General features: G+C 37.7%; 3 protein-coding genes and 2 long non-coding RNA genes across 5 annotated transcripts; 2 read left to right on the top strand and 3 right to left on the bottom strand.

Moving 5' to 3' along the window:
- The first annotated feature begins 22,119 nt into the window (after positions 1-22,119).
- LOC127999149 (uncharacterized) lies at positions 22,120-30,676 on the top strand. The gene is made up of 3 exons (XR_008171978.1): positions 22,120-22,753; positions 22,856-22,977; positions 28,097-30,676. It is a non-coding gene; the product is annotated as an uncharacterized LOC127999149 (long non-coding RNA).
- Positions 30,677-48,501: 17,825 nt separating this feature from the next.
- On the bottom strand, positions 48,502-60,123 carry LOC127999106 (arrestin domain-containing protein 3). Its single transcript, XM_052592160.1, has 8 exons — positions 59,640-60,123; positions 53,738-53,819; positions 53,491-53,638; positions 53,284-53,386; positions 52,473-52,729; positions 51,335-51,497; positions 50,989-51,131; positions 48,502-50,873 (listed from the first exon to the last, which is right to left on the bottom strand). Exons 1-8 carry the CDS (start codon positions 59,917-59,919, stop codon positions 50,805-50,807), a joined length of 1,245 nt encoding a protein of 414 aa, XP_052448120.1. The 5' UTR covers positions 59,920-60,123; the 3' UTR covers positions 48,502-50,804.
- Positions 57,700-66,939, top strand: LOC127999138 (uncharacterized). Its single transcript, XR_008171967.1, has 3 exons — positions 57,700-57,810; positions 66,278-66,453; positions 66,563-66,939. It is a non-coding gene; the product is annotated as an uncharacterized LOC127999138 (long non-coding RNA).
- LOC127999122 (arrestin domain-containing protein 3-like) lies at positions 62,340-68,825 on the bottom strand. The gene is made up of 7 exons (XM_052592161.1): positions 68,296-68,825; positions 68,159-68,200; positions 67,693-67,753; positions 67,064-67,211; positions 66,476-66,572; positions 65,910-66,166; positions 62,340-63,657 (listed from the first exon to the last, which is right to left on the bottom strand). Exons 1-7 carry the CDS (start codon positions 68,555-68,557, stop codon positions 63,337-63,339), a joined length of 1,188 nt encoding a protein of 395 aa, XP_052448121.1. The 5' UTR covers positions 68,558-68,825; the 3' UTR covers positions 62,340-63,336.
- A 4,453-nt stretch (positions 68,826-73,278) lies between these two features.
- Positions 73,279-77,029, bottom strand: LOC127987886 (arrestin domain-containing protein 3-like). The gene is made up of 7 exons (XM_052590317.1): positions 76,768-77,029; positions 76,632-76,673; positions 76,164-76,224; positions 75,407-75,554; positions 74,889-74,985; positions 74,238-74,494; positions 73,279-73,649 (listed from the first exon to the last, which is right to left on the bottom strand). Exons 1-7 carry the CDS (start codon positions 77,027-77,029, stop codon positions 73,311-73,313), a joined length of 1,206 nt encoding a protein of 401 aa, XP_052446277.1. The 3' UTR covers positions 73,279-73,310.
- Between the last annotated feature and the right edge of the window lie 47,774 nt (positions 77,030-124,803).

The raw sequence follows: 124,803 nt of genomic DNA, 5'->3' as shown, positions 1-124,803 counted from the left end.
GCATGGTAATGTGGCCAAAACAAACTCTCAACACTCTTTATTCTTATGATAAACTGTCTAAAAATGAATGTTCAATGCTGGAACTGAAAACCACTGGTCTTCCTAGAAGTTGCAGTGCTGTATTGTGGCTGTAGGGGTCACTATAGCTTCATTCTGAAACCAAAATGATCTATAGAATATGAAAATGCCATAATAAATTCCCCCCATTTAACCCCGGGGTCATGTATCTTAAGTGTAATCTAATATAAATGCATGTAAATATGCATTAAGTGCTCCACTTTTCACATTAACGTAAATTAATTAGGATATGGGCAAGTAAAAACTGGAAAAACAACCTCAGAGAAAACAGCACACAAGCAGACTGTAAAATGGTTAAGATGTGATTGGTGATTGTGAAAATGGTTAAGATGCCGTCTGTTGTTGAGCACCAGAAGATATTGTGACAGCACAGAGCTGCAAATGTAGCTTTTTTCATTATATTAATTGGATTTAATAGTTAATGTTTTACTTCTGTGATACTTTTCAGGATTATTTGAATAGAAAGTAAAAAAAAAAATCTTTTGTAACATTATAAATGCTTTTACTGCTACTTTTAATAAATTTAATGCATCCTTGTATGCATATATTAAAATACATATACTGACCCTTTTGAAAGGTAATATATATATGTATACACACACACACACACACATATATATATATATATATATATATATATATATATATATATATATATATATATATATATATATATATAATTCAGTTTTTTAAATTAAATATTGCATTTTTACCCTATACAAGTTAATAAATGGTAAGCAAAAAACTTCCCATTATGTTTCAGAAAGGACAAAGAAACCTTGGAATGAGCTGGGAAAGTGTGGCGAACCCTTTGTGTTGGCGTCATTTTAAACCATTTTATGCAAAAAAAAAAAATGATGCAAATAAATGATAATATGATGTGGATCTGGACATAACAGAAGCTAGTAAACCTGAAGGATATCTCAAAGTGAGATTCTCATGAGCTATGATGATTTGATATGTGTATGTACTGTGTCTGTCTGCTGGTCAAGACACGGTTTGTCTCGAGGTGAGTTACAAAGCCATTCAAAAGAGATTGGAGATTAAAGAGAGCATTGTGAAATAATGAATGAATATCCTGCTTTCTAACTTACTTTCAATCCATATTAACTTTTTAATGTCAATCATCATTTTTAAATAATAGGATTTGTGTTGCATACAGTACTGAAAGCACTGACGTTTTTCTTTCCTTTTAAATTTTTCCCATGGTCACTTTTATTTTGACTGGATGGCGTGTCCGCTTTTACCAGAAATGTGTCAGCGTGATAGCCAACAGTCCAGCTCTTCTTTTTGCTGCAGTCTGGCATGAGATGAACTATAGCAAGTGTTGTTTTGAAGAGGGGAGATGTAGCGTATCAGGTAGCTTGGAGATTTGTGACAACAGCAACACACAGTGTCTGTGAGTTTAGAAGTGAGGGACTAAAGCTTGTTTGGTTTCATCACACTCAGACACTTCAAGGAGGTTTTCCAAGAATGATAAAGCAGACTTTGAAGTCACTGCTGCTATGTTATTCAGCTAAAGCTGGCTTGAAGAGGGTGATTAGAGTTCCTGTCAACACTTTTCAAAGTCATTCAAACATGTAGGTCTTTTGTAACCTATCAGCGATGTAATATTCTTGCTTTGTAGCATGTCTTCTTTAAATATACAGTGGGGCCAAGAAAGGCACCTATAACGTGTCTGAAATTAATTTAATTTAATACAAATTATCAAACCAAATAGCATCTGTAAAATATTGTCATTTATGCTATTACTTTTCTAAAAACTAAAAACTAAAGCAAGCTTGCATAAGGGGTTGAAATGGAACTAGAATCAAAAGAAAGAAAAGTGCCAAGGGTGTAATAAAGTCCCACTGAATGTGAGAGGTCAGTTTGTTAGTCTGAGCACTGATAGTGTGTTTGTAAGTCAAACATCTAGTAGGAGTTATGTGTTTCATAACAAAATAACTGGACCCAATGTTAATTGCAATAATGAGAAATCTTGTGAATTCTTAAGATCATTTGACTCGTCTTTTTCAGTTAACACGAATGTTTGATTAGCTTAACGTTCCAGAATGAAACTAATGTTTCCTCAGTCATAATTCTTCCTTTAAGTTCAACGAGGATCTGAGATCTAAAATGGCTGAAATCATGAAACATTTAAAAGGAATTTTTCATCATCTAACATAAACAGCTTTTCTTTTTCAAGGTCTTAACCAATTTCCGTCTGAAACCAGATTGCAAAAAAGTATTTATAAGGATGTAGAAGATAAATACTTCCTTAATAACTGCTGCCCACACATCTAATGTTCTCAATATTTCTTCATGTCTTACACACGTGCATGTGAGTTATATTGCAGAAGTGGCCCACATTGACCCGCTATCTATGTCCCACAGCCATTAGCCTATATCACCTTTTCTGGAGGCGTTCCACCATGATACAGTGCATATTCACGTAGTGCATGACTGATGCACGCTCCCACAACTGCTTTGGCTGATGAAATGCTGTGCAAAAAAACAAAAAACAAAAAAAACATCCCAGTCATACCTGACAGTATGGGGAAAGTCCTGTCATGAACAATAACAGATCTTGCTGGATGAGAATGAATTCAGAAAGAAGAAGTTATAGCAGAGATGAAAGGTGTATGTTTGTGAGATATTTGTGCCTTTGGCTCCCACTGAACAAAAGTAGCTGAGGAAACACCCACGATGCTGCGGAGTCTGGAACCAGCTAGTTCAGACCGGTAGCTGTTAGAGGAGGGGGCTGGGATAGGCAGTGGTGGGGGGGTTGAGAAACAGAATGGTGTTATGAATGACACACAAAAGATTCGGACCGTCTGGTTGACGTGACTCATCTCTCACACTCCGCTGGTGATGTCATCTTTTTAGCCAGGGCTATTATTAGTCAACATCAGCAGCAGATCACTGTGAGAAGCATATTGACCCTCTGAGATGTTCTTTGTAGATGATTCAAATGGCCACAATCTATTTTTTTCTGGACATCTGGATAAGAGTAATAGTGTCCAATTACTAAAAATGTCAGAAAGAGAAAACAAAGAAAGAGAGTGTGTGTGTGTCTCTTCATCTAGTTTTTTTTTTTCTCCTCAATTCACACACTCGCAGAACATACTGTGGATTGTATGATGCACAGTGGAAAAAAAAGCAACTGCATACAGTACAATGAAGTTACTTAATTTCCATATACCTGTGATATAAAGCACATTAACAAACCTTTGTTTTATGGTTGGGTGGGGTGGGGGGGGGGGGGTTGTTTTGTTTTGTTTGTTCAAATAAGCAGAAGATTTTGGGAAATCCAAAAATATTATTCTGTTGCTCAGGTGTGAAGCAGTGCAATTCAGTTTGAGCTCAAGACGGTGATGCAACTTTTTGTTGTTCTACTTGTTGAAAAAAAAAAAGAATGAATCATGTAAATAGCCATGTCTAAAATATGTGGTAATAACTTGATATTTATTTATTTATTTTTTGTAGTCATAACAATTTAACTCCTATAGAAACATATAGTCATCAGAGAATAAATGCCAAAAACATCACCTATCAGCTGGAGCTGAGACTTTTTTGCTTTATTTTTCAAAACAGCAGCTGATACCACAACTTGAGCCAAAAATATATCTTGCTTGTTGCTTGATGACAAACACATATGCATCCTCCAGACAGGAAACCATCTAGCTGGCTCTCCCTTCTGAGGGGAAGGCAGACAGATCTTTGCTATATTATTATCCTGCAATTTGTCCCTTTACAGCACCCTGCATGTACTGTACACATTTCCGTCAGCTGGTGATAGTAGATGTTCGATTGTTTTGTACACAGATAATGTATATCATTGGGCTGCTCTAGATTATTTTCACACAGTGCATGTGCCCACAGGGCTGGTTCTGAGGTTTACCTGTCTGACTGATGTGTGTGGAAATCAGCTCGAGGCCACAGACTGCTTGACTCCTTTACAGTCGGCTCTGGAAAAGGGGGAGGTGCATCTGTGACTAACACAGGATCTATTTATAGCACTCAAAGGTAAACCGATGGAGTACAGGACTGGAGTGTATCTGCGTGCAGCTGACTACACAGAAACACACTGCAGAGATGAATGCATTTATCTGCTTCTCAGGTATTCTCAGTATTAAATGTTTCAAGGGAAGATTTTTATATTTGAAAAGATCACGGAAGCACATCCATTATTATTTTTCATGTATATATTATTTAGTATTATTAAATTAATCATCATTATTATTGATATTAAGAATAATCATTTCCCTTCACATAACCCTTCACGATCTTGACAAAACAAAATGTAACAAAAACTACTTCTAAGCTCTTCTACTTCTAAGCTGTATATACTTCTGCAAGATGAAGTGAATTCGTTTTTCCTTTTATCAGGTACTCATCCAGCCATTGTGTTTTACAAATCAGCGTCCGACATGTGAGAAGGAGGCAACAAGTTTATCGTCATCCACACTGTAGTGATATGTCGTCAGTTCTATTCCCTGCCAACTTGTGTGACAGGACGTCTGCATGGTTATAGAGCGATGTTTGACAGAAGCCTTAAATGCTTTTGGGCTGCCAAAGACATAACTAAAGAGTTTGGGATTTTGTAGAAGATGTCTCAAGGACAGTGATATACATAAAGCAGACACATTGTTCACAAAGCCATTATCTGGTGTTTTTTTATATTGATTTTTTCTTCAATAAATGCTTTTTAACCGAAGCAGTTTACAGCATGGTGAAGTAGCTTTCACTCTGCTGTCATTCTCACTTCACCATGCATGGTTCCCCAGTCATCTGCCTGTCAGTCAAGACATACTGTAATGTTTTTAATGCATGGTGCACAGCTATTTTAAGCTCAGTATCTTCCTCCGGGTAAAACATATCTGTAGAGACTCCAAGTCAGCTTCAAGTAACATTGTTTACATTTACATTCCCAGCTGCTTTCTTACCATAGCAACTCTGATGTTTTAATGTTTGAATATTTTGTTACTTAATTATTCAAACTGGTAGCATGATTTAGCGAGTGAAAAAAAAAAAGTATAATTGATATAATTTGTTTGTATTAATTTGTTGTGCAAAAATATCTAAACACCCTTTAAAACATGACACATTTACCTGAATTTAACTGTAAATCTAGATATTAAGCTTTGTTCCAGATAATTTACATTTGAATATGGATGTATTGTGTCTTGTTCCATAGATGTTGGTAGATAGATGACATACTTCTTTTGATACAAATGAAGCTATGAGAATTTATTAATATTTATTTTACATTTTTAATGTTTTTTTTTTTTTTTCTTTTACTTTTATTTAACCAGGTTAATCGGTTGAGAACAGGTTCTTATTCTCAACCGCGACCTGGCCAAGATAAGACGCAGGGTACAAGGCAACATAAAGTGACACATAACGTACTGGCATTCAAATATAGTCATAAATATAGACATTCAGATTCAGTACTGGACAATGTATACAAATAAAAATTGAAAAACTGTACAGTGTACATGTACAGTGGTCCGTCAGTTAATTTGAGAGTAAAACTTTAAAAGTAGTGATCAAAACAGTGGATTCTAAACACATATGTTATGTCCATCATAAAACCGAACTAGGAATAGCTATTGTCTGTCCTCTCGGGCATTATGTCAGATAAGACAGGGACATTGTCTGTCATTAGAAAGCTGATAATGTGAGTGACTCATCTCAGTCTTTATGATGACAGCCTTGACACAGCTCTGTTTCTGTCTCATCAGGAACCAGTTGACCTAGAGAACATTTTGACAGTTTTTGACCTGACATAGTGCTGAATGGTATAATCTGCTTTCTTTATGGCATAAAGCATGTTTATGAAGCATTTTTAGATTCACAGCTAACTCATGACTTTTGGTGTGTAACTCCAGCCTACAATAAATTATTTTAGACCCCCCTCACTAAATGCATTTTATTTCTCATTGTCTAACATTAATTTTTGTACTGCTCAGTTTTACTAAATGTCGTAAATAAAACAGATTAGAAAGCTTTCGTACAGGTCTGTTTTTAATTTTACCTCATGATGATACGAGTTCATGAACTGTTCTGCGCACATGTACTGTTTACACCAATATTGTTTATGGTACAGTACATCCGTCCTATAAACACAACGTGTATCAGATTGTATGGTCTATTTTCTGACACTCCCTGTTATGGGTTTGCATGATTGCACTGAAAGGGTAAGTAGATCCACATTATCAAGTGCATCTGGTCTTGAGGGCTGTCTCCAGGTGCTAGACACAGGGTCTTCTAATCTTCACCGTGGCTCTCTATCAGCCATCTTCATTCTCAAGCCTTTGAATGACCTGCTGTGCCCCAACCAACTTTGGTTATGTCATTGGAGGCCATGCGTTTCACATGACGGAGGTGCTGATGTCTTATTCATCCGGAAATGTTAAGCCGGAGCTATATTGCCTGTATTTATACACATTACTGCAGGATAAAAGGTTGCCTATAGGGCTAGTGATAAGCTTGTTGTAGAATGATGTATGAACTGAACGGGTTGTTTTTGGTGAACTGAGTTAGCTGCTACTTTTAGCCTCAGAAGTCTTTCTGAATGTCTCTTTTGTTACTTAAGGCAGCGGAATCAATTATGGACAAGAGAATGATCCAGAAAGGTTATTAGAGGAGGGGGGATGGTGCCCCTGTCATCAGCAGTTAGTGTTACTGATGTGATCGTGTGAGTGGGTGTATGGGAACAGATCATATTAAATGTGAACCCGATCAGATCCTTGTCCTGTTTACTCACCCGGGTGTGTGCCCCAGGGACGACTACAGGAACAAAAACATGGGCTTTGCCTCGGTGTGCATTAATGAAGGTATCACTAGAGACTGTAATGGGTTTCTAGTTTGAATGCGATCGAATAGTTTTACTGTGATACAGAAGAAGCTTTGTGAAAAACTGAACCTTTGCTAAGCCATGCCATTGTAAATGTTGCCATACATAATTTTTCTTCAAGTTTTTTCCCTTTCTAATTATTTTCTTTCGGTACTTTGGTAGCATAAGGCTATGGGGGATATGTGTGTCTGAATAGATAAATACTTTTGAATTCGTTAAAAATAAATAGTTCTCACTTGTGACAAATATACAGTTTTGTTGCTGCTGGGTCACAAAAAAATATGACATTCATAAAAAAAAGTTATGTACAATATATAGTGTATATATATACACAGTGTATACACACACACACACACACACACACATATATATATATATATATATATATACATATAACAATACATAAAATAATAATGATTTTTCTTCTTCTTTTTCTTTTACTGTAATATTAAAAATTTTACTTTATTCATATGATAGCAAAGCTGAGTTTTCATTGTCTTCATTGTCACCTGATCCTTCAGAAATCATAAAAATATGCTGATTTGGGGCTCAATAAACAGCATTTGTTTGAAATTAGTTTTTTGTCTTTATAAAAGCTTGTTTATTTATGAGATGATACCATGACCCACATATACAGTACTGAGCTTTTTTGGCAGCGTTAGCACATTTCACGCCAGCTCATGACTACCCAGAATCACGCTTCCCAGCATGCACCTGATGGACACTGCACACTACGGACATCCCTGACCTCTTTTCCTTCCTCCCTCTCACACCACTCGCTGTCCTCTTGACTTGTATCCCAACAGTGCCTAATTCAATGCCAGTCCACCTGTAATGATTCCAAATTTCCCTTCACTCAGCATCCAGGACTGGTTTTCCACAGGCACAGTTTCCCCTTAATTTGGGTTTCCCAAAAGGGATGCTCAGTTTAGTTGAAAAACACTGTGTTGTTTGTATTGAAAGGGACACAGTATTCACAAGACCTGACCGTTACCTAGTGCCCTGCACATGAGAGTTGTCTGCCAGTTTTTCTTTGTGTCCGCAAATACAGTTCTGAGAGGTCATAGACAAGGTGAAACTACCCAGTTGTTTTTGTTTGATAAGGTTTTGCACTGTTGCTAAAGTGTACAATGGCCCTTGGACTTGGATTATGTCTTGTCACACCAAAAAGGTCCTAGTTGGTTAACTGTAAATGGGAAACTAGATTCTAAGGTCAGCTGTCAGAATATATAATCACAAAATATTTACTATTTTATTTTATTCTATTTTCTATTTAATATTTAATAATATGTTTTTGTTTTTTTATGAAGCTGTCTGCACTGTTTAAACACTCAGCAGACACACACAGAATGATTTACTGTAAACTGTTGCTCTTTACAACTGTCCATTCTGCAGTGTGATGTAACAGTCAGCTCTTCAAATATTAATCAATAATATTATAAGTATAAATGATTTAGGAACAGTCTTAGACATTTGAGATGCTCTTCTGGGACTCTGGGGGTCATCTGAATGTGTGTTTTCTGCTGAGTGTGTACCGGCTGTATGAGGACTCCAGGGTCCTCTGCTGATGTATCTGTCACTCTGTGTTTTTCAGATTTGTTTCTTGGTGTCTGCATACCGGGGTGGTAGTTTCTCAGAGGACAGTTGTGCTGCTGTTGGCCTTTTCTTCCATTACTTCCACCTCAGCCAGTTCAGCTGGATGCTCATACAGGTAAAACTTTACTTTTTCATCTACTGTGTGGCCATTGTAGCAGGTTTTTTCGCATTGACCACATCAAAATACTTAAAGGGTTAGTTCCCCCTGAGGATGAAAATTTGTCCATCGTCTACTCACCCTCTAAGCATCCTAGGTGTGTGTGACTTTCTTCTTTCAGAATAATCCAGTCGGAGTTATATTAAAAATTGGCCTTGCTCTTTCAAGCCTTTCAGTGGGGTAAGCGGGTGTTTGTTGTCAACAATTCAGAAGACGTGAAATAAAGTGCACACATCTGTAATAAAACATCCCTCACACGAGGAGTGAATAAAGGCCCCCTGTAGCGAATCCATGTTTTTTTGTAAGATAAATATCCAGATTTCAAACGTAATAAACACTTTTTTCTGTTGACTGTTGGGAACTGGAAGACGTGCAGGCGGATGTTGTAGTTCGTAAGCACTGCGTGGTTAGTGATGAGCGTGGAGAGAGACCAAAACAAAACGCCTCTCACGAATTAGAAGCACAAAACGAGGATTCGTAATGAAAAATGTGAAAAGATTTCCAATGAGCCAAGAGGAGACTGGTTTTCCTTTTATAAGGTAAGGAACTACATTTCCCAGAGGCACGTGCGTGTCACATACGTCTTCCATCTTTCGCCTGAACCTCTTCAGAATCCCACAGCAGATGTTAGAAAAAAAAGTGTTTATTACATTTGAAATCTTGATATTTCTCTTACAAAAATGCATGGATACACTACAGGGGGCTTTTATTCACCCCCAGACCCGTGTGAGTCTTATTACAGATGCGCACACTTTATTTCATGTCTTCTGAACAGTTGACATCAAACACCCACTTACCCTCATTGAAAGTCTTGGAAGAGCAAGCCCATTTTTTTATATATAAATTTGAATGGATTATTCTGAAAGAAGAAAGTCACATACAGTTAGGATGCTTCGAGGGTGAGTGTATATATGATGGTGTATATATGATAAAAATACTATGGAAGTCAGTGGCTACAAGCAACAACCAACATTCTTCAAAATACTTTCCTGCGTGCGTGCAAAACAACAACTTTAACCAGTCTTGATGGTTAAATAGAGTCTTGTTCTTTACATAAATGTTTGATCATCATAACTTTTCATTGTTGGCTCAGGAATGAGCTTGATTCAGTAGTTCAATCTGTTCAGAAACACATGATTTACATTACGTGCTGCATGACATGTTCCAGCTACGTGTGATTCTTTTTGTTTTAGATTTTGCAGGCAGGTGTTCTAACACGCCTGCAATAGCTGTTCAAAGACCTTTTGGAAATCCATCCTATAAATCTTGCTGGACCTGTACCCTTTTCCCTGCTCGTTTCCTTTGTACGGTAATCCCTTCTAAGCACAGAAACCTGCCTCTGGAAGTCAACTCACTCAAAGCTATGAAGGTCGTCTTGTTCCCTGAAAGAAAAAACAGGATTTGGTCCTAACATGCTTAATGAAATTAAAAAAAGAACATGGCTTTTAATCCCTCAAAGACCCACACAGAACACAAACATCTGGGTTCATGTTGGATTGTATTTCTCCCTTTAGTTTGAAAAGACATAGGACCAAGCACTGACCCTGGAGGAACCTCTCACCTAAATGAAACTTCTTGAAATCAAAGGCTGTTTTGCTCACATAGTAGGATTATCTTGTTCTCCTCAATGAAGTTGAAAAACATCAGGGGTTTAGCAGTTTACATAGAGCATGTAATCTCTATTAGCACTTGATACACTAGTGTTGAAAGATAAAATAAGCTAACCAGTTAATTACAAAAATAGGTTTTAGAAGGATGGAGCCATCAGTAGTGGAAGGACCAAAGTGTAAACACAATGTTTATGGAAGTGTGTTGATGTGCAAAAGTGAGTTTGAGTTAAGACACATGGAATAAATCACAGAAAAGCTATCTTTGGTGGAAAAGGTAAATCATTATTCAGACTGGAAAGTATTTGCATCCTGGAGAGAATGATTTGAACGTGCTTGTTTTTATTTCAAATGAGTCTCAAAGCAGCTGACAAATGAGCCTATAATACAAATTTTGCGTAATTTCTCTGATGTGATGATGGATGTGAAAAAAATTGTTTTGTTTGCACTTTTCTCATTGTTTACCAACTTTTCTCATTTGTTAGCACTTTTTTAAGTATAAAAAGTAATCTGCATTTTATTCAGTAACCACCCACAATAGAGTTTAAATAGAAGATAAAGCCAAGTTTGTCAGATTATGCTAGTCTGCTGCGTCCTCTACAATGTAGAACTCAGAACCGATCTGTATGATGCGGAACTGCACAGTACAAATTGCATTCACCACAGATTATGTTGGTACACTGGTACCTAATTTGCACAATTACTTAAAACTAAACACATTGTGCTAAAACACAATTCCTTAAAATAATCTGGGGCTAAAACACAATTCCTTAAGATAATCTGGGCTAAAACAATGTGAGTTTAGTCTTTATTTGCTCAAGACTGGAATACACTACAGAGATTGTAAAATCTGAACAGATTTTAAAACACCTGATTCCATAGACTTACCGACTTTGTTAATGGTTTCAGAGAAAAACTGGTAATCATCAATCAAAACTAAACAACTGAAGAACACACACTAACCAGACTTTCAAGGTGTTCCGAACACTGCAAACTCACACAGAAACACAGCCTCATTGCTAGAAGACAATACAGAAATATGCCTTGCTCAAATGATCAAATATGTTCTATATCTTCTGACTAAATAAAAGAAACTGAACATGTGCCCATCATTCACAACATTATTTGTCAACTCTGACTGTTTGAAATCTGAACACTGATTCGGGAAATGCTGTTGAGTCCTTCAGACTGCAAATATGAGCAAAAGTCACCAGCCTTCAATGGAAATGGTGCAGATGTTCCATGCCTACCTTAAAATTGTGCTGAAAAACATATACTTTATCAATGAAAACTATTGATCTAAGTGTTCTTTCCTAAGCATTGGGTCTCTTGTTTTAGTCTGTGCTAAAATGGCCATTGAATAGATCACAGAGACTCCCAATACTGGCACAGTTGAAGCTTCTGATCAATGAAAGGTGCAAAACAGGGCAATCTCAATGCCGGAGTGCCAACCTCTTCCATAATTAAAAAGAGGCTGGAGAGAAATTGCAGAGTGTTTAGACACCCAAAAGCTAACACGACATTCTGTCAGCTTCTATTATCTCTGCATCTTTCATCCAAGTTCCCAGCACTGCAAATAGAGCTGCTATACAGTTCCTATCCATTTATGGTGCTAATAGTGATGGATGAAGGTGCCACATCAGGACTTGATTTTGATGTTGATTTTAAACTCTCTGTTGAAGTACCTAATAACCAAAAGCGAAGCAGGCTAACTGAACACATAAACCAAGAAAGTTCTTGATAGCACTAATAGCTGATGTTGCAATGAATTAGATATGAGGTCATAGAACCAACAGATGTCCATTTGCTAATTGGTTTTTGCTGCCTACTCTTATCAGAACATTAATCAGCCATCCTTTTTTATGAATCTGGCTTGTTCGTAATGTTTCCATTTATTTATTTAGTAACATTTGTGTTGTCTTTCTCAGGCCATAAACCTCTGGCAGCTATTGGTGATGAATGATGAGCACACAGAGAGACACTATCTTCTCTATTTCCTGCTCAGCTGGGGACTTCCTGCTCTGGTCATCATCATTCTGGTTATAATCCTGCTGGGAGGCTTTGGATGGAGCACTCATAGTGTGTATGGCCTGGTGCAAGGAGATCTGTGAGTTTGTGAATATGTGCTCTCTCTCTCTCTCTCTCTCTCTCTCACAAACACACACACACACACACACACACGCTACATTTACTTATGCCAAAGTAAACCTATTAATAATTATAAATAGAGTAGAGTAGGGATGATTTTTCACAGGAGGTTGCGTCATATTCAGGTAATTTTCGGGAACAAATTAGTCCTCAAACTGTTACTAAGTAAATACTCACTAGAAAAACATGGAAGTAACTGTACATAGAAGTTCCTTTACTGAAAATGCTTATTTTTTTCATAAGCACTTCATGCACCTGCAAATGTAAATTCTCAAATGTTTGCACAGTTTTTTGGCTCATAGTCGCTCATTTCCTGTATTTCTATCTCATATACACTCTTCTTCTTTGCCCTGATTACATTGATTGTATGTGGTCGGGTTTGTTATTGGTAAGTCGGGAAGATTTGCTATTTTAAGCCCCTCTGTGTGTATGAGGTCACATGCTGTGCATACGTTCTGTATCACCCCAGCCTTCTGATAAGGGAAGACTACAGACACTCCTCTCCACCCTGTCTCAAAGCTGCTCTTAGCAAGTAAACTCCCAGTTGACTCATGAAATCCAAACATCTCTCTCTCCAAGAACAAACAACGATGTCACCTCACAAGCCACCGCAGTTCTCGCCTTTTCCCGTACCTTAGGGCTTCAGCGGTCTGGGAGGAGTCAAATGTTTGGAAAATATTTATTTGATCCCCTGCTGATTTTGTAAGTTTGCCCACTTACAAAGAAATGAAGGGTCTGTACTTTTTATGTAGGTTTATTTTAACGGATAGAGACAGATTATCAACCAAAAATTCCAGAAAAAAAAAACACATTATATGAAGGTTGATTGCATTTTAGTGAGTGAAAAAAGTATTTGATTTCCTTACCAACCAGCAAGAATTCTGGCTCCCAAAGCCATGGGCAAGACCAAAAGAGCTGTCAAAGGATGTAAGAGACATGATCGTAGATCTGCACAAGGCTTGAATGGGCTACAAGACCATCAGCAAGAAGCTTGGTGAGGAGGAGACAACTGTTGGTGCGATTATTTGGAAATGGTAGAAATACAAAACAACCCTCAATCGGCCTTGGTCTGGAGCTCTGTGCAAGATTTTCCCTCTCGGGGTAAGGATGATCGTGAGAAAGGTGAGAGGCAGTTGGGACCACAGTCACCAAGCAAAACATTGGTAACAAACTACTGTGCAATGGACTGAAATCCTGTAGCACCCACAAGGTCCCCTGTTTCAGAAGGCATATGTAAAGGCCCATTTAAAGTTTGCCAAAGAACATCTAAATGATTCAGAGAAAGCTTGGGAGTACTGTGGTCAGTTTTTGACCAAAATTGAGCTCTTTAGCATTGACTCGACTCACCGTATTTGAAAGGGAGAGAAATGCTGACTATGACCCCATCCCTACAGTCAAGAACGGAAATGGAAACATTATGTTTTTGGACTGTTTTTTTTTGCTAAGGTTACAGGACGACTTCATCGCATTGAGGGGCAAATGAACAGGGCCATGTTTATTTATTTACAAGATTATTTATTGAAACTTTATTTTCATGTAATTCATTAGTTTATTTTACTTCCACGGATCGAGTAGCCAATTAGCTTCATTTTTATTATTATTATCTATTTCCTTTTTATTCTATTTTATATTGTAGTCTTTACCATTAGTTTAATTCCATTAGTATAGTTATATTTTTATCAAATATTTATAATTTACATTATTTAAGCTATATTTCAATAATTAAAATGGCTTTTAATCATTTTAATAGGTTAATAGTTCAATTAACAATAACACAGCAAAAAATATTTTATTAAAAAATACTTTTTTTTTTTTTTTTTTGCAGTAAATTTTGTGGTTAAAATAAATTAAATGAGAATAAAACTAGGCAGACTGTGACATTTGTAAGACCCTGTTCAATCAGTCCATTGTTTTTTCAATGTAAATATGCACTAGGTGAACGTGTTTGACTTGTTTTTGTGTCTCTAGTCTTTTACAGTTTCAGTTCAATGACGTGTTCTATAAGTTTCTAGTTAAAATTCCTGATAGTCCTTTTACTAAGAACCTCCAGCGAAGCTGCATAATTGAAGAGGAATCCACTGTTGGTTGCTAGATACTTTGCAGGTATCACAACTAGATGAGGGATATGCACAGACTGGTCTACTTGTTTATTTATTATTAATAATAAAAACGTGTTTCTTATGTGTTTCATGTTTGTACATGAAGATATACAGTATATTGTGCTAAACCAGGCCAATGTTTAAAAATTATGATCAGCTGAATTCTAGTGAAAAATGGGCTGTTTATTTTACAAAGCGTTTCACATGCTTTGAATTCTATTATGGCTACATTGTGGCATTTCTCCTCTATAAAAAGAGTGCGGGCTGTGTTTGTCCATTCTGTTTGTCTGGCCAGCGAAATGCCAGGCCTGTGAACAGAATGCAACCACTGCTTATTTTGATACAGATCACGTCATAACAAGATTACCCTGGTTTGAGTTTCCCAAAGCTTTTCCATTCCAAATACCAGCCAGAGACTTCATAACCGCACACAGGGCAAAAACAAATACTGACTTGAAGAAATTCCTCAGATAGAAGCAAAGGAGTCAGAGAAAGACAAAAAAGAGAGAACCTCAGGAGATCAGCGTCCTCATTGTGTCTTTGTGGTCCACTAAGAAAGTATTCAGCAAGCTTTGTAAGGATGTCCATCATGTTTTTCCAAACCCAGTTTACTTAAGTTCTTTCTTATAATAAATATACAAACACTCGTCCATAATCACAATCCTCTTTGTGTACTGACAACTTTGTAGATGCTTCATACTTAATGTATATTCTGCTCTCTTTACGACCGCCCTGATTCCTCTCATTCGTTTTGTGGGGGTGCTGGCGATCTTCATCAATGCTTATCAAGTCACTCAGCAATGGAAGGCTTATTATGATGTCTACCGAGGCCAAACAAACAGCTCAGGTGTGTACGCTTGTGTTATTACACAAAATTTTACCTAAGTTGGGAAATAATTAGCCTCAAGGTATCCTGCCATTTAAATAGGGTAAGAACCTGGTACTGAACTGAACATTACAGGAAAACAGTGCTTTAAAAGTAAAGAACTGATGATAATATCAGACAAGGTGCTTTCCCTTGGAAAGTCTAGTTCTTAAGCAATCATCAGACTGCTCTGGGCTGTGCTTTCAGGAATATTGCACAATTCCACGCCTTCCAAAAAAAATGTTTTTCTTTCTGTGGTGGTTTGCTAGTCATTCCATTGTCTAAAAATGCCCTCAGCAGTTTTGTATAGATTGTAGATCATTAAATCTATTGTCTCTCGCTGCTGAGTTCTTGAGTAAATGCATGTTGTCAGTCTTGTTTTTAAACGTGTTTAGTCTTAGTTGTCTGTTTAGTGTTGGCAGCCTCCACCTTGATATTTAGCCTCAAAACTACCACTATTTAAATGTGTATTATCTGCACCTTCCAACTAACATTTGTACAATTAGCATGTAAAACAGTAGCTTTCACTTGTTGATCAACCGTGATGGTTTCATTGTAACTGCTGTTCTGAGCTTTAAATGGTGGTATTGTACAGTGTGCATGTGGGTGGTCAGCAAAGATTGCCATGTGCAATGTTGGCTTACCTCTTTTTGCGCAAGCATGTTAGCAGCACAGCAGGCTAATCCTAAACCACTCAACATTATTACAGAGGGCTGCGCCTTCAGCCCACCCTTTGCTCACAAACACAATGACCTCACTGTAGAACTCCCACACTTGCTGTTTCATACTGTAGGACACACAGGACGCAAGCAAATACATTGAGGCAAATATGCTCCTTCATGCCGGATGTTTTTTTAAAGACTGTCAAAGAAGCACGGACAAATAAATATGCATTTAATACTCGCTCTTTCTTGTTAGCACTTAGATGGTTAGATGCTGATTCTGCCTGGTGTGTTACTGCTTGATTACATGTCAGATCATACATTCAGCATGGGACAAGGATGAAATGGACAACGAGTACATTAACATTTCCTGGTGGGCCGATCGACTGACGGGAACTAAATTTAGATGTACAGTAAATATAGAAGTGAAAAAAAGTTCTATCTTTTCACTTCTTTCCACCCAAGTGTCTCTTTACCTGCTTCTGTACAGGTCAAAAATCATTTATTCTAAATCAAGTAACTATCGGCTAAATAACCAAATGTAATCAAATTTCTTCAGTTTCTGGTTTATTGAAAATGTCATTTAATATGCATGGTTTGAACATGGGTTCTGAGATCGCTTTGCATTTATTTATATATATATATATATTTTTTTTTTTTGACATATCAAACTGTGAGAAAACTTAATTTGATGACCATTTGCATCTTTTAACACCAGCGTCCCGTGTTATTATTAGCTGCACCCTGATGGATCATTCTGAGTATGACTTGCTTTTCAGATATTCTGAGGTGCTCTATAAAATGTGTGGAGTTTTACCAAGAGCCAAGATATCAAGGAGTCAACCTTTAGCCGCTGGGCAGAGGTGTTCTTTCCGAGGCCTGTGGGGAGATAATTACCACAGCTCTATTTAAAGATTTAATTTGGCTTTTGCATTTGTTCAATGTGATCTTAAGGGAAGTGGTGTTTTTTTCACAATGCAGTCATTTTCTTGGAATAGCCTTATTGTCTCAGGACTTATCCTTTATCTTTCTTAATAAGGCATGTTTATGTGGCAGAGTATGACTGCAACAGTTTTTGAGGAATGCATTATGAATACAGTTAATTATTATTATTATTTTTTTTCTTTACAACAAGTTAACATAAGCATTGTTTATCTTAGATAATGTACATTTCAACATTTAAAAATACATTTTTTTTTATTAACTGTCATTAACAAAAATACTACTACTAATAAATAAAAACAATAATAATAAAATAGCAAAAATAAATAAGTACTGTAATAAATGTATTGCACAGTGTTAGTTAATGTGTCAACCAGCCTTAAATAATATGTCTTAACTGCAAAGTTTTATTACTTTTTTTATGCTAATACCATTCCAGGACCTAAATATGGTCTGTTTCAATACAGAATAGTCATTTTTCACTTTCATTAGATATAACTGCAAAGTCCAGCCAGAAACATCTTGCATAAGTTAATATTTACTTGTAAAAAGTTAATCCAGTTGCTAAGGCTTTTTAAAGAAAATTAAGACTATCTGAGAATGATAAGATGTCCTTAGTCAAATGAATAGTATCTTGGAACCGATTAAGGGAGCAAGTTTTGATAGTAAACAAAAGGACAGAACTATTTTTTTTTTATTCTGTTGTGCATGGAACCAGATTGAATGTGGGTCTTACAGTCCTATTTTTATTTTTATTATTTAATTTTTTTTTTTTTTTTTTTTGTGAACAAAACGGTCAGAATGGAAGACTTTAATATGCTTTCAGTGTTCAGACTCGCTGTTTTCTCTGCATTTACTTAGTAATGACTTGCAATGCAGACACTTGATCCCTAGGTCATGCATATTCACCACAATTCATGATTACATAAAATGTTTACTGCCTTCAGAGACATAGAAGCAGGGTATTAGAGTCTTAATGACTGTTGATCACTATCATATCCCAGCTGCTTCTAAATACACGCTCCTGGTGTATTTACAGGAGGATTTCACCCTCCTTTATCTCATATCTCTATGAACTTGCTTAACTGCTTATATCACAACCACTATACTACTGTTACATAATGTTCCCAGGATGTGATCTAAAATCTAGAGTCTGGACCCATTTGTTCTGTCGAAAACAATCATCATAAATTGCCCCGCTTTGTTGAAACACGTGTGACTTATTTGGAAACTGAGCTGAGCTGAATTTGTAATTTTTTTTATGCATTATATGCTCCTCATTTAACTGTTGGAAAATAATTTATAAAATGAATAGATTTATAAAATACATTAATGTATACATAGCAACTTATTGCTTTTTTTGATGTACGATATTTAAAAATACAGGTTTTTTTTTTTTTAATCTTTAAATTATCTGTGTAGAATTTTCTTAAACACAGGCAAATCTCATGTGAACTCACCTCTGTTTGAATAGTCGCTGGAACTGAGTCTGTCCAATCTCTTTTTTTATGACAAACACTATTCGTTTTCCCTAGAGGTCTCAGTTCTCTGAGAACATGCTGTATTGAATGTCTGGTCAGAATGCTGGCGTGAGGCCAGACACGCTCCCCACACCCACAGTTCAGAGGAAGGCGCAGGATGTCCAAATGTCACCCACAAGAACACGTACACACACAAAAGAATATCAAGTGTTTGATTCCAGAGAGCATGTTGATATAGTACTTCCATCTAAAGCCTTTGTTTGTTTCTTCTCTCAACGTTGTTGGACACCTCTGGTGTTCCAACAGATTTACTGGAAGATTTCAGCTGTTCCCGCTCCCTAATTCTTTCATCTCATTACCAAGATCCTTTTCTTCAACCACCCATTTTTCTCTGAGTTGGGGATTTTTTTTCCTTATCATTGAAGCTGTTGGCCGGGCAGATGTTCGCTCACTCAAGAAGGGGACAGAGGAAGGTCTTTTATCCTCTGAGCTGAACCACGGCTGAATGTTGTGGCAGCTGCTTTGGCATCTTACACAGGAGCCAGAGTGCTGTCTCACATTTGGTCCCTGCTGTTTTTCACTCCAGTGGTCCTTAGTGCTTGCCCTCCTATGCAGAGTCTCTTCTCCTCCTAAGAGAAACTTTTATTTTTCTTAGTAGTTCTTATGTATGTCATTATATACTGTATATTAACGGATACCACTTTATCATTTCATGACTTCAGTCTAAATGCACTGTGTTGTGTATTTATCTCTTGGACCACTATCAGCATTTAACATCACCATTGCAGAAATCTAGATTCTAATTGGTTGACAGGTTTTAATAGATTTTTTTTTTTCTGTACATGCACAGCTAGAAAGTCGTTTCTGGCCTATTTACTGTTGGACTCATTAATTCTATACACAGTAGATTACTATTTAAGTCTAACAGAAAATATATAAGTGTAGGAGTCAGTGAGAGGTTTTTTTTGGCACATTCTAATCACGATTAGATTTTTTTTTTTTACATTATAACATAAGAAATGTTACTTGAGCAGCAAATCAGCATATTAGAATGATTTCTGAAGGACCATGTGCCACTGAAGACTGGAGTAATGACTGCTGGAAATTTAGATCACAGGAATAAATTACACTTTAAAACTTTTAAAGAAAACCTTGTTTAGAAAACCCTTAGTAATTAATATCATTGGTATAAACTGATGCAGTGAGGTTAATTCAGTCAAATTAAACTTATTTTCTGAGTCACTTCAGTTGTGAAATATCAGCAGAAACATCAGAGGTATTGTACATCACTTTGTGTTTAAGCCATGGCCTCATGAGAGCCTGGTTTTCATTGAGAGAGGAAGTGCTCCAGCCAGTTCCATTCCAGCAGAGCAGTGGTTCCTCAGGGTTTGGGAACCTGCTGCTTCAGTGGCTGCCAGGCCCAGACCACAGGCTGGAATGTGCTTACAGAGATGGAAAGCAATGGCATTCAGGGAGAGGAGAGAGAGAACAGCGCATACAAAGTGAACAATAAACTAAAAAAGACATCAAAGAAATTCTGAATGGAAGTAAAGTTTATAAAAATGAAAAAGTGTACCAGTACATCAGTTTACATTACATGTAAAAATAATTACTTACAGTAACAATACAATGTTTATTTGGGTAATTAACATGAAATAGATTGACATTTCCTGTGTTAAAATGTGCTATACCTACTCTTAAATGATTTTAAACAGCATTTTCCTATTTTATTATATATATATATATATATATATATATATATATATATATATATATATATATATATATATATATTTAATCTATGCCTTTTTTCACAGCATCATTAATTGATAGATATCATAATCTTTTAAATAAATATATAATTTAGATTGTTTTATTATTTTAATTAACAAATTAAGATAAAAATATGCATAAAAATTATAAATAAAATGACAACCAGTTACAGGATCTACACTTTCTATTGTACATCCATGTAGTTTTCATGTAATTATTGGCAATATAGAGGTTTCTCTCTCTGTATTGGATGGTTACCGTCTGACTTGTATCCAGTTACACTGTAACATGTACACTGTAAAATTGACCAAAGTTTCTATGGCAATAGCATCAGTTCATGTAAATAGCGACCATAACATCATTAAAGTAAATGTAAGATAAACACAAACAGCAGGTAAATTTAGACAGGTGGAAACAATGACCATGGCATTTTTGTGCTAACCTGGTGTTAAACTGTGGCCCTGTGCCATGTGTTGTCTATCAGATGAGGAATGCGTGGCCTACTTTTCAAAGCCATGTCTTTCGTAATGTTTGCCTGGTTCTGCTAGCAAGTCTTCTGCTGGCTCACCGCAGAGATGTGTCCGTCATGTATGACCCATGACTCTGCTCGTCTTTGTACTCATGGTGTCATCAGAGCCATATTAACATCAAAGCACCAGCAGAACAGATGCTAATGTGTGTACTATAGTTCTGCTGGTGAAACTCACTGGGACGGCGCTGACACTGAAAGCACAGGACGCCGTGTTCTCAAACAGCAAGTCTGGTCCCTAAAGGAAGCTCGATATTGGATTGGACTGATTCTCTTCTCCCTCATTCACTCTAATGAAAGCCAATTATAATCTCATTTGCTGTATTTTGTTATGCATGCATGGATATCAGCAATGATGCTTGGAGTATTTGAGGGTTATTTGAAATCTCTCCCTTGAACTTGCAAGGTGTTTACTCGGCTTAATTTGATTATACGCTAGCATGTCCAAACAAGGCTGCAGGTGCATGCATTATCGTCTAACATTATCAGGGATGCAGTAAGCGCTCCCAGGGAAGCGCCGTGTTGTGGAGGTTAAACCGATGAATATTCTTTTTCCCTAAATGCGGGTTCTGCACATCTGATGCTTCATCTAATATGTTTCAACAAATAGAGCTAATATGTTGTCTAATTTCAGCCTCTAATTGTTCCATTTCGTCACTAAATTTCCTGGTCGCCTCAGTGAACGGATGCATGCGTTGTAAATCAAATAACCGCCGAATGGCTTTATTAAAAAAGCTAATTCAGGTCTTCTGCCATTGTTCGGAGCGCTCGAAGTGCCGGGCCGAGCTCACGTCCATGTTTATGTAATGAAAGGAGAGCGTGATGGATGAGTCAGCCTGTTCTCCATTCTGGAGTCATACTTGTTTGTTCCCTCATTAAATGTATGAATTATAAAACAGGGTTCTCAGAGGGTCGAGGAAGTGAGTGGATGCAAATAAGGCCTGTTGAAAGAAACAATGACACAGACAGTCTCTACCTCTCACTAATCAGCTGCAGTTTTGCCTGATTGTGTACTATGACTGACAGAAATCACATTGCAAATGGGCAAGAGGTGTTAGAAGAGCCAAAGGAGGTGGTTTTAGGTATAACATACAAGAAGTGAAAAGATTCATTAGGGATGGGTGACAGTAATGATTGGCCATAAAAACACAAAACTGCTTTATTGGTTAATTATTTTTTTTATTGTAATATTTTTTAACTGATTCAGAAATTTAGAATTTTTCAATCACATTTTTTTCTCTCACAATTTTTAGTTTCAAATGTACATTTTTATACAATTAAATCTGTATTCTTTTTTTTTTTTTCGGTTACATCATTTTTACTGGTAGTTGCTGTATTGGGTCATTGCTTATTTGCATAAATGGGTTCATGAGTACTTTATATGTTGATTATTCAAATCTAAAATGATCAAAATGCAAACACCTAGTTTTTATGTTCATAATGCCATGGCTTTAAGTAAATGATTATTTTACGTTGATGCTAGAATGAACTATCGTGTTTGCAACATTCCCACTTTCTCAAGCTGAATGAACGTTTCAGCAGTTAAACTCATTACTGTTGTTAAAGTAAAACACTAAGTGTGGTTAAAGTCCTTATGCCAATATGCTTGAGTCTTGGCACTGAGAGGCATTGTTTGCCCACATGAAGCACATTGTGCACATGGCTGCCCTCATTTGCTTTAGAACAGTCTCTGGACTGTGACCTGCTTAATGAGACAACTCATTTTATTCTACATCTTCTGTTGTTTTGGTTTGTTTGTTTTTGTTTGTTCTTGTACTCCTGCCCCAGGTCAATAAATCGGCTCGGAGAGCTCTAGCTGCATGTGAAAAGCTTGTCTGAACTATGGAAAAACTGAAGCATGCCTGGCCAGCTGTCTCTGGAACTGAAAACAGCACCCATGTCTGCTGGCACCGGTGCATGTAGCAACGGATAAATCAGCACAGTCAGCATCCATTCATCTGAAAACTGATGAGAAAGCGTTTGTGATATTTCTTTTTTTTTTTTCTTTTTTCAAATAGGCCTATTTGATCATGCAAACTCAACTGAAGTTTAACTCAATTTCTTTCTGTTTGTTCTTCAGAGGTGCCCACGATATTGTGTCTGTTTACCCTGGTCCCTCTGGTCTGTCTTTGGGCTGGACTGCACATGGCCTACAGACACCTGTGGATGCTGATCCTCCTTGTTATCTTCAACATCTTTGTGGTAAGAACATACAAACAGTATGATGTAACTTTTATTAAAGTCCTCTCTTCCTTTTTAAAGCCATTTCATGTACATATTTAAGTTACGGTTTATACTAGCTAGTAAGTTTTATTCATATTTTACAAATAAATGCTGTTCTTTTGAAGTTTCTGTTCATCAAAGAATCATGTAGAAAATGTGTCACGATTTCATTAAAATATTAAGTAAGCATAACATTTCTGAAGGATCATGTGACACTGAAGACCGGGGCTCTGCCATTACATGAATAAATGACATTTTAAAATATAATAAAATAGAAAATGGATATTGTAAATGGCTTTTATATTTCACAATATTGCTGTGTACATATATATATATATATATATATATATATATATATATATATATATATATATATATATATATATATATATATATATATATATAAATATATATTAATTAAAGGGGACATCAGATGTCCATTTTCCAAGTTGGTATGATTGTTACCTCTTTTTTTTAATAGATAGATAGATAAATAAATAAATAAATAAATAAATAAATAAATAAAAAGCTAAAAAATTTAACGTTTAATCCAATGTCCCTTTTAATAAATGCATGCTTGGTGAGCACAAATGGCTTCTTTCAAAAATGTAACGAAGACCTTTTTGAATGGTAGTTTATTCATTTTGTCATGATTCTGCCCTCGTGTCCTTGATTTTTCCTAGTCTTGAGGCAGGATCATGACAGACCCATGTTTTGTGTACAAGCGCATGGCCTTGTCTTTGGGCCATGTGCTTGTGTTGTCTCGTTCCCTTGCCCCGCCCCCCTTGTTAACCTAGTCGTGTCTTGATTGTCCCATCTGTGCCACCTGTCGTGTCTTGATTGTTTCCCCTATTTAGGTCTCCAAGTGTGCTCTGTCTTGCGTCGGTTCATTGTGATTTCTGTACTACTTATGTGTACTTGTCATTGTGATTGTACCTGTGATTGTGATTGTTCCACTCTGTGATTGTTCCTTAAGAAGTGTTTGTATTACCGTGAGTGTTTGTTTATAGTTAGTATTTAGAGTCCTTGTTTATCTTGTCAGTCCAGTCCTGTTTTAGTTATTTAGTCTTTACCTTGCTCCGTGTTTTCCCCCTCGTGGGTTTTTGTTTCCCCTTTTGTAATAAACCCTTTGTTTGAGAATCCCTGTCTGCACCTGAGTTCCTCCCTTACCAATACCTGACACATTTAGTTAGTATGGAAAGGCAATTATCGATGATGCTTTTTACAAAACAGAGCAAGTTGGGACTGGTTAATTTATCAATGCGCTCAATCTAATCTTATCTCTATAGTTTTTTTTTTACTGAACTCTGTGTGAAAGTGATAAGGTTGTGACCCCTAGAATCACAGTCAGTTAGATTTAACGGTCCACAGAATAAAACCATTAAGTCCTAATCCTGAAGATTGATCAGTTCAGGTAATCTTCCCATTTGAGGGCCCAGACGGCTCTTAACCTTTAGTTAAAGACCTGCAAACACATGTTTTATCTCTGAAAACAAATGTATTATTCTCATAATCACCTTGCTATCACTGCAAAACTGCGCAATCTGCTAAAGTGTAGTTTCATTCCAGCTCTAGATTGATCAAATAGATAGTTACTGTAGCCCATTGTTTCCTAAAGACTCTGTACCTCTTGCATAACATCTTAAAGATATTGGCCATGTTCTTAAGTGGAGGTGGTCAGGGTCATTGTATGAAGATGAGAGTCTGTTTATCTGTTCACTAGATGAGTGAAGTCCACCACAGTCAATAAAGCTGGATAGAGTAATCACTTGACCAACTGCAAAGGATGGTTTCTCTCAAAAACTCATTAACATCAGGGTTGTGTTACAAGGAAGAAGAAAGTTTGTACTTTTCACTCAAAATGTAATGTTAAAATGTTACATAACTGTTACATATGCAACATTTTGCAGGCAAAAACAGGTTGGGAAACAGTGTAGCGAAGCTTGAAGCATAGCGTACACAGAAACCACTTTCAAACCAAGCAGATTTCTCTTGGTCAGTGTTGAGTTTGCAAGGGGAAGATGCATTTTCGTCCTTATGCTAAACTCCTGATCGCACAGGTTCCTATTGAAATGGCTTGAAATCACTGATGAAGTTTTGCCGAGTGATGGGGAATGTGAATGCATCTTAATGCTGATGGCCCTTTTCTGCTAAATACTTTTTAGGCTTTTCTTCCTTGAACAGATGCAGGTATTTATGAAATTCACGTTCTATTGGTACTTTCTTATTTCACACTCGGATTTTTTTTTTATATTTATGTAAAAAAAAGAGAAAACTGCATCATATAGAACTGCAGTAGAAATAGATGATTGATATATAATAAACATAGCAAACACAATATGGCTTACAACATCAAAATTTACATGGCCTTGTTCAGGTTTCTCTAACAAGTAACATTTTAACAGTCCTAAAACCCTTCCTATCAGCAGAAAAGATGAAAAACATCCATAACACTGCTTTCTGCCTTTAATATTTCATCACTGTTACACTACAGTTAGTGTAAACAACAAATAAACACAGTTGATATGGTTGAGTATATTTGTTCTGTTTCTGTGTTGCTTGTCCTACATTAAAGACTGACTAATATCAGGTCAGAGAAGTTGTTGTTGTTTCTGACATAGTCAAAACATGACAGGGTTGAACATGATGCCCTTCACCTAGAAAGAGCATAAATAGCATGGACATTTGTTTTGGCTTCCATTGAGTCAAACTCTAACACAGAAATGTCAGCAGTGCCTACAACAATACATGATCTCCTCCTCGGGAAAATATTCACGAACATGTTTGTGAGGCCAGTACAGACATCAGTGGACATGCTGATATATGCTTTATACTAGTTTTTCAATTCTCTTATTTCCTGCAAACGCTTCAGTCTGTTTTCAATAACCAATCCTCGAGCGTCTGTTTTTATGGGTGCTGTGTTTTCCATGATGCAAATTTTCCATGCTCGTCCTTTTTCCTTCTTTTTTTTCAGTGGCTGTTGCCATGAAAGCAGTTAAGCTGCAGTAATGTCATTTAAATGGCGCTAGTTCCTCTCTGATTGGGAAGCCTGATTTTTAGGATGTAAGGATATGTACAATAAAGAAGGTGAAAAAGCTATCAAGGTATATGTCTGCTTATGTGTATGCAAAAGGAAGGTCTTCTTTTAGATGCATTAAAAAATAAATCTCATGTACCAAAAACTGTCGAACGGTATTATGCATGATTTCTATTGAATAGGTAATGTAGAATAGTTAACGAGGCAGTTTTCTTTCCCGCAGTCCAACTTACTTTTTACTTCTAATGCATCTAAAAGAAGACCTTAATGCACACCTCTAATGCTTTTATTTTAATGTATTTTAAAATTTGGATTCGATTCCAGTGTCACATGATTCTTTAGAGGTCGTTCCAATATTCTGACTTGGTCCTTAAATAGCATTTCTTATTATCAATGTAGTAAACAGTTGTGCTGCTTAATATTTGTGATATTTATTTATTTTTCCAGGTTCCATTCGGTTTCTTATTAGATGTGACAGGTAAAGAAAATAGTGGATATAAGTGCACACACATACCACTTACAAAACATAAGAGAAAAAGACAGAATCAACACTCTTTATTCTTATCCTATAAAAAATACTGGAAAACAACCTTAAGTAGCACCCAAAAATGACAATGCACACCTCTATGACACCTTTTTAATGAATTCTGATTATTCTGAATGATTATGTTTATTAACTGTTTATCCATTATCTGTGAAGTTATTGTATGACTCCAGTAGAAGTAGAATATGACGTACAGAACTATATAGATGACTTTAATGACACTTCTGTCTTACTTTAAAGATTCTGCTACAGTATGGCTTTTTTAAGGTGAACTATTCATTTAAGGGCAATCCTTTAATCACTGGTCTCTCTCTGTTTTTTTTTTTTTGTTTTTTTTTCACACCCTTTTTGCATGGTGCATCATGTCATTTCATTTCCCTTATATCAAATGTAGTAAAAACCACACCTGTCTATTCTGAACTGAGAACAGTTATGGTATTAGCAGAAGTACATGAGCGTACCGCTCTGGTCTGTCAGGAATCAGTGATAAAGCTGCCCAGTGAAGCAAGGGCTGCCCTCTTAAAGTCTATAAATACTGCCTGAAATAAATACTTTCTGTGAGTGGTATGTGTGTGCATTTATATCCACTTTTTTCTTTACCTTTCACTGATGCTGAGCCACAGTGGTTTCAGTGAGGGCTGAATTATGGTTATTTTTCATTTGGATGAATTTCAACTGAAGTAAATCTAGTCCCTTAAACATATATGTTACTATATTTGATCTGTATTCTCTTCTCTCCAGATATTTTCCACACTGTTTAAATCATTATTATAATGCAAGAACCCTTATCACATTATCCACTGTCTCTATTCCTCAGAAACTTTCTCTATATTTCTCTGTATTTCCAGCTCAGCACTTTTCCCCTCATTTTAGTTTCACCTGCAGTCTGTCACCCACACGTTCCATTTGTTATGACATTTCTGGTGTTCATGAGATATTTGGCACAAATATGTGTACAGCAATATTCAGCTGGGTGCTGCTGGCCAATATAAATCGTGGTTGGTCAGACCCTCATTGACAATGATGTCAGAGGGAGGGAAATTATGTCATGCTGTCCCAAAATCTGGATTTTGAGACCAAATGATTAATTGGTGATATTTGTTCTTTTTGTTTAGTTGGCACAAACACATTTAGAATGCAAACCAAAAGGTCACTTTAGATCACTTTACGTCACTTCCTTACTCAGTTTGAAATGTTACTCCTGAAAGAATTTTAAACTAGACTTTAATGATTTCTTTAAACACTATGTGTATATATATATATATATATATATATATATAAAGAATAAGTATGTTCCAAAATGCTGATACATAAATCAAATATAGTTCAATCAATGCTAAAATGCAAAATATATATTACATTTTCTCATTTAAAAATCAGTAGGGCTTCACATAACTTACTGTTTAAGTATCAGATCTATTGACTAGCATCATATGGACACCCTGCACTACTATGACTCTATTCATCTGCAGTGTCAGTATGCTCAGCTCATCTAACTTGTGATTCATCTTTTTCAGATCTGTATGTGTTTTCTGTCTATCTCATCATGCATAATCAGCACTTCTGGCCTGCTAAAGCAACCTACACCATGCACTGGTGCTGCTACTGTCGGTAGAGGGGAAATCAGCAAGTCCAAACAGAACCTCATCAGTGCCATGGAAAAACTGTGTCTGTCACTCTTTGATATAGCAGTGGTATATAACAGCATTTCAAACCACACATGTACTGTATATGTAAGATTACATTGATAGCCTTTAGATTTATGTGTTTACATAACCACATATATATCATTCTCCAGCCAAGATAGAGGACTTCGTTCACTGATTCAGCTCCTGCACACACAGACTGTAAAAGTGTTATGTAATAAAGAGGCCTGGTGTAGAAGCTCACATTCCTCTGAGCCCTCTATGTAAACTATTCACAGATCCGGGAAAGAGGGTGTAAGGGAGGTTAGGAGGGGAAACATGGGACTGTGAAGTGAGCACAGGCTGCCTGAGAAAGATGGGCAGAGATCAAGAAAGGCTTTTAGAGATGATATTCCTTCGGTCTGCAACTTTAATGCTGAGCTGTTCTCAAGACACTATACTTTATTAATGAGACTTAAAAGTATACTACTGCAGAAGCTTTACATTGAGTAGAATTTATATAGATTTATATATTTTTTTTAATCATGAATAGAAATGAATACAACAGAAATGTAGGTCTATGTATATATATAATTGTATGTGTGTGTGTGTGTGTGTGTATACTATTTATTATTATTTATTTATTTTTCTCAGAATAGTTTTAACATGATAATGGATATGACAGTGTTAATGTATTTGGTCTTGGTGGACTGGTAAAGTTGAAACTTAAAGGATGAAAGTAAAAACCCTTTAGAATAGCTTCATTAAACCTTCACATATTTCACTCTACTTCTTTGTACTTTGTTTTTGTGCCGTCAGAGTGCTAATGATGAGACTTGGGTGAAGTCTCCAATCAATCCAAAAATGTAATAAAGTTTATATAAAGCAGAAAAAATCCATCCAAAGTGGCTTGAAATTGTTCGAAATATATTGATTTATTCAGGTAAAGTCAATTTATTCCCTAAAACCCCTGTTGATTCTATAGTTTCCCACTCATATTGAGTTTTGATTTGAAAATACAGCCTAAGTGTACAAATCCATAAGATTGTGGCTTGACTCTAGTTTTAGGGACACTGACCTCCAAGTGCAGATTTGAGAGAAGTGGAGTAATCGTGTTTTGTTCATGAGAGCACTGACTCCTCGCTTAAAGCAGCTCGTAGGGTCGCATGTGTCCTCGAGACAAGAGACAGTTAGACTCGGAGGAGGTGACTGTGGAGAGAGGAAAGAAAACAGTGCTCTGGAGGGGTGGCTGTCTCCTCAGGCTCTTCAAACATGACATGACTAGGTGCCTGGTGGTGCTCAGTTCACCCGCTGTACATTCTGTTCTGATAACAGGACTGTTGATGGACTATTGTATCAGAATGAGGTGCCTGGGACATGGGGGACTGGAGTGGCCTCTCTCTCCATCCTCATTGGAAAAAGCGCCCAGCCAAAGGAAATGTTGCGTTTTAATGGGGTTAATTATTCTTTACATTCAAGACTGAAATGAGTGAAAGAGTAGGTTTATATCACTGGATAGAGTCAGAAGGTTAGTGTGATGAGTATCACTGCCTCTTCATGACATACTGTAAGTCAGCAGTTTCTACAGTATTTAGTTTTGAATGTCTCTCAAGTGTGAGAATGTTAGAAATGTGTCAGCTGGTAAAGAGTTTGTTATGCCATTTATATTACGATTATTATTAAAGGTTGTTTTTGTAGCAAATATAGTTGGCTGTGTTGTTGTTAACAGTATTGTTAATCATCAGTTTGCTGTATTATAATATAATTTAAATTATGTGAGTAAGCATATTATGTTCAAGTTAACTTCATTTAAAAAAAAGAAAAAAAATGTTGTAGCATTATAAACTTTCTTCACATATACATCTCATCCCCTGTTAAATCAATTCATTACGAAACGTCTGAATGCTTGTGAATGCTGACTCACCCCCACAGACCCATCTTTATAGACATCCAAGCCCTGGTAACCTCTGACTGACCCCTGCACCAGACACACCGGTGAATGGCTGATTTGCATGGCTCCTTTCAGCTCATACTGAGTGCACAAACTAGATCATCTACAAAAGGCATTTTAATTTGGTGAAGCTTTGAAAATTGGAAGTTATTTATTGTGACATTTAAAGATCTTTTTTGTAACGTTTTGCAGATCTCTGCAGACTGGGAGAGAGCTTCACTGAGGCCCAGCAGTCAGCCTAGCAGTGTTTTCAAACTGATTCCTCAGGACGAGACCTGCTTCATCAACATTAATCTGGTGCAGGACGAGGAGTTACAGGAGGTTGATGACCTCATAGACCCTAGAAAGTCCCTTTCTTAAAAAAATGCACCTACATCCTTACAGATCTATAATTCCTGTGAATTTTTTTTTGGAGAATACTAGTTTAGTTTTTTTTTTTTTTTTTTTTTTTTTATATCGCAGACACAGATCTCTAACCTCACTATTTTTTGTACTGAAAATTGTAAAAAGAAACCTATATATACATAAAGTTTTTAAGCTGTATTTTTATGTGTGAATTTAATTATATATATATATATATATATATATATATATATATATATATATATATATATATATATATATGTGTGTGTGTGTGTGTGTGTGTGTGTGTGTGTGTGTGTGTGTGTGTGTGTGAATATAATTATCACTAAATTAATTTGTGGAGGTTTCAGTATTGTTTTGAATGGAAATGTCCTGCAGATTGAGTGGCAGTCTATCCAGTAAGTCCCATAATTCTGCTGCTATGTGTAACAAATAATAAATGATTCAACCACTATTCGATGTGTAATGACTGGATATTTATCGCGCTGATGTACTTCATAATAAACAATGAAAATATCTGCCTGGCATTAAAATTATAGTACATTTTCAGAACTGATTAAGGTATGTAAACCGAACATGGTTTGTGTATGTGAACATATCGTATCAGTCTGGAGCTTAACAAACCAGTTCTACAAATTTGCCAAGTGAAACTGAAAGTTGTTTGTGTTTTTAGGACAACTGATAAAAAAAAAAAAAAAAAAAAAAATCATAATGTTTCAAACTAGGCATTTATAGTTTTTTTTTTTGTATGTATTTGTTTGAGTTAAACATTTGTAATAAAAACAGTAATAGTAGAGGATCAGCACCTCACTTTGTGTGAAAAACAACCTGTTTTGATTGTGATTGTAGCACATCAGCTGAACAGACCAGCAGTTGTTTTATATTCGGTCACAGTGTGGTATATTGAAGAAAAAACTCATTCTGACTGCTCAGTTTCATTTCCTTCAGCAAGTTTCTCGCTGGTCTGAGGGGACAGGTGGTAAAGCTGAATAGATGACCTACTGCATAATTGCTCTTATATTTCTGGAGAGATTTCAGACATGGCAAAGACTTTACAGTGTGTGTGTGTGTGTGTGTGTGTGTGTGTGTGTGTGTGTGTGTGTGTGTGTGTGTGTGTGTGTGTGTGTTGGACTGAAATGGGCAGCAAGGGAAACCACTGTAGACCAGAGAGGTTTGCGGTCTGACCTTCTTGGATGATACAAGTGTGGCACACCCAAGACTAAAGAGCTGCCGTCAGCTACATCAACCCATGGCTCTGTAAGAGCTAAAACAGCCACCATATGTCCTCCCATTAGTTAAACAGGGTTTTTTATTTTTATTTTTATTTTTATTTTTTGAGGAAATGATTTTACAACATAACAAACCATATGAATGGAAATAAATATTTAAAATATTATGTAAGATTACTGTTCAGTAAACTAAACTGGAGTGAAGCTGAAGTGACCTCTGCAGAAGTCGTCCAAAGGTAAGAGTTGCAGTAGCTCCACTCATTCAGTTATGTTAATATTTGAAATGAAATGGACTGTGAGTTAATGATAAGAGGAGCACTAGTGCTGCTCATTTAGACTTGACCTTATGGGTCAATGAGGCTCAACTAATGACCTGGACGTGTGTCTTGTGGACTCTGTCGGTCGATAAGATGCTGTCTGATTAACTTGATGCTTTTGTGTTCTGTTTTCTCATTCTCTCTTTGCACAGTTTAATTTATTTTGCTCTTTTTCACTCTCTCTAATGGGTGACTATACAATTTCTTTTGCATCTATTGTAACATTTGTAATTTTTAAATTGATGTTGTAATTCTTTTCTTTGTTATAGCCATTAAGTACAAGTCTTCTACCCTAGTCTTTTTTGTCCAATTTACTTAGCTTTTTTTTTTTTTTGCATCAAAACATAGATTGTAATGTTGTGGTTCACCTTGTAGCTGGTTGGTTTGGTTCAACTCTTTAACAAAGACTTTTCAAAAAAAACCTACTGGATTTTAATGATGCTTATGTACTATTAAAGTGAAAAGTAGGCTACATTCTGGGATTGCTTTCTCCACAAACAAAATATATGCAATGCTTGCATATTGTTTCTCCGAAAGACGGGATCTTAGAAAGCAGGATAATCTTCTGAAGCAGCATTTGCGTAGGAGTTTGTCAATGGTGCTTAAGAAACGTGGCCTACGTAGGAAGTCCACAGATTTCTTCCTCTCAGAGATGTCCACCTTCTTTAAATCATGCAACCCCTTTATGGACCCATATCGTCCCTCCATCTCCCCCAGCTAAAGAAAACACATTCTCGTGGTCCAGAGCGGCTGCAACACCCCCGAAACAAACGCATGATTTTTGAGGTCAGAGGTCTGTAGCCTCTTAGATTTTGCACGGTCAGAGTCGGATCAGTTCCAGATGAGTGTGCTCCAGTCAGAAGGGAGACGGATAAACTTCACCATATGGCCTGTCTTACCATCTGATCTGCATCTGCTGTGACACAGTGTGAGTAGTTCGGCACAAGCTGGGATGTGGAGTGCGCTTGAGAAACAGACTTTACATGTTTTCAAGCTGCTTAACTCTTGCTACTAAAAACCTTTGCTCATATTCCGATTGGGCTTGGAATCATATATATATATATATATATATATATATATATATATATATATATATATATATATATATAAATATATATATATATATATATATATATATATATATTGTTCAGACAAAAAATTCATTTACTCAACCTCATGTCGTTCCAAACGTGTATGGTATTATTGCTTCTGTGTAACACAAAAGAAGATATGTTGAATATTTTTTGAATAAATCAGCGTATCAGAATGATTTCTGAAAGGTCGTGTGACATTGAAGATGGCTGCTGAAATTTCAGCCTTGCCATCACAGATATGAATACCATTTTAAAATCTATTACAATATATATATAATAGCTCTTTTAAATTAATAATTCACAATAATAATGTTTTTGCTGTATTTTTCATTAAATAAATGCAGCCTTGGTGAGCATAAGAGACTTTTGAATTGCAGTGTCAATAGGAAAAATAATATTGGACCCCATTTACTTTGATTGTCTGGACAAACACACTTCTGTGCTGTACATGTATGTACTGTACAAGTGTAGGATGTTTTCACTACAACTGCAGCCGTATTTGATATTCACATTGGGCTTATCGCATTGGAAAGGAGAAGTGTTGTGTAAATAAACTCAGACTCTGTGAAAGTCTCCTGAGGGTTAAAACTCTTATCATAACTAGAAGTGAACACCGAGTACATTCTGTATTTATTTTTTCATCCAAATTAGTGTAAACAATAAAACTCGTAAAATTTCCGTGTGACTGTTAGGAAACACACCTCGTGTATAAATAAGAGAGTAGCACATTGTGTCCAAAGTGCAAAAACCCTAAGGGATAGTTTACCCAAAAGTAAACATTTGCTAAGAAGTATTTATTCATTTGCACAAGTATTTTTACATCCAAGATGTAGATACATTGTTTAATTGTTTGTTTGTTTTGTTTTTTAATCGAGCGGATTTGGAGAAATTTAGCAGTACTCACCAATGGATCCTTTGTAGTGAATGGGTGCCATCAGAATGAGAGTCTAAACAGATGATATAAACATCACAATAATCCACAAGTGATCCACACGACTCCAATACATCAATTAATGTCTTGAGAATTGAAAAACAAAACATTCAAAATTCATCATTTAGGCATTTTAAACTTCAAATTGTAGCTAAAATACCTCCATCTTCTATCTATAATGTTACTTTCTCCACTAAAAAATGTTGTCTTATCTGAAACAGGAGAGAACTATACACAGATCAAGGACAGTTAACTAGCGAAAACATCAAGTGTGTTGAAGCAATAGTTTGAAGTTTTGAATATCTTGATAAAAATATATATATATAAAAAATAAAATGTTTAAACTCTGATTCTGACAGCACCCATTCACTGCAGAAGATCCGGTGGTGAGAGAGTGATGTGATGCAAAATTTCTCCAGATCTGTTCTGATGAAGAAATGAACCCATCTACATCTTGATTTTTGAATGTCCTGAGGGTAAATCTTCAGGAAATTGTGATTTTTGGGTGAACTATTCCTTTCTAATGTTATTAAAAAAAAATTATAAAAATAATAATAATATATATACAATATATATATATATATATATATATATGATCTGTGACACAAACACATAAAGTGATGTCATAGCATCCTCAAATAGTATTTTGGTAAGAACGAGCAAGATGAGACATTATGGGCCAGTCTGGTATTGTAATCATGTCTCCACAATGCTGCCTGTTACCTGTGTCAAGAACTTTTCGATTCTGATGACTGTTTTCATTTCGAGAAGGAAACTGATACTGTTTTCAGGTGGGGATTGCCAAGATGTCCAGAAGCTTGCTTTGGTCTAGATCTCCAGATCTTCAGCCCTTAGACATCATTGTGGTGTGTGATTATGTGTTCTTGGCATTGAGAATCATGGCTCTGATCTGGGTCTGAAAGCACAGTCTCAACTTATGGACCACAGTCTACTTGCACTAAAGATAATATTTACTTCAACCACAGGTCGGTATTGAATGATCTTCATTATAGGGAATTCCGTGGAATCCATCCTGTGATTCTAAACCACTGTATAGAGTAGGAATGAATTTAGAATTTTCTCAGTTTAGTTCATTATAGTGGACAGCTAGATCTTGGCCTTGAGATGTCTAGCCTTGGTCTGGATCCTTGGGTATGCCTTAACACTGGCATGCAGAAATCATGTTAATGCTGCACGCCACTGCAGCTATGTCAGATGGCATGGATAGCCAATGTGTTGTGCACCGAGAGCAAGAACATTGGTGTTCTGTTTATACTTTTAGCACCTCTTCACAGAACAAATAGATTCAGGGTTTGGAGTCTGTCTTACTGTTTTGTTCCAGATATTGACCTCAATTAGTAAAAGTCAGTCAGTTGTTGAGGCCGAAGCTGCTCTGGCGTTCTGTTCAGCACTCTCTGGAATCTCCGCTATATTTAGTGTGGCTGGTACAACACGCTATGAATCTCCAACAACTTGATGCTAAATCTGCAGAGCAACAACAGCCTGCAAAACATTCTTCTAAGTTATCAGTCAAGCCAAGAGTGTTGTCTAATGTATGATTACATGGTTTGTAGGAGCTGCCCTTTGGTCTCTTATCTTCAGCCAGTTGTAAAGTAGGTCACATCTTCAGTGGGTAAAAATATATCACTGCTGGTGGATGCTGGATCCCGTGTTGACTGATGCTGCAGGTATTAAGTGGTCTGCTGTGGAGGAGACCCGGTTTGCAATGATTCTAGAACATGCTTGACCTTCAGCTGAAAATGGCTTTACCAATAGGCTACTGTAGTCTCTCGTTTTTAAAAACAACAAGCATTCAAAGGTCAATGATTAAACCATATCACATCAACCATTTCAACCAAATGTTAGTTCTTTCCTTGCATGACTGGTAATTATTTCAACATCCAACATAATATTGCATATTTCCAATAATAGTTTACCAATCAATGCTTGACAGTGTGGTGCTAAACTAAACATTTGTTGAATTTGTTTAAGTGTTACAGGAACACAGAAAGATTTCCAGTAAAGACTGTATCTGGAATTGTTTGTCACTTTCTGCTTTACCCTGTGGCATATTTTAATGCACCTCATACCAGCTGGGTCAGACCATTTGAAATGGTTCACGCACCTGTTGTCTCATTATTCAACACGTCACAGACAGTATGAGGAAAAAAATGAAAACTGACTCTTTGTCTTTGTCCAAAAATGACTTGAACAGTTTTAGACATGCATAAAGGCTTTTAATGTCATTACCTAAAATCCCAATGAAGTCAGTTTTTGTCAAGTTCACACAAGTATCCTTTCCTATTCATGCTATATTTTAGTTTCTGTCACTTTTTTGTTATAGAATTATGTTATATAAGCTGACACTAAAGTGGCCAAATACTGTAGATATAGGGGCTGCTGTATGTGTGGGATTCTGCACCTTGCATAGTTATGCAATACTGTGCTGTTTTCCTCCTACGCCGCTTTAACATTTATTAATCTCATGTGCCTATCGCTTCAAAGCTACATTGACCTGTGTGTTATGATGTAGTAGTTGTTGTTGTTGTTGTAAAAACATAAAATATCCTTCTCTTAACCTTTGGCAATAGCCTGAAATCTATATTCCTTGAATATGAATGTGTTATAAACTACCGCCCACAACAGAAAGACAACAGACCAGCGAAAACTAGACTGCTGTTTTCATTGTGGTTAAATTTTTTTCTTTTTTTTTTTGCGGCAAACACAATTGAAGTTTAAGCTTTTCTGCTTTGTACGTTGTGACTAAAATTAAGATGCTATGTCTGAGTTTTAAATTCATTGTTTTCCAATACTATGTGGACATTCAAACAACACACACATATTTACTTGTTGAACATTTAATTTTTAAACCACAATGGGCACTTTGAGCATAGAGAATTTCTAACTAAAGAAACAGCTCTGTACTTTGAAAGGAGAAACAGCCCTGTACTTTTCATGAGGAGTTCAGTGTGCTGGCGTACAGTTGGGGAAAGTCCTTAACTGAGTGTAAGAGGCACATGTGTAATACATTCCTTTCACACAACTCTCAGTGCTGCTGACTCAGCCTGTCACAATCGCTCTCTGACTTTCAGGATGTGAGAGATTGAACTTCACACAGGGAATTATTACCTTTTGGCAGCACCTCCAGAGGCTGATTTAAAAGAAACTGCTCTCAACACAGAATAACTCTCAGTGTTATCCAAACCAGAAGAAATAACTTGAAGCAACAGAGGAGGAATGAGAACTACGATTTTACAAGAAATGTTGTAAAAAAAAATATATAAAAAAATAAATAGAGAACAGAGGATCAATAGTTTTTTTTCTGCAATATGAGTAATGACAAGTCATTGTTTAATAATGGTCTTGGAAAAGACCATGCTGGAATCTGTTTTTAGAAATCTGTTATTTTAGTATAACTGATATACTATTATAGGTTTTGTGAATGTTTTTTTTTTTTTTTTTTTTTTTTTTTTTTTTTCACAGATACAATCAGTTAGTTTGCTTTCATGGACTTTGTTTTCTTTAGCCACATGTGTTTCTTTGTCTTAGTTTCCCGCCAGTCATCGGTCATCATGTACACTCATCTAGTCATAACACCTGTTCATTATCACTGTCTGTCATGCCTTAGTTATTCCTTCTCGGCCCCTCATATGGTTCATTCACCGTTTACGTTAATGTGTGTTACTTCAGCATGTTTAGATTATTCTTGTATGGATTAAACTTCATGTTGGAACGCTATTAAACATCTTTGTGCCTTCTTCTGGGATGCACCGTGACAATTTTGAATTATGCTGTTTTTTAATTTAATTTTACTTCTTATTCCAATGAAAGCTTTAGTAACCTTTTGTGTTTTATGTAAAAAAAAAAAAATATATATATATATATATATATATATATTTTTTTTTTTAATGTGTAAAAATATAAACTTATTAAGTTAAAAAAAAAATTGTTTTAGTTATTTTAGTGTGGAAATGTTTCCTTGGCAATTGCTGTAGCTAAAATATGTTTTAAAATATTATGTTTTTTCAGTTTATGTATTTTATTTCAAGTGTGTTTTTTTTTTTTTTTTTTTTTTTTTAACAATAATCCTGGCTATAACATTTTGAAAACTGATAAGAGAGAGATGATGAGCAGAAGTTCTACAGAGTGGCGTCAGTGATGGATTCCTGGGTTAAGGTGGACAGGAAGTGCTTGTTTTCTCAGAGACTAGAAGGAGACCATGGGGCAGAGAGTGGCATCATGTAGGTGTGTCTACTGTCCCGGCTCCTCATTGGTCGGCTCTGAGTCCATAGTATTATTGCATATCATTGACTCTCAGATTCAGTGCTGAATCATGTTACAGCCATGCATAGGAAGAGAAAATGAGCTGGAAAGAAAAGGGTGGGGGATGAGCAGATAAATAATTTTGAGCTGGAGTATGGTTACCACGTTTTAACATTCAGAGCTTCCTGCTTATTCAGCATGTATGTTTAAAAGCTACATAATCAAATTTAAGTAGATTCAATTAACTTTAAAGGTTCCCCTCTAGGGATCGCTCTCTGTTTGCCACTGGCTCTCTCCTTGTGTCAGTCAAAATCAGATATAGAGTCAAAACAATGCTTTGCTTTATTTTAAGAGCACATGTTGCATTTAGGATGTATGCAATGCAGGGACTTTACACAGAGACATTCCACCATTATTACAGCTAAGCTGCAAAAACAGCTCATTTTACAACTGTCTGGTTAATACAGTATGAGGTTAACACTGGACAACTGCAAAAAGCAATTTTAATGGTCAGTGAAAAAGTGGGAATTGTCTTTAAAATATTAATTATTACTACTAATAATAAATTAAATGTTGAAATAAAATTAATATAAAAAATCTATATAATAATGATACATTTATTATTCTATAATTTTAAAAATATATAATAAACCTTGAATAATAGTATAACTAATCATAACAACTAATTATAACCAATTATATAGATAATAATAAGAATTATTATTATTGTTGTTATTAAAAATGATGACAAATTTATGATATGCTCCCTTTAGTTAAAAAATATTATGGTCACATTTGCTGGGAGTAGAAGATGCTCTCTGCGGGTGTGTGTGTGTGTGTGTGTGTGTGAAATTGAGAACAGAAAGAACATTTAAATGAGAAAGAAAACATTTAACTAATAATAATAATAATGTGGTATACATCTGGAACAGAATATTTATGTATATATTTGTGGATTATTTACTGTATATAAAGCTGTATAAATAAAACTATGTACTGTATATGTATTAACAATACGAGAGAGAGAGAGAGAGAGAGTATAATAATAGTTAGTTATTAGGAAATGAATTAAAAAGACAAGTGGTCATTTATGTATTAGCTTTTTAAGCTGGAGATAACATGAGGGGAAAATATGCCTCGACAGAAATCTGCACGTCTGCCTGAGGGGAGAAGTGTAAACAGGTTGTGACCGGTATGATAGGGGTCTGTGATGATTGTACCTGCCTGATTTTTCACTCTGGATTTGTACAAGTCCTGAAGGTTGGACAGGTACACACCTATTACCATTTCAGCTGTTCTAACAGTCTGTTGCAGTCTTCATATATCTGATTTGCTGGCTGACCCAAACCAGACAGTTAAAGAAATGCACAGAACTGTTAAACTGTGTCATCTGCGCCTGTGGAAGGTTGAACATGTTTAGTTGACAAAGGAAGTACAACCTCTGCTGGGCCTTTTGCACAATGGAGTCAATGTGATTGCCCCACTTCAGGTCCTGTGTGATGGTGGTGTCCAGAAAACTGAATGACTCTTCTGTAGCCACAGTGCTGATCGTGATAGTGAGTGGGGGGTGCAGGGGGGGTTTCTCCTAAAACCAGGGGTCTTTAGAGGTGCAGTCATTTGTGTAGTAAGAGAAAAACAAAGGGGAGAGCACACATCCCTGAGGAGCTCCAGTGCTGATGGTGCGGGTGTTGGATGTGAGTTTTCCCAGCCTCACTAGCTGCTGCCTGTCTGTCAGGAAGCTGATGATCCACTGACAGATGGAGGTGGGTGCAGAGAGCTGTGTCAGTTTAATCAGGAGGGTATCCAGGATGATGGTGTTATCCAGCAAAGGTCCAGTTATGTCGTTCAAGTAGGCCAACACCAGTCTCTCAAATTACTTTATGACCACAGACATTAAAACAACAGGTCTGTGATCATTTGGTTCCCTGATTTTTGGTTTCTTGGCTACAGGAATTATGGTGAAGCATTTAAAGCAGGAGGGGACAAATGGCTCCAGTGATCTGTTGAAGATCAGTGTGAAGATGGGTGACAGTTGGACAGCACAGGCTGGAGAGACATCGTCTAGACCTTTGGCTTTCCTTATCTTCTGTTTCCTGAAGACTTTGTGTATATCATCTTCAGAGATCTTAAATGCAGGCTGAGAAGCAGTAAGTGGGAGGGAGGGGGAGGGTGTTGATGGCTGTGTTGTGAGACAGTCAGAGCAGGCGTGGGGTGTGAGACAAGGCTTTTCAAACCTGTAGTAAAACTCTTTCAAACCATAGACTAAAAGATGATACTCCAGTGCTAAGGGATTGGGTCTTGTAGCTGGTGATGGTTTTCAGGCCTTGCTACACTAAAGTAGCATAGATGCTTGAAAACAGCTTTTCAGAGTAGATACTCTTATCTACCTATCCGATGTGTATTTGGTCTGTTTGTACAAGGCTTTGTCTCCACTCCTGTAGGCATCCTCTTTGGCCTGGTGAAGATGTTTGAGTTTTGCATTGAACCAAAGTTTGTGCTTGTTAAATGTTAAATAAGTGATATGCATCCTTTAAAACTGTGCAGCAATCTGTATTTAGGCAGTTTGCAGGTGAGATTAGCTTTATTAAAATCATAAAGAATGATTATGAAAGAGTCTGGGTGGTAAAATGGTCACGTATGTACTCTACCGGCCTTCATTGATATAAAAACATAATCCACTGCGTATGGTTTCCCTCATTTTGTCTGGAATGGCTCCGTTCAACCAGGTTTCCGTGAAGCAAAGTGCAGCAGAGTTTAAAAGTCCTTGTTTGTGTGGGTGAGGAGTAGTAGTTTGTCTGTTTTATTTGCTAGGATCCGAGATGAATGGCAGGTCTAGGCAGACAAATGCAGCTCTGGAGCACACACTGTTCCCCCATTACATAACCACCAGTTGTTATGATATGAATCTGCTTAGATCATACCCTTACTCAAATCTTCATCAGCATTTAGTATGATGGGGTAATACCTTTGCAAGCTAAACTCTAGTAGCTAATCAGCTATTATCCACCAACAAGATTTTATATAAAATATAAAATAAAATAACACACAATTCTTTGCAAAGCATCTCATTCCCATCAATAAGCTGCCACATTTCCACAAGTGCTTGGGTGCAAAAAGAAAAGAACACAAGGGAATTATTAAAGGTGTGGTGTGTATATTCCATGCCACTATCAGCACCTAACCAAATTTTAGTTTGACTCCTGCACTGCTCCAGGTGTGTGTTCATGGTTTCTGTGTGTTTACTGCTGTGTGTGGGTACTTTGGATGGGTTAAATACAGAGCACGAATTCTGAGTATGGGTCACCATACTTGGCTGATTGTCACGTCACTTCTTCACTTCTTCTACCCTTCACTAAGCCAGGAATATTCAGTTGTTTGGGTAAAAAAAAACTGGGTTAGTGGTTCATGTGAGTAATTTTACCATGGCAGCATCACCCTTATTCTCGTTTTTCTCTACACAGTAGCTATGGCAGTTTTAGCACATTTATTCAGAATACAATATAATGCACATTTAAACTTTTAATTCCAGCTAGCAAAAGCAGTTTAACAGACATGTAAATGGAGTCTCAGGCAGTAAAATGTGAGTGTTTGTTCGTGCATGTGTTGGGATGGTAGTGGGGGGATTTCTCAGAGCTGTCAGCTCCTGCTGCACCTGCTGTTTTGCAGCTCAGAGGCGCAGGAGGGGTCAAGGCTCATCATGACTCAGGAACAGAGGAGAAACAGAGGGTATGTGAGTCAGCCTGTTGCCTGAAAAGGAAACTGGATGGTGCTAGAAAGAGAAGGGAACTCACTTTTCCTAATAAAAGAGCTGCTCAGTCCCTGTTTGGTGTGATTTAATTTTAGAGATTAATTTAAATGTTACATAACACACATATGATTCCTACTATAACTGAGAACATGAATTCAGTGGGATTAACTGTTTATGCATTTGGTCATTCAGTATTTATGCCCACTAGGTGACCAAACTGCAAAAATAATGACTGTTTCCAAACAGGTTTCTCATACACTTGCCCCATTTTCGCACAGACACTAAGTCCTGCCCCAAAAGTCATGCCATTGCTTGAGCCAGTGAACTGATTGTAGAGACATAAAGTCAAGACTTTACTGGTGTCACGATCATGGACTTTCTGTTCCTTTTGTGTTTCCTTATTTTGGTCAGGTCCCATTCCTTGTTTTGTTAATTGATTGATCCCCACCTGTTTTCCGTTCCCCTGATTACTTTCCTTGTGTTTAAAAACCCTGTCTGTTTAGTTCCGCCTGGTCTGCAATTGATGTTAAATATGTTATGCATGCTGATTTTATGTCCTGAAGTTCTGATGGGTGAAGATTTGTGTTGGATGTACCTTTTTCTCCCGTGATAATTGAAATACTCTTTTGATTTATATCCTCCTCGTGCGTTGTATGTACACTCCAGCATACATTTGTAACAGAATTTCGGACCCAACAGTGAGTTTAGCAGCGATTTTTCTTTCTGTTTTGTTTTCTCCCTCTCCCGGAATGGCTATCCCAGCAGTCCGACTTCTGTGCTTGGACTATCTAGAATGTTCGCTGGAGGACCACACCAGGGACTTTATCGATCTGGCGTGCATTACCAACTTCCCAGACCACTCGCTCTATACTTTTTTATTACACCGGCATGAGCGAGCGGTGTATAACAGATCCCTGTTCACCGTGGGCCCCACTGAGGAGGATATCTCCAGCCCCACTCCCGAACCAGAGATCAGCCAGCCGTCATCTCGCTGCACGGAGAAGCTGCCTTAGCCCACCACAGACAGAGAGTCTGAGCACACCACGACGGAGCCTATCGTCGCCATGGAGCCTGATCCTCTAGCAGTGTCTGACCAGGTGTGTGAGCAGACAACACCGTGCGTTGTGGGATTACTGGTGAGCACCGAGGGCATGGAGGAGAGCCCTGCCCATACTCCTTAGACTGTGGGTGAGCTGAAACTGGTTTCTGAAGTTAATGGACATTTTTCAAATGGACCTTATAGACTGGTTCGGTGAGGTATTACACAAATCTCCTGTTTCTCCGCTGGTTCCGTCCAGCTCTGAATTTCCTGTGTCTCCGCTGGTTCTGTCCAGCCCTGATCCTCCTGTGTTCCCTCCCAGCCTCCCTCTCCCACCTCCTCCTAGACCAGTCAGTTCCTCTGCTCCATTTCTGCTGGTTCCGTCCAGCCCTGAATCTCCTGTATCTCTGCTGGTTCCGTCCAGCCCTGATCCTCCTGTAATCCCTCCCAGCCTCCCTCTCCCACCTCCTCTTAGATCAGTCAGTTCCTCAACCAGATCTCCACTGGTGCCAGACAGTCCCGCAGCTCACCCTCAGTCAGCACCATCTAAGCGTGATGATTCACCACGGGAAATCCAGTCTCCAGCTCCACCTTGGTGTGAGGATTGCCTGCAGCCTCCGAGTCCTTGACTCCACCTCGGTCCTTCGACCCAGCAGCACCGCCTTGGCTCTTAGCTCCCTCATCTCCACCATAGCCTGGCATCCCACCAGCTCCACCGGGTTCCCTCATCCCTCGGGCTCCACCTTGGTCAGTCGTCAACCATCCGTCGCTTTGGGAATTCCATTCCTCTGGCTTCGCCTCATCACTCCATCCCTCCAGCTCTGTCAGGCTCTTCCTTCCCTCCAGTTCCACCTCCATCATCAGTCACTTCAGCTCTGCAGCGTTCTTACAGGGCCCCTGCCTCCGCCTTGGTCGCCTGAGCCTTCTGCTCCGCCTTGGCCCTCCTGATCCTCTGCTTCACCCTGGCTCTCTGTCTGCTTCGCTCCAACCTGGACTCCTCATCCACTGGCGCAGTCTCCGTCAGTCGCCCCCCTGGTGTTGTCTGCTCCTCCTCCTCCATGGCTCCTCCCTCCGTCGACTTCACCGTCGGTCAGCATCCTGGTTGGTCTCTGGATGACCATCTGGCTTCTCTTGCTCTGGCCTCTCCCTGTCTCCTCCCTCCATCCACTCCACCCTGGTTCCATGCTTCCTCTCCATTGCCTGCCCCTTTCCTGACCCATGCCCTCCTCCAGAACCCCCACCCTCCCTCCGCTGGAATATCTCTTCCAGGAGGGGGTGAACTGTCACGATCGTGGACCTTCTTTTCCTTTTGTGTTTCCTTATTTTGGTCATGTCCCGTTCCTCATTTTGTTAATTGATTGATCCCCACCTGTTTCCATTCTCCAGGTTACTTTCCTTGTTTTTAAATACCCTGTCTGTTTCCACCTGGTCTGTGATTGATGTTAAATATGTTATGTCTTGAAGTTCTAATGGTTGAAGATTTGTGTTGGATGTACCCTTTTCTCCCGTGATAATTAAAATACTCTTTGATTTTTATCCTCATGCGTTGTATTTACACTCTATCATACATTTGTAACTACTGGAGAATTTAATGTTAAAATGTATTCCTGACCAGGGACAGAAAAGGTGACACCTTAAACATAAGATTTGACTATTTTAAAAAGACTATATGGTTCAGTATCATAAACGAAGTAGGTACATTTAATACATTGTACAATGGTACATTATATATGATTTTTTTTTTTTTGAATGCTTATACAGTAAACTCTAAAATCAGATTTATAACTACAGACCTATTAATGTTGCTGTCCACTAAAGCTACACCGTGTTCTTGTTCACTAGCCCCTGCACAAACCTCTACAGTCGCATTCTCTATTTAGTGTCCTATTAATCATCTACTGACATAACAGTTGTATTTGTGCCATAGTGTGACTTGCCAATCCTTTGTACAGCACAGCCTCAGTCTCCTTATCATCAATGCATGACACATCACAACCCCTGAGTTTTCTATACTGCTGTTCTGCAAGAGCTCAAAAGTATCTTCAAAGCATGACTGAGGGAGAAAGTATAACTGTAAACTGTAGATAGTAGATTAATAACAGCAGTAAAACAAAAATCAAATCATGTTAATTCATGCACTTTAATTACCTGTATTAAGTATCTTTGCATAGAGGCATTAAACCTATAATACATTTGCCATCACTGAAACTATACAGAAAATAATGCTGATTACTATCATAACACTAAATCAAGGAATCAGACTGCTCTTCACAGTCGGGAACTTGAACCTTTGCCCCTATGGTTTAAGTGTAGACAAGCCCAAAGTTATGCAGTCTATGCTGGGAGTCGTAAACTTGGGGACCTCAACTAGCCTGAGAAATCCCATACTATCAAGTTCCCTCCTTCTTATCCAGAGCCATACTGCAAAACAAGATGAAGCAACTGGCCTGTGCATGTCAATAGCTCAGAGAGCTCTCACATCTGTTCCCTTCCCTACTTGTGTTTGCTTTGTTGCTGTGGTCACAGATGGGTGTGAATGTTTGGGTTTTACAGTATGTTACATCATGACACACACACATTTGGATGGAAAACTGACTTTCATGTAGATTGACTTATGACTATATGATTGGTTTTATATGTCACAGTATAAAGTGAATTGAGACTGAGAAGTTGTAAACAAGTTTAAAAACGGTCTATCTATCTATCTATCTATCTATCTATCTATCTATCTATCTATCTATCTATCTATCTATCTATCTATCTATCTATCTATCTATCTATCTATCTATCTATCTATCTATCTATCCATCTATTTTTATTTCATTTATTTATTGAAAACATTTTTTAAATGTTATTTGTTAAAATTAAATATAATTTTATATTCATTGCTAGATAAAATAAAATCATTTTAACCTGAGGTAGATCAACATTTTCTAAAGGTTAAGCACCTAATTTCACTGACCATTAAAAATACTAAACTAAATAAATAAATGTATTAATATTTCATGCCTCATTTTTGTATAATGTGTGGAAAGTGCCACTTGTACAACTATATACAATTTTACGAGTGAACAATATTTCTCAGTTATCTCTCCAGCACTGGTGATTCGGAAAAAATCTAGAAAATAGAAAGGGAAAAGAGCTAACAGAGATTGAAACTAGATGCAGTGATGATTAATAAAGGATACGCAGCAGATATGATGGAATTACATGAGGATACTTTATTTGCAATTTTCCTCACTTTTAAACTGGTGTCATAACAGTTTAAAAAAGGCCACAAGATATGAAATGTACTAAACACAGTTAAGGGAGCATGACCGTATCTTCTAGAAGCTCCATTCCCCTTTGAGCGTGAGGCTCGTGGTAAGGAGGCACGACAGTAGGATTTAACAGTTATTAGGAAAAGCTGAGACCTGTATAGCGTCAGCATGGACTAAATCAGCAGCTGCCTTCACTAGTAATCCCACCTCTCTTTTTGTTGGGGCCCAGGGTCAGCACAGTACAAAGGGCCTGACCTGCAAGAGTCAATGGAGTAGAGGCCTATAGCAGGACAGAATAAAGTGCTGGGTCAAAGCTGAGTCATCATAGATCCTAGAAACAGCACTCGACTGCCTGCAGAGAAGACAATACAGTTGTAGACTTATGTAATACACCTGCCAGCTGCAACCAGCTTATCTGGGTGAGGATGTACCCAGGCATTTCACATTTCAGTGCCTCATGTTATCTTGTCCTCATTTTACATTTGCGAAACGGCAGCCCTTAGGTTAAAAATAAGATACTGTAAGATCTTTCAGCATGATAACCCAAAGCAAACTAGCAAAACAACTATACAGTGGCTGTCAGGAAGGAATATGAATGGCCTTGAGAGGCCTAATCACAACACTGACCTAAATACAAATTTAAACCTGTAACAACTTCTGACAAATGTGTGTAAAGTTAGAAATATAATAATTCAAGTATATGCTGTAATGAGTTACTAATACTTTAAAATAAATGTTATTTAAATATGTGTTATTTCATAGAGTTCGTGTTTAGTAGTAATATTTAGTTAATTTACATTCAATTATATACATTTATGATAATAAATATACCTTAATTTATTTTTATTGTGTTTATGTTTTTTTTTTCCATTTAGGCTCTGTCCTCCACGTAAAATTCTAAAAGCCTAAAATTCAGTCAGTAATCATAACACATGAATGATGCAACTACCATGGATTTTCTAATTATGTCACAACTGAGCTGCAAATCAATAATCAGCCTGTGGTCAAAACTAATGTATAACCTCACACACTTACCTCCAGCAATGCAAATACACATTTAAAAATGACCATAGATTAAAATATGTATTGGCCTGGCTTTAATTAGGACATTTAGTCCATAGTTAAATTAGGATAAGTATTTTTTATAAACATTTCTTAAACATTACTGGTGTGCATCTTTTGACAAAACAAGGGCACTGATATATTTTAAGATCAATCAGTGCAAGTTTCTTTCATGTGAAAGACTTAAACTCAGACTTACGTCTGGGACTATAAGCCTTGTCTGTGAAACCGGAAGGTTGAAATAAATCATTTGAGCAATAAGTTGGCATAAAAGCATTTCAGTGTAAATTATGATAATGAAATATTAAAATTCATTAGATGAAAATATGGTAAGGAACTAAATTCAATAACTATTATATGAATTCAAGCCACAGTTTATATATATATATATATATATATATATATATATATATATATATATATATATATATATATATATATATATATATATATATTTTGTATTATAACAATATTCATTTGGGTCTGTTCTAACATGAATCTTAGTTTATAGGCTAGTATTTTTTAACCAACCCTGATGGTCAAAGTTTATTACCTCACTTGACCCCAAGGTCACTTCTTGACCCTAGTGCCACCTGATAAGGTGAGGTCAGAAGGTTAACCCCTATAAACCAAGCTGGCGTCTTGAAGTCCAACACCTTGAGGTTTCAATCTTATCTTGAAATGATCTGCATCTTAAAATAAAAGCAATGAAAAGGACTGAAAGAGAAAAAGTGAGTTCTAAAAAAGAGAAAAAAAAGAAAGATTCTGATGGAGAATGGTGTAAATTAAATTTGTTGTATTTGATATGCACTCTAAATTAAAGAGGGGTGTTTATAGAGAAGTATCACCTAAAACTCTTCATTGACACTATTTGTGAAACTACTAGAACATCCTGTGGGTGCACTGTTTTTAGTGAGAGACCAGGAATGAAGTTATTTCAGATTTTGCTCATGTTTTAAATTCTAAGTAGGAGTCTGTTTCCTTTGATGCTCTACTGCCAGCATAGTTTTGTTATAAATAAAACAGAAGTACAGCTGAAGTTATGGATGGAGGTTTATTTATTTCCAAGGAAGAACTAAGACAAAAGTTGACACCATTATGAACATACATATCAGTATCTATTGTTCATAATGATCTCTGAAATGAATTCACAATGAAATAAGACAAAATATACCACTGAGGCAAAATAAACTCAAGAAATATTGCACTTAATTTCTAAAACACACCATATTTCCACTAAAGGTGTTTCCTGACAGAGTCAAGAGTTTAGCTTTAACACTGGACTACACGGAAGGCCAAGCGTTGGACTATAATATTGACCAACCACAAAAAGAAGCACTTTTCTTTTTGCATTTAAAGCTAATTCTTTCTTTAGTGGCCAATTTTGGTTCAATCCTAAACTTTAAACACAATAGAGAAGCAGATCTACATTTCTGAAATGGGTCATCCATTTCTCTAAGGTGTGCTACAGCTACTGTTCCCATAATAATCGAGACGACAGGATCTATCTAATGGTCGTTTGCCTGAAAAACAAACACAATGAATGCCCAACATAATCATCAGAACCAATAACTGAAAACAAATCCAAAACCCGCTCAACTCAAAAGTGGCATGATCAACGCTCGCTTTGAAGGACTTTTTGGTTTTCCCTTTTTGTCCCTTTAAACTGAACAGCAATCTCTAAGACTAAAAGAAAATTGGATTATTATTAGTGAGGTTCACATAAATGATAAAGCATGGTAAAATCAGTTGTTCATCAAGGCCACTGTTAAGACAACTTTGCTCCAAACAAAAACAAAACAACTGCCCAATTATAAACCCTTTACATTACAGATGAACCTATAACGCACAGACTGTGTATGTACACATATGACTAATTCTACTATCTATAACTATTTACATTGGTATTGGTTTAAACTTTCTCCAGACCTCAACCACACATGAGCAGATTTCTTGATTCAATTCAGTAAAAAAAAGTGCTTAATGAAAGCCAAGCATGAACATAGCCTTAACTACATCAGTAGTTGAACGAGTTTTAAAAACAAATGTACAACTCATTTCAACTGGATTTGGACATCTCTGGATCGGATCCATAGTCCTTGTTTTGCTTTACAACTTGGCTTTTAAAGCATCTGTGTCATATCTGGCTTCACTGGTCTGCAGAAACATTATGACTGCTGATGCAGCAGGACAAAAAGGGAATGTCATAAGTCTTCGAAAGCCGCCTTGCATCGTTGTGCATATCTTCTTCTCTTTTTATTGAATGTGTTTTTCAATATTGAATCTGTTATTCCTTCTATAGACTTCTTCCTTGAACTGAAACAGTGCAATCAAAACATAATCTACACCATTTTTGTTTTCATCATTTGGCAAAGTGAGAAGATCACCTGAGAATGAGTGCCTTTTTTGCAATTTTAAAGCCTGCATTGCTACACACAACAAACAGAGACGACAAACTTTTCAGGCTGCCTGCCCGGACCCCACTCCGGCTTTACGTATCTTTCTGCTCCCGTCACGCACATGAGCGGCAAGAGTCGCTGGAACAGGACTGTTGCATCATGATCAAACAACATGTGCAACAAATTTAACACCAAGCAAACCATGTTTGGCTTAAAGGCATTCTACAATTAGAACTGAAAATAAAGTCCATGTGAACAGAAGAAAATAAAATAAAAGCAACACTTATGAATTGGTGAGGCAATGTCACAAGAGCGTCAAGACAACATGTTACCAAGAGCTGATTATCGAATGAGGAAACACAATCAATGAACACTACAGACCTTAAAAGAGCTTAAACAAGATCAGTGCATTACGTCAGTCTGTCATTCTTCAGAATCATTTCTCTGTGTTGCTTGTGGCTCAAGTGAGAGCCTTCCGTTGCTTAGTCCAAAAGGCTGAAAACTGAACTAAAATAATCAGCGATCTTAAAACCCAAGTGAGGAAAAGGAACGTGCAAAAAAACAAAAAAACTGAGGCAAGAGGATGACACGTTTCTCAGCTGTTCTGCGAATGGTTGTGGTTGTACTAGTGTGCATTTCTCTTCAGATCTCGGACAAGGCCTGCATGTTCTTTGTCAACCTTTACTGAAAAGCATGAGAAAAGTGACTACTTTGACAAAGCTCTGCAGGCTTAGTCCGATGGGGCGTGTTCCATCCAAGGGGGCTGAATATCTTGGTCAGGTAATTTGACAGTAACTTCCTGCACCCTTACATCTGGATTTTTTCCCATAGAGGTTTGTTTTCTCTCAGTGGTGACAGCAAAGTGAACAGTCGCTGTCATTGGGAGATAAACAAAAGTGAAAGCTCCTAAAGCCCAATCCCTTTGGACTCATGCCATCCATTTCTCAGCGTGATGGGCAGGTGTCGAGTCGCTGCTCCGCGGTTGATGTGTCTTGATCTGGATTTGGATCAGTCTGATGGAGAAGGGAACAAAGAAACAGCTGCCATGAGATAAACGCATTTAAACAAGGCTGAAAGCTGTTCCCTGATAGAAAAATTGTAGCCACCAAAACTAAACTAAAAGCTTACCTCCGAGTAGGGTGGAGGGGGTCGGAAGCGGAACTCCTGGATGTAGGCGAATAGTGGGCCATCAAAGTTCTCCCGCCTTGACGACACTTCCAGACAGCTCTGTCTCTGTTGTTCTGTGACCACCTCTGCATATTCTGGAGGAGCTGAGCACAGCAAAAGCGATGTATACTGTTACCGAGTCAACCACATTATCAACCACAGCAAGTTAGAAGACTTCTACAGTCTTTCCTATATGTGTAATATGAAAAAGGACTGATTCAAATCCCATGGCCTCCATGAATGCAGCATCTTTGCTTTTACTGCAAACATGCCTCCAAACAAGTAGTACTAAGTGAGTGTTCCTTACCTTCAGGCCTCTCAGTGAGGGTCATGCCTAACCAGCTCATGGTCATGCTGCATTGACTGCTCACAGAAGATGTCCGGCTACCAAAAGGGTGGAGAGGGATGGTGCCAACCACTAGAGGCAGGTTTAAAGATAGGTTCATGGCTCCTGGGATGTCTACATACACCTGAAGATAAAATGATTGGAATATTAAGTTAATCTTTTCACAAACAATGCACCTTGATTTGTAAATGCGGCTTTCAGGACCATTCGGTTGTTATGTCTGACGTCAAGTGTCACTGCTTCTGGGTCAAAAAGCAAACAAGCGGTTCTAATATACAATCACAGTGCACTGTAGGACTACTGAAAATCATAATCCTAACCTATTATGTTATACTGAAACCTCAGCTGGCCAGACAGTAATTCATCTTTTCTTAATCGTTAATAAAACATTGGTGTCCAGGATTGTGGGTTTTTAGAGTGACAGGCATGAATAGTGCTCATATTGAGATGGCATTGAAATAAAGTAGAGATTTAGCCCTTGAAATAGTATTCGATACATCACAATTTAAGTTAACAAGCAGACTCCAGGATCCAGCTTAAACAATTAGGGATGACCCATTCATTGAGTCAGCATATTTTCAATCATTTAAGATGAAGAGCTTCATCTTTAATTCATCTTTAAAAGGCGGGAAATTAAAGAATTTGAAGGAGGCAATACATATAACATTGCTTATGTATTCATAGCCTATGAATCAACATTTCCTCAATATACTTAGATATGAGTAGGTCCTGACCATTACACAAGAAGGGCACTAACAGATTGGTTTGAGGGGATAATAGGCCATTAACACTCACTGGCCTGAATTTCATCAGATATTTTAGGCTGATCTTCTTATCAGTATGTGCAGGAGAGAACTTGCCATAATCTTGTGTAATCTTATTATCATTGCTGCATGCTGCATCTGTGGATGCGCAAGAAGAGCCTTCAAGGAAATTAACCTTCAGCTGCTTGAAATCGACATGGAAAACTTTCGAATTACTGCATTATTAGCATTTTGAAACTATAAAGATGACCAGCACTTGTAGAGATTATCGATAATCACATGTGTGCCCCAGAAGACTTCAAAGTCAACACAAACTATAAAATCCCATGACTTACCATGAGTGAGTACTCCACTCTAATGATACTGCAGTCAAGGATGGAGGGTGATACAGGCGGGATCTTCAGCATCTTTCCATTCCACGTCTCCGTCTTGCCAGAAGAAAGTGACTCCCCTCGGATGTTGGCCACTAATTGTTTTATCTCCTTCATCTTCCCTTTGGCAAAGAAGGTCTGTGTTTGGTAAATGGCGGCCTTTGGCACAACCATGCGCGAGGAGCAGTTTTCAATTTCAGCAAATATCTGAATAGACTCTCCTGTATAAAGACATTGTATAATGTTAATGGTACAAAATAGCATGAAGGGGAATATGTAAGGCTGCAACATCTAACTGATTAAATTGATAATAAAAATGATTTTAAATTATTTTGATTATTGCTAGTCACGTTGCTTTACAGTAGTGACTAATGCATTCTGGCCATGAGAAGACATTAAAGGCAAAGTTTAAAGGTTAAAAGTAAGTTCACACAAAAATTCACATTTTGTCATAATTTATTCAGCCTAATGTTGTTCCAAACCTGCATACATTTCTTTCTAAAGGAGATATTTTGTACAATAGAAGAAATAAATTCATACAGGTTCGGAACAAGTTGAGGGTAAGTAAATAACAGAATTGTAATTTTTGGGTGAACTATCCCCTTAAGAGCTTCAAACAAAGTTAAGAGTTTAATGTGGCTGTACCTGTCAGATGCTTTTTTTATTAATTGAAAAATAATCAACAGATTTATTGATTATGCATATTGCAGCCATCATGTAAAAGTACAGTGGGGTTCAAATGTCTAGTGAAAATATTAACTGATTGAAGATTCACCTGGAGTATAACCCTTTCGTTCAATTTTGGCACTTAAGGAGATTGGACCTGAGGTGCAAAACCAGCAGCATAGCGTCTTTTCTTTAGTTCCTGCCTGGGGAGACTATGCAAAATAGAACAACAAAACTTTAAAATGCAAGAACCTTAACTGGACATTATTCAACACTGCATTGATGAATAAGTGATGCAAATGATGCAAAAACTCACCAGCAGGAGAGGAGTGTTGATGTCAATGTGCTCAAAGACAGTGAACTCTTTCTTGGTCTTCATGGGCAGAAGCCACGGCCTGTGCAGCTCAGCCTTTACCCAATAGCGCACACTGCCATGCTTTCCTTCGAACGAGGTAGCCAGAGGTCTGTACGTGCACAACACAGAAAACATTTGAATAAGAATCACAACATATAATGCAGGTGAATAATTATTAGGTTTGGGGCAACATCCAACCGACACTCACGTTTGTGGAAGCTCAAAGCTGAATGCATACTCATGTCTTCCTGAATGAATAGTGGTGAGTCCCTCCTCAGAGTTATCATCATCTGAAACAGAAGAGAATAATATTCCAAATATACCTTACCTGCCAAAGCATTGAAAGCATTATCTTCTTGTTTATTACATTATCTATATCAAACACACACATTTCTGCTAAATGCATGAATGTAAAACACCCTTTGATAAAGAAGTTGATTCTCATAAACCCCAGCAAACCATGGTATGCATCAATATTATGTCATACCCATGAATGAGTGTTTTATCACATGTAGTATGATGGTGTATTCAGTTTCAATATTTATTCTGAATGGGAGAGAGACGTGCTCAAAATCCACTGCAGTTCACGTGAAACCAAAGGTACGTTTTAAGCAAACTTCCAATGTTAAATAATTTGTTTGTGTAACACTAATGAGCACCGGTGGCTTTCGTTTTGCCAGCTCAGCACTCAGCTTAGCGGAGCCATGGTAAACAAGCACGAAGCTGTCAATCAAGGGCAGAAACCAGCAAGAGAAACGGTCTCAGGTTACGTATGTAACCATGGTTCCCTGAGTAGGGAACGAGACACTGCGTCCTCTAGGGGGCGCTTTGGGGAACACCTCGTCGTGACCCGTGTCTGAAGCATACAATGAAAAAACACCAACTTGTTGGCCGTCGACAGCCTCCGACGTCACTACCGGCGCGACTATAAATCAGCACCGGGAGAGCACGTCATTATCTTCTTCGTCTGAAGCTTGCGTCCGAAGCATGGCAGAGAGCTAGAGGACGCAGTGTCTCGTTCCCTACTCAGGGAACCATGGTTACATACGTAACCTGAGACCGTTCCCTTTCGAGGGAACTTCGAACTGCGTCCTCTAGGGGGCGCTTTGGGGAACAGTATACCCACGCCGCCATGCTGAGGGGAATGCAGGCCAGAATCATAGCGAGCACTAAGTACCAACTCTACCATTACTATGGGAGTTGCCCCTGGGACGTTTAGACGGCTGTCTGTGACAGTACCCCTTATGGCCAAAAGGCCTAAGCTACATACCCAACTTAATTGTTAGGGCCTCAGCCCTGGGTAGAGCTGAAGGCTTGGAATCAGGAAAGATTCCTTTAAAGGGATACGGCTAAGAACCTAGCATTTGTACCAAGTCCTGCCTGTCACACAGGGGCTACCGCTAGCTTACGCATAAGCTTGCTGAAAGAGCTGTCTCAACAGTTCTCTAGTAGCAACTCCCTGTTTAGATAGGTATCTGAGGATACATAGGTGGAGTGGCGCCCAAGATGAACGGGGCTTTTACCAACTCAAGAAAGGGCACGAAGCAACCGCGCGAAGCCCTCACCATATAGGATTTTAGAAAGAACGCAGAATACTAGCGTGCAAACTTACCACAGTGTGGATTTCAGAAAATGTGCAAAGACTACACGTGCACACTTACCATAGCATGGATTTTCAAATACTGTTCTAAGGAGGGGCTCTCGTGGCACTCTGATAGAGCAGCTCATAGATGGAATGTTGCATCTTAAAACAGTATGATTGAGAGTCATCAACTCGATCTATGGAAACAACACTGGAGCGCTCTGGGAAAAAAACAGAGAACTCCGTCTCGTACGAGAGGAGAACTCCGAGCTCAGAGTAGCGCACTCATAGGTGACCCATTTTTTGGAAAAAGGGGAGCGCTGCTAAATTACCACGAGAATCAATAGCCCCTCATGTTTCCATGAAATTCCCTGCAGTGCTGTGCCAGGCCTGATGATCAAGGAGGCTCCCTCAGAAACCTGTGATCTCAGCCGCCTAATACCGGAACATGAAGCCGAATGGCTGCTGCCGAATGTTTAGTAAACACTGTAACTGAGCACTGCAAAGGAAACTCAGACAGAGTTTATTAGTAGACACGTAACCACCAGCAATTAAATACACATAAGTATATACAGAGAGGGTTACATGTACTCACTCATCCTCCTACGCCGGAGCCCCGCTCAAGGGGTACCTCCTTTTAACCTGGACCATCAGTTTCAGGTTGGTTGCTATGGACATAGAACCATAAAAAAAAAATATTATAGGTCCAGCATAGGAGACTGTTATGCGAGAGGTTTCCACCTAACCTCGATCAGGTGGAGAGCTGGTGGTTACAGGGGAATTAGGAAGGGGAGGATAAAAGCAGAAGTTAACCTTTCGAAGTCGATTAACGCATATACGCGTTATGTCTTTTCTTTTAGTAGATACCTCGGTATCATTCTAATTCGGACGAGAACGCTGCCTCGTCTAGATCATACCTCTTAGGTTCTGCTTACCTCCTCGTGACCCACGATTCCTCTGACCCCTGCCCGCAGATGGGGGAGGAGCGCGAGTTGCGACACTAGCCTTCTGTGCCCATCTTTGATCCTCAGATCGAGACAGGCCAGGACCCCTATGTTGTTTGGGCTCAGACCTGGACCTTCGTGGGACGAAGGATCTGAAAGCAGCAGAGCGTGCCTTCGTCTCCCTGAACTTTTCAAATCGCCGCCTCAACGGAAATACCGAAAAGTTCAGAAGGCGAAACCTGAGCATCGGGCAGAAAGCATTTTCTTTCCTCCCGATGTCTGTTCATCCACAGATGTCTCTCCGCTGCCACCATGGCCGCCATAGTCCTGCCCCATGGCGGAGGCGGCCTGCTTGGTAGCATGGAGAGAGATCCATGGTGTGGCGCAGCTCAGCTACCAGATCGGAAAAAGGCCCCAGCCTCTATCCAGGTCTCTTAGCAGATCAGTCTGATATGCTTGAAGCACCAGCATTGTGTGTAATAAAGCCTCAGCCTGACCTGCTACTGCGTATGCCTTGCCATTTAAGCGAGATGATTTTCTGAAGGGGCTTAGATGGCAAGGAGGGAGATTAAGAGAGGAGGTTTCCCCTGCAGAAAGAAAATATTTTTCACATATAAAAATTTATAAATTATTTATAAAATTTTTAGCTCTTTCTACAGGGGCATTCCCTCCTAGCCGCTTTCACGCATCACCTCGATGTCGGCAGATTACTTTAATGCCGAAACCGATGGATGCAAAAAGAAAACGGCATCTTTCATTTCTTTTTAATCTCTGTATGGAGATCATGCACAAATGAAAGGCTCACCTGAGCTGGAGGGTTATGGTCAAAAGGTAATTTTCGCTCAATAACCTCCAACAGCTCTACATACGCAGGGCAGGAGAATTGAGAAGGCTCAGCCTCAGCTTCTTCACCATCCTCAAATATCTCCTGCTTTTCCTGGGTAAAAACCCAGCAGAGCACTAACCTCAGTATGAGAAAGTGTTAAAGATATAACATCATCCTCCCAAGGCTCTCTCTCGTCCGCCGCCCCTTTTTTTTTTTTTTTTACGATCTCGAAAGGGTAAGTCCCTCTTTAAACCATTCAGACAGATCCATATGTATTCTCACGAGCTCATTTTCTTTCCTGCCTCAGCGTGGACAGATCCTGAACCGCGGGAAGCAGACGGCTTGCCTTTTTTTTTTTTTTTTTTTCAGAAGAGAGACGAACGAGAGCGGAGCTTTTTCCATTGAAAAAACGCTCACAGTGCACGCAGATTGCCTCCTCAAAGACATCGCGTGCGTGCTCTTCACCCAAACAAATGACGCAAAGATCGCGTGTGTCATCGGGTGTCAAATAACGCCGACACGGATGCACACATCGTCTAAACGCTTGCTAGTTGTCGCCATGATAAACAGAGAAAGATCGCCCTTACCGGTTCTTTCAGATGCACGCTTCAAACAAAACAGTCAGTTGAAGATGAAGAAGATAATGACGTGCTCTCCCGGTGCTGATTTATAGTCGCGCCGGTAGTGACGTCGGAGGCTGTCGACGGCCAACAAGTTGGTGTTTTTTCATTGTATGCTTCAGACACGGGTCACGACGAGGTGTTCCCCAAAGCGCCCCCTAGAGGACGCAGTTCGAAGTTCCCTCGAAAGGGAACCGGCTTAAACCGGAGCCGTCGCGCTCATTATCCAGTCAGTGTGCGGCAGCCTCCCATTGAATCCCGTGTGCTGCGGCGTGGACCTCAAGAGTATTCTCCCATTCAGCAAAACACGTGAGATACATATGACAAAAAACACACACCAGGAATCATAAACGACAGAAAACCGACCAGTTTCCATAATGTATCGACCTTTATTGTAACCAATCAATCATACAGGAGCGGCAAAGACAAATTAGACATGATTTAGATTCAAATTTTACATGGGAATTAATATCTTTGAAATTACAACACTGCATACAACTAACAAGGTCATAACAAGCACTACTTGATTTGTATAAAAATAGTTTTAACATAAGGCAAATAACGTCGCTTACTAGAAGCCACCTCGGCTAACAAAATATTCTCAACACAAAATAAGGAATGACTGTATGTAAAATACAAAGGATGTAAGTCACGTTTTCCACTGGGTTAAGCAAACTTTCACACTTGTAATTTTAACCCGGTGTTTTGATGCCGGCGGTACAGTGGGAAACAATGCGGTGGTAGAACTATAGACTGCATAAAACAGATAGAACGTAAAAGCAAAAATTGTTTGGCAACATACGACCAATAAACTGCCTTGGCGCTTAGCTCATTGAATATTCATGAGCTCCGTGCAGTTGCAGAAACTGTGAAGCGCACTGTACAGGAACATTACAAATATCAATTTAACAATTTTTTGCGTTAACTGGAGTGAAAATAGACAGTTGTTTTAGATTTTGTACGTTTAAAGTGACAAACGTTTAAAGTCGGACAAACTTGAAACGTCATACCGAATTTGAGTTATCAAAACAGCTTGCAAGATGCATTCATTTAACAAGTTTTCGTCTTAAATATACAAACGAGGGTTTATAAATGTACAGTGTGAAAGAAGATAAGCGGGGAATACATTTACCCAGGATTTAATTTTTTTAACAATTTCAAGTGTGAAGAGTCCAACAGTGTCAGTGTATGCAAAAAAAAAAAAAAAAAAAAAAAAACACATCCAAAGAGGTTGTCAGTCAGCAGTGACAATTGAATACTGGACCACTGAATGCATTTAAATTTAGCTACAGTATGTGCAGTATGTGAACTACAGCCGTTGGTGCAAAGTTGCTGCTGTTTCTCTCACTTTCCGCAAGAGCATGATGTCATAGAGGACACGTTGACGCCTCCACCAATTAGAGACAAGAACAGCTAGACACTGCATCAAAACAGGATTGAACCGCTTCTAACAATGGGTGGAAACTTAAGACATAATGCCGAAAGGTCTGCCATTATATATCTGTCATAATATATAAAATTAATGTACGTAGTTTGTTTTCCCCTCAAAAAATAAATATACCGATGGAGCACCGAAACTAATATTGATTTGGCTGTAGCAAGATATGAACAAACTGTGGTGGCCATTCATTCAAGCTACTTCACTGACACCTGAAAGAATGCATAATCGGTATAATCAAAATAGAAAAAAAACTCCCTGAATATCACGCATTTAAGTGATTTAAACGGGTTAATAAAAATGGGTCATCTACGTCTATTGTCAAATCATTATTTTGCATGATTGATGAGTCTGCCATGTAATATTCTGTGTATTGTGCATTTTTTGGTTTGATTAATTAGCCGATCGGTTTTAATAAATGAATAGCTACATAAACACAATAGAAAAAGAAAAACCTATATATATATATATATATATATATATATATATATATATATATATATATATATATATATATATATATATATATATGAATGCACACAATAGTCTATACAGGTCCACTATTCAACAAGTACTGTACAGCATCCAAAGTATGTAATGTCATCCTGGACCACTGAGCATCCCACCAGTAGGCTACAGTAGACAACAGCTCTTTTCTGAACAAATCTACACCGAGAGCATGTTTGGTCTTTATGCTTACCTCTTTCATGGCCAATAAGGATGTCTCTATGATTCAGATATTCAACTTCTTCTGTATAATTTTGAGTGTAGGCAGTGTTGGATCCAGCATTTCGTGATTCTGTCCAACGAACTTTTGCGAATCCTTTTGCATGTATATTAAGTGACTTCACACGAATCTCTCCGGTGAATTCAATAATAACTCTTCCTGAGACTGAGTCCCCACTGGAGAAAACAGGGACATTGCTGTCATTTAGACAGTCGTAGGTTACAATGAAGCTCTTCACCTTTCCTAGCACCATGGTGGCAAGAAAATAAAATGTACAAAGTTCTATAGACAAAACAAAATCACAAGGCAAAGTCTATGAAAATAATCTCTTATGAAAAAAGCGAGAGTAAACACTGGATAGTGTCATTGAGAAGCGAGAGCTGAATAACAGCAAAAGATGCTGTTATCGCGTCTCGGTGAAGGCTTGAGGGGCTGCAATGAAAGACGGTGAAATTTCGCCACCAGCTCACTTTAAGCGCTGCTCTTGTGAAAAACAAGTCAGTGCGCATGCGCGCGGCTCCTGTACGTCCCCCTTCTTCCGCTTTTTGTGAAGCTCTTTGACCTGGACTCAGGAGACAAATAACAGCGAACAGCTGAACAGTGTATTAAAATAATACGTGGAAGTCTAGACATTTTTCGCACGTTTATGTAGAGCCCACATTAATATTTGAACAGTTTGGTTATAAGAGTAACATGTTTTAGATTGATAAGTGAATTTGGGGTTCTGTTACTCAATGGAGATGCACAACATAAGCAGTTTAGATCATTTATTTATTTTTTTATATGTATGTATTCCCCCCCCCCCCCCCCACACACATTTGATGCCAATTGCTAGTTTTTTTCAGTCACAATATATGTCACTTGAACTGGGTTTTTGCAGAAACCTTCTTTTAAATATATATCCCCCCGCCCCCCCCCCCCCCCCACACACACTCCACATATTAGGTTACTGAGTATCCTTCACCCATATTTTTTATTTCTATATTCTTAACTTCATATATTTCATTTCAAATTGTATAATTCTAGTGTAAATTGATTTGTGTTAAACGTTGTGTAAATATTCTTTTGAAATGGTATATGCATAAACAGTACCAGCCTTGATGGCACAAGGAGAAGGAAAAAAAAATACAGAGATCAATATTATAGAGGATGAGGTTGATTGAAATAATTTCACATGCAGATTTATCCGCTATGCTGGTTCAAGATGTCAAAAACTGATGCGCCTCCCAGCGGCCTTCTGTGTCTTGCTTAAATCGCTGGGTTCTGCTGCCCTCTAGGGGTTTGTTGAAGAACAGTAACTTAAAACCATTATTGCACCCCTGCCGAAATTTCTAGGCAAAAACAAGGTGATGATATTGCTGGTTTGAGCAGAATTTTATTGCTTTCATTTATTTACTTTTGTTAACAGAGTTTTGTTTTAGTGCGACTTTTAGTAAAGTCATAATAAATGTCAAATTACAAATTACTTTGGTCTGTGCACATCTAAAAAACGGTTTTCAAAAATGAACTGTTTAAGAAGTGTTAACTGGAAAGCAATGTTGAAATGGCCAAGAGAGGCAAGTGAACATTGGTCAGGGTGATGTGTCAGATATAATTCTCATTGGAATTACCTGAAGCAAAGGGTGGGAAGGCCATGGCCTCAAGCTGGACCATAAAAGATTTTACACACAAAAAGGAGAATTCACACAATCACTCATCGAAAACTGTAACAGATTAACAAAAACACCAAAACAATGACTCTAAATTACATATAGGGCTGAGGGCTTATCAATCAGTCCTCAAAAAACCAAACCTCACTCACACCCCAATCCGTGCTCCATACTGCCATCACCACACTCAGTGTTCAACCCCACACAAGCACGCAAACGGATCAACAGAGCCCTCAGCTCCTAAAACAAAACATACACTCTCACATACAACCAGTCACACACCCAAAAGTGCACACGCAAACAAATGATCACGAGGATAAATTGGTATAGACATTAACCCACCCAACACTTTCACACAAAGAAGCCACTAAACAACCCCAAAGACTACAAGATAGCTAAAATGGACATGATCACTCCCCCTGATAGCAATCTGTTCCTGGTTGTGGTTATTCCTGTTCTCGCTGTTGAAGCAGGAAGACAAATTACTTTTGGGAATTTTTTTTGTTTTTTTAAGGTGTGGCACTTCATACACCTTCCTGCTCAGCACTGATCTTTGAAAGGATCCAAGGTTTCTCAGCTGAACATTCAACATTGTAACAAAATAGTCAATGATATTCACTTCACCTGTCAAAACTGTAAACTGTAGAATATAGTTATAGTTTTGCTGGTGTGAGGTAAATTATATTCCTCATATGCTTCTATTTGCTAATTTTCAAAGCAGATGATTTTGTATCAGCGTGACTTCCGAAATGCCAGTTACAGGTCACTCATTACAGTAGGTAAAAAATCAACAAGTAGACTACAATATATCAGTATAATAAAGGACTGCTTAAAGTTACAGAAATATTAGAGCGATAAAAAGAGAATAAATTTTGGGTTAAAAAGAGCTATTACGAGTAAACCACTAAAAAATAACTCACACAGACTGACTGACATATAAACATCCAAAGCACATGCTCAGAAAGCTGTCGGTCAAAATGCCATTTTGGCAGTTGTTAATGTAAACAAAATCAGGTACAGTATGTGAATTTAAACATTTGGGAAAGAAATCGGAAGTGCGTTAATATGCTGGATCTGTATGCATTAGGACTTAAAGATGCAGCAGCCTAATATAACTGCTGTTGTCTGTATCCTTAATATTAATCAAAAGAAAGAAAAAGAGATAATCACTCACTGCTCTTCATTCATAAATTCTGTAGCTTTAATATAAAAAAACCCATAATGTTTTGTAAAATAATCAAGGGAGAAAGCAAGATTGAGTTGTTTTAATCCTTCATAATGCATCATTTCAGGGTCTGTTGTTAACTGTAGTCACATTTGACTCCCGAATAACCAACAAGACTGACTACAGTAAAACATCTTATGAAATAATCATAACTTAAGTATATTCGCAGTAGTAAATACAGTATACAGTTTAGATAATTTCATCATGGAGGTCAAAACTGCAAATGCAGTACAGTACTAAAAAAAACCCGGTAATTTATTCTAAAACAACATGTAGTACTATCAGCAAAATATTTAGTAGGAATGGTTAGTGATAACGTTTATTTATTTATTTCGTTCTTCTGATTGTTGACTTTATGCTCTGGAGAAACAAGCATGCAGCCATCTTTAGAATGTTGTGTTTGAATAGCTGTTTTTGCTGCAGTTCTGTGTTTATGTTTGCATTGCTGTCAAAGTCTAATTAGCTGGTGAAGTGGAAAACGGATTCGAAAACAAATGTCAGAACAAACGCCAGTAGACCGGGAAGATTTTAAAACAAGTGATTCATTCATAAATCCATAAGATCTTACCTTCATTCTGTGTAAATACATAATGAAGACTGAAGACAATGAGTGCATTGCTGAATTGGGCAGGGCTACATAAGGTCAATACATTCCCTGTGAAATGCTTAAGCTGAAAAGGCACAATAACCAGCATTGGGCTTGCAGATAAAACCATGAAGTTCTTACTGACACAGCATAAAAGGTGCTCAGACGTTTAGCTGGTGAAGGAGACTAATAACGTACTTTAGGAGAGAATTATTTAGTGCTTTGATTTGGATCATAAACTGGTGCAGAAGGAGCCGGATGGAAACCAGACTGGACAGTGAGTGGATTTGGATAGACCCCTGCAGCAGCTCCTGGATGGGGCAGCACTGAAGGGGTGTACAGATTGGGGTAAAGCCCTGAAGGTGGAGGAGGTAGTTCAGCAGGATAAAGCATAAGGCTAGGCTGAGGTGGTAAATATGACTGGAATCCTCCAGGTGGGCCTTGCCAGGGAGGACACTGTTGATCAGTTGGAAGAATTACCACAGGAAATATGACCGCTGGATTTGATGCAAAAGACAAGCCCAGAGAGATCTGAAAGACAGTCATGTTTTTGCTTTACTTTTTGGTAAAAAGTCTTGTTTAGCTATGAAACTAACGTTGTTACAGACTTCCAAAAATACTGTTATAGACCAAAAATTAAAAAAGATTAAAATTACAGGGATAGTTTACTCAAAAATCACCACCACAATGTTTGTTTCTTCTGCAGAACACAAAATAAGATATTCTGAAGTTTGTCCATACAGTAGGCCTACTACGTGTCCGTGACGTCACCCGTAGACTCCTGAAGAGAGTTTTTGAAGCCTAAAGTGTGCAGAGCGAACCGTCGCCATCTTGGCAGCGTGTCACCGCACGACTCTCCGGGACAATCGAAAATGGGCAAAAGGGCGGAAACTGGTTGCTGAAGCCACGCCAACCTAGCTGTCTGTGCGGCTGTCACAGCAGTGGCAATTCACCTGTCACTTAAGTGGCCACGCCCTTAATTATGCAGAACTTTAAGGCTTAAAATAATTTAAACGGATGAGTTATAAAAAAATTCACCCCCCTCACAGTTGTCATGAAGGGCAAAATTAGCTTTGTAGACCAAAATCATTTTTTGCACCCGCCTGAAAACACGTTTTTTTCTGCTGTAAAGTTGGACATGGGGATTCTATGGGATTGACTCTCTTTTGCAGTCAGCAGTGTTTTCATTTGAGGGCGCAGGCAAACGTAAAGAGAACATTGTGGCGGGTGTCCATTGCAAGATAGAGCTGGCATACCACAACTAGGGGCGGTCACATTGGACTTTAAACGTGCAAAAATATTTTGGACGCCGCTGCGAATATGGGCGGGAGCAAGATAAAACGGTCTCTCTTCAATTTTCACAACATGGATTAATATGTGCTTGTACTGTGTCTTTTGCGACGGCGTCGAAAGCGTCTTATTATATTGTACTCTGTATCTCTCTCTCTATAAATAAATACACCCTAAGCAATAAAAAAATATACAATGTCCTCATTCAAATGTACCATCTGTTCCTGTTTCAACGGACACTAGGAACCATGCAGCTTCTTTTTTTATTTTATTTTTTATAATCTTTTAAATATGTATTATATAAAATAGGATGCTATGCTACAGCTAAAGCGCTTTCTTAATTTTTGAATTTCTGTACAGAGAGGTCACGCGGTGACGTATCGATCTTCTACTGGTCCCACATCTTCACGTGATGCGAATTCGCAGGTCAGAGTTCACCAAACTTGAACTTTGGAATGCAGTGAAATGCGAAATTTTTCGCATGAGCTTGCGTTTCCGGTCTGACACATTCGCATGCATATGAATGGAAGTCAATGGAACGAAAAGTGCAGTGGGCCCGCCCCATAAGGCCCTATGATTTCCGCGATGCAGAAAACGCGGATGGAATCGCGGAATCCAGTCATAAAAAAACTGATTTTACAGTTTAAAGCGGAATGGCATGGATTTTTATCAAATTTTGAACGAATTAATAAAAAATAGTTAATTGCACTTACATCAAATCATGGACTAATATATGTAAATATTAAGCTGGAACAGTTTATTTAAATATGAATCCTGCATGTTCTGCATGTTCTTAATGTTTTATGTGTTTAATGTTTAATGTGCATCTCAGAAAATTCTTTATTTAAAACCCCAACTGAATGGCACTTAAATGCACTTAATTCATCTGTCAACTTTATTGTCATTGTTCACAGTACAAGTACAGACAAAGAAACATTGGGTAATAATTAAATGTTTGGTTTTGATGTATGCATTGCATTCTATGCATTTAAAAAATAAAAAAATTTAAATGCATAAATAAAAAATTTCTAAAAAATAAAACTTAGTTGTTCATTTTAAGAGACCCATGAGTCTTATTTTCTCTTGCATAATTAATATTTCACTTTAATTAAGCGAAAAAAAAAAAAAAAAATATCCAATTAATCTATGGAATTTTTGGTAGAATACTCGATTACTAAAATATTCGATAGCTACAGCCCTAGTGCGCACTATTTAGCAAATCGAGCGAACGCAATAGTAAATCGAGGGAACGCAATATTAATCGTGTGCACGTTTTAGTAAACTGAGGGAACGAATTAGTAAATTGTGTGCATGATTAATGTATTTTTTCTTGCTTGTCATGTGCGGGGCTCCGCACTTTATGTTTTTTTTTTTTTTATATCTTCTTTTGTATTCTGCAATATTAGAGATTTGAAATGGCATAAGGGTAAAGTAGCATTTTGGGTTGAACTATTGCTTTAAATATGGCAATAATACAAAAGACAAAATAGCACCTTGAGTTGGTACTGCACTTTTATGATTCTGCAGTTTTCAATGGTGACAGTCAGGTCACGTGGAAGCGTCATATCCACTATGCATTTGGACTTGTCTCCAGATGGGATGTGATCTCCAGTCTCTTTGATTATATGCCTGAATCCTCCATTAGTGCGCCAGCCAGCGATAAACGTCTGTTGCTGCTTGAGGCTGTACTTCAGCCTGACATCACGAGATGAAGAGTTGTCAATATCGACAAAAACTCTGATCGTTTCACCTGCAAAAATGGTCATAATTAGAGCCAACAAAAATCAATAATAATAATAAAACCGACTATAGTGTGGTTCATCCAAGTTGCTAATTTAATTTATGTGATGTCTGTTTACAGACAAAGCAGTGTTTCCATCCAGTGTGTTTAGGAGTACACACTAGTCATGTCTGGAGGAACTGAAGTTGGATAATTTTGATGTCAGTCTTTCACTGTAGAATGACTACAGTTTTGAGATGGAATACAAAGCTCTGCTGTTATTTTCTTCACTAAGGAAATTTTATTAGCATTAAAAGGTACTGTACATGACATCTTCACCTTGCATATAGCCAGTTTTTTCCAATGTTACAGTCATTGACATTTTTCCTGAGCCAAAAAGTTTCATCTTCTTGTCTTGTGTGCCAGATTGTGGTTGCTGTATGGAAGAAGAAGAAGAAGAAGAAGAAGAAGAAGAAGAAGAAGAAGAAGAAGAAGAAGAAGAAGAAAGGACAACATATTGAGATGAGCAAACTAAAAATCACGGTTCGATTTCGGATAAGCTCTAAAACACAATGAAATGGTTTAAATCACATGAGTTCTGATGACAGTTTATAAAACAGATCTAGTCCTTGACACCTGTGACCTCATTGCATCAGTATTACTGTGCCACTGTGTCATTGTGTTACTTGGCAAACATTCTGCTATCAAAATTACATTTCTTGGCTGGACAAATAATATTTATTGTATTTGACAAATAAATGCTGCTGTGTGTTTACTTCATTAATAAAATAAACATTAACAATGCCCCTTTTATTTCACTGTAAATCCACGGCTTCTTGGGGCTTATTGCTTTATTTAAAAGGCTACAGTACATCATCTTTCTATTTATGTGAATCAGTGAGTCAAACATGGTATTGTAAGTCATACCAGCAAGTGATCATTGGACCCATCATTTCTCAGCACAAAGGTTAATTCCGTATATTTAGTAGATGTTGGGTGACAAGGTCTGGTCAGCTTTACCATCAAGACATACTTCACCCAGCCATGATTTCCTTCAAAAGATGGAGGAATATTTCTGAAATTAGGAAAAAAAACAAAACCCTTTAGTTTCTGACAAGCATAACAGTGCATAATATACGTAACATTACACACAAAAATATATTTATTTATTCAGAATATATAGAAATATTACTATTATTTAGTAAAATGTATGTGATACTGCTACTACTGTTGGAAAAAATTTATAAAACTTTATTTTTAAAAGAAATAAATCACAATATTTCTTCCATGTTTTAATTTTAAAATCAAATCCCCTTTATTTACCAAAAATAAAATGTGTTTAAATTTCATAAATCAAAAGACAAATTAAATTTGGGTGAAACTTGTTTACTGTTTTTCATAATTATATAACTTGTAGAGGATTTTTACTGGTATCATTACCGAATACTGTAATTTTGGTACCATGACAACACCTGCCGAGTATTTTTTCACTGCACATATTTACACAATAAGAAACAACATCAGTTCTATGTTGTTCAATCAGTTCTATTACTCACTGTTGAGGCAGTTGAAATCTGAATGGGAAAACATGACTTCCTGGCCTAATCACTGGTCCATCTGGGGAACAATAAGGCATGTTAATATGGGTCACAACAGAAGTTTTCAAAAAGCATATTCACTATCAGCAAACAATCTTGGGAAGTCTCGGTACTGGTGGGGGCAGAGAATGACCAGAGCTCTCTTCCACCCTCAATACCAGGACTCAGGTGAGATTGAGGCAACCACTGCTCCGTGGTTGTGTGTGTGTGTGTGTGTGTATAGTACTTACTGCTGTGTGTGTGTGTGTGTGCGCTTGGACGGGTTTAATGCAGAGCTCAAAATTACTAGGAAGGAACACCTCACTTGGCCACATCACATCTCTTTCACATTCATGTCACTTTCAACAATCATTTCAGGTTTCATGTAAATTATAAAAAGTTTAATGTAATTAATTTGGTGCATATATGAAACCCATTTACTTACACGTTTCTCCTTCTACAAGAGTTGCATTCTTTTCCCTTTTTCCTGTAGAAGTTACAGAAAGAAATAAAAGTATTACACTTTTTTTATATAATAATAATTTGTTTAATAATAAAGTTTTCTATATCGCGCAAGCTCACCTCTCTTCGAGCTCTTTTGAATGAAGTATTGCTTTAGTTTGAAGTATCTCTCATGGTCGCTATAGGTTGTTTCGTCATCACCTGAGCCTTCAGTCCAGCGCACATTTGCATCCCCCCTCAACTTCACAAAAAAACTGTCCACCTTTATTTCTTTGGTTACTTCTAAAACAAGTCGCCCCTCCACAATATCTCCACTAGTGAAAGTATTGCTTTCATTAATCGGGTCGTAGTGAAGACTGAACTCTTTGATGGATCTTGACATTGTAATTTCTACCTACAGTATGTACTCTAGACACAAAAATAGAGCTCTGCTCGTAAGTGGAATGACATTCATGTGAAATAAAATAAGGGCTGAGGGCGTGACTCATGATTGCATAACATTGGTTATTCCACAGGGTTTAGTAAAATGCAGTTTACTCACTACTTGATGGATTAGCCTTTGTTCCTGATATTTGTCATGTGGTGTGTCAACCCGACGATATAATTTCCGTTTAAAAAATAACTAAAAATACTGTAGACTACAGTTAACACATTCGCTCTGCACTCTTCTAATCATGTTTACAAATTGTTGCTGTTGTTAATTATTATCATCATTACTATTATTAATGCAATTAATAACAATTATAATAAGAAATAACATGGAAGTGAAATATAAAAATTCTATAAAAGAAGAAAACGGATTTGAAACATGTAACAAACGCCAGTAGACCAGGACGATTTTAAAATTAGTGATTCATTCATGAATCCATAAGATCTTACCTTCATGCTGTGTAAAATACAAAATGAAGACATAAGGTCTATACATTCCCTGTGAAATGCTTATGCTGAAAAGCTTTTTTTTTTTTTTTGTATTGTAAAAAAAGTGCTATACAAATAAAACTTGAATTGAAAAGGCACAATAACCAGCAATGAGCTGGCAGATAAAACGTATCAGGTTATGAATGGTTCCCTGCGTAGAGAACGAGATTCTGCGTCCTCTAGGGAGCGCTATGGGGAGCACCACGTCGTGACCCATGTCTGAAGCATACTTTGAAAAAACACCAACGAGTTGGGCGGCGACAGCCTCTGACGTAACTACCGGCACAACAAACAGGCACCAGGAGAACACGTCATTCACTTCTTTGTCTGAAGCTTGCATCCGAAGCATGGCAGGGAGCTAGAAGACACAATGTCTTGTTTCCCTACTCAGGGAACCATGGTTACATTCATAACCTGAGACGTTCCCTTTCAGTTCAACTTCGAACTGCGTCCTCTAGGGGGCACTATGGGGAACAGTATACCCACGCCACCATGCTGAGGGGAGTGCAGGCCAGAATCATGGCGAACACTAAGCACCAACTTTACCATTTCCATGAGAGTTGCCCCTGTGACGTTTAGACTGCTGTCTGTGACGGTAACCCTTACGGCTAAAGGCCTAGGCTACATACTCAACTTAATCGTTAGGGCCTTGGTCCAGGGTAGAGCTGAAGGCTTGGAATTATGCCGTTATTTTTGTGCCTCAATCCGGAGCGATTAATTGTACGTTTTGAGCACAGAGAACTATATTTTGCAAGCACATTACATTATATTTTGAACATAAATTAACAATCCCCCCAAAAAATTGCTTGAGCAGAGAAAAAACGATTCCGTGCTCAATAAATGTATTTGCTTGTTTGCTATTATCCATATTAACGTGCAGTAATAACCCATCTCACACGGTTTACTCAGACAATTTATTTTTTCTATTGTTAATTTCAAAATATAATGTAATGTGCTTGCAAAATATAGTTCTCTGTGCTCAAAATGTACAATAACTCGCTCAGGATTGAGGCACAAAAATAACGCCATATGGAATCAGGAAAGATTCCTTTAAAGGGATATGGCTAAGAACCTAGCATTTTATATTAACTCTTGGGGGGCCAGTTCTCCTCTGACCAGACGAAACCAGCAGTGTATCCAAGGATACATATGTGGAGTGGTGCCCAAGATAAATGGGGCTTTTACCAACACAAGAAAGGGCACGAATCAACTGCGCAAATCCGTCACCATATAGGATTTTAGAAAGAATGCAAAATACTATTGTGCGAACTTACCACAGTGTGGATTTCAAAAAGTGTGCAATGGCTTCATGTGCACACTTACCATAGCATGGATTTTCAAATACTGTTCTAAGAAGGGGTTCTCGTGGCAATCTGATAGAATGGTCATAGATGAAATGGTGCATCTCAAAACAGTATGTTTGAGAGTCATCAACTCGATCTTTGGAAATAATGCTGGAGCGCTCTGGGGAAAAAAACAGAGAACTCAGTCTCATATGAGAGGACAACTCCGAATTCAGAGTAGTGCGCTCATAGGTGGCCCTTCTTGGAAAAGGGAACTGCTGCTAAACTACCACAAAAATCGCCCAAATAGCCCCTCATGCTGAGGGAAGCGATGCTTGAAGTGTATAAACAAATACACACTGGCTGAATGGAGCCCAAGGAGCCAAGGTCTAATCATCTCATGAAAGGAAACGAGGCAGAGCACGAAACCCTTACTGTACAGGATTTCAGAAAGTGCGCAGAGTCTTGTGTGCACATTTAACACTTATGTGGATTTTAGGAAGTTGCTCAAAGTGTTCACGTGCACACTAACCACCATGTGGTTTTCAGAAAGTACACAGAGCTTAGCGTGTGTACCTAAAGGTTCCGTAGCATCGCAAACGCGCTGAACCGCACAGGAGGGGCAAATTCAAATTTTACATCACCTGAGGCAGCATATACAAGAAGACCTCTGTACCTGCCACCTCAACTTCCTGCTGGATGCGACAGTACAACTAATCGGCCAGGAAACCCCTCAGGGTGACCTGGCTGGACATCCATGACATTCCCTGCAGTGCTGTGCCAGGCCTGATCATCAAGGAGGCTCCCGCAGAAACCTGTGATCTCAGCAAATACCGGAACATGAAGACGGTTGGCTGGTGCTGGCAAGTGTTTAGTAAACACTGTAACTGAGCACTGCAAAGGAAACTCAAACAGTTTATTAGTAGACACATAACCACCAGCAATTTAATACACATAAGTATATACAGAAAAGTTTACATACTCACCCACCCTCCTGCGCTGGAGCCCTGCTCAAGGGGTGCCTCCTTTAGGCCGGACCATCAGTATGGTGGTTGCTATGAACATAGAACCAGCCACAAACATTATAGGTCCAGCATAGGAGTCTGCTATACGAGAGGTTTCCACCTAACCTCGATCAGGTGGAGAGCTGGTGGTTACAGAGGAATTAGGACGGGGATGATAAAAGCAGAAGTTAAAAATCCCTAAAGGGAATGAGTAGATATCTTGGTATCGCTCTGATTCAGACGAGAACACTGAATCGTCTGGATCACAACCACTTTAGGTTCTGCTTTCCTCCTTGTGACCCACAATTCCTCACTCGCAGGTGGGGGAGGAGCGCAAGTCACTACACTAGCCTTCTCTGCCTGTCTTAGATCCTCAGAAAGAGACAGGCGAGGACCCCTATGTTGTTTGGTCTCAGACCTGGATCTTTGTGGAATGAAGGATCTGAAAGCAGAGTAAGGCGCCTTCTTCTACCCGCACTTCTCGATCACCGTCTCAATGGAAATACAGAAAAGTTCAGAAGACGAAGCTTGTGCATCAAGAAGAAAGCCTTTTCTTTCTTCCCGATGTCTGCCAGGTTCATCCACAGACATCTCTCCACCACCAACATGGCTGCCATAGTCTTGCCCATGACGGAGGTGGCCTACTTGGTAGCATGGAGAGAGATCTGTGGTGCAAAGCAGCTCTGCTGCCTGATTAGAAAAAAAGGCCCTCATCTCTATCCAGGTCTCTTAGCAGATCAGTCTCATATGCTTGTATCACCACTATCATGTGTAATAAAGCTACAGCCTGACCTACTGCTGCATATATCTTGCCATTTAAGGGAGACGTATTTCTTGAAGAGGCTTAGATGGCAAGGAGGGAGATTAAGAGAGGATGTCTCATGAAAGAAAGCTCTTTCTACAGGGGGCATTCTCTCATGGCCATTTTCGCACAACTCTTATGCCGAAACTGATGGATGTGAGAAGAAAGCGGCCTCTTTCATTTCTTTTCAATCTCTGTATGGAGATCAGGGAGAAATGGAAGTCTCACCTGAGCTGGAGGGCTATGGTCAGAAAGATAACGCTCATCGAGGCAGCCTCACGGCATCACCTTTTTAGCGCACTTTCATGGCAAGTCCAACTTTGCCGTGGCGTGATCCATAACCTCCAACAGCTCTACATACACAGGTCAGGAGAATTGAGAAGGCTCAGCCTCAGCTTCTTCACCATCCTCAAATATCTCCTGCTTTTCCTGGGTAAAAACCCAGCAGAGCACTAACCTCAGTATCAGAAAGTGTTAAAGATACAACATCATCCTCCCGATGCTCTCTCTCGTCCGCTGCCATTACAATTGCGAAAGGGAAAGTTCCTCTCTAAACCATTCAGACAGAGCCACGTGAAATTCTGACAAAGTCATTCTCCTCCATGCCTCAGCAGCGGCGGGTCCTGAACCGCAGAAAGCAGATGGCTGCCTTTTTTTTCCTTTTTTTTCTCGGAAAAAAGAGACAAATGGGAGCTGAACTTTTTCATTGAAAAAACACTTACAATGCACGCAGATTGCCTCCACAGTCATCACGTGCGTGCTCTTCACCCAAACAAATGACGCAAAGATCGTGTGTGTCATCGGGTGTCAAATAATGCAGATGCACACATTGTCTAAATGCTTGCTAGTAGTCGCCATTATATACAGAGAAAGATTGCTCTTACCAGTTCATTCAGTCAGTGAAGATGAAGAAGAGAATGACATGTTCTCCTGGTGCCTATTTATAGTCGCGGTAGTGAAGTTGGAGGCTGTCGCCGGCCAACTTTTTGGTGTTTTGTCAAAGTATGCTTCAGACATGGGTCATGATGAGGTGTTCCCCATAGCACCCTCTAGAGGACACAGTTCGAAGTTCCCTTAAAAGGGAACCATGAGTTTCTCACTGACACAACATGTAAGGTGGTCAGAGCTTTAGCTGGTGAAGGAGACTATGCTTTGATTTGGATCATAAACTGGTGCAAAAGGAGCCGGATGGAAACCAGACTGGACAGCATTCAGATTTGGATTTGGATAGACCCCTGCAGCAGCTCCTGGATGGGGCAGCACTGAAGGGGTGTACAGATTGGGGTAAAGCCCTGAAGTTGTAGGAGGTAGTTCACCAGGATAAGGCATAAGGCTAGGCTGAGGTGGTAAATATGACTGGAATCCTCCAGGTGGGCCTTGCCAGGGAGGACACTGTTGATCAGTTGGAAGAATTACCACAGGAAATATAACCGCTGGATTTAATGCAAAAGACACGTCCAGAGAGATCTGAAAGACAGTCATGTTTTTGCTTTACTTTTTGGTGGAAAGTCTTATTTAGCTGTGAAACTAACGTTGTTTTGGACTTACCACAAATTTGACACCAAATTAAAAAAGACTTAAAAATTACAGGGATAATTTACTCGAAAATCACCAGCACAATGTATGTTTGAACACAAAAGAAGATATTCTGAAGTTCAAAAAAAATGTTTCACCTGTTTGTCCATACAGTACACACACACACACACACACATACATATATATATATATATATATATATATATATATATATATATATATATATATATATATATATATATACACATATACATATATATATATATATATATATATATATATATATATATATATATATATATATATATATATATATATATATGTATATATATGTATATATATATATATATATATATATATATATATATATATATATATATATATATATATATGTGTATATTAAATATCTTCTTTTGTATTCTGCAATATTAGAGATTTGAAATGGCATGATGGTAAATTGACATTTTGGGTTGAATTATTGCTTTAAATATGCCAAAACTACAGAAGACAAAATAGCACCTTGAGTTGGTACTGCACTTTTATGATTCTGCAGTTTTCAATGGTGACAGTCAGGTCACGTGGAAGCATCATGTCCACTATGCATTTTGACTTTTCTCCAGATGGGATGCGATCTCTAGTCTCTTTGATTATATACTTGACTCCTGCATTAATGCTCCTGCCAGCGATGAACGTCTGTTGCTGCTTGAGGCTGTACTTCAGCCTGACATCACGAGATGAAGAGTTGTCAATATCGACAAAAACTCTGATCATTTCACCTGCAAAAATGGTCAAAATTTGAGCCAACAAAAATCAATAATAATAATAAAACTGACTATAGTGGTTTTCATCCAAGTTGCAAATTTAATTTGTTTGAAGTCTGTTTACAGACAAAGCAGTGTTTCCATCCAGGAAACTGTTTAATAATTTTGATGTCAGTCTTTCACTGTAGAATGACTACAGTTTTGAGATGCTATACAAAGCTCTGCTGTTTTTTTCTTCGCTAAGCAAATTTTATTTGCATGTTCCCTCAGAATATTTATGCAATATCTCAGTTATGATCTCATCTCATTTTATTTGCATAAAAACATGTTGATGGAAACTCCGATAATTGACATCACAGGTTAGTTTCTTCAGTTTAAGTCGCTTGAGAGCTACACATGACATTTTCACCTTGCATATAGCCAGTTTTTTCAGATGTCACCGTCATTGACATTTTTCCTGAGCCAAAAAGTTTCATCTTCTTGTCTTGTGTGCCAGATTGTGGTTGCTGTATGGAAGAAGAAGAAGAAGAAGAAGAAGAAGAAGAAGAAGAAGAAGAAGAAGAAGAAGAAGAAAGAACAGCATACTGAGATGAGCAAACTAAAATCATGAGTTGTGATGACAGTTTATAAAACAGATCCAGTCCTTGACACTTGTGAACTCATTACATCAGTATTATTGTGCCACTGTGTCATTGTGTTACTTGGCATACATTCTGCTATCAGAATGAAATTTCTTGGCTGGACGAATAATATTTATTATATTTGATGATAATTTCTGCTGCATATGCATAAAATAAACATTAACATTGCCCCTTACCCTTGTAAATCTATGGCTTCTTGGGGCTTATTGCTTTATTAAAAGGCTACAGTACATCATCTTTCTATTTATGTGAATCAGTGAGTCAAACATGGTATTGTAAGTCATACCAGCAAGTGATCATTGGACCCATCATTTCTCAGCACAAAGGTTAATTCCGTATATTTAGTAGATGTTGGTTTCCAACGTCTGCTCAGCTTTACCATCAAGACATACTTCACCCAGCCATGATTTCCTTCAAAAGATGGAGGCATATTTCTGAAATTAGGAAAAACAAAACTCTTTAGTTTCTGAAAAGCAGTGCATAATATAAATAACATAACACACAAACATATACAGGTATTTATTTATTCAGAATATACATATACTTTACTTCTAATTTTACTTGTTTACAATATTATAAAAGCAAATATTTTAGAATATTAAGCAATTACTATGTACATCTGACATCTGTAGTCATAATGATTAGTGGGGTAATTTTACAACTGATTGGGAACTGAAAGGAAGCAGGATGTGGCACAATTTTTTATGCTTTTTCAGTCTTGTGTAACCCCTCTCTCCCGGGTCCTCTCTGACGCTCCTTGCACTCACGACGAGTGGGGCTTGAACCCAAGTCTCCGGCATGGGAGGCGGACGCACTAACAAGGAGGCTAAATGGCTACAGTCACTAGCGTCTGTCGCTAGTGCGTCTCTTGAGATCGGGGAGTGAGGTTTACCTGCACAGCACTACTCGCTGGCCTCCGTTACACTTGATCATTCACTTCTATATACTGTTTTAGTATTTTTTCACTGCACATATTTACACAATAAGGAACAACATCAGTTCCATGTTGTTCAATAAGTTCAACAATCAGTTCTATTACTCACTGTTGAGGCAGCTGAAATCTGAATGGGAAAACATGACTTCCTGGCCTAATCACTGGTCCATCTGGGGAACAATAAGGCATGTTAATATGGGTCACAACAGAAGTTTTCAAAAAGCATATTTACTATCAGCAAACAATCTTGGGAAGTCTCGGTACTGGTGGGGGCAGAGAATGACCAGAGCTCTCTTCCACCCTCAATACCAGGACTCAGGTGAGATTGAGGCAACCACTGCTCCGTGGTTGTGTGTGTGTGTGTGTGTGTATAGTACTTACTGCTGTGTGTGTGTGTGTGTGTGCACTTGGACGGGTTAAATGCAGAGCACAAAATTACTAGTAAGGAACACCTCACTTGGCCACATCACATCACTTTCACATTCATGTCACTTTCAACAATCATTTCAGGTTTCATGTAAATTATAAAAAGTTTAATGTAATTAATTTGGTGCATATATGAAACCCATTTACTTACACGTTTCTCCTTCTACAAGAGTTGCATTCTTTTCCCTTTTTCCTGTAGAAGTTAGAGCAAGAAATAAAAGTATTACACTTTTTTATATAATAATAATTTGTTTAATAATAACGTTTTCTATATCGCGCAAGCTCACCTTTCTTCGAGCTCTTTTGAATGAAGTATTGCTTTAGTTTGAAGTATCTCTCATGGTCGCTATAGGTTGTTTCGTCATCACCTGAGCCTTCAGTCCAGCGCACATTTGCATCCCCCCTCAACTTCACAAAAAAACTGTCCACCTTTATTTCTTTGGTTACTTCTAAAACAACTCGCCCCTCCACAATATCTCCAGTAGTAAAAGTATTGCTTTCATTAATCGGGTCGTAGTGAAGACTGAACTCTTTGATGGATCTTGACATTGTAATTTCTACCAATGTACTCTAGACACACAAATACAGCTGTGTTCGCAAGTGGAATGACATTCATGTGAAATAAAATAAGGGCTGAGGGCGTGACTCATGATTGCATAAATTTGGTTATTCCACAGGGTTTAGTAAAGTGCAGTTAACTCACTACTTGATGGATTAGCCTTTTTTTGAAGCTTTTGTCCCCTTCTTTAGCCGGTCAGGCTGGTTTTAGAGGAGTTTTGTCCAGGAGTTTTAGAGGAGTTTTGTCTTGTCCACTTCTTTAGCCGGTTTTAGAGGAGTTTTGACCACTTTTTTAGCCGGTCAGGCCCGTTTTAGAGGAGTTTTGACCACTTCTTTAGCCGGTCAGGCTGGTTTTAGAGGAGTTGTGTCCACTTCTTTAGCCAGTCAGGCTGTTTTTAGAGGAGTTTTGTCCAGGAGTTTTAGAGGAGTTTTGTCTTGTCCACTTCTTTAGCCGGTTTTAGAGGAGTTTTGACCACTTCTTTAGCCGGTCAGGCTGGTTTTAGAGGAGTTTTGACCACTTCTTTAGCCGGTCAGGCTGATTTTAGAGGAGTTTTGACCACTTCTTTAGCCGGTCAGGCTGGTTTTGTTGGTTTTAGAGGAGTTTTGACAACTTCTTTAGCCGGTCAGGCTGATTTTAGAGGAGTTTTGTCCACTTCTTTAGCCGGTCAGGCTGATTTTTGAGGAGTTTTGTCCACTTCTTTAGCCGGTCAGGCTGGTTTTAGAGGAGTTTTGACCACTTCTTTAGCCGGTCAGGCTGATTTTAGAGGAGTTTTGTCCACTTCTTTAGCCGGTCAGGCTGATTTTTGAGGAGTTTTGTCCACTTCTTTAGCCGGTCAGGCTGGTTTTAGAGGAGTTTTGACCACTTCTTTAGCCGGTCAGGCTGGTTTTAGAGGAGTTTTGTCCACTTCTTTAGCCGGTCAGGCTGATTTTAGAGGAGTTTTGTCCACTTCTTTAGCCGGTCAGGCTGATTTTTGAGGAGTTTTGTCCACTTCTTTAGCCGGTCAGGCTGGTTTTAGAGGAGTTTTGACCACTTCTTTAGCCGGTCAGGCTGGTTTTAGAGGAGTTTTGACCACTTCTTTAGCCGGTCAGGCTGGTTTTAGAGGAGTTTTGACCACTATTTTAGCCGGTCAGGCTGGTTTTGTTGGTTTTAGAGGAGTTTTGACCACTTCTTTAGCCGGTCAGGCTGGTTTTGTTGGTTTTAGAGGAGTTTTGACCACTTCTTTAGCCGGTCAGGCTGGTTTTGCTGGTTTTAGAGGAGTTTTGACCACTTCTTCAGCCGGTCAGGCTGGTTTTGCTGGTTTTAGAGGAGTTTTGACCACTTCTTTAGCCGGTCAGGCTGGTTTTAGCATCTCAGACTAGGAGACCAGTTGACTAAACAGCTGAAACCAGCTTGGCCAGGCTGGGAGACCAGTTAAATCCAGCTATACGATCATCTTAAAACTTCTTTCTAGAGGTCTAATGGTGTATGTAATATCAAAGTTTAGTTTAAGACCAAGTCACAGGAAATCCCAGGAAACTGTTTTATATAGTGTTTGTTCTCTACATGAATTGCATCCTTTCCCAGAGCAAAGAGAGAAAGCTCTGGTCCTGAGCAGTCTGTATTAAGATTAATGAACAGTTTGGCATTTTTAGTCCTCTTCATGGAATCAATGAATGCAATACTCACTGAGCCAGTGTGGAGCAGACACCCACACACATACTATGATTTGCCAGAGGGTGCGTGCTAAATGTCCAAGCAGTAGTCAATGCAGAGAAATTAGCTATTGATTGTGTATAGTTTTGTAATATGCTACCTATGGGTTTGCTCTTTTAGAAAATTCCAATATTCCTCTCCCTGGGAATAAAGGCATGATAACTTTGTCTAGCCTTGACTTAGTGTAAAGGCAGAAGTGAGCCGGCTTTTCAGGGTCAAACTCTAATTAGTGTAAAGGTCAAATTGGAAATAAACATGGTGCTAAAAAATAACTATGAACTTGGCATCAGAAGAAGTTCATTAAGAGCTGTGAGGGAATGGTACTGTATATCTGGATTGGCTTTTCCATGAATGTGATCTACATTATATTCTCTCTTCTAAAACCTGCTTGGTGGGTAACCTGACATCAACATCTTCTCTCAAGTGTCCATGGTACAGAAGTAAAAAAGATATAGTGATGAGATTGAATAAAGTATGTGCAGATTGTGACATTTAACTAGAGGAATTCATGAATGAATTATACATATTTGGAGGGGTCTCGATCTGTTAATTTATTATACAATAATACATTGAAAATACAATTAAAAAATACAATTTAGAGGAGTTTTGTCCACTTCTTTAGCCGGTCGGGCTGGTTTTGCTGGTTTTAGAGGAGTGAATACACTTTCTATATTAGGACAAAATAAATGTTTTTGGTCAGCATAAAAATAAAATGTCAGGGTCATAAAATTGTCCTGATATAATAATAATAATAATAATAATAATAATAATAATAATAATAATAATAATAATAACACTTCAAAAGAAAGCCACATTTAATAATTTGGGAAATAATCTTTTATTATTTAAACAAATAGTAGTCACTTCTTATTTGAAATCATTTCACAGTAAGTGACACTATTAATTATTAATAATTAATTTAGAATTTGTTAAAATGGCAGCATAAATGGCTGCCCACTGCTTCGGGTGTGTGTTCACGGTTTGTGTGTGTTCACTGCTGTGCGTGTGTGCACTTCGGAGGGGTTAAGTGCAAGGCACAAATTCTGAGTATGGGACACCATACTTGGCTGAATGTCACTTTCACTTTGACATTTTCTATGAAAATGGTTTAAAAAATGTTTTTTTTTTTTTTTTATATCCCCAAAACAACAACTTGGTACATGTGTTTCTTTCCTGTATACAGTTTTATTTGTAATTGATCCATGTGTCTACATTCTAATTTTTTTTCAGAAGGATTTTCCAACTGAAAAATTGCACAAAATTGTCATTTATTTAAACGACTTGGCCTGAGTCTGATTTGGAGGTAAGTAGTGGCATTTTAATTTGGCCTATAGAGGAATTACTCCATAATACTGGTTCATTTGATAGAAATGCTGTTCCACTGGAAGACTGTATGAGTCCCCAGTACATAATATGTGGATTGTCGTAAATCAAGCAATAGATAAGTCTCTCCACATCCTCTTAATACTGGGTCTCTATAAGATCATTACAGTAAAAAATGACACATTTGATTGATTAAAATGGCACTAGGCGACTTTGGCTAAACCACGCTAAGTGATGTGACACTCCAGTTTCAGCATCATATTTCTGTCAAGACAATGATGCTAAAAAGCGTTGTTGGCATGTGATATCTGACAACACCAGCCATCTGCCTGGATATGAGTCTAGATTTATGATGGGGTTTTAGTGAGCTGTGAAGGAGTACGTAGAGAAAAGTAGCCATTTTTGTGCATTGTCACTTTTCAAATGACCGTAAATTCTGTTAAGGGGACACTTTAAGTGACTTGACAAAGTGTCAGTCGTAAAGGTATGTACCATGCTAGTTAGCGCTGGCCCTCATATCTGTCACAGTCTCTTAAATGTTTATCGTCTGTGTAGTTAAACGATGCAGTAGATTTTCTGTATGTTAATATAGAATACATTGACTTTACCTTCTGTTTATTACCTCCAAACCAAAAAAAAATAAAATAAAAAGTGATCTCCAAGCATTTTGTATTTTTTTTATGTTATTGTATTTTACATTCTAGCTATAATAATAATAATAATAATAATCGTTTACTGAAATATTTTCCAATTTAAATAATAATAATACAAATAATAATTATTATGTTATGACTCCACTAAATACACAATATTAATATTGTGTTAACAATGTTTTAATGTCTGCCACGTTTGCTAGCAAACATGAATGTAGTACATTTTGTTCATATCCATTTTGTTAATAGATCATTAAATAATTCAAATGATTTCTTAATCTGTTTAACCGTTCATTATTGTAACAATATGGTGTGTATAAAAAACAAAAATATTTTCAATTTTATTTATTATTTACTACAGCTTCTTGTTTCATAATTAATTCAATCATTGTTATTTCACTTAATTTATTAATTAAAATACTAAAGATTTCACAAATGAAACCACAGCGGCTGTATTGTGGCACAGCTTTGATTCTTAGTACTTTCATTGAATGCGAGCAATAACTGTGTCTGATTGTCAAGCAAGCAAATCCGAATATTCACAAGAGCACAGAGGATTGAGTACACTTACAGAAACCCATTAGCCCAGTTTCTCCGATTCATGCCAATCATCAAGCAACAGGCCACACATGTCCACAAGAAATGTCTTTTGCCACTCACATCACCATCAGAAGGATAATGATTCTCAATCCATCATTAAAATTTGCCTGGGGGCTTTTGTCGCATCAGTCTCAAACTTGTCTCTTGAGGCAGGTTGAGTCTTGCTTGACACATTTTTGTTTACCCACTAAACCACAGTCATAAGGTCTATAGGCAAAAAGTGCGTGTGTGCGTGTGTGTATTTGTAGTCCTGAATCTATGTGATCAAGCAATTGATGGATTGATGTTTATGTGACTTTATTACAATTTTTAAAATACATCACACATATGACTCATGTTGAAAGACAACACATCGATATTGGTTTTATACAAGAGACTGGGGCTAGTTGTCACAACATTTTGAGTCAAATGTCCAGATACACAAATGTGTAACAAATCCGTAACAAAAACAGCAAGTAACAAATTGAATATATATATTTATAGATTTTTATCAGGCTCCTATATTTATATTCAGTTATTTCACTTTACTAGCCTGGAAAAGGACCTGCACATCACAATTAAAGTAAAATGACTCAACCTAAGCATAGGACCTTGATAAAAATCCTAATTTTAGATGAAAATTTCAGATGGCATTTAGAGGTTTTTGCATCTGAACTCTTCATATATATATATATATATATATATATATATATATGTCGACCAAGACAAGTATACTTAAAAAAAAAAAAAAAAGATTAGTAGTATAATAAGTAAAATATAGACTAGCCAATAGTCATCAACTAAAGTAGTCCAATGTCGAATATGTGACCGTATTGATCACTCTAAACACTAGATGGCACTGTTTGCCCAGGAATGCTAAGGCTTAGGCCAGTGTTTCTCGAGGAACCCTTCTCTTCACAGTGCAGACAGAGTTATCATTTACTAGTTGAGTGGGATCTGCCATTGCTGTTATCTTTTAATAGATTTGTACGGAGAGAAAAGCAGGTGCCTCTTGTTAATGTGTCCAATTGCCCAAGTTGCCTACTGAATGTGGTGCATCCATCATTGTCTGCTGCTGTGACACCCTGTCATCCGCCCTCAGTGGCACAAGCCATGCAGACGCGCCGTAACAGATGAGCTTCCTCATGGGCACCGTGCATGCTCAACACAATCAGCACAAACATTCCCAACCAACCACCCACACAGACACACACACAGCCTACACCACTCCTAAACTCAAGACTGAATATTTTGCCTTCATCAACATAGTGATTCCCAACTAGGGTTTTTCAAATCTAGTTGGGAATCACTATGTTGATGAAGGCAAAATATTCAATGTTGATAATATATATATATATATATATATATAATTAATATTATAATAAGACTATTATTATCAAATATTACAATTACTATTCTATTTTATATATATAAAAAAAACATTAATACCTCAAGTGTAGTTTGTGTTGTATGGTCCACCTTTTTATTTATATTTATATATTAATGATATAATATATTTATATATAAACCCAATCTGGTTTTATAGACAAATTTGTGTTTAAAAAATCTGTTATTGTATATATATATATATATATATATATATATATATATATATATATATATATATATATATATATATACAGTGTGTATGTATGTAAATTAAATTATGAAATGACATTAGATTAATTTTCCATATGCAAAACATATCACATTATAAAAAGTTTTGTGAACATTTGTCAACTCTGTCAGTTTACAAGTCAACACCGTCAGACATAAAACCTGACACAGTTGATGTCTACGAAAAGTGAGGAGACACTTTTGATAGATATATATGTATTAAATGAAATGAAATGTATGCATATATATATATATATATATATATATATATATATATATATATATATATATATATATATATATATATATATATATATATATATATATATATATATATATGTGATATATTTTTTATGCAAAATATCATTCAAGTTTTACTTTTTTTGTATTATTCAATATATTACAGACCTCTGCCTTTCAATATAAATGTATATATGTTTTAATTTGTTGCATTTGCCAACTTTGTCAGTTTTACATTGTGACCTCATGCTGAGGACAGGTTAAATTACATGTATTCCCAAGTGTAGAACATGTATTTAAAATAAAACTAAATGTTTTTAGTTATTTTTTTTTCTATTTACAAATAAAATAAATGAATGCCTTAAAGCAACACTATGTAACTTTTTCTGTGTTCAAAATTACATAATAAATTCATCTACCAGACCACCTTTTTGTCTTATCCCAAATGACTACGGTACATTTAAAGATAAGTTTTTATTTTTGGACTATTGTAGGCTGTTCATGTCATCACCGCTGCAGAGTAACACATAACTGCGTGAATCGCCATAGACATAAACTTTGAGCAGTGGCTCCGGTTAGCATGTTCTTCCGTGGGATGCGTGCAGTTCTGTTTATTAACCGCTAGAGCGCCAAAATGTACAGTGTTGATTTAAGTATACAGATTTCCTTTAGATGCAACTTAACTTAAAACTTTTATGTTGATGAATTTCTTCATTTTTGTGGTGCAACCTGTGATGATTTATTCTGTTCTACATTGATGTAGCCACAGATGAACTGTGTTGAAGAAAGTTTGTGGTGCCTCTAGGTATGGTATGATTTGTTGAGTAGAATTGCATTAATAGAGTAAAGATGCACACCGCGAATGTCTTCATCCTTAGGCAAACTTTATTAATATACTTCACATGAACATGTATGCTTATTGCCCACGTTAAGTTGTGATGCAATTTATGATCAGCCACGCTTTGAGGTTGATTCTCTAGTAAACACAACAAGGGTAAATATGTTCATGCCATGGTTTGTGGCCATACAGTTGTATGGACAAGTCTTAGGGACATGCAGATTTTGCAGCTGCACCTCCTTTGATGGAAGCATTATATTAAAACCTTGTCAGGGCTCTTGCAATGGCCGGGTCTTAGAGTGGTCAACATCAGTACCACTTTAGCAAAAGCCTGTGATGTAGAGGGCAAGATATTTGGACATGTGCAACATGATTAGTAGGATTTGTCCTTGGGTTTAATTTTTTTCTTTTTCTTCATTCTGAAGCTGTTGAGCTTAAGTTTTCTGTTGTTGGAAAGCAGTAAAGACCACAAGTACCCTTGCAAAACATGACTGGAGTTGCAATTCAACTGCTGATTAAAATTAATTAGATGATTTAGTTGTTCTGGGGTCATTTGTATTAACAGGCACCTTCATTATATTTTCATGAGGTCAACTTAGTCTAATTTAATAAAAATAGTTTGAGTTTTTCATGGTTTTCACATTATCGTTTAATTAAATTAGGCTAGTCTTTAAACCATCTATGTCCTCTTTGCAGTGCAGAGCAGTAGGTGCTACACACAGTCAGGTGTGACAAACTTTCCCAACTTTATTTCTACAGTCTTAAAAATAAAGGTTTTATTATTACATTTTTATTTTGTTTAGTTATTTTTTTTATTTTTTTTTACAGTGATGCCATACAATAACTATTTTGATTTCACCAAAGAAGCTTCCAGTGAACAATGATTTCTTCGTGTAAAGAACGTTTGGATAATCTAAAGAACCATTCACTACAAAGAACCTGTTGTGCAATGGAAATGCATGCCAATAAGAACCTTTATTTTTTAAGAGTTCTTTTGGAATAACAGATTACCCATATGTTATTAAATATCATCAAAATGTCAACACAAATCAAGATCTGTGTGGCTTTAAAAATAGAGAATAATCAAAGATATAGGATTTTGCTGATTAAACGTAACCATGAAATGTCAGATAATTAAATTTGTTTCAAAGCCAAAACATACATTCCAGATGATAAGATGAACGTAATCACAATGCATGAACTTCCATATTTTCGATTATGATCCCATGCCGAGACTTTATTAAAGGTTTACCCATTTTGAAATGTCTCTTAAGGCTGCTTTAAATGGTAACCAAGCCAATTTATGCAACAGATTCAATGGGCCATTGCATCCTGCAGTCAAGCTCAAATGGAAACTGTAATACTGGTTCACCATTTGGCTATGTTATTGTTTTCTTTAGTATTACCCAGTTGGGAAAAGTCAATGGCAGAGTGGAGAGGTCCTTTCTTCCATCTCTAGAGATAATTTGGTTGTGCAGTTTGAGTGCTTAATTTCACTTTCTAAGGTTAATCGTGGGACAGCAGTGTTTATGTTGCTGTAATACGGGCCCAACTCCCCTGCTAAATCTTGTAGGCTCAGAAATATGCATCCTCCACCCCCATCTGCACCCTGTTCAGTGGAGGAAAAAAGAAAGAAAGACGAATGTGACGTTAAACAAAAGACAGAGGAAAGTCGTTCCAATTAGCCGCTAATGAGACAAGCTCATGAGGATTTCCAACTCCGCAACGTGTTAGCATTTACCGCGCCCCTCGCCGTAGCCCCGCACAGCGCGACAAGGGAAATGTGGCAAGAGAACATATCTGTCATGATTGCCTACACATGGCTGCAGGGCTCACTCTTAGAGATGTGAGCAGGAAAGAACGCCTCACTTATGGTCAATGTAAAAACACCAAACTGACATGCTGAGACCATTTTTCTGTTTATCTATCCAGCTACAGCGCCCAACCCTACACCCCCTCTCCCAAAATGGATCCTCAAAGAACAAGGAACAAAGTTGCACACCATACGTTCTCAATTTTCTCAATGTGGTGAAAGGGGGAAAATACATATAATAACTGAAAAATAATCTGTCAAGAGAATAACCAGCACTCCCTGTAGCCTCTAAGATACTTTTATCAGAAAATGTCTGGCTGAAAACGGGAAAAGAAATGTTTTTGTAATGTGCCTCCACTAAAAGCCTGAGGTGATCTTTGCTAGCTGCTAAAATGACCACATGTTGGGTTATACAAGAGAATATTGTCTGCAGCGTCATTTAGGAGCAAGTATTAGCATTAACGTCAAGTGTTTTGTTTGATATACATCATACGCTAACGCAAATGGTGGTGGCTGCAATTCTTTGAACCACAATAGATGGAGACAGGTTTGTTTACCCTTGAAACTATAAAGATGGAGCTGAATTGAATTGGACAGGAAACACACACTGTAATTTTACTTGGTGTTGGGGAACTATGAGTGTGTGCATGCTAACAGTGCCAGCGGACCCGCCAGAGCTGCAGCGTCTTGCACCAGGATTTCTAGCCTTAATTCTGTCTTAACACATCCATAAATAAATAATGAACAAAATAATGAAAATAATATTATGTTTGGCAGCAGGCTTGTTTCGCATTTCCTCTTGGCCCACGTGCCGCGCTAGCTAATTAGCTTTCTAAGGTGTTGTCCTCCTTTTTGTAAATTGAGTTCCTGAGTGAAAGTGGCTCTCCTAAAGCTGTTTTCTGATAAAAGACAAAAAACATCAAGAAACACAAAAGAAATAGTCTGATACAAAGTCTACTGAAAATGTACTCATTTCTTATGAATATGGCTCATCACAGGATCTCAAAATTATTGCAGCTAACAAAAATGTTCTAAGAACGTTTGGCGAAATTTCCCTTTAAGTTAAGAGAAGATTCTATTTTATCATTTTGCAAACAATATGGTAATGGGAAGAATGTCCAGTGTTTAAAATATATATATTAAAATTTAAATTAGAAAGAACCTTGACAGAATTTTAGCCCTAATTCCGAAGTCCTCCCAGTTAGTTGGGAAGGGTAATGCTATATGAAGGCTATAGAAGCCAATCCTGATCAGCTTCTGCTTATATTATGGGATTCTCATTGACCTTGCAGTTACTTAAACAGCATTCAGGCCTTTAACCTCCCCCTGCCCACTTGCACACTCTTAACACTCCCACTTTAGGATCTTACCTGCTCCACCTTGTGCCCTCCAAAGCTGCTCATAAATGCTTATGTGCAGGGACAGAAGCTGTGGCTTAAGGTAGCCTCTACTTTTTATTTGAGTCTTAAAGAAGACTGTAAACCTTGAGCTCCAGGAACAACCTCCGGCACCCAGAGCTCTTTTCTCATTAGACCCCAGTCAAATGAAAAACACATTCAAACGACTTCTTCCTTCGCAATGCGTTTACTGCTAATTAGTTTGCTTTGTAATGTTAGATGTGCGGACGGAGCAACTTTGAAAGCGTTTGGCGGCCATCTGTGAGAGTACAGCGATAACTATGTACAGATGGCCCGCACTCGAGACAGGTTGCTTCAGAGAGGAAAAAAGCAGTGAGACATTTTATGTTTATGTTAATAAGATTTATGGCAACACTCACAGGTAACCTATTTGGCAGTAATGATGACTGTTAGTCATTCGAGGAAAAAGAAAGAAGAAAAGTAATTGAAGCAAACTAATATAGACCACATAAAATCTTGTTGCAGTTGTAAATTTTTTTTTTTTTTTTTTTTTTTTTTTTCTGTGATCCAATATCTGGATTAGGTGCAGTTATGCAGTGTTTCGTTTCATTTTTTCAACTATGTTTGTATAATTTCTTCTGTTTCACTTTTTCTACTAGGCCACATGTTGAATCAATTGGTTGTCAGCTACTTGAGAAAAAATACTTACTTTAACCAAGTTAAATTGCCATTACTTACTCAGTGAACCAGGTAACTCAAGAAAAAGGTAACATTGCCAGGTAATTGTTGGACAAGGTCACAAAATTAGCAAACATAATCAAATAAGGGAAGTCTTTACATCTGACACAAGTGTTTAAATGCTGTTTTTTCAGTCATTTAAGAAATATGAAGTATGTTAATCAGAATGTTTTTGAAGATATTTTTCAAAATCTATATAAAACAATAATGTGCACAAATAACTTTTTTCATTTTTTTTTTTTTTCTTTTAGCCCTAAAGTCTACATTTTGTTCCAGTCAGTTCACTGGTTGAATTACTTTTCAGGACAATAAATGAATACTTCCAGCTGCTTAATTAACAAACTTCTTTTAGAAGCAAGAGAGGATTTGCACTAACACAGTGTTTACTTTACTGACAGAGTAAAATAAACTTCATTTCGTTGCCTTTGAGCAGCTAACTCTGCTAATTGCTTCCACAAGTAAACACTCAGTAAGCATGGCCCATCACAACACACATCAGCTTAGCTGTAATAAAGTGTAAAGCGTTTGCAAGGTTAAGAGTGTTTTTATAACTTAAGGGGTCTTGATAAGAGAAAGCTATATTTACCGTGGATCAGTCTGACAGATTTTCAAAGAGCGCTATCTTTAAGTGGCTATTTTTGAGCCAGAGAGACTGTCCTCTTAGCTGAAGTCCTCATTAAGGAAGGAAAAAGAGAAGAAGCTGAGAACAGAGAAAGAGGGAGACAGAATTATGTTCGAAGAAATCTTTGTAATGTCAGTCTGCACATTTTTCCTTCTGTGCTTGCATATGCATCTTCATACAGTAAAAAAGTTCATTTGTTATTCTTTGTACTGCAACTGCTAGCAGTGTGTTTAAATGTTGTCTTTGTCAGTCATATGTCTTTTTTTTTTTAATGCTTGCATTATGGAAAAAGTAGGCTTAAATTGTTTTAACAAATAATAAACAACATATCTGGCCAAAGGGTTTACTTTAATGAATTTGCTGCACCATGACTGGTGCACGTTTTGCATGAGCATGTTTTGTTTTCTTCCATTTTAGTTCCATTCCTCATGAAACGATTCATCAATTTATTTTTTCATAATAATATTATTACATATCTCATACTGTACCATCTGTTTTTGTGAAACATTTATTCATTCCTCTTCTGATTTATAAGACGATACAATCAAGAGTACAAACCCTAGAAAAGCACGCTTTACTCATGTGCTCTCTCTCTCTCCTTCTCTTTTCCAAGGTTTTATTAGGAAATGGATCCCAGGTGTTCGATAAGCCAGTAGTGGACATGACAGCAGTGCAATCAAGTGTATAAATTTAATTGCAGTCTCATTTGGGGCCGTTTATTAGCCGGTTAGGGGCACCCTGCTCCACTTGAACCCTGATATTGTGAGGCAGAACATCTGTTTGGCTCTTTTTAACTGTTTGTTTCAGTGCATGGTTTCACAAATGCCCAGTTTTAGAGGCTGCAGGATTGTGGTAAACTGACATTGTGGGGCTTGAATGTTGCAGTTGTGTTTTGTGAAGCAATTTATGTTGTTTAAGGATCAATTTGAAGTCTGTGGTCAAAATTATATAACTAAACTGAACACTTGGGAAATAAATTAATCGATTAATCTTGTTAAGCATCATCGATTGGAGCTTTGAGGGCCAAACACAAGAGTTTAGCTTAGCTACATTTCTTTCTTTTAATACTATGAAATATATTTTGTTTGATTTGGTTAATGATTACAGTTTCTGAACCATTGATTGTCCCATTGTGATTACATATTTCATATTTTCTGTCTAAAGGCCTTCCCCCACCAAGTTCGATGTGTCTAAACTAAATAAAAGTGTTTTTGGCACCAAATGACCAATTTAGATTAAGTCCACTGCTAAAAATTTCATCATTCTCTAAAAAAGCTTTTAATGTACTGCATAACTGAATAATTTGTTTGGCACCCAGACCATTACAATTGAGCTCGCTTTAAAAAAAAAAAAAAAAAAATTAAGACTAGACATAGCAGTACAATAAAGGCCTACTGTACTCAGTGTTTAGTTTATAGATTGTGTCATGAAATTATTTCAAGTCATTAAAAATTCACCAGCAATGTGGGGCAGAACAGATAAAGCCATCTCCTCATCCTCCATATGTATTTCTTATGGTAAATTTGTAGATTAATCAACTGTATTGCTTGTCAGAGTTGTGAATATTATGATCACTGCACGTCTTAAAGGCTAAAATTGATTTAAAAGTGTATTTGTTTTGTAAAATTGCCTTCCCATGCCATGTAGTCTAACATCCACATGATGTCTTCTTTAATTTGAATATTTCGATGTTAGTCCAGCATGACAACAAAACAAACAAATACATGCACTTGCTCCGGTGGCACCTAACAGCAATTTCTAGGAGTGTGCAACAAGGGCTAAATATGTCTTAGCAAAGGTCAGGCTATGATTTGTTATGAGAGCACTCGTGGGGAATTCTGATGCGCACTGATCAATCCCACACCCCTTGACATGCAAATAAATCCATGCTGTAGCAAGAAAAGCCCTCCCACTGTACAAGACGAGAGCAGGGCGACGTGATAAATCCTGTACACGCCATTTTCTGCCCCCTCCTCCACCTCTTAGATCCTGGCCCGCTGATAGATCACAATACGCCGGCCTTTCTGTTCTGTTTGGTGGCATGAAAAAAAGAAAATCCCCTATGCGCTAACACTCTTTGGCGTTGATGGCTTATTACCAGGCGCTGTGATTTGACGAGATGTGTTCAAGGATCTCCTGTGCAGAGGAAAAGGTCAGCAGCTTTTAGCTGCAGCTCCGCTGGAATACTAATACTGTCCTTATTCAAATGATCCGCTACAGTGCTTATTAAATGGGCTAGGGTGCTTTAATTTAATAGTTCGGGAGCCGGGGCGAATAAGAAGCCTGTGCCAGGTCTGAATGAGACGCTTCTAAAGGCAGAGATCAGAAGGGGGTGGCAGCAGATTTCAGGAAGCTGATGTTACCGTGTACGTTGGCGAGCGCAAAAGAATGTGTGTTTTTGTACATGATGGGCACATGTACTGTCTGTCACGTACATTTGCTTCACAACTCATAATTGGAGAGCGTCCTTTCTTGCTTTCATTCCCACTCCACCTCGCCTGTCCCTCTTTTCACATCGGCTCTATGCAAAGAGAAAGAATTGATCCATTAAGTGCTTGGCTAGGCTATTAATGTTGTTTAATGTATGTGTTCTCATTAAATCTAGTTTTGAGGATTTGAACCTCAGTGGTCGGACAGGGATGTGCTGGTTTCTCATTAAGGTTGCGTTTATTGGATGGTCCAGTCTTGAAAATGTCTTTTGATCAATCTGCGATACTGACCTCTTGTCTAGACAGATATTAAAATAGAGTATTAAAGGGATAGTTTAATTTAGGGATAGAAAATTGTATTTCTTTCATTATTTACTCACCCTTCACTTTTACAGTTTGAAACATTTTTTTTTGTAACAAAATATGTTTGTTTATTTTTTTTTTTGGGGGGGGGGGTACAAAATCAAACATAATAACAGGAGGGTACAAAAAAACAAAACAAAAAAAAGCATACCTTTAAAATGCAATAGTATGTTATGTATGTGTATATTTGCAAGAGAGAGAATAATGTAGAGAATCCTTAAGAGCCATCAGCGTTCATTCTGACAGGACTGATTTACTTTTTTGTTGTTGATTGGTGAGATATGAATGATAAGTCTTGGACACTATGGAGTGGGAAAATAAAATAAAATATATCTTTGTTCATGTGCATGTCACAATCAAGATCAATTCTGTACTACACTTGAATCATTAGGTTTTAATATTTTTTGCTCATGCAATATGTAAAAAAAATAAAATAAAATACATTACATGTGCAATAATAATAGAGGATAGTTGTCCATAGTTGTCCATGACACACATGTATACTGTAAGAAATATGTTTTTAGGCATATATATGAATCAGACTTTTTAATAGAGGAAGAGCCACAGTCTCCACCTGTAACTTGACTGGTAGAATATGATGCTGACAGCAGCAAGACTGTGATTGATTCCCTCCACACTGATAAAAACTGCACTATGAGGCACTTGTGAAAAGAATCTGCCAAACGAAATGTTAATGCAGTATCGGAAAACAGTTGCTCGTTACAGGCCTTTAAAACCAAGAAGCTGCAGAGAGAGAGAGAAAGGGAGAGAGAGAGGAGCCTAATGAAAAACAAGATGGATGCGTTCTGAAAGGCTGATTGTGGGATTATTAATTGTTTTCAATTCCCACCCTCTGATAATGATAGGGAGATTTCCAGTGGAAGTCGAGGGAGTGTATTCTATTGGTCTGATTATTTATTGTTTGGGCTATTGACGCGCATGTGTGTTCAGAATAGTGAGGCTGTACGTAATGGCTCATCTGTGATAAGAGCACACATTCATTCCATTGTCTCTGTTTCATCCACACTTACTTGATTTGTTTTCTTTCACTGGAAGTGTTTGTTTTGTGGATTGTGCAGTCACATGAATACCAAATTAAGCTTCAATTATACTGTTTTCATATTTTGTGGGCATTTAATTAGTACAAACCTATTCATTCACTATGGAAATAATTTATTATTACTTTTTTCTATACTTTTTGAAAGCAATATACTGCTCACAAAGACTGCATTTATTTGATCAAAAATAGAGTGAAAGCAGTAAAACAATTCCTGTCACAGCCTCTGTGTTGATCAACACTGCTCAGTTTTCAGCAGCCATTAGCTAAATGTACCTCTGGAAACCATGATCTCTTTTTTTTTCAGTTTTTTTTTTTTTTGTTAATTTAAAGTAAAAAAAAAAAAAAAACATTTATAGATGCCTATTATTTGATCACTTTAATGCATCCTTGCTTATTAAAAGTATTAATTTCTTAAAATTGACCCAAACTTTTGAAACTGGACAACACAAGGGTGAGTAAATGATGACATAATTGTCATTTTTTTTGGATAATGACTTTCCACTAGATGAAAGGAGTGTGGGAGGTGGTCTAGTTTTTGTCTTTTGGTACTTGCTATTCTTTTGTTTTGTTATTGTGACATCATTATCATAAGATAACAGTGTGATTCCCACCCAGCACCTCCACCTCCTCCAGGCCATAAATCAGAGTGACTATGTCATCATTGTGGGACGTGGCGGAGCTCGGTGTCGAGGCGGTTGGCGTCTCGGGTGTGAAATCACTTGACCCGTTAGCATTAACCTTTCCTCCACTGGTCCACACATCTCTCCCTGAGCCTGGGAACAAAAGAGGAACACTAATGATTAAAGACAAGAGTCCTCACTTTATATTAAAGCCTGGCTTAGCAGCCTATGTCCTCACTAAGACTGTGTGTGTGCTAGGGAGGAGAACCAGCTTCCCGATGGGAACAGTGTTTTGTCGTCCCAAGCAATGTTTACTTTCACTCCTGCAACACACACACACAGATCTCTGTCTCTGCGGTGTGGATCGATAGGCAGAGCTGAGATGTGCTCTGAGAGGCCTGAACTCCGGAGGAACTCTTGTATGTCTGCTACGGGTTATGCTGCATGTGTCACAAAAACACAATGAGTACGTGAATCTTTACCTTACTTATTACCATTATTTTACCCTTTTCAATTGTTTTCTTTTTTTATTTTCATTTCCTTTTTTTTGTTTGTTCTATTTTACTTAATTTGTAACCTTGATTATAAGTCTTGCATGATACAGTTGCAAAGATTTTTTTTTATTATTATTTTTTTATATATATATATAAAAATAATGTGTAATCACAGACTCACATAATTTTTAGATATTTAGATATTTCACAATTACTAAATTGCTCCTGCAATTGAAATATTTTCAGTTACACTGATTTATGGCCTAATCTGCAGATTTTGCAGTAATAAAAAAAATTACCTTCCACTTTTACTACTACTACTGCTACTAATTATTTTGATTAACACAACACATTTTTAAAGTTAATCTAATAAATTAAATAAATATAGGCAATAATATTATTAATGTAATTTACTATAATATCTCTACTTGTCTTTAATTACTTTCAATAAAATAATCAACCCAACAATAAAGCGTGAATGTGTATATGCATAAGAGGGTAGTGAAAGTCTTTAGCATTTCCTATTTACATGTTAAATTAGAAAAAAAGCAAGAAGGTCGGAGAAATAGAGAGTGTGAGTGAGTCTCTGTTCTGTCGTCCCACCCCCCTCATACTTATTTCTCTGCCCTGTCATGTTCCTTACATCAGGAGAAAATAATTAATTACTCAGTCCACTCATGATTTATGATATTACTGACATAATTAATGAGACACATCAATTTTCCTGTTTAATTGAAGGGGGCCGTAGTGCATGTCTGGCACAGTTAAAGGATTCACATGACAGAACAGGGCAAAATAGACACCTTCCCATTTGTTTTCCCTTTTATTTTACCCCCTCTCTTCCTCCCTATTTCTCCCTTCCTTTCTCTTTGTAGCCCATTATTAACAAATGTGTATAACAAATATCTGCAATATTCGATGGTGGGCAGTAAACAGAGTTAAACACCCAGGCAGTTGTTTATTGTGCATATTTACACAGATGCAGACATGCTGTACATTAATGTATATGTCTATAGTGTATATATGATTTATGAGGTGGCATTTCTAGACTTGTACAGCTCTCCCACTAGCCTGAAGACAATAGACAGCTAGGTAAGCCATGAATATTTAATTTCCAAGCAGAAGGTATAGAATATGCCTCATGCACTGCATCTAAAACAGTTGTGTCTGACAGAGCAAAGAAGTCTAGATTTTACGGCATATTTACTTTAGATATTTTTTATTCCTATTTTCTGTAGCTCTGAGTGTTAACTTACTCCGACAATATTAGTGCGTCTATAATGTTTGATTATTATTGTTGGTATTATTATAATACTTATAGTATAGTAATATAGTATATATATATATACTATTTCACTTTCAGAAATTCTGCCTCAAGGATGTGTAAATTAAAAGATAAGTGGTAAAACATAACTAACATGTCTATTTTAGCCACAGTTATCCAATTATATCCAAATTGCAAAAAAAAAAAAAAAGAAAAGAAAAAAAAACAGTGACAAAAAATTATATTCTTAGTTATTAAACAAAAAGTTAACTGAGCTTATCAGACAAGACAGCAAAAGTTTAGTGAGAGAACAAGACGGCAAACAACAGGAAACAAAAATTCAATAGTTTAAGCCAAGCATTAAATTCATCTGAAGTACATTAACCAAGAGGAAAGAATTAAATCAATAAATAAAGAAAGAATCAATTTTAAATAATAAACACAACTCACCAGAAGCATTTCATGCTCTTTTGATCAGGTTCTTTGAGTTGACCTGGTCAGCTGCGGGAATGTGCTTGTCTGTGTGTGAGTTTGCACATAACTGTGCTGGGGGGAAGATTAGTGGCCATGGAAACACCCAGCCATCCCTGTTTTTAGAAAGACAAACTTTACATGTGAGAGAGATTGACATGTCTTTCCCTCTCCAGCTGTCCATAGAAATGATCAAGTCAGGGTTATTCTGCTGCAGCGCAAAAGAAAGAAGGGGGATACTTTAAAGTGGCTTTTGAAAATGCTCCTCTGTCGGTTGCATCTGAAACATGGTTGTGTTTTATGGGGTGGTGTGTTTTAGGGGGACGAAGCATAGCTGTGGCTTTACAGCATTCTCTGTGATTGGACCGTCTGGCCATGGAGGAAACGTTTATTTCCAGTCTGTCTGTGAGTTTGCATTCATGTTTGGGCCTAATCATGGACTGACTGACTTTTGTCCTGCTTTATTGCTCTTAGACTTGATGTATTGATTCGATTGTTTGATTAAAACTCATCGAAATGTCAGTGTGACAGTCAGATTACACTGAGCTGCCTGTGACTGATGGCCACATGCGGACTGTGTCATTATGAGACTCTCAAACCATGTGGGATGCATTCCGTCATCTGATATCAAATGAAAAAAAAAGAGTCTATATTGTAATATGTGAAGTCGAATGTACGCTTGAAAGAATACATTTAATTGATCAATTAACCATCAATGTATTGTTTTGATGATATTTGAACTACTAATGCCAGACTGCACCACATATATATATTTTTTTTTATAAGAGGAATTCTAGTCTGCCATGTGTTATATCTGGTAAAATGAAGTCAGAAACACCTGTGCACATTTAATGTCATTACACAAAGGTTACGTCGAAGAACTTTTGATATTTGAGCAGAAGGGGGCAGCGTTCCTCTACCGAACTCAGTCTCACAGCATAATGTAAAGTTAAGAAAAACCATTAAATGAATCCTGAATATCAGTGATATTTATAGCCAGACATTCTTTATAGTCTTTAATGCAGCCAAAAAAAGTGGCTATATATTATATTGAATATATATAAATAAAATAAAAATAAAACCCTAAACAGAAACTGTATGCGATAGTTTTTACATTTCCTTATTTCTATGTTTACATCAACAGCAATATTTACTGTCAACACTTGGCACTAAAATAATCTAAACATTGTGTACCAGTAAAACACATTTCTTTTTTATTTAAAAAAAGAAATCATAAAATGCATGCCAAAATACTAATTCTTGTTAACTAATGCAATACAGGGTTAAATGAGCTGGCTATGTATTTCTCAATAATACAGTCATTTAGTGACAGGTGGACATAGATATTAATTAATTTGATTCAGTGTTGCTGTTCACCTATAAATGAACACTATTTTATGTGTTGTTGTTGTTTTTTTTTTTTTTTTACTTCACAACATATAAGTTGTGATTTACCTACACTGTAATTAAATCTGTCTGAGCGTACAGTATTTGTTTTCATCACGATATCTCTGGTGAATGCTAAAGGTACTTTGTGTCCGTCATGTCTTTTGTGATGTTGCAGACGGGGCATGAGACATGACATAAAGCAGACAGGAGAAGACTAAGGGCTTTTGTGTCAAAATCCCTCTGTGTGTGTGAGAGGACTTAAGGATTATGTATCACTTAGTGGCTCTAGTTCTTTCTTTGCGTAGTCTGTGTACTTCTTAATACAAACACACATACTCTTGCTACCCTCAACCCTTTTTTTCCTTCAGTTCTCTTTTTTCTCTCTCTCTCTTTCACACCTTTAACCCTGGCTGGACTGTGTGGCGCTGGTCAGCATAATGTCACCTGGGTCCCATTAAGAACTCCACTCATCTTCCTTTAGAAATAACAACAAAACAGATCTTTCACTGTAATTCTTCTAGATTCTTCAAATGGAGCCTCTCGGAGGTCAGAGGAAGTTGGAGAGACGAGTAGTATTAGTCCTCTGAATAAGCAGGTTTTGGTTCTATGAGCCTCAGGATGAGGGGTGGCCTTAAGATGAGCTTCTTCTGTCTCTCAAGGGTCTTGAAAGTGTAAAGCCTTCAGGCTCAAGAGAAGAACGCTTAACGGCACAATGACAATCTGGTCTGGGTTAAAACAAAAAGAGAGGCATCATTTTGGATTCTTCGTGGTGAGGCACATTCCGTGGATTGGAAGGTCACAGACAGTGCATGGTCAGAGGAGTGTTGTTGCGAGTTGCATTTACCAGCGAGCTTAGGTTTTGTTTCAAACCAGGAGTCTGAGGGTGTTTTAAGGAGATCAGGAGGATGAGCCTTAATTTTGGGGCATTCATCTGAACAGAAATTAATTAAAACAAGTAAAGTTTAACCCACATGTCCTCCTCCTTAAGGTCTTTAAAATATTTAGTAGTATATAATATCCATATAAAATAGCCAAATATTCATGACTTTTTTGTTTTTTCTAATGATACCATTTGGTGAGAATTCTTGATTTCAACTTGATGACATGAATCAAGTGTTGCACTATACAGTATACTCTGTATAATACTTTAACAATTAGTTTTTTTCTCTATTCAAACAGAAACAATATCAGTATAATGTGCACATTGTGGAAAAACAGAAGCATAAAGCTTTAATAATACTGGGTTTGATCATTTTAGAGAAACACATTAAAGTTATTTGAATGGAAAAGAGGTATATGGTGTTATTATTTGAATATGTAAATAGTAGAATAGATTAGAAAACTGTAAAAAGTGAATTTAGATTGGTTTCTTTATTCATCATAACTATTAAATGACTGATCTAGTGAACTTTATATAATGTGCTTTTATTGATAAGGCTTCATTTAGAACATTTGATAATATGTTTTTTTTTTGTCAGTGAAAATTCTGTGAAACAGTGCCGATCATTATAACTTTCTCTCCACCCTGTTTTCAATGCATCTGGCGTAGCTTGACTCTGTGTGAGTGCGCGTCAGTTGTTGTGTGAATCAAAAGCTGGACAGCACTGTTTCATTGCGATGACCTTTACACCTCCCAGCTTGCTCTGGTTTGCCGAAGCCCGCAGACCTCGCCCGGGACGTCAAACAACAAAACACTGGTCTGCAAAAGCCAATATCCTGTGTCTGTTAGCGGTATAGCCGGAGCCAAGCTGCATCTAATAATCCGGGTGAAATATTCATTTTCACATCCATATTAACTCTGGAATAAAGATGCAATCGTTTGCCTTAGTCTCTCTCCCTGTCGTTCTCACTCATATCATCGGTGTCACCCCAAGGTGGGAATTCTCACGAGAGTGTTTTGTCGTATAGTCTTGAATCAAGAGTATTCGGGAGATGACAGAACGTATTCCAGGTGACAGTCGTGCAGGTGCTGGAGTTTGGGTCGTCTGTCACTCATTCGGTTTTTCTGCTAAGAAAATGATGGCGTTATTGTAAAGTCAATCACTTCTTATTAAGCCCCGTCGTATTGAAACGGTGCTAGACGCCGATTCGTCCGTCAGGAGATGCGTACAGTTTGTCTGGATCCATTAACCACTCTCTTCTCACCAGATCCGGGTGTCATTGTTCTGTGAGGAGCAAGGCCTGCCGCCCCCCTTCCCCCTAATATGACACGTGCACTGCGGGACACGGCAGTTTCCTTAGAAAAGTCCTCGGCACAATCCTTTACATGCTGTAACCTTACGCCTGCTATTGTCCGTGCCTCAGTCGACATTCATTTGTGTCCCCCGGCAGCTTTGACCAGCGAACAATCCCTGGACCAGGCGGGAGGGAAAAATGGGCCTACAGAACGTTTCACTGATTAAAGAGATGTGGTGTCAGTGCTCAGTCGCTGTCAGCACTCTGTTAGTGACTAGCGCTGAAGCCCGCCTACAAAGCATTTCTTTATAGGCTTTATACACTTTAAATATGCACTCATATAAAATATAACCTTGTTTAAGAGGATTCAAGCTTCTGATTAGAGGGTTGAGGAAGTAGAAAGCCCAAAGGTGTGGGCAGAATTACTGTTGTTTGGCGAGCTTTGGCATCAAAATTCAATAATTTCAGAATTAAATAGCGAAAGATTGTCCCACACAGATTTCACAATGAGTTCAAGTTCGTCATGCAAATTCTATTGCATTAACACAACTGAATACAATTGAATCTACATGCTTTTCGGTAATATGAAAAGTGTTGCATTTTTTATTTAAATGTCATACAGGTGTTGTATTATGTTACATTAATACATATATATATATATATATTTTTCAGTAAAATATTATGACTGCTGTAAAAATAGGCCTATACATTCCTGACAATAATTATATTTTTCTACACATTAACCGTTGTGATTTTTGCTGTTTTTAAATGCTAAACATGTTGAATGCAAGTACTTAGTTTGCTGCATGAATAAAACTTGCATGTTGTGAATTCACAAATCAGTGGAATATACATTTTTTGCCAGGATGTTTGAAAGCTATTTCAAGGAAAAGATGCCATAAGATCGAACTCTGCCTCGTGGCAGTTGGCTGGACCTTATTTTGCTCCTAGTAGCTTCCTGTGTTAGTGTTTAATTCCACTGTAAAATCAGATGGAACATGCCTCCGGTAAATCAGAAAGTAGCACACTAAATGCTACAAGTATGCTGGAAGAGAACAGAGGGGTTAGGATCTTTTCAGATGTTGATGGAAGAAGTGTCCCATATCATTCGTTCTACATTTGTAAGCTGATACTGTAAAAGCAAAGATGACAGTACATATGGTTTCTTACAGTAGTCATGAAGAACTGTATGTTTCATGAAAAAGTTCAGATATCTGTCATGGTGTATATTACCATTGTTGTCACTGTGCATAAACATTGTTGAGAAGTGACAAAAAGTCACTTCTAACTACATTTTTCAGGAACAAGAACTTTGAAGCTTTAAAAATAGTGCAGCTTTTAAAGTAACAAGGTAATTAACAACTTTACAGATGAGGACATAACCAAGAACATTCCGCTAAACTGTCCTCTGAGTATGTATAGAGTTGTAAAATCCGATTAATTTAAGTGAATCAGTTCAAACATGAAACGATTCATTAATTGTCTGTAAAATAAATAATTATATAAAAAAACCCTGTAAGTTTTTTTTTTTTTTTTTTTTTTTTTTTTTGTAGATAATTGCTTGAATAAAATGAATAGAATGGGTGAGTTAAGCAAGGACGCATAAACAAATTAAGAGATCATGTCACACAGAGGACTGTAGTAATGGATGCTGAAAGCTATATGCCGACACATGAATTAATTACATTTAAAGATATTTTCAAATACAAAAGCTTATTTAAAATTCACAATATTAATGTTAATGTTTTGGTTAGCATAAAATACTTCTTTCCAAAATGTAGAAAAACAAAAACAAAACAACAACTATGGAATTAGATTATTGAACAATAATAGCATTAATGCAACATTTTTAGGCAGATGCAACCAAAGTGCCTGCACACTTTGAAATCTCTAAATTGTTATTTTAATTCATTATTATTTTTTTTATTCTGAATATAATAAAATAAAACAGATTAGAACAGCAGTATTCTACATGTCTTTAAAAGTTCAATAATGAAAATTGTTATTCACCCTCATGACAAACCTGTATGACATTATTTATTTATTTATTTATTTATTTATTTATTTATTTATTTTTGAATGTGGAACACAAAGGTGGTCGTGTTATCATGTTAATGTTATGAAGGATCTAGCGCTGCTCTTTAAGACCTCTTTTCATTCTCTCAGCCCTGAGTTCTCTCATCTGATTGCCTGTCAGAAACATGCTGTTCTAGCTATTGTGGTGTTCAAAACCTTTGTAATGGCGAGTGACAAATTCACAACATTTGGCAAGAATGCTTTGTCATTCTTGTTCACCTTTCCTCATTCCTCCGCTCGTCTGTTTTTTAATAGCAGGTTGTATTGCCTAGCACCTTAGCTACAACAAAGGGATAAATACAGAGTGTACTGTAGGTGCTTCTGCTAAAGGCCTTGGACATGACATGTGACAGCTGAAGATAAATTGGCTCTGTGTCTGTTCAATTTCAAATGCAAAGCTCTGGAGAGGGGGAGAAGGAGAGAGAGAGGTGAAATGAAACATTTCTGGAATGGGGCGAGTGGGAAGTTTCAGATGATGTGTGGGTGTGGGTGTGTGTGTGGACCAGATAAGCCTTTACTTATGTTCCGGTGCAGGTTACTGACTTCCTGTCGTCCACAAATGCATTTTGGCAACCAGTCAGGTAAAGGAGTGCACGAGAAAGGAATTTTTAGATGAAATAAATACTGGTAAAACGTCTTTGGATGGTGGCAGGGAATTGAATACATATGTGCACACAGCTGCGATGGCAACATTATAAATGAAGTTATTGTATTTGTAAATGATTTGAGGTTTCATTTGATCCTGTTTCTCCTCCTGATCAAGGACTGAATCAGTACAGCTGGAAGGGTTGACTGCTTGGCACATGCTGTGTATTTGCCAATTCCAGCTTGTTTCTTACAAGGCGAATGAAAACAGGAGGAAGTGTGTGTGACTGTGTATTTGTGTGTGTGTGCGTATGTGAAAGAGAGAAAGCAGCTTCTGTCTCTGTGTGCTTGTGAAGAAAAGCAAAGCACCTTCTGAATTGTTATATGAAGGGCCAAATTATATCTTATGGTAATTGCTGTATAATCCTAAAAATGCCTAAGAAAAGTACAAAAACACCCTAGTATCATCTTAAAGGTCTAGATGGGATAATAATACAAAGGTTCCTGTCCCTGATTTTTTTTTTTTTTTTTTTTTTTTACAGTTTTTAAATTTTTTTCTGATTTTAGATATTTGCTTTATCTCCTCTAAATTTCATTCTTTATATTTTGTTCTCTGGCTGAAGATATCTATGATCGAATGTGGAAAAATCTGGAGCTTGCACAAACACATTCACTTGAATTCCCAAATTCACTTTTGGCGCACTCTCCTGAGTAACCATGGCTGAGCCTCTTGACACCTCATCTGTGGTCCTGTATTGCTTGCGTGGGCTTTAATTGAAGACAGTTTGTCTCTGCTGCGTAGCATCATCTCTCCCATCCGCCCCTCTCCTCCATGGGTCAGTGAGATCCAGCGGATTCCTCCACTCCAGCTCCGGCCGGATGCCTTGTTGCTATTTGCCTCCTGCCGTCCTGGGACAATATGTTAGATTGAAGTTATTTTATGCTTGGCTTAACACTCTCGCTTTCAGTCTTCTGCATCATGTCTCCTTGGCTTTGCCTTTTTGTCCTATTCTTGTCTGCCTGTTTTGGTGTTTCCCCCATTCCAGAAATACTTGATGCAGGCAGATCAAGACAGAGGAGCTGAAGCATGAGAGGTTTCAGAGGTTTCAGTGCTCGGATAAAAGCAACAGAGTGCAATTTGATATAAATCAACAATCCTCTGGAGTTTGAAACAGGTTTTTGAAAGAGGTGGTCTCAGGGTCTTTCCCCAATGTACCTTACAGTCATTTCTGTTACACAGTCCACTGCTGCTTCTCCATAAGGACAAAGTTCAGCATGTTGATTTTCTAAAGCGTTTAGATTTCTGATGCAGTTCATTTATCTTCTGAATGAACATATTCAATAAACACTATGATGAGAGAAAATACAATGCAGGTAAGTTTCTGAATTTTTTATTGCACGTGGCTTACTGGAACAGGTACTCTATTATAAAAACAAGTATGCTATCTACTGTCACTTACTGTACATCTGCTTCTTTAAGTTAGTTACTCCCTGTCAGTTAATAAACAGCCTTATTGGTATTTTGCTCCATCAGTACATTAAAAGCTAAAGGGCATCAGCTATTGGCACACAAACATGCCTGTAGTATGAGACTTTTTTTTAAACAATGGATACAACTCACTTTGTGAGATGTTCTAGCATGCGTGTGCATTTTCTTTTTTTCTCTTGGCATGACCTTGTTTCACTAAGTGAGATTCGCATTAGGAGGATGAGGGTAATGAACTGAAAGGCTGCTGTGTGAATGTGTGTGTAGTGACCATGCAGCTTCTGCTCATTGGCAGCAATGTCCTCCTGATTCTTTCCATTCTTCATCATCTCATCCCAGTATGACATTTGGCGGCATGTGTGAGCACACAACTACACGCTGTTTATTCACAAACTAGCTTGGACATTCAAATACACACATACATATTTGTAACTTCTGTTGCTATATGTAATGCTCAGACTTTTCTATCTCCTGAATGCATTATTTAGTTATGTGGACTGTCCCCTCATGTTCTTATAGTATAAATATAATTTTGTTGTAAATAAAAACAGATTATTTTACTACAAGAATCAAAATTTTCAGTCTTTATACTGCAAGATTTCACATTTCATTCAATGTGTTGCTTATTTTGTAATTATTCTTGAACTTATGTTAATCATATATAATGTTTTTCTTTTGGTATTCATGGGCTAGAAGTTCTCAGACTCTATGAGAGTTAAACACAACACACTAAGGTGCAGAATCCTCTGACAGATGAACCGTATAAAACCCCACCGCGGTGAAAGCGACAGCCACATGTTTGACGTGATCCTGCATCTGGATTTGTTTTCATGTTTTGTCGAGCATCAGACCAACATGAAGTCTGAAGGCTTTGTGGGGCGTCCAGTCGGGAAACAATCCTGAAACATGCTTGTGAACAGCAAACAGACACTGCCCACAGAGTTCAACCCAATAATGGGCTTGAGGTGAATGCTATCCTCCAAACAGCACACTGAAGATTTTTCAAGTGATATTGAGTTCACCGCAAGATATGTTGTGGAACAGAAACGTTGTGGTGAAATTTGATGAATGGATGGGCAAATGCATTCTGATTTGGTCCTAAATTGCCTGGCTCATTTCACCATCTTAATTTATCCATTTTCTCATTGCCTATGCAAGTTCTTGGTAATGTATGGTAAATAGTGCATGTAAGACCTGTCCACTCCATGCGTCCCCTTAGACTAACTCTATACAGTTCTCCCCCAGCCATCATCATACACCTCTTTAAATGTTAGCTAGCGGCTAGACTGTAAGGAAAGGCCTTTACAGAGCTTCGCGCATATCTTTTTATTGTGGCATACATCAAGTATGTTGAGACATCCGAAAGAGACTGCGAGATCCACGCTGATCCATTAATCATCATTCATTGTATGTTAATAAATTCAGAATTTTCCCATTTACCATGCGAGGCCATCCGCACACGCTGGTAACGCAACCTTTTCAGAGGCCATAAATCACAAAGCCTGACTCATCTGACAGAGAGGCCTAAACACAGGCGCACAGTCAGTCCTGCGGGCACAAACACACAATCGAATGTACTCGCGTCAGACCTGGGGATCGGCGATGTAGTCTGGTATGTGGCAGAGCTGCTGGAGACAGCCGTGCAGGTGGCAGCGGTGGGATCAGTAAAAGCCTCATTTTTTTTGCAGCATCGTAGAAACTTTTTTCAGATACCACGCGCAAAGACAAGTGTTGGCAGGCAAATTATACTTTGAGAAAACCACACTTACTATTATGGGACAATCTATCTATCTATCTATCTATCTATCTATCTATCTATCTATCTATCTATCTATTATACATACATACAAAAATATAGATTCTTTTGTTATGAAATTCATGACAAACCATGATGAACCACTGTTTCTTGACAAATCTGCAACTTTGACAAAAACATAAGGATCCATAGTGATTGTGTTCCTTTCTATTTATTTATTTATTTTTTGGTAGCTTAATGCCAGGAATACTATTTTTTAACCATAAACGTGTTAAGGTAAATTTCCCCAAAATGTAATCAGAATTCCTAATCAGAATAACAACCAACTAGTAAATAATTGTATCATTTAATTGCCAAAGCCATTTTTTTTTTTTTCAAATCAAAGTTTTCATTTGGCTTATGGTGAAGAGTTTTCACCAAAAGGTGTCAAAAACATTTTATTTCATGAATTGGAATGTTCGTAATTATTTTAATAAATGCAACTGCTATGTAGAAAGTTGTTTATGAAAGAGCTAAATGCCTTTAGTGCTGCAGAAACCCAGATTTCCTCTGAGAATGTGCTGTCTGACAAGCGCTGTGTGATCTGCTGTGTGCTTCCCTGAAAAGCCACTCAGTATCGACATTCTCTTACTGAACCTGAGCCAACCAGTAATCAAGTGTTATTGTAGTTTACAACATTTATCGGATTAGGCTACATTATTTTTAGCCTTGGGGAACTGTTTTCATTGTCCTCACATTTACCTCTCAATATTTACAATACCGCACATCCTCCAGAAGTCACATGACAAACGAGCCTTGCTGTGTGCTGCAGATTAAAAGATTATGGAGGCTTGTTGTGTAGAGCGAGCCTATAAAACTATTATTGTCAATAGGACCTCGAATTCTTGTTGAGATGTATGTTTTATTTGCCAGATCTATCCTTTCCTATCTTTCCTGCAGAACACGTGTGTTTGTGTGTGTGTGTGTGTGTGTGTGTGTGTGCACGTATTCATTTGATCAACAATACTGTAGAAGCAATAATATTGTGAAATTGTATTGCAATTTAAATTAAATGTTTTCTGTTTTAATTTATTTTAAAATGTTATTTATTCCTATGATGGCAAAGCTGCATTTTCAGCATCATTACTCCAGTCTTCAGTGTCACGTGTTCCTTCAGAAATCATTCTAATATGCTAACTTGGTTTAATAACATTTCTTATTATTATCATTTTTGAAAAAAAGTTGTGCTGCTTAATATTTTTTGTGGAAACCATGATATATTTTCTTTCAAGATTATTTGATGAAGATAGAGTTTGAAAGAACAGCATTTCTTTTTTAAATGGAAATGTTTTGATCATTTTAATGTGTCCTGACTCAATAAAAGTACCAAAAAAAAAAAGGGTTGGCTGAATAAAGCTTATTATAAGTTTTCCTTTCATATCAAATTATATGGCAACATGTTTTTTTTGTTTTTTTTATTAACAAGGCCATTTTATGGTTATTTAGTGCTTTGTCCAACTTCATCTGTGACTGGATTTAACCAATCAGTGAGATGTGTCACTTGCAATCTGGAGAATAGTTATAAATAGAGACATGAAGTTGGGCACTTTCTGCTTTACACAGTGTTTGTAAACTTTATCACAGATGAAGTGGATTAGATGCAATATTTGTCAAATACACATTCTTCAAATGTTTTCATGTAGCAACAGAAACACTTTGTATTCACTGCTTTGTGCTTTATGTACACTACAATGTCTGTATATACAAGAAAGAAAGCATAAGCCAACACTATTTAAATACCAATAAAATGGAAAATGGAAGCTTATTTTGATAAACATGACACAGTACACATTGAGATTACGCAGAAATATTTTTTTCATAAAAACAAAAAATCAAATGTGAATATGTTTCAGAATAAATAATTTCACGCATCATTGTCATTGGTGAATCTTGCCAGACGTGAAACTGGTGTGTCACAAAATGAGCCAGCTCTTTATTCACTTTTGCCGTACTTTAATGGGATACATCAGTGATATTGCATCGGCAGAGTCTCAAGTCGGACAAAATATTAAAAGCGGCATTCACCACTTCGAGTCAGATGCTGATCAGTCTGCGCAGCTCCACATGAAGTCAAACACACTTCTTGTCTTTGGGATGGTGCACTTGGTCCAGGTCCAGTGGCCTAATGAAGTGGTTTTGATTGGCCTTGTCCCATAGGATCCAGAATCTCTCTTTCTCGCTCTCTCTCACTCACTCAGAGACACACCTCCATACTTCATCGAGGCACTCTCTAAATGACTTAATTGATCTAATCACTCACTCGAATGGTCAGAGCCATGCATCTTTTTCATGGCCAACCCTCTAGATGATGACATTGTCTTCTGTTCCTGTGACAAAAGTAGCCCAGGGGCTTGGCAGAGCTGCCTCTACTCTCGGCCTCTTAACCTTGAGGCTTTTCCGTGTCTAAAATAGCAGAAACTTAATGTCAGTGTTGTCACTGAAGTCATTGTTGACTTGGTTTACAGTAGTAATGCATTCTGGACCAGTTACAACTACGTTGAGAAATGGAAACAAGAGGAATAGTTTCACTTGGTTTACATTGAAATCTATTTCCATGTTTTGTGCATAGTCCTCAAATGCAGTATCGCAGAGGAAAATATTACTTCTCAGAGGTTGCTGAAGTTTCATTTCAAGCGTCCACTTTCTCTGAGGTTTTTCTCCCATATTCTTTAAAAACTAATTTTGCAGATTTCGACATAGTGTAGATCTATAACTTTGAATGAAATATCTCAAATTATTCTAGTCAGTGAAAAATGTTCAAGATCCTGAAATCTTCAACTTTGATTGTAGGCTTGTGTATCTTGACAAGTTTGAACAAAGTTTGAGGCACTTTTTAAAAACTCCTGAAACTATAAAAGAATACAGTATTACTGGAGTCTTTTTATCAGGAAGAAGCAGGAATTTCCATTTAATCTCAATGTTTCTCTTTCATTTGTGAATGTTCACTCAAATAGGATCTGTTTTTAACTAGTCTTCCTTACAGGTGAATCCAAAATGATGGCATTATAGCTGACACAAACCTATACACATGAAAACATTCAAAACAGCAGCCTTTTTATTTAGTTAGCCTCACATTGATTCAGTCCCTCCACGTTTTGCATCTCATTTCCTTATCGAAGTAAACTAAGCTTGACACCTATGAATCCTCTTTCAGGGAGGCCGGATTCCCCTGAAAAGATGCATGGATGTGCACCTAAATGCCACTGGAGAGATGGTCAACTACAGACACCCTTTGCATCCCGCCTCATTATACCGCTATAGTACGAGCCTCCCAGCCTTCCTAAAGAGCAGTTAATGGCAGAGCGGGCTAAAGGGATGCGGAATTAAGCCATTTTACACCAAAGGGTAATTTGGTTTGATAAATGTTCCGTCATGGCTAACTAATAATACATATTTTAAAGGAAGGCTCCGTTGTACTAGGACAAAGGTGGCAACGTTATTAATGGCACCAACCACGCTATGTCTCATGGAGGGTTACGGCACAAGGTCAAAGCACGTTTCACTGAATTAAAAGCCATTTTGAGCTATGGCACTCCTAATCAGCTCAGACCTAGAGGTGCATAGCTCAGGTATAATGAGGCACCAATGAATTTAAATAAACAGGGTGAATATGGTGATTTATAAAGGCAATGTACTATCCTTATAGCTCATTAGCAATGACGGATACTTCTTATTCTTTCAAGCTATTTTACCCATAGGACTTGAGCTTTTAACCAAGTAATATCCGCCTCTATTGTCAAAAGTGTTCATTCCAGGCAAGACATTTATCCTAGTCATTATGAAGAGTGGGGACACAATGCAAGAGTAATGGTAATGTATGCCATCTAAATAAACGATTTTCCCCCTTTTTCTTCTCTTTTTTTCTGTCTGTGTAGAACCAACGCTTCCACTAGACGTTTTTTTTTTTTTCTTCTTTTTTTTTTTTGCGGCACGTGAATTAATCTTCATATTTTATCCCAGTTCTTTTTCCCCCCAATGAAAAGAGGAATAATCCTTGATTGAGAAAACGTTTTGCATTTCAAGGAACATTTTTTCTTTCTTTCTTTCTCCAGCTAGAGGTGGGGGTCCTACTCATTTGATCACTTCTATAAATTATAATATTTTTGCTCCAGAAAGTTGCTAGGGCTTAATTTAAAACCTGATATAAAGTAAATTCAGCCGAGTGTTAACATGCTGATTAGCAACTTTCTTGGAATAATGATGTTTGATGCTCGCTCACTTTTCGGCTTCGAAAGAGAATTCATTGTAACGTTCCGATCTGACAGCAAGGGTGAGAGCTTCTTTAGCCCTCTTAACTTTCTCCTTTAACAAGTATTGATCTAGCTGAATGCAATTACCAAGGTCCTCTTAGCTCGGTGTGTTAAATAGCGTAGCTTAGGCTAATGACCCTGCTAGCCTAGCCGTGGGCATTAGCGATGTAGAGTGATGAGGCATGCAAGCGGTCGCGACCACCCACCACTCGGGCTAGGACACGTCAGTGTGTTAGTGACTTCATCAGGTCTTTTGTTAGGTACCCTGCTCTTTGTGTTGCCCTTGAAGAAGCAACTGGCAGAATCAGGCAGAACATCTTGGTGTTATTATTCACAGGGCTGACTCTGGACCAGTGATCCTGCAAAGCTGTCCTTTAATGTATTCCTCCCAGCCTCATCGCTCTCTCTCCGCTCCAACAGGGAAAGAGTGGAAGTCTTTCATCACTGAACTTTCCTCTTTGTTTTCAATCAAGTATATTAAAAGAAAATAGCTGTGAACGTATTGTGATTTTGAGGATCTTAGGGAGCTGTAGAAATGATTTGCACCGGAAAGGTCCTTTCAAAGCTCGAGAGCATACCCCATTTCAGTCCTCTGTAAAATGTCAACGGGCGTCAGTCCCCACATACAGCCTTTTGCAAATCTAGCCTCGAAGTGCTTCAAAACTATCATTTATCACGGCGGTGTAGGACACACACTCATTTCAAACAGACACCTGACGGAGGTCTGTTGAGACATTCGAGTTCTCACCAGGAGTGAACGTCAAAGTGAGCAGGTCATCATCTCTAATTTCGTTACGTCGGGAAGTTTTATCATTCTTTGGAAAAGAAAGAATGAATAAAGCACTCTAAAGCATACAGTGGCCGTGCTTGAATATAATTCAGCTCATGCCCTGAAGGGTGTACGTCTGTAAGGGTTTAGGAAAATGCTGTGAAGAACTCCTCATAGTCATCACTGCTTCATAGTTCTGCTCTTCACATCCAGCAGGCGATTCCAGGATTTTCTACCAAAGTGGGACCAAAAGGAATAGTTTTATGATAATATTTGTCAGTTTCTTGCTTTTATTCAAAGAAGTTAATTGATTCAGTGCATAATTATAAATACATTCATAATAAAAATCATAAATGCGTATCATTTAATGGATTTATTGTGGTTGTAGTTTAATGATGTTTTTCAAACCAATAGAGAGTGCAGTTGAGCTTGTCTGAGATGGGTTCCCAGACTTTCTGACCAATGAATTTCTATGTTTCTGTCCAAATCCCCCAATGACCTGTGCTTTACGATAATTTGATAGTAATAAACAAAATATATATATATATATTATCTCACAAAGCATGATTTCTAGTTGAAGAAATATTTCAGAACTTATTTTATATTTTATCAATGTACTATTTATTATAAATATTTAAGTGTTATAATATACGGTAAATTAATATTCATAATTCATTAAATAATTAATCATATTAATATAATTAATTATAGAAATGTATACTTCTCTGTGACCTTTTATGATTTTATACATTTATCTGATATTTCCAAGATTTCCGTGACAATGCGAATGCCTATGCCGGGATAATATTTAATAAGATTAACTTTAAAGCATATTTAGCTAATTGGTAAGAAGGGATTCATTGTGAAATAATTTGAGTGTTTCAAGATGGCAGAAACTCCCTAAATGTGGTCTAGAATCGCCTTACCTTATTCATATTTATTCTGTTAATTTGAAAAGTTATCAAACTGAAGTTCCCAGCCCCAAGTAACACACATTGAAAATAGTGTTCATTTACTCACTCAACTCTTGGACAGTAAACAAACAGTGGCTGTTTAGGGCTGGAGGTCATACTTTCTTTTCTGGCTTACAGCAGGTCAGGAGCTCCCGAAATGAGGCCCTCTGCACCCCCTCCACCTCCTTTTCCCCGTGAGCGTCCAGCTCTACTCTTAGGCTAGCTATGATTAATGTCAACGCCGTCCAGCCACAACCCTTTCTGCAGCAGATAATGCCAGGCAGCAAGCACACTTGACACTTTTAATGTATAATTAAGTAGAAAAAGTCAGCACTGGCTATGCAAATTTTTTCAAATGATAAATGAGACCGGGTGGCGGCAGGGATTGATTTTGTGTAAATGAAACTAATTATGGAAATGTCAAACATAATTAATAAAACAGGTTTAAGCTTCAAAACACTGTCAATGGAATGAATGAGGAGGCATTGGCGCCCATTGTTTGGGCTTTATTTAGGCCACGGTGTTGTGCTTGTTCGGCGCTCCCCACCCTCGCACCCTCTGCCTCCCGTTGCCAGAGAGGGGGGGTGGGAAATAAATTTGCTTGTCTCTCGGTTGACTGTAGAAATTAATTGCTGGAATCTTGTCCCATCCAAGTGTTACATTCCCGTGCAGGACATTAACATAACTAATTTAAAAGAACCCAAATGACTGCATAATGGAGCACTGTCAGCATGTATGACACTCGCTGGTCATACCAAATTAGCTCGCTTTCATAATTGAACATTTTCCCCAGTTCCAATTTTTCCATTTTTTTTTTGTCATCCTTTTGCTACTCCTGTCGCATATTATCTTTTCAGTCAGGAGTTAAACAAAGGATTTGTGATTTACAAAAAACATGTTTGACCTATAATTAGTGGAATGGAGATAGGGTGCAGCGATTGGGCACGCGTACGAGAGGAGTCGGATTCTGAGACGCTGTAATGATGCCGGAGACCTTGCAGCCTCTGGGGAAGCACAGGAGTAATGGAATGGGCCACTTTTATGGGGACCTGGATAGTAGGGGGCTGGAGAGGCCGATGGAGCCGCACTGCAGGGTGAATCAGCAGGACAAACACCCAGACTGGCAGCCCCAACCCCCGTCATCAGTCCAGAGTGTCAGAATGACACACACTCACATATACACATCTGCTGCCACCCTCACTAGAACATCTGCCACTCTTTAAACACACACACTGTGTGCTGTTCAGCAGGCCAACCAAGCAGAAAAAAAATTGCCTTTAGTAATTCAGCACAAAAACTTTTTAAAATACCTTCAGAAATGATCATATCCAGGGTACTGGGCAAAATGTGATGAAAGTGGCAAAAATTCAAATGTGGGGGCAATGAACGATCTGTAGTAAATCTTCTGTTGTTTTCAATCTGTACCATTTGTAACATTTTTAATATTTCATAAAATTTTATTATATACCTAGATATTGTTAGATACGTTTGGTTTTAGAGGTAACAGCTGTGATGTTAAGATTAAGATTGATCAGGTTGATTTACTGAAATTAATTAATTCACTAGGCATATTTGATGTAAATAAATACATGAATGAAGGAAAAATGTATATTTTTCCTTATACAAATATAAAAATATACTTTTCCTTACCTAAAAAAAGGTTAAAAATCACATAGAAAATTAATTATAATCTTTATACATATACTGGCTAAATAAAGATATATATATATATATATATATATATATATCTTTATGGAAAATGTTTTTGAAAGATGTCTCTAATGCTCACAAAGGCTGCATTTAATTGACTGCATTGGTCAAACATACAAGGAAAATACATTATATTGTAAAATGTAATTACAATTAATAATAACTGTTTTCTATATTAATGTCTTTTAAAATGTCATTTATTTTAGTACTGGCAAGGCTGAATTTTCAGCAGCCATTACTCCAGCCTTCAGTGTCACTTCAGAAATCAAATCATTCAAATGTGTCGAATATGTTGATTATACTGTACCAACAATATATAAACTTTAATGTGTAAATATACATTGAAACCCTCTTTAAATAAATAAATTCATTCATTCATGATACATTTTTTTGGTTGTTTTTTTTACCCTGCATGTCATGAAGTTCGGAATTGTGGAGAAATTAGTGGTAGTTCATAATGAGTGCATTCAAATGAGTTATGTTTCGTGTTAGGCTTAGGGATATAATTTTATGTGAATGATTATCACACACATTTCTCCAGGAGCACTTAAAATCTCATCTTGCACACATAAGAGGTGGTCTATCTCACTGCGACACATTCTCTTGCCATTTAAACTTTATTGCCTGGTCTTGTTCGGTTGCGTGAGAGTCAACAGTGAGTGTGTTGCATGTTTTTAAGAGATATACTTTATTAGGGTATCCAGCAAAGAGAAAAAATAAATATTTGAATGTCACCAAAGGCACATTATACATGCAAAATCACGTCCTTTTGACTTTGTTTTAAAGTATGTTTTTGATAAAGAGACTGTTTACAAGAGCATTTTAACTTTACGCTATGGCTGCTGAGTTGCTTAATTGCCGTTCATCTCAAGCAAAACTGATTTATTCATGTGTAAATATTTTACATTTGCTCACTGTCAAAAGTTTTCTGTAAGCATGGTTGCATTCAAGCAGTTCATACAAGCTGTTTCAAGCACTCTTTTAGTTGTCAGATGTGTTCATTTGTGTTACCAGATGAAAGTCACTTTTTTGGCATCTTACTGTCACCCTCCAAAATGGGTGCATCTAAATAAAATTGTTTAATAATAACATATCATAAAATACTTTTAGAGAATATGGTTGTTTGTCGTCATAAATTATGTAAAGCAGACACTTGTATGAATGCCTGGATGTTATTGCATGTAAAATACCAAACAAAGTGTAATTTACAAACAAATTATAATACATTACATTTTCACAAAAATATATGAAGTTACTTTTCCTCAGTTTCACACAGGTGTCCTATCAAACTCATATGTTTTAATGTTGCTTGAGTGTTAAATACTTTATTCAGTATTTAAGTATTGGTATAAACTATAAAACTTGTAATAATTTGTGAATAATTTTCATAGCTCGTAACACGTGTGTTCTTAGATTAAAATTGAGTAATACGGCAAAGGCCTCATTTTCTTGTTTTTCTTGTTTTCCTTGCTTTTTTTGTCTTTCTCCTTTTAACTTTTGCTCCCCCTTTCCATTTTTGTTCTGTAGTATTTTTTTTTTTTTTTTTTTTTTTGCTTTTGCTTGGCATTTCTTGTCAGAGGAATTCCTGAGCTCAGAGCTGCCGCCAAATGCCAGGGGTCGCGGGTCAAACATATGCAGCATGTGCTACAATTTATTACTACGCATTTTCTTTGAGATTTTTCTCCCCTGACAATCTTAAGTAAATTATACTCTCTGCTCTGAACACGAGACTGGGCTTGCCTTGTCTCTGTATGGACACTTTCAAGTCCAACGTGATTGGCTGGAGCCTCAGAGATTCTAACAATCCCATAAGGCTTTGGACTCTGTGCTAGTGACATGGCAGCCAAACTGCACCGCAGCGTCTGTATTTATAGAAAACATATGCAAAAATGGCTGGTGGCACCTCCGAATGCGGGAAAGAGGTCTTGACAGTTAAATACGAATGGAGAGCAGAGTACCATAGTCTAGAACAAATTTAATCAGTGAAAGGCACCTCACCTCCTCATTTCATTTGAATATGGTGGATGGCCACGTCAAAATATGTACATTTATCCCTCCCTAGGATATTCTTTATACTTGAAGGCTCATTATTTCTGGGGGTGTACAGAAGGGACCTCAGGCCCTGGACTCCAAACCAGGTTGTTATTAATCAAAATTTAAAAAGGCTGAAGGATGGAAATGGGTTTGTATGACCAGCAGAGCAGACAAAAAAACGAATGCACAAATAAGATTCTTAATTATAATAAAAAATTATAAAAAAGAAACTTATCTTTTTTTATGTTATCTCTGCATAAAATTATATTTTTATACTTAGCAATGCTTTCTATCTATCTATCTATCTATCTATCTATCTATCTATCTATCTATCTATCTATCTATCTATCTATCTATCTATCTATCTATCTATCTATCTATCTATCTATCTATCTATCATTCTACCTACAGATTTATCCATCCATCCATCCATGGATCTACCACTCTGTCCTTCTACAATATCATTCTATCATCTATTGATCATTCTATCTTCAGATCCATCCATCCATCCATCCATCTTTGTCTGTCTATCTGTCTGTCTATTTGACTGCATTGCCATAAAACTGAAAACATATTTATTTATTCATGTGTTGCCCCTAATTATTCAGATAAAAGAGTTCATTAAAACATTTTAATAGTCTACCATGCAGACAACTTTTACCAACTTATTTTGTAACTTAACACAAAGAAAGTAGACACTGGCTCATTTAATGTTCTCTCTCACTTCATTGTTCCGAGCTTCATTTCCTCCTGTGAGACAGCCATGCCCTGAGAATAAGTGGATGACACCCAGACGTTGTTTTCGTCTGGTAAGTTCTTCCCCTCGCTATACAGTATATAATGTCATCCTAAAGTTTAAGTAAATGTGATTCACAAGACCCTGAGGCACTCCAACACATACACAAACACATACTCACACATGCGCACACAGTACAAAAGAAGCTCTTCATTCCTGCTGTGCCATTTTGACCCAGTTGTGCAGGTTAACATTCTCTAGCGGTGTATGAGAACCCTGCCTATAGGCACTGCAACGCCTATAGGCACTGCAACGCCCACTTAAAGAGCCAAGGGTGAGCGGTTTGAGTTGCACATCTAACCCTCAGACATTGAAAAATACTTGATGTTTATCATCAGCCGAGGATGGATGGGGGTGGGTGGGGAGGGACAGAGGGGGGCGTTAGCGTAAGGAAAAGACAGCAAGAGGGGAAAAAATGCTGTGAATTGAAACTTGCAAACTTTCTAATGGAAATGGTGTTGACCCTTCGGCGGTATTGTCGGAGCTGAGGTATTGTTGCAATCAATATGCGCTCAGGGGAGAGCGCATGGGGCAAGGACCTTTCGTTCCCCACCACGCCGGAAATAATGCGAGACGCTGATTTGTTATTTTCCAGACACAGAGAAAACAAGCAGACGGGTGGCAGTGCACGCAGGTGCCTCATTTTGGGAATACTTCAGAGATATGAAATAAACAGAGTGAGGAAAGAAATGTATCTGCGAACGAGGGATAAACAATATCATAGAGTTAGTGCCGGTCTGCTTTAGGCGGCGGCTGCGTGGGCAAATGGTGTTCATTAGTATTTCATAAATCATTAATGTAATGTTACACTAAGCTCTCTCTATTTTTTTTTAAACCATTATAACGTTCATAACTGAAAAAGAATGCAGCTTGTCAGCTTTAGCATTACTTTAGCATTACTTTCCTCTTTCCGTCAGTTTTTGGCCTCCATGAGAATGGTGTCAGAAGCTTGTTCGAAGAATTTTAACGAAAATGAACAAACATTCCATGTTTGGAGACAGACTATATTTTGAGCAGTCAAGTCCTTTTTGGCAAATGCTCTTCTAACATATCAAATCAAATAATTTATATGACAATCTTCTTTTACTCAAAGTCAGTAATTCTAGGTGTAGTTAGTCAGATTTGCTCTGTTATATTAGACACAGACAAGTGTTGGATAAGTTAAGGATACCCTCATGTGAAGTGGGCCACTTGCTTGAGCTCAGTATTGCCCGCTCGTTTTATTGGATACCCTTTCTACTCACACACACCTGGCTGAAGTGGCCATTTAAAAGTGCCTCTTAACGTGTATAGATGCTGCTGCTAAAATGACTCCACTGTATGTAAGGGCCTCTTGACTACTCAGTCCTTCCAAACTGCATATCACACACCAACACACACACACACACACACACACACAGACAATAGCACTTATTTGATCTGTCTGTCCTGCTTCCCTCAGAGATAGATTTTACCAGGCAGTTCATGTATTTTCATTTACTGTCTTGGCAATATGTGAGTGCTGCACTTGAACTATAGACATGTTTGATTCCCATATGACTCTTGCACACATGATCACATGATAAAGAGCCCTTAAGAACTGAAAAGTCAGAAGGGGAATACTCTCTTCTTCTCTTTCTAGGGGGAATTTGCTAAGAATTATGGCATTGTTCATGTGCACATGCATTCTGGATTAGGAACCTGGATAAGGAATTATTGAAATAATGCCACAAATATGACAAAAAAAAAAAAAAGAAAAAAAAGAATTGGCTCTATCTCAATTTATTATAGTCACTAGTCGTCACTAGTTTTGTAAAGTCACAATCTATCATTCGGATATAAAGGAAATATGTTTGCAATGAAAAGAAGGACAAAGTCTGCACTTGCAACTGTTTAGTGAGTTTTCCCCTCGTTTCTCTTTCTTTGGGTCATTCAGTTTATGACCACCTGGCAGAACGCTAGCAGCCTGGAAAGGGACGCTTGCATCTGTGTGTAAGTGTGTGTTTGCATAACTGTGGGCTTCTTTCATCTTCGCTGACATTGACAAGTTTTCCTGCATGACCACCCCCCCCCCCTCCCCCCAACCAATGTCCGTCATCCTGTCACACACTCTCACACATCTGGCCGTCTGTCCAGATATGTGTGTGACTGTGATTGTGTTTGGGTGGGTTTGGGTGTCTTGTTGATCCTAGCTCACCCCCTCTTGTCAATCTGGCATTACCCAAGGCCTCTCGTCCTGCCTTGCCTCTGACAAGCATCAAACTCCTTTCCATGGCACTCTTTGTTTCTTTGGTCTTCACTCAGTTTCCTCAGGCCATCCCTCAGGCTCAATACATGATACTGTTCCTTGTTGTGAGAATGCCTGTTAGTCCGGAGAACTGGCTTTCTGTACTACAGTAACCGGTCAGTGAGACTGTAGTAACTCTAGCTTCTATAACTGTATCCTGTTTATCTGAAGCCTGATAAGGTGTAACCCTGCGCTTCAGTTTCCTCTCACACCTGTTTGGCTATTGTTCAGCATCGCCGCTAGTGTTTCAGCTGCAACAGTAGCCCATTATAAGTCTTACTATTAAATGGATTGATCGACATTATTTTGATGTCATACTCAAGAGCCACATTGGTTTGTGAATGGACATGAAAGTTAATCTAGTGGCCAGAACAATGGCTCTCTGGATCAATTCTCTGCAGTCTGAGGTGGGGCTGTATAGGGAAAGGGGGCGACAAGGGGCCACTTCTCATGTTTGGACACCGGACGGTATTTGATAGGGACGTTCATGTAGAGAGGCTTTGTTAGGGGCAATGTGGAGGTGCAGAAGGGTATGAGAAGGTGGGTATGTGCATGGAGGACATGAAATGGATGCAGATGTTAGTTTGTGTTTTGTTTATTAGCTGAGTAATTCAATACAGTGACACTACTAACATTCTTCAGTACTGTAACTCAGCTGTTTTAAAAATGATCTTTTGTCAACAATGTAGACAACACACACATATATATTACCTTACAGCTGAATAAAACAATGCAACAATCAAAAAGTTGACAGTTCACATTCATGTAAATCAGCCATTTCGAAAAAAATAATAATAATATAATAAAAATAAAAAGTATATATATATATATATATATATATATATATATATATATATATATATATATATATATATATATATATGTAATGCTGTCACTCAAACTGAAATCCGGACTTTCTTTGCAAGACAAATATTGCTTAAAACTATCACAATATCATCAGATAGCATTTAGCTTTTGATTTCTAAAATTAACTTTTTATTATATAAAATCTCCTATAAATATAAATGATAAAAACAAAGTTAATTGATTTTAGCATAAATAAATACACTAATAAATAAATAAATAAATAAATAAATGGTTAGATAGTTAGTTAGTTAGTTATTTAGTTAGTCTTTTTGTTTATCTTTTTGAATGCTGTTCCTAAAAGCTTCTTATTCCCAACCTCTTCCCCTAAACCTTTTTATTATATAAAATCTCCTAATAAATATAAATGATAAAAACAAAGTTAATTGATTTTAGCATAAATAAATAAACTAATAAATAAATAAATGGTTAGATAGTTAGTTAGTTAGTTAGTTCTTTAGTTAGTCTTTTTGTTTATCTTTTTGAATGCTGTTCCTAAAAGCTTCTTATTCACAACCTCTTCCCCTAAATGTTTTAATTGAAGTCAATTAATATAACTTGCTAGATTTATTTATTTAGCTTTGAATGTGCATTTGATTTAAAATAAAACAGTGGGCATTTGATGTAAAATAAAACAGTGGTTTATAAAAATAAAAATAAAATAAAGTAAAAGAGTTGTTTAAAATAGTAGGCCGTATGTTTATGAATGGTTGTGTGTATTTACTAACAACAAAAGAGCTGTAAACACACACACACACACACACACGACTATGAGTCTGTCTTGTGTGATTTCCCTCATATCGCTCCTGTTCCCTCTGCTTCTCCATCTCTCAATTATGAAAACAAAAAGGCCAAAAATAAATTTGTGAAACTTGTTCCAAAATGTGAGGAAATCATCCATGCTACAAGCACACTGAGTCCCACTCAAACTCGTAGCACATGCACACACTCTCTCAGTGTCTTTCCTGTCTCTCACTGGCTTACTTGGTTCTGGCTGAATAGGCACACTTGTTTGAACGTCATATTTACACCGACGTTTTGTCAGAAAGCGAACTTCCTCGGGCGCGAGCAGCGGAGCCCGAGCATATGGCCGTCAGACTCTGGGGAGATATGACAGCCTATTGGAGCGGGTGTGTGGCGCTGGCCGGGCAGATGCTCTGGGCTTGGCGGCGATTAAGTGGAGATCATCACTGTTTTCTTTGAGCACCACTGTGACTTGTACTCAGAAGTGTTTGGTTAATCACTGTCTGCATTCGACAGAAGCTGCCAAAACGCTCATTAAGTCGGAATTGTCTCCGACATGTCATGCTTGGATGATGGAATTTTTTATTTATTTAATTATTTTTGCCAAAGGTTTTTTTTTTTTTTTCTAAGCAGGAAGGCCATCGGTGTGTGCGGTTTGTTGCTCATATGACACTGATATTCTAAACGTCTGCTTGGAGTTGACTGTATGTAGTGTGTGATTTGTGCTTGTGTTGCAGCTCTTCTTTCAGTCTTTGTCTCTTGTGTGCTGATGAATTGTGTGTGTGTGTCTGGCCTGGCTTCTGAGGAAAGAGGTTCTTTCTTTTCTCATCTGTCCGGCTGAGGAGCTTCTGGTTTCTGCATGTTATTAGCAAAACGCTCCGAGTCTCACTTATCCAGCTTTCTGAGTGTGTGTTTGTTTGTGTGCATATATGTGTGGCTACATGCGGAGGGAGCAACACTTTCTCCTCCTGTGTGAAAAGTGTGTGCATCACACATTGATTTGTACGTTTATGTATTTTTGCTCTCGTTCTCCATGCTGTTCCATTCTTTAAGCCGTCTTCCTCTCCTGATCGCATCCCACATCAATACTTTATTTCCCTAAACGATGCTGTTCCTGTGCATGGAAATTCTTTTGAAGTGCGGCAAAACCGAGGTATTGTGAGACACTTAGCCTGTGCAAGCATTATGTCTGGTTAATCACAACATAAATACAAATAATAATATGATTACTGCATGTCTGTTGTTGTGCGGCGCTGGAAAATAACATTTACAATTCCCTTTTTATGTTAATCATCTTGTTAGCAAATAACAGACCGCTTCTAGTGCTGAGCTAATGCTGCTATTCTTCCAGCTGTGTGGCAAAATATATCTAAATAAATAAATATATAAAAGCTGAAATAACCTATTTGTAACACCCACATGCGGATATTGCATCATGCGATTGGAGGTGCTGTTCTCTCAAATGTAAAGTCTTTGCTCATTTGCTCTACAATAACTGAACGGTATTAGAGCATTTGCATGGCAAAGCCGTCATGCTCACCTTTTAAAGAAAATGACTGAGATGCCTCGCTGATCACAAACAGGACATGAGGTCATGAGGACATGAGTAGTGGTGCATACGAGTCAAAGACAGTGTGTCATAGCGCCATTACTGAGAATCCCATTGTGACCACCTTTCAATCATGAGGCCTGTTTAGTTAACGCTTCATTAACATGGGTCTCCACGTACAACATGATGGGCAATAGGGATGTCAAAAGTAACGGTACTTTTGTATCAAGTCAATATAATAATAACAATAAGAAGAAGAAGAATACATGACTGACAAAAATATATACATTTATGAATATTTAAATTTAAAAAATGAAGGAATGAATCAAATAATATCCAGTTTTGCTGTGTTATGATTATTGGTATTGAGAATCATGACATTTGGGTGTTTGGAATCAGCTACTGAAATGTTGGTATCATGACAACCCTCAAAGCCAAGAACCATCAGTTTGTCAGCTGCAAACCGATATGAGAATATCGTGAGAGGTTTTGCCACAAATAGATATGCGAACGTCCACCTCTGCAATAAATGCATTTCACGCCTCTGTCAAACTGCAAGGTTTGAACTCAACTTATCTGGAGTAGAGAGAGAGAGAGACAGAGAGAGAGAGAGAGAGAGAGAGAGAGAAACTTGGGAGGCTAAGTGAAAGAAAGACAGAAAGCACAGCAGATGCGGCGCCGATTAGCTGGATTAGTTCCACTGCATTTTCAGCAATAAAGTTGCAAGTCATTTGGCTGAGAGCGAATGAGAGGCACACATGAAACTCTGTCTGTTAGCAGCAGAATTAGCATTTTTTTGCTAACTCTCCTGATGCGCAGTTATATATGACTCGAATGCAAATAGCCAAACAAATTAGAATATAGCCAGCTGTCTGTACCACATTTCCTTTTTTTACGTGAAAGTAGAAGGTGCTTTGGTATTTGTTTGTGATATTTGATGAGAATATATTAGTTTTGAGTGGCTGGCGGTTGATATTCTCCTTTATCTGGAATGGGTTCCTGTACTAACTAGCCATGAAAGTGTGCAGCTTAGACGTCTCTGATTCTGCAATTTGCAACGAGGAAAGAAATAATTGTGCTAATAGGATTTTGTCTATGTGATTTTGTTAATGGTCTGAAAATATCCCATTTCAGTTCATTTAGTGGAGTAGAATGTGTCTTATTGGAGTGCTTATCTATGCTTGTTTTTCCTGATTATTCTCTATTTTTCAGCAACAGCCAATTTTCTCCCAATTAAAGCATGATATTAGTGCTTAGAGGCTTAATGAATATGAAAACATTACACTACAGCTCAGTATTTGCTGCCTGTGATTAGAAAGATAATTGTTACCATGTGTACAGTCTTATTTCATAACTTGCTAATGCAGGTGTATGTTAATCCACACAGTATTTAAAGCAAGCTAGCTGACATATTAATGCAATAACGTAAATTAGTAGATAATAGTGTGTGCTTACATCTTACTGACAGAACATTTATGTTCAGGAGCGTCCCAGAAAGCAATTTCTAACTAGCTTTACTTGGGTACAAAAACTCCAGCTCTGCCAGTTGGCCCAAAGTAAGCGGGGAGCTGTCGGAGTAAATGGCAGCAGCTGCTTGCAGTTCTAAAGAGCATGTCCCAGTCAGCACAGGAAAAGTCATGGCATCTACATTAATACTACCTTAATGGCCCATCTGCCGCTCCGTAGGGTCCCCGCACCACTCTGTGGAGTCATAGGCGTTTGACAGGCAGTCTTCAGCATGCCAGACGCCCACCGCATGCCAAATGGCCCAGAGACGGCCCTGACGTCGCCCGGATCTGTCAAACTCTTTCCTCACTGCTCGTCAAAAATGTCCCCTGTGAAAGTTACGGCGGTTTCCACACGTGAACGCTTCTGGATGTACGGGGAGGACATCAGATGAGTTGACGGCTAGCAATTGACACCTCTTTCTCTCGCTTTCTGTTTTTCTTTCTCTCGTTCTGCCTTCAGTCACTCTTTTGCACAAACTGTTGGAGTTTGAGATCTGGAGAACTTACTTTCACAGCTGTTCGAAGGAAAAAAAAATCAGCTGATTCGAAATGTGTGTCAATTATCTTGCGAGACTTTCAAAGTGAAATGTTCAATAAGTGGCTCAAAACTGTGTTGAATTTTCAATAGAAAGGATAAGCATGAATGTGCCAATGTTTTTATGTTGAAAGTTACTACAGTTTGTGTAAACTATGTAAAACCCCTTTTAACATAGGCCTTTCTTCGAATCACAGCTTGATATTGTAAAGAGTTTAGTTTCCAATTACAATAACCATTTTTTGACCTAGCCATGCACCAGACAGCATGTGTGGGCGACCGAAAGCTCAACATTATACTGCATTTGAAAGTGCTGTGCCTTTCTGTGTTTTCTCCATATTTAATAATATGTAGATAGACGAGACAAGGCACAGTATCATTTATTATTTAAAACCAAACAAGCCAAAAAAGAAACTATGTGATCTTTTCTGGCACGGGGTGGTGGGGTGGGAGTCAGGGAAAGGCCAGTGAGGGAACAGTTGGCTGGTTATCTGGAGGGAAAAATATGCATGTGTGTATTTTGCCACCAGCTCTTCAAAGTCTAGCACTCTGCTGTAACACAGCTGGGAACAGCAGGGAGAGTTGAAGAGTGCCTTCCTCCTCCTCCTCCTTTCTGCTGATGTGTAATATTTTTCTCTCTCTTTATCAAACCGAAGTTTTGTATTGCCTTTCGCCCCCTCACTCCCTCACTCTCCGTCTCTCTGAGCATCTTTGCTCTTCTGTGGCAGTTCCAGCCAGAGGGAGAAAGAAAGGGAGGAGGAAGATGAGGAGGATGAGTGGAAGGGGTGTTCTGTGATACTGCCTGTGAACTCATGATGCCTCCTCGCTGAACTCTCCTCAGCGATCTATTCCTGCGTTCTGTTCCATTTAATTCCAGCCAACCTGGCCTCTGATTACCAACACTACTCTTTTACTAATACTAAAGAAACACTGGATCATCCTTGCATTAGAACTATTACAGGCGCTTAAAAATTAATAAAGCCAGGTATGTGTTATTGTGTTTCACACAAATTCCTACCGTCTTACTATATAAAGACGGGGCTTAATACGTCTCGAATCAATTAAAAATATAACTAGTTGACATGTAATCACACTTCACAGGTGCGCAAATTATCTTATGTGAGCGTTTGCACTTCGATTCCCCCTAAACTTGTCATCTAACTCCTTTCGTCTGTAGATGGAGAATTCAGCAAATCCCTGTGCTGCTCTTATCAGGGGGTCAAGAGTTAAAATGTGCTGCACCGTAAGAATTATCCCAAGTGCTGTGTGGGTATGAATGCTCCTTATGTTAGTGCTGCACGGAGTGAGTGATTTTAATTCAAACAGGGAAGTTCTTCATGTAATTAACCTTGAAGCCTGCCCCCACCCCTCTTTTAATTTAAGTCGTGTGCTTCACTGCGGGGTGTTTTTTCTTCCCATCTCTCTCTCTCTCACTCTTGATCTATCAATTACATGTTTTTATTTTTTTTATTTTTTTAACATAGATCGTGGTGTTTGGCTGAAACATGAGGTTGTTTTAGACCTCTGCTGGTACCTCAGGGTATGAATCTAAGAGATCAGCATTTAGCTGTGAAGAACTCATTCTGATGTGGACAGTGTTATAATCTGGAGAATAAACGTACACAGTAAGTGAGAATGAAACACATTTTAATGTTATTTATAATGCTATTTCTTTATAATTTAAAATAAATAAAACTACAGATACTGTTATTTAACACACACACACACACACACACACACACACACACACACACACACACTTCATGTTTTACCTTTTCATGGTAAATGTGAAGTAATTGAGATATTCAAGATTTATTCTGTCCATTTTCCTCTCAGTGGCTCTCCGTGTAGTTATTAATCTCTGTCCAGCAGAGGGAGTGTGCAATTTACAGAACATGGGTAACACTTTATAATAACTGCACACTATTAATCATTAATTAAGCATTAGTAAACAGATAATTCATAATTTATAAAGCATTAATAGACAGTAATAAGCAGTTTATAAATACAGATATAAATGTTTTATTCTTGATTTAAAAGCATATCTATAATGTGTATAACAATGTAATAATTGTATTTTCATACTTTATTCATGATCAATTTATC

The sequence above is a fragment of the Carassius gibelio genome, chromosome A5 (genome assembly GCF_023724105.1).
Source record: "Carassius gibelio isolate Cgi1373 ecotype wild population from Czech Republic chromosome A5, carGib1.2-hapl.c, whole genome shotgun sequence".
NCBI classification, from domain to species: domain Eukaryota; kingdom Metazoa; phylum Chordata; class Actinopteri; order Cypriniformes; family Cyprinidae; genus Carassius; species Carassius gibelio.
Note: the sequence above shows the minus strand (reverse complement) of the source record. Positions and strands in the feature narration are given on the sequence as shown.

Bases quoted from the DNA above. Each gene is read 5' to 3' on its own strand.
- LOC127999106 (XM_052592160.1), bottom strand. From the start codon at position 59,919: ATGGTGCTAGGAAAGGTGAAGAGCTTCATTGTAACCTACGACTGTCTA. The intron at 51,498-52,472 runs GTAAGTCATGGG...TTTTATCTTCAG, and splicing joins GAGTGGAGTACTCACTCATG to GTGTATGTAGACATCCCAGG. The intron at 50,874-50,988 runs GTAAGCTTTTAG...CTTCTCCATCAG, and splicing joins CCCCTCCACCCTACTCGGAG to ACTGATCCAAATCCAGATCA.
- LOC127999122 (XM_052592161.1), bottom strand. From the start codon at position 68,557: ATGTCAAGATCCATCAAAGAGTTCAGTCTTCACTACGACCCGATTAAT. The intron at 67,212-67,692 runs GTGAGTAATAGA...TCCTAATTTCAG, and splicing joins AGATTTCAACTGCCTCAACA to AAATATTCCTCCATCTTTTG. The intron at 63,658-65,909 runs GTGCTATTTTGT...ACTGTCTTTCAG, and splicing joins AAGTGCAGTACCAACTCAAG to ATCTCTCTGGGCTTGTCTTT.
- LOC127987886 (XM_052590317.1), bottom strand. From the start codon at position 77,029: ATGTCAAGATCCATCAAAGAGTTCAGTCTTCACTACGACCCGATTAAT. The intron at 76,225-76,631 runs GTAAGTAAATGG...ATTGTTCCCCAG, and splicing joins TCTTGTAGAAGGAGAAACGT to ATGGACCAGTGATTAGGCCA. The intron at 73,650-74,237 runs GTGCTATTTTGT...ACTGTCTTTCAG, and splicing joins AAGTGCAGTACCAACTCAAG to ATCTCTCTGGACGTGTCTTT.